This window comes from Alligator mississippiensis, chromosome 5, assembly GCF_030867095.1.
Source record: "Alligator mississippiensis isolate rAllMis1 chromosome 5, rAllMis1, whole genome shotgun sequence".
Classification (NCBI taxonomy): domain Eukaryota; kingdom Metazoa; phylum Chordata; order Crocodylia; family Alligatoridae; genus Alligator; species Alligator mississippiensis.
This window is the reverse complement of record NC_081828.1, coordinates 122,124,549-122,248,995: the sequence shown is the minus strand read 5'-3', so window position 1 is coordinate 122,248,995 and position 124,447 is coordinate 122,124,549. Positions and strand designations below refer to the sequence as shown.

The window sequence follows — 124,447 nt, the reverse complement described above, 5'->3', positions numbered from 1 at the left end:
ACTAGTATGTTTGTTGTCTGAATTAGTGTTTGTAAGTTTGTACTCAGCAAATAAGAGCATGATGATGTATCCATTACCCTTTGCACCTAGAGTAATATTTTTGACATGGCACATCAGGGTTATAGGAAAATGTCATGTATGTTTGTTGGAGAGAATTTTGCAATATTTATAAATGTTAAACTTAAACTGCCATTAGAATTTATAAATTTAGCACTGTCATCTCTGTATAGGTCTCTTGTGTGTCTTCTAGTCCTGGAAACATTTAGGACCACTGTTTTATACTTACTGAATTGTAAAACACTTGGGCTGTAGACATGAGGTACAATTTGGTTGGAGACTGGAGGTGTGGAGTTGGGGGGGGGGGGGGGGAGACCAACACATTTGCCCATTGTGTGAAATCCCAGCTGCTATTCTCTATAACGTATAGAGGAACAGACTCAAGGACCGTCCACTCTATTCCAACAAGAGTTGCAACAGCTGTGTAATATCACCCATGTGCTCATGGTAGGGTTACGTTGCCCCTATATTTGGTCTAATCCTGATCCCTAGTTGTCAGAGGATGGTGGTGGAGTGGTGAAGCCATCTAGTTCTGTCTCCAGAAGATGAGTTTGAAGCCTAACGCAATCTTGTGCTGAAAACTGCCTCTGCTCATCAGCAATAAAAAGTACGTGGCTCTTCAGACTGGGGAATTAAGGCAGGCAGATGTGATGTTAACCATTTTGCTTCCTTGTGTACTATTGGCTACAGAAACCAGCATGTCCCGACCACACTAACTCAATGGGCTGTGCAGTTGGAGTGAACTGATCTCTCCTTCGTTAAAGTGGCTCAGTCCCTGAGCCAGAGACTTCAATATCCTATCCAAAATTCCTGTCCTTAGATTGTTTGTGCCCCACCCCACCCCCCGGCATGCGCGCACACCAGACTATAAAATAATTATTTAAAAATGAATTGTAGAGGGTAAAAACTTCCTCATGCACAGTTGCCAAGATCTGACTCCAGAAAAAAAAAATTCCATTTCTTGGGGGGGGGCGCGGTTCTTTTAAATGTATAAATCTGGTAAACCAGACTTGTAATCAATTTTGGTGGTGCTTAAGCTGTCACAGGTATGGCAGATGTGGCTGGCTCATCTTTTTTTCTTCTTTTGGTATTCCCAATAGAAGCTGCTACAAAAGCTCTTCTGTGGTGTGCCTTTCCCCTGGGTTATTTTACTCGAGTCTTTCCAATGAGTAGGATGAATAGGGCACAGCAAATTCTGCTTTTGTGAGGTTTTGCTACAGCGTAGGCGCAGCCACCTGATTCATTACAATGTAGACACAGCAGTTTGTCTACTTTGGGCCAGCACAAGGTGAGCAACTGGCATACCTGATCAACCAAGGAGCCATAGACTTTTTTTTTTTAACACAGATACTTTTATAGTTTTTTAAAAGGAGCTAAGTAGGTGGTACCATTGCCTATTCACAGAGAAATCTGTTAAATAGCTAAAACTATTTTGTAACCCAAATTTATAGGAGGGCATCTATAAAGACTAAAAAAGGTCTGATTTTGAGATGCATTGTGTTTTCATTCTCATCTATGCAAAATAGCTGGGGTGATTCAATTGTACAGACAGGAAATGACTACTCGGAGAACAAAGCAATGTCAAGGTGGACCCAAACTGGCAGCTGCAGTTTCAGGGGCCCTTGTGGAATAAGAGACTTATGTAGCTTTACTATTGGTATTACAGTACTGCCGTGGAGGCCAAACTCTGCTTGAAGCTTCCTTGTCCAAGCATGTAGTAAGTGACCTTGAGGAAAAGGCAAGCTAAAAGAAGAGACACAAGCCACAAAGGGTGGGGCATGAATTCATCCTTATTTACAAAGCAGGGACCTGAACTAGGGAGATGAACAATGATTCAAGGCATGGGTCAGAACTGAGAACTGAATGCTGATCTCTGCTCCTGCTTGAATATTTACTACTTAAGCACCATTCCTACTTGAGAGGCATGTCTACAAATGCTCCCTAACAACACTGTTCAGGCAGTCTCTATTCAAAATTTAGCAGAAATATTTAATTGCTCAATCCATTTCTTTTAAACTGATTGTCCCTTTGTTAATATACTTGCCAATAAATAATGTTCTTGCTTGCCCCAGACTCTCTTGTTACTACTTACTTTAGGGTTATGCATTTTCTATTACAGAAGTGATTAATGTCATAGAAAAAAGTAAAACTGGGAAGGACCTCAGGAGGTTATCTAGGCTCACTCCATAGTGTTAAGGTGACTGTTTTTGGATCTTGGGGAACATTGGATTTGCAGCTGAATAAAAGGTTTTAACCTGTGGCCTAGCAAGCTGTTTAACCAGAAGGCAGAATGATATATTAAAAGTAACATTGCAAGACATTAGGCAATAATTTTTCTAACAATATAGTATTGTTGTAAGATATATAGTTCTTATATTTAAGATTTTGCTTATGATGCTTATGTTAAGCCAGCTGTTTGCTTATGCTAAGTAACCATCTCAACTGTGTTAACCATTTTCAAGCAAGTCTGAGAGTCTGCGTGCTGTGAATGAGGTGAAGTCTTAGGATTGTGGAAGTTGGTATAACATGGGACTGAAAAACAGACTGGAATGTGAAAAACAACATGTAACTGGTAACAGAACCGAAGATAAACATAGGCGAAAAGGTGATTGGTGAAGATGTCTCCAGAAGCTTCCAGGTTTTGGTCAAAGTTTGCCCATTGACCGAAGAAAAAAAAGTCAAGGTCTTAGACGTGCTCTTATAGCAAAAAGGCATGTAAACAAATGAAATGCATAGGCAATTCCATGCTAATGAAACGGTAAACAGGCAGAGCTTGAAATAGGAGGGAATATGGGTGGAACAAAGGAGGGACCAAGATGAAGTAAATGTTAATGAGTATGAACCAAGGTGTATAAATGTGGACAGAACTAATGTTCGTTGCAGGTCCCTGGTTTGTTGGTTTTTTGGGACCTTTGCCCAAAGCTGTCTCCAGTCTGAATAAAGCTGTTGTGAGCAATGTGTGCTGGTGTTTGCTCCCCAAGTAACTGGATCGCTCTGGTCATTGGGCACCGCATGGAGTTGGGCTCTAACACATAGTGAGCCTACATTTAAACCACCTGTCAGGCCATCCTAAACAAATGTTCTAACCTTCACTTTAAAAGAAAGAAAAGGAAAGTGGAGTTGCTATGGTTAATCTGTTAGTGTTCATCCAACCTCATTCTTAAAGTCCTTCCTAAAATCCAACCTAAATTGCCCTTGCTGCAATTTAAGCACATTACATCATGCATGCAAAGGAATGAAAACTCAACCCCTCCTCCCTCTTCCCCCTTCCAAAAAAAAAAAAAATCCCCAAAAATGTAAGGTTACTCATGAACAACTCTTAGTAAAACTGATGACTAGAAAGTGAATACATACATCTTCAAACTAATTTAAATGGGGAAGAAGTTTAAAGTGTATATGATGGGCCAAGAGAACGGACTTTACAAGATCAAAGTTTAACTGGCTCTTCTAGAAGGCATTTGTTAAAAAAAGATTCATACTATAAATCGGAATTAGGGGCCTAGGCTGGATTAGGCTCAATTAGTGCCAACCAACACAAGAGAGTTAAAATGCATAGAATATTCAACAAAATGAAGACACCTGGCTTCAGACTGTCCTGCTTCATAAGGAAAGACTGAGGGTCACACAGGAGGCTTTCTTCTCTTTAGCAGTGTTGGCTCTTAAAGCAGTCATTCAGAAACAAATTAATATTTAGCATTGGCTTACAGCTGCCAATTGTCAGCTGTCCCACCACAGGAACAATTAGTGAAATTAAAAATCTGGCAAATGCAAAACCTTAACAAGTAAGTTTTTCCTCCTTGCAGTACATAGCTGGGCTCTAGATGTTATTTCCCAGAGTGCACCAGGCTACTTGGCTGCCTCTTGCTGCACCTGGGGCCTTTTTGAAATCAGCAGCTGTGGGGTGGGCTGTGCCTTAATTGAAGCCACAAGTAGGAAGTAACTGATTGTTTAAAAAGCCAGGCCCTTTTCCCACACCCCTTCACCCCACACACTACTTCAACTACAAGTGTTCAAGGGAGAGACGGTTGTGTCTCAGACATCTCCAAGACCAGTAGGTATGGAAGCTGCTATAAACTGATGGCTTTACAATCAGGGAAAACCCAAAATAGAGTTTTTAAATGTAGAAGTTATGGAGTCTTCTTGTTGGCTTGCTGTTCTAGCACTGCAGTAGTTATTTTCTAATACTCACCAGTATTCCTGAGGGCTTTCTCAGTGCTCAGATTTAAAGAAAACAATTTGGAGGAAGTGTGAAATATCTTGCATGAAATACCTTTGTATCATGTGTATTAATGATGTTTTTCAGATGGGATGAACTGCAACCATTAAGAGATGTCTTATCTCTGCTTCCTTCTTCTTAGGAACTCCACCTCTCTCAAAAACCAAACCAAACCTTGACTAACTAAAAAAGAAAAGTTCTGTTTTGTCATCCAAATTTGGAAAGCTGCATTTTTTTGTCCTGTCCTGGCTGAGGGTTGAACTCCTGTGCACCGGAGTGTTAACCTGTTAATGTCAGAAGCAAAAATAATAGCCCTAGCAACACTAAAGCTGGAACATTATGTAGCCTGTTAGAGGCTGCATTGTTCCTTTTAGTGAAGCTGCAATGTTCTCATGTATTTAGGCTGGGATTATCCAATGGTACTAAGAACACTTGCTGCTCAACTCTTGCTGACTTCGGGCACTTAATCCCCTAATACTTTGGGTAATCCTGGTTTATGTGGGCTTTACCATTATGGAATGGTAAAGAACTGTGAGCAAGTCTAGGGTTGTGGGTGTCGTGGAAACACACACAGAGTACTTTTGGGTCAGGTCAGCAGAAGCTTTTATTCAAAAGAAACTACAGCTGTAGGGGGAGTTCCAAAGTGACATGGATTTCCCAAGCACTTGGAAGGGGTCACCCCCCCAAGAGCAAAATCAGGAGGCTTATATACTTTTTAACAGTCGCTTACAACTCACGTGATCATATAGTGAAATTAGCATGAAAAGCGGCTATAATATTACTTCATTATTTCTTTGCTGTTATCAGGATGGGAATTATGGGGGAGATAGGGTTAGTTCACAAACCTCCTTCTTGCACCTGGAAATCTACTTTGTACATACTTTTTTTTTTTTTTTTTTTTTTTCTACCTTCAAGGCCGCGGTGAGCGAAGCATTTGCAGAAGAGTTACAAAGAACAAACACTTGCCCTTATCTGTTCTACTGTACCGAGCCAGCAATTCTACATAAAGCGGTTATGTCATCTTATAACTAAAATAATCAAAGTTTAAGGCGCATATTTTTTCTGATTCCACAGCCCCCCCCCTTTGAGACTATTTAGTCTCACTTTAGCCTTAAATTTCCATTCTCATGAGCCCCTCTATTTCATCATGCAGCCTTTCATGTTTTCTTTCAATCTGCTCACACTTTTGTAACACCATTATTCTAGACTCTGCTGTGGGTTTTCTTGCCTTGCTAAAGCTTCCCCTGCTGGCTTTCACGCAGCAGAGGATCAGTTGCATTAAGACATAGAACATTATCAGAACTATCAAGACAAACAATATTCCATACAGGATTTTCTTGCCAAGGGCCCCGAAATCTGGGAGCCAGGAGGTTAGCCAAGACCACATTTCTTCTAGACCCCAGTCAGTATTTTCTGAGGCCACTTGATGTAGGACCCTTAACTGATTTCGGATTTTGCGAATGTCAGTTTCGATTCGCATGTCCTGATTGACATAGACACAACAGGTGGAGTTTACTAAGGCACATACTCCTCCCTGGGATACCAATAGGTAATCTAGGGCTATGCGGTGTTGTATAGTTACTTGTGAGATCTGGGAGATCTCTTTTTGCAGAGCCTGAATTGCATCCGCAGTGGCATTTCCCATAGCTTCCATTGTGGCTGAAATGTTAATTATGGCTAGTTCCAATTCTCTTACTCCAAGCCACGGTATGAAGGTTCTCACAAATCGATGGAACCCTGTGTTTCTGGTAGCTAAGGGGTTAACCGCCCTTTTCATGTGATGGTTGAAATTTTTTACTTGTTCCAGATATATTGCACTATGCATTTCGAAACCAGGGATAACACGTCCAAGAGTGCATGCCCCCACCCAATTCCAGGGCAAGATTTTATGAGCCCTGTTTCCGCAGAGCCAGTAAAGGCCTGGGGCAGAAAGGGTACTCAAATCTCGGCAGTTGTTGTGCCCTATCCGGCACTTTCGATTGATATGCATCGTATAGGACGGTCCACGTTCAGCTGTTATTCTGCTGGACCGAGATATATTACAAGAAGTAAAATTGGAGTGAATGTAAAATTCTGATCTGTTTGCAATGAGAGCAACATGAGGTTCCTTAGAAAAGTTGTAGACCATGAATCCTGTACAATTGAGAGAGGGTACGTTACCCAACAGGATTCCACTGGTGCTACTAGGGCTATAATCTAGAGTAGTTAGGCAATGAGGGTAGTGTCCTACAGGTGTGGCTTTATTATAAGCTCCGGTGTTGTTGGATCTGTAACAGAAAGGCGCCTCTACTCTTGGGGAGATTATCCAGTTAGCAGGGGCGGCCCTCCATTCTTTAGGAGCAGACTGATGGGCAGCTAACGAGTAGTGTCTAACGAAGCCGCCGTTTATTGTTCCCCATTGCTGGAGGGATATTGGTACTCCGATCATTGGGATTCCTTGGTGTAGGTGTGCTGGGCTGTGAGAGCATATCCAGCAGTCACTTTTATTTCCAGCTTGAGCCACCGCATGGGAGATCTGCAAATACAAATTTTTCTCCCACCCCCCTTGGGTGATACTGAGATACCCAAGTGTGATATATAAGGATATCAGTGCCATTTTTAGATACAGGAGGGACAAAGAATCTTAACAACAAACATAACCAGCACCAGTAAGAAAAAGAACACTACCAGCCAAACCCAGGATGGCAGCCAAAGTCTTTCTTCGTCCTCTGGGCTCAAGTTACCTAAAGGACTGATAATGTCGGCTCTTGGTCTTGATCGAGGTGGTGATCTTCCGAATGGGAGCATTCACTTTCTTCGAGGCCGAAGATGATATCTTCGTTCTTCAACTGATGAATCCGGCTGGGCTGAGGTGTTGGGTGCAGGGGAGAGGTTACTAGCACTTGCACCCTGATGCTCCTCACTTGCCTGAGTGAGGTCCTGAGGGTCTTTGTCCTTGGCCTCAGGGAAAGATCCCAACCTTGGTTGGAATACAGCTGCTTCGGGGTCCAATGGAGGTGATACCTTCTTGCAGTGCGAGGCGTGAGTCCACGTTTGGTGACCTTGGCAACGAACAGCAGAATTAGTGGTTAGAAGTACCTGGAAAGGTCCTTTCCATCTGGGTTGAAGTGCGTTTTTCCGTTGATAGACCTTTACGTAGATCCAATCCCCTGGTTCGAGGTTGTGACAGGGAACATCCGGTGGTTGAGGTAAGGCTTCTTGGACCTGTGAATGAACAGACCTGGCATACTTCATTAATGCCTTGCAATAATTTAGTACAGTTTCATCAGTTAATTGTAGGTCTGTTTGGTGAGGGGCAACAGGTGGTGTAGCTGGCATCCTCATGGGTCGTGCCATGAGTATTTCATAAGGGGTTAGGCCATGTTTTCTGTTAACAGTGTTTCTAATGTGCATAAGAGCAATGGGCAGTGCATCAGGCCATTTGAGGCCTGTTTCAGCACAAATCTTCGAAATGCGCGTTTTTAAATCAGAGTTTTTACGTTCTACAGCACCACTTGACTGTGGATGATAACTACAGTGTAGGTGTTGCTGTATGTTGAGTGCTTGGCAGATGTTTTTTACTATCTGTCCTGTGAAATGGGTGCCACGGTCACTATCTATTGTGAGAGGCAATCCAAATCTAGGGATGAATTCTTTGAGCAATTTCTTTGCTACAGTGATGGAATCAGCACGTACGCATGGGTAGGCTTCCACCCATCCAGAGAACACATCAATAATAACAAGAATGTACTCATAAGAACAGCACTTAGGTAGCTGCACAAAATCAATTTGCAGATTTACAAACGGTCCCCATGGAGGGGGATGGGCTGCGGGTGTCGTTTTTACCCGTTGCCCAATGTTGTGAGCTAAGCAGATGGGACAGGAGCTACAGTACTGTTGTGCCATGGAAGGAAAATTTGGGGCAAACCAATTTCTTTGTACTGTAGCAATCATTCCTCCTTTGCTCGTATGGGCCACAGAGTGGGTTAAACGAGCAAGATGTGGCAAAAGCTCTCTAGGCGCCACCAGGTGGCCGTCCGGGGAGCGCCAGAGAGAGTCGGGGTGCAGTGAACATCCTGCACGCAGCCAGTCATTTATTTCCTTTTTTGGGGCCTGATTTTGAAGAAGGGCCAGACTTGAAAGGCTAGCCAAAGGAGACTGGTCTGCTGAAAAACAAACAAAAACAGAGTTAGGAGCCTGTGGGCCAGAAAGGGCCGCATTTCTGGCAGAACGGTCTGCCAGATCATTTCCTCGTGTGACATCATCAAACGGTTTCTCATGAGCTTTACATTTAACAATAGCAATAGCAAGAGGCAATTGAACAGCTTCTAAGAGCGCTTTTACATAACAACCATGACTGATTTGGGTCCCTGATGAAGTGAGGAACCCTCTTTGTTTCCAGATTTGTCCAAAATCATGAACAACACCAAAAGCATACTTAGAGTCAGTATAAATGGTTGTGGTTTGATTTTTTGCAAGAATGCAAGCACGTGTTAAAGCAATGAGTTCAGCAACTTGAGCAGAACGAGCTTGGGGTAAAGAATAGGCTTCCAAAACAGCATACTGAGTGCATACTGCATATCCCGCAACTAATTTGCCTGCATCATTTCTAAGACAGGAACCATCAACAAACAAAACAAGGTCAGAGTTCGGGATAGGAATGTCCTTGAGGTCAGTTCGAGGGGTTAACAATTGAGTTGTGATAGACAGGCAATCATGAGGCTCACCATCAGAGGCAATAGGCAGAAGTGACGCAGGATTCAGAATTGAACAGCGATTTAAGGTTACATTTGCAGCTGACAGTAGAAGTTTCTCATATTTAGTAAGACGGGAATTGGAAATGTGCTGAGTTTTGCCCTTGAGCAGAAGGGCCATCACAGCATGTGGAACTGCAACGGTTAAAGAGTGTCCCAAAACTAGAGAATCTGCCTTTTCAACCAACAAGGCAGCAGCTGCAACTGAACGGAGGCAAGGAGGAAGTCCCGCAGCTACGGGATCAAGGGCAGAGCTGTAATATGCAATTGGGCGATGCTTTTCACCATGCAGCTGAGTGAGTACTCCTAAAGCGATTCCTTCCCGTTGATGACAAAACAAGGTAAAGGGTTTCTTATAATTAGGAAGTCCAAGAGCAGGAGCAAGAGTGAGGGCTTGCTTAAGGACCACAAATGCTTGTTCGGCTTCAGGAGTCCAAGGGAGGGGTTCCGGGGTGGTATCATGAGTGAATGCTTGCAAGGGTTTTGCGAAAGCAGCATAACCCAGGATCCACTGTCTACAATAACCCGTTGCACCTAAGAATCCCCTCATCTGTTTTCTAGTCATAGGTTTGGGAATGTTGAGGATAGCTTCAACTCTACTAGGGGAAAGGTGTCGTTCTCCTGCTGAGATATCATGCCCTAAATAATGTACCTTAGACTTGCAGAGCTGCAATTTAGATTTTGAGGCCTTGTGGCCTTTCTGAGCTAAAGCTGTGAGGAGTGTCAAAGTATCTTGCTCACAGGCCTCTAAAGTGGGTGAGGCTAACAATAGATCATCAACGTACTGAACAAGGGTGGACCCCCCTTTGAACGTGATAGGATCCAAATCTTTTTTTAGGATCTGGGAAAACAGGGTTGGGGACTCTGTATATCCCTGAGGGAGTCTTGTCCAGGTATATTGAAATCCCTGATAAGTAAATGCAAACAGATACTGGCTATCCTTATGAACGGGGATAGAGAAAAAAGCAGAACAAAGATCCACTACTGTGAAATATGTAGCATCTGAAGGGATACAGGAAAGAATAGTGGCAGGGTTAGGGACCACGGGGAAAGCGGGTAACACAGCGGCATTTACAGCTCGAAGATCTTGCACAAAGCGATACGTATCTTTACCAGGTTTTTTGACAGGTAGGATAGGTGTGTTGCAAGGGGAGCGTATTGGGACAATAATCCCTTGCTCAAGGAGTGAGGAAACGACAGGCTTGATCCCTTCCTCAGCTTCCTTTGAGATGGGGTACTGTGGGACACGAGGAAGTGGCTTGGCAGGGTTCAGGATGATACGCACTGGTTCAGCACTCAGCATGTGCCCCACTTCATTCGCATGGGTGGACCACAGCTGTGGAGGTACTCGTGCCAACAGTTCCTCTTGCAAGAAGGAAGTGTCAGAATCAGAGTACTCCTGGGTTAGCAAAGCCACAAGCTCGGTTTCCCTATGTTCCGGTACCTCAAGGTAAACACCATCTGGGCTACAATAAATCACGCATCCCAGTTTACACAGCAAGTCCTTACCAAGAAGGTTGACAGGTGCACAGGGGCTAAGAAGAAAGGCATGATTCTCAGACAAAGGGCCAATAGAGATGGAGACAGGTTCAGAGACGGGATGTGGGATAGGTTGTCCGCCTATACCGACAGCATTTACAGTTTCAGGAGAATAAGGTAGAAAAGGAAACTCAGCAGCCTTTAGCGTGGAGCGGGACGCTCCGGTGTCGACAAGACAGGAGACAGGTTTACCAGAAATAAGGCATTCAACAAACGGACCAGATTGGTCAGTAGCAAGCAAAGGAGCAATGATGTCACTGTCCCTCAGGCTGTCCTATTCAACACTGGGAAAATTGACAGGAAGTGGAGGTGGGGGCTGGGGTCTGGGTCCTTGGCCGGGGCGGTTGGGGCATTCTGATTTCCAATGTCCTTCTTGCTTGCAATAATGACATTGGTTCCCATAGCCTGGGTTTTGTGGGCTCAAGGATCTATCTCTTCCCCTGAATCTACCCGGGCCTCCCCTTCCCCGTCCTCGTCCCCTTCCTCTACCTGGACCCTGCAACTGAGAAATCTGTAAGGCCATTAACTTAAACTCGGCACTGTCTTTAGACCGTTCCAATTTGTTATGAAAATGGTTAGCCGCAGCAAGGACTTCGGTCAAATCTTTAGTTTCCCAGCCAATAATTACTGTTTGAATTTTCTCAGCAATTTTAGGGTTAAGTCCCTGGACGAATGCTGCCACTATTGCTTGTTTAGCATTTCCGACTGGGTTATCCATTCCTGAGTATCGTTCAAATGCCTGTTTGAGGCGTTCTAAATAGTCACTGGGGTGTTCATTTTTGTTTTGTTTACAGGTATTTATTTTGGTCCAGTCTGCCTTTTTTGGGCAAATTGTGAGAACTGCCTGAACCAAAGCATTTCTCTTGTCAATAAAGTCTTGGCCAATCCCTGGGTTTTGATCTGGCCAAGTACAGGCAGCGTACAGACGTAGCATAGTCTCCTTGGGCAAAATGGATCGCATGAGCTGATTAATGTCAGCCCATGTTGGATTATAACAATTTATAACAGTCTGCAATTCTTCCTGAAATTTTCTGGGTCTTCCCTGATTTTTGGGAACTTTTGAGTTAAATTGTAGAGATCACCTGGAGTCCAGGGTGCGTGCACAGTTACTATATTTTGTCCATCGGTGCCAATGCCTGGCATTTGTCTTAGGGGGTAAACTTGTGCAGTTCGGGATCTCAGATTGATGGGAGATCTTTCCATGCCTATTCCCATTCTTCTAAATACACCTGTGGTGGGTTGTGACCCAGGAGTAAATTGCCACACTGGTGATGATTGAGTGGCAGATATGGTGGATGAGTCCGGACTATTAAGCTCCGCGGATGGATTTACTGAAGGAGCTTCAGCTAATGGGTCACTAGCCTGGGCTGCAGCCTGATGTTGAACCGGTTGTTGCTGATGTGGGAGTCCCAGGAGAGCGGGGTTCGAACAAAGGTCAAGGATATCCTCTGCTGGCTCCGGTGGTGGGGGCGCCCCGGGCAATGCTGGATACATTGGAGCGGTGGCCAGCGTGTAATTTGGGGGAGCAGCCAATTTCTCCCGAACAGCTTTTAACTGCTGTTTTAATTTTTCTTGAGAGTCTTTTAGGCTCCTAGTTTGAGATTCTGTCCGCCTTTTGGACATCTCATCATACCAATAAAAGAACGCGTCCCACTGGTTTTGTGGTGTTTTGGATCCACGGGACTCTAACGCCCCTCTCAAGTGCACTATTTTATCCTGATCAAATGTTCCTTCCTGTGGAAAATGTTTCACAGGATCATCCCTAGTATACCAGTTCCACTTATCCAGGTACTTGCAAGTCTCGGGAGAATAGTGTGTGTACATAAAGTACGCCGGAGTCCCCTTAGGGGGGACAGGAACCTGTTTAGACTGACTTGTTCCCATTTTCAGTCACACAGGGAGACGTAGGAGAGGCTTATTTAGGATGTCCGGGCCGCTCAGTGCCTTGCCCCGCAGTTTTTCACTGCCCAGACAAAAGGCTTCTGACCCGACACCGGCTCATAAAATGGAAATGGGGAGGGAAACACTAGAGGGATCCTTTCACTCCTGCTTTCGGCAGAAGCTACTGGGACGAGGGGTTTGGAAAAGACAAAATCACTCAGACGCCCTGTCCACTGGGTCACGAGGTTCCAGTTGGGTCCCCTTGCTTTCAAAACTGCCCTGTCAGGCAGAATTGGGGCGGCTGAACCCAACCGTAGTCTCAGTCCTGGTCAGTGGCTCATATTTCTAAATACACACACACATTCATTCAATAAGCCCTGTCCACTGGGTCACGAGGTTCCAGTTGGGCCCCCTTGCTTTCAAAACTGCCCTGTCAGGCAGAATTGGGGCGGCTGAGCCCAACCGTAGTCTCAGTCCTGGTCAGTGGCTCATATTTCTAAATACACACACACATGCACATTTATTCAGTCAGCCAGACCTCCTAACCCACACCGCCTTAGTTAATTAACTACAAGCCCGATGTGCTGTTGGATGAAGGTGCCTCAAACAGTTTCTCCCTAAAACGTACGTTACCAGACACAAAATGGGATCCTTTACCAGACAGAAAATTTTAGCCGGCAGTAAGGTTCAGACTGACCTGTTTTAACAAGGTTCAGATCCAGTTACCACGGCCAAGTTGGGAGCCTACAGGCAGTCCTCCTCCGAAACCCCAATAGAGATTTTGAATTAGGTCTCTTACCTCTCAAGTTTGGCGCCTCAGGGTTCGGGGGGGGGTAGCCTGCGGTCCTCCTTCCTCAGCCTGTGTTCTGGATCCGAGTCACGGCACCAGGAATTGTCGTGGAAACACACACAGAGTACTTTTGGGTCAGGTCAGCAGAAGCTTTTATTCAAAAGAAACTACAGCTGTAGGGGGAGTTCCAAAGTGACATGGATTTCCCAAGCACTTGGAAGGGGTCACCCCCCCCAAGAGCAAAATCAGGAGGCTTATATACTTTTTAACAGTCGCTTACAACTCACGTGATCATATAGTGAAATTAGCATGAAAAGCGGCTATAATATTACTTCATTATTTCTTTGCTGTTATCAGGATGGGAATTATGGGGGAGATAGGGTTAGTTCACAAACCTCCTTCTTGCACCTGGAAATCTACTTTGTACATACTTTTTTTTTTTTTTTTTTTTTCTACCTTCAAGGCCGCGGTGAGCGAAGCATTTGCAGAAGAGTTACAAAGAACAAACACTTGCCCTTATCTGTTCTACTGTACCGAGCCAGCAATTCTACATAAAGCGGTTATGTCATCTTATAACTAAAATAATCAAAGTTTAAGGCATATATTTTTTCTGATTCCACATGGGTGATGTTGTTATACATACATTGGGAGGAACTGTATAGGATTTAGAATGGAGCTGGCTCTCTCCAGCTATCTCCTCTCTCCTTGAAAGATTCCTGTGCCCTTTAGTCTCTGCGGCTATGAAAAGCTCCACTGACAGAGGTGGTTGGTTCAACCTTGGTTTCCCAACTGAGGTGTGGTGTTCAGATTGCAACAAGCAAATTCATGTAGTAAACAACAGTTGTGTAACAGCTCCTGCTAGTTGAGCTCTGGGAGGCTGTCACTGCTGGCTCTCTCTTACATCTCTGAAATGTGTATGTGATCCACCTTCTCTACTGAACAAGCTCTAGGGCTAGGGACAAAGTTGCACATAAACTGGTTTAAGTGATCAGAAACCAGTTCAAATCTGTAACACAACAGAGGTTCAGTGCACTTAAACCACGTTCAAAATGGTCAAAACTGGTTTAAGATAAACCTGGCTGGAAACATTATCAGACTGAACTGATTTAGGTCAAATCAGTTTATGAAACTTCTGTCCCAGACCTAGGAGTTAAAATGTTCAAAAATATTGCAAGTTTCTATAGCTTGCATTAAATTACATAAGTGATCTGTGTCCATAAGCAGGGTTTCATTGTCCACCTTTGTTAATTGGCTGAACTACTAGGACTTGCCCCTTGAACTACTAGGTTTTACATTCATAGGTTAAAATGGAGGGGGAAAACTCTTTAGTTGAGTCAATCATAGTTTGGCAGTCCACTTTCAATAATCAAATATTGTTTAAGCTGATGCATGTAGTTGCAGCTTTGCTGACTTATGTTATTAACTTTGGGACATCCTGTTGCTCCTGTGTTGCTTCCGGGTACCTAAATGGACTAGCTACCTGTATTCCTTTGCTTTCTAGTAAAGTACTGCAAGAGCAGGGAACTGTTGCAATTCTCGAAAGATGTTTTTCATGTCTGATCATTAGCCACATCTTTCTTATGCTGCTGAGTTTTAATTTGTATGTTGGTTAACTGCCATTGCATCGATTGCTAAATATCAGCAAAATCTGCATCTTCTAACATACAACTGTGGAGCCATTTGCTCAAGTCTCTTTTAACAGTGGATGCTGTACCTTAATATAAAGCGTTGATAATTAAGATATTCCAGTTAATCATAATGGAGGCTGTCAAGTGCTTTTATTAAAATGCCTGGCAAAGGGTGACCGCGCCCAAAAGCTTGCTAAGGATTCTTTTTTTTTCCAACTACTCAGTTGGTCTAATAAAAGATAGTACCTCTACCCAAAGAACCCTGCCTGCCTTTATTAAAATGTAGTATTATGATGAGTAACTTTCATCACTGATACACACTCTCTCTGCTACTTTTCTCTTGCCTTTGCTTCAGTGGCTTGCTTTTGTCCTGCTCTAGATAAGTTTGCTTGTTACAGTGAGGAATTATGTCAGGCAATCTGAACTGTACAATTTGACTAACTGCCTGGCCCCAGAGAAAGCAATACAACTGTCCAGCTTGAGGTTCATCAGAGGACAAAATCTACCAGCAATTTATTTGTGGTAAGAAGCATTCAGGATAGCAGCACATACAAGATGCAGCATAACTACTTTGGAACAATAGTATTGTAAAATCTTTATTTTGGGTTGCTCCTGTACACACAAATCAATGAAGCTCAGAGGATGCCAACATAGAATCCAACACTAGGGAGAACTGGCTGTAAAGTATCCATTTGTGACTGTTTTAAACATACATAGTATGATGTAACCACTCAATAGATCCTTCAAGTGAACAGGACTTGCAAAGCCAATGCCTCTGTCTATTCCTCTTGCCCATCGGCTTTCTCTATAGGTGAACGGTATACTGGAATGTTACGGCCATCTTTGAGTTTCAATGTGACATCCTGGAGACACCAGCTGATGCAAAACAAAAAAAATTTAACTTTTAATTGATTAATTTTAATATTGAGGCAAAGTCTATTTTATAAATTATAAATACTAGGAAGGAAGAAAGAACTAAATCATTTAACACATTAAATGTTTTTTCTTTAAAACCAACCAACCCACCCACCCACGTCTTAGTTGTAGAAACTTGCACCTATCACCCAAGTTTTCAAATGCTTTTAAATTAGATGCTTCTGTTTCTCAGTATGGAAAGTCAGCCCTTGCCTAGGTTGTGTCTGCCTGTGGAACCAGATCACATTACTGAAGGATTATTATAGCTTGGAAGCCTTTGGCATCCCCTTCTTCCCTCATGTCAACTTCATGTTCAGGTAGAAGGAAGAAGCAATTTATTAAGAACAAGCTGAGTAATTTAGGGAGCGAGACCTACTGATGCAGTACACAAAGGGACACCCTTTCACTCTTCAAAGCTCTGGTCCAAGCTCATTTTTGTGAGCACTATCAGCATTAGTTTACTGGTCTGGAAGGATGGTCCCAGGATGCGTTTTTCATAAGTACTTGTCTCTGAACCATCACTTCTGAAATAGACTTTAAACACACCTACGTTACTTTGTGGTTGAAAATGTGCACCTCTGTGCTGTCTGTTTCTCCTACATTCTAGACCAGGGGTGGCCAACCTGTGGCTCTTCAGAAGTTAATGTACGTCTCCTCGAATCTTTGCACAAGTCAGAACATTTTTAATACTGTGGATTCCTGTTTGAAATCTCTGGGTTCATCTTGTGAATCATATTTGCAAACCTTTGCACAAGTACATGGTGACCAGCTTCCAAGGTCACCAGGTGCTTGTGCAAAGATCCAAGGAGAGTCATATTAACTTCTGAAGAGCTGCAAGTGGCTCCGGATCTGCAGGTTGGCCACCCTGGTCAAGACTCTAAAGCAGTGACTCTCAACCAGGGTGATGTGGCACCCCAGAGTACCTTCAGATCCTGTTGAGGGTGCTACAGGGTGCCATGAAATGTTTGCAAACCTAATGGTGCTAATGTGATTCACAAGATAAACCCAGAGATGTCAAACAGGAATCCACAGTATTAAAAATCTTCTGAGTTGTGGTCTTTCTGAGATCTTTGCAACCAAAGGTTGTAGTAAAAAAGAGTGAAAACTAAAAGCTGGCATTTTCTGAGGGGTGCCTTGAGTCTAAAAGTAAGCAGTCTGGAATATCTTGCATCTAAGGAGATTGTGAACTACTTGAAGGGTGGTTTTTTTTATAGTGTGTAGACAAGCCAACTACATAACAGGGTTATATAGGTACAGTTGATATTCACTCTTGAGTAATTGAGAACTAGGTGTTTGAAGAGTCCATCAGTACTACCAACAGTAACTATGCAGGAACCATGTTTTTGCCCCCTTTCTAGTAGCAAAGATGTTCCTGAAAAATGCATTTAAAGTATGCTTCCCAGGCACTCTGATGTGCACATTTAAAACTCATCTGTTCTGGGCACTTCTATTTAACATTTAAGTGTCTCAGTCTTTATCCTTTCAACATCCCTAAGGAGTAGGGAAGTGCTGTTATTCCCATTGAACAAATGAGGAACTGAGGAATGGAGAGAGTAAGACTCGGCTTCTCAGAGGGATGTAGGCAAACTGAAATCAAGGGGGTTAGCACTCATGACTTTGGAGGAGCTGATCTTCAGTAACCTACCCAAGGTGGGACACGCTCCATGGCAGAGCAGATGAACAGGAACCTGAACTGTCCCAGTGCTGGCTGGTGCCTTAACTGATGCACTTCATATTTTTGCTTCCTACAAAAATTCTGAAGAGCAATATGGTAAATCCTCCTTGTCTATTCATGAGATAAAAGTAATACTGTAGGGCTGGTTGCAGCTAAACAGAAGTGCATCACTAATGGATTTCTAAACAGCAAAGCACTGGGTAAACTGAGCACAAAATGTTTTCTGACAACTTTTAAGAACAAATGCATATGAGAGAACTTTTAATCTTCTGAAACCTTTTTTAATACTCCATAGAGATGAGACTTCTTGCATCTTTTTCTTAATTATTGATTCATTCTTAGAAATCAGCTTGGCCTTGATGGGGCAATTTGCTGGAAGCATTTCAAGCCACTAGATCCATAATATTGATTTATATATTGTGGTAGAGAGGTGATGCTTTTGTCTGAGTCCAATTCATCTTTTGGGGCAACTGATGAAAATGATGATGTGATCTGCAATTAACCTCCATGGGCTTCCTAAAATCTGAGAATAGTGCAAGTTATATTGCAATACCTAAGGACAACCAGACTTTATCTCTGCATTTTCCTATGGGGTGGAGGGAAGAGGTTAAGTTTGTTTCAGTGGGCCACTTTATACACTCAATAGTGGGTTACAGTTGTGGGCGACCTGCTGCCTCCCAAGTCTGGGGGGCACCCACAGGCACTGGCAATGGAGCTGGTAAGCTCCTGCAGGTGCCAGTGGTGGCAACCCTCTTAGGGGAAGCATGTGCCCCCCCACACATTGCCTATGGTTACATTTAAAGGAAGGGAGTACTGGACATGCAATTTTGACCCAATATCCTCTGATTTGTATTCAATGGCTAGGACATCTAAAATAGACTAGCTAGAGATGAACATAATCTGTCACTAACAGCCTGCAAATGTAGCATTTCAGAAGCTCTCCAAATGCATTTCCTCTTTATTTTCATAATACCTAATAACTGAATCAAATGTCTTGTCCTCTTTCCCGTTTTCTCCCATCCCCAAACTACAATGTATGTCTTCCCCCTCCTCTTCCCCCCCCCCCCGCCTTCCATACACACCTGTTAGTATCTCTCTCCGAATTGATGAAGAGATACCCCGTTGATTTGGTTCCAGATACTGGTATCTTTATCTGCAGGTGGTTTAAAAAAAAATTGCTGAAAGCTTTTCACTGATTCACATGGCTGAAAAGAGCATTTTTGTTTCTTTCATAGTCAAGAAGATGCTAAAACAAAATCTTACTCTTGTAACTTAAATTTGGATGTTCTGGCACTTCTCTGCTTCACTAAACTTTAAAGGGTGGGTGGGTGGATGGGGGGCAGAGATGATTTACTTTTGTTGTGTATAAACCGATGGTAAAGGAACATTCTCTCTCAAGACCTCAGCTCTCTTTTTAATGGACATCTCGTGCTGTGTTTTAGTTTTGTTTTTTTTTAAGCAAGTCATCTTTGTAAATGCTTGAAGATCCCCAGATGACAAGTGTCTATGTAATTGTTTATGACAATTACAAGTGTATAGGTTGAGAGATTCAAAACAGGACCCCATTAAAATGAATGGACTAGTGCATCCAAATCTCTCTGGCAACTCTGAATGCTACCATTAACATGGTAAATAAACCAAGCTACAGTTGCATGCTGCCCTCCTGCTAGCACTCGCAGTCTAATATTTGAAGAAAATAAGAGGATAACTTGTAGTGGCATCAGAAATAAAAGTGTAAAGCCTTCTCAAGTGGGTCCAACTGGCAGGGTTTGGGAGTGCAGTGGAGATATATCTTTCACAGGCTGATGTACTAAGGATCTTGCATTGTGGTCCAGCCAGCTACTATGGCTGGAGAATGAGATGGAGAAGAAAGTTGTTGGTTTATGGCTTAGGAGATGGAAGATAAAAAGGTCTGACTTCCTCTTGACTCACTTAAACCTGAGTAGCACTCTTAAGGTGGCTTACAAATGGGGAAATCTGTGTGGTGGAGCAGGCTTGATGTTTTCTTCATGTTTTTATTAGAAATTGAAGTCTTGTTTAGATGGCCCTAAGGCAGGGGTGGTTAACCTGCCACAAATGGTGCAGGCAGTTCCTGGGTACAGCATGCAGCAGATCGGCGAGATGACAGGCACCACAGTGGCTGGTTAGGCAGGGACTGGAGGACAGAGGGTAGGGTGCAGATTAGCAGACTGGGCAGGAGGAGGGGATCAGAGTTGTCCTCAAAGAGGTGCAGGGCTTAGTTTGTGGCACACCTGTCAAAAAGGTTGGCCTCCACTTCTCTAAGAACACTTGGAGAACCAGGAAGTTTGACATGAGTGCAAAATCTCACTGCAAGGAGAAGAAAAGTGGGATTTTATTCAGATGGTTTTAAAGTTCCTTTGAAAACCCTGTGATGACAATGCCCTACATTTGGAAGAAAAGTATTGAGTCAAAACACCCTGTACTCCTTTACAGTTACTGAGAGCTCTTGGGGTCGCACTGAAAACCTCCAACAAAGGCAGGGAAGACTAGACCTTTCTTGTCTACGTTTAGATTTTCTCTTTGGCCACTGAAGTTAACCCATGACACAAAGCTTTGGTGCAGACGCAACATGCCAAGTGTGGCTTGCTGTGACTTCAAATGAAGTCGCTGTAGAGGTGTGTATCATACTGGTGCAATGTAGATGCCTATGTCCCAAGGAAAATCTATGGATCTTAGATGCTGCAATCACAGAGGTACTTCTGAAAATTTTACCCAGCGGCTCTGTAATAGTGTAGTTAACCTAACGGCCTAAAATCCCATGGTAGGCAATGCTTTAAGTAAAAAAACAAGCAGGAAGAAAAAAGTCTTATGAAGGAAAGGAAAACTCCTTTCAAACTGCCTGTCATATATAATAAATAACTATGAGTAGGTACACTGTTCCTTTTCCTTCACCACTCTTTTTAAGGCATAGTCCAAAACATAAATGAATACTTTGGCCTCAGTTTTTTGGTTGTGTGTTTTGTTTTTTGTTTTGTTTTTCCCCCAAGGAGAATGGAAAATGAACAACAATGCATGGGCAGGATGGCTAATGAGACCATACACATACAGGCATTGCCATATCCAAGAGGGAGGCAAAACTCAAAAGGGTTTGCTGGGCTCAAGTCGGGGCACTAGATAAGCTTCTTCATCCCAGAATGGATTTGTGATTTCATGTCCCAGTTCTTTCATCAGTCGCAAGTATTTTTATTAAGTTTAAATAGGGAGTTGTACATCAGGAGACAACCAAACCTACTGCCTGCATTTGAAAAAAGATGAGAGAAGCATTCTGGGCAGCCACTGACCTGTTAGTCTTCCTTCAACAGGATGTCAGGTTTTAGAATGAGCTGTGAAGAAACAAATGATTTAAAGACTTGGAGCACAAGGAAAACAGGATAAAAAGTGAGACCTATACCAAAGACAGATCATGCTACCCTATCCCAGTATCAGTTTCTTTGATAAGATAACTGATCCTCCTCTTTAGACAAAGGAAATGCAGAAGATTTAATCTAGTTGGACTGTAGCAGATGAGAAATTTAGTTAAACTGGAGAAGTTGGTTATAGCGCAAAGTGGGTGAGGAGCTGACTAAAGGGGAAATGAAAATGGGCTGAACTGAAAGGCCTGTTGGGCTAAACAGAAATGGCAAGGTGAGTTTCTCAAGGACCTGTCTTGGGACTGGGTTTATTTTATGTTGGTCATTCATGACCTTGACATGGAAAGGAAAAGGGTGCTCATGAAACTTGCTGATGACAATGTGAAGGGGCATGGGCAATAACGGGAAGACCAGAACATCAAACAGGACAAACTAGCTGGCCTTGAGAACTGGGCTAATAGAAATAGGTTAAAATTTTAGAAGAACAAAGCATGAGGTTTGTACTTGAAGACTAACGAGAGCTTCTGCTATAAGACAGTCCCTCATCAGTTGGAAAGAGCGGAGGAAAAAGGCCTTGGTTAGTCATCTTGACTGACTAAAAAATCCGTGTGACATTGTTTACTTATGCAATTTTACAGTTGCATCAGTGAGGGATTTCCTGTAGAGATAGGGAAGCTTTGAAGCTACCATACAGGGTACAAGTAACACTACCTCCTACACACTATGTACAATTCTGGTCAACCCTGTTCAAGATGGATAGATAGATGTGCAGAGAAGAGCTCTGGGATGACTGGAGGAATGGAGAGCTCGCATAGGAAACTAAAAAGCTTGGCTTGTTTAAGTATGTGCCTACCCCTCTGCATTTTACAGAGCACATTAAATGCCCAGAAGAGAGAAGAGGTAGTTTGAATTAGTCTGTGCCAACATTCTCTTTTAGTATAGACTGAGGCTGGAAATTGAGAAAAAGGTTATTAACCATTGGAGGAATGAGGTCTGGAACAGCCTCCCAAATAAGCAGTGGAGATGAAGATGACAACTTTCAAGATGGACTTTAAGTTTATTAAGGGGATTATTTGACCCAGTTGCCTGTGGTAGCTAGGTACTTAGTTCAATGACTCACCAGGTCTCTTGTCATCCTAAATTGCTAGCTTACATAACAAGGTGACGGACTCATTCTTGCTATTCTGTCTAGTACCATATATCAGAGCCAGAGGCTTTGAAGATCCCACCCCCAGCCTCCATAAGTGAATAAGGGGCACAAACTCTCTGGGCTCTGAATGGGGCTTCTGCTCTTAAGTCTCCCACTTCTAAAAATAATCTGACCTTTGGCCTCCCCTCTTCACCCCTATCCCCACTGCTACAGAGCCATGCTGAAGGGTCACAGCTGTTACCTGTGCTCTTGCCATGTCAACACGGTTACTCTTGTCCATCAATCCAATGCTGTGCACTCTCAGTGGGGGCGCACCTAGTGCTTCCAAGGCTGCAGGTTCACTGTTAAGCCACTCAAGACCTTTCTGATAATACTGTGTCCTGGTAAAACTTTCTAAGCAGGAGAGACAGACTGGTGTAAAGAGATTAGAATGCGGAACAAGAGGAGAAACGATCTAACCCAGGGGTCAGCGATGTTTTTGGGTAGTGCTAAAACACGTGCAAGCTCAACTTATAAGATGTGGGTGTGCCAGTGATGGACAGTGAGAGCGCCATAGGAGACCCAATCCTTCTTGTGGCAGTGCAGCCCCAGCCCCTTCGCCGTCTGCCCCAAGGCATGTGTCAAGCAAAATGCCTTCATGTGCCATGCTTGGGCACCCATGCTGGGGGTTGCCTACCCCAACCCTAACCTCTTCTCTTTCCCCCAGTGTTCCTAGAAAAAAGAACAGCTTTAACCAACAGTCATTTGTTCAATAGGTTCAGGATACCAACATTGAAGAAGTTCCTGCAGTAAGAGAGGGCTGCTTATACAACATATTTAAGTGACCCGGGCCCTGAATTTATGACAAGTGAAATGTGCATTCAAGAAAACGCCTACTGCCAAGTTTGCTTGCTATTCTGATTTCTATTTGGTACCCACACAAACGATCAGCAGCACGAGCACTGAAAACTGTTCTGAATCCGTTCAATGGTTTGGGGTTTTTTGTTTTTGTTTTTTAAATGGACTGTACAAAATATTCAGGAACTGAAAAAGTCCACTGGCACTGACCTAGTATGGCAGCAGCTGCCTTTAACCTCAGAGGTTCACTTGAGCCTTAGCTCATAAAAAGGAAGTTGATCATGCTTGGAGGATTCATTGGAGGGGTACCATAAAGCTTTCTCAGTAACCCCAGGAAAGACACCAGCTATTGCAGCATAGTAAGTGAGGGGTCACAATGTGGCAATGTAGAGAAATACTGTGGCAGTGGAAAGACAAACTGTAGTTTGGCCATGGGGAAATGTCTTCTAATAGTGACTGCTGTTGGCAGGGAGGAAGAACTATTGGTCCTTCTAGTGCCAGAAAGGTTTGCCTGAAATTGGTTATCAAGGAGCATGTGCTGAAGACTTCCCCCTGAAACGCATGCTACTGAAATTCCCTGTGCTCCCTGAAATCAGTTGGTATGTCAGATAATGCTGCATGTGAATGAAAATCCTACTCTGACTACTTGTGCTCCTACCTCCCCCGTCTTGTCTTAAATCTTCCAAGGAGTCTCCCTCAGTGCTCTGGAAGGAGGCAGTTCCCAGAAAAACAGTGTCAAGCAAACCTTTCTGGCCCTAAAAGGGTTATCCCTCCTTCCCCGCAACAGCCATTGGTAGTTGAGAATGCACAGTACCTAGCGGGATGGGGCTCTGCGACTCTACCTTAGACTTGTCTGTGGGTCTATATTTCCTCTCCTCTCTGTCGCCCTGGCAAAGAATGGCCGCTCTTGTTCTCTGCTGGAAGATGGTTTATTGGCCCATGGTAAGCAGTTACCCAGGCTGCTTTCAAGCATGCTCCAACCAGCCCCCCTACAGCACCAGACCCTGGGTGGGGAAACTAGCTGTTCCCCTAAACCCCTTCCCAGTCTCAGCTGTGCCCAAGACACTTATGAGCTCTACTAAAGTATTTAGCATGAAAATATTTGTCTTGCTATTTGTAGTAAGCGAATGGAGCAGGGGTCTCTGAAAGGAGAGCAGGTACACAACAGCTGGCTAGGATGAATGTCTGCCTCTGACAGGCTGAAATCAGGGAGTTTACAATATATTGTATACATGTAGATATTTCAGAAGGAACAGGGGGAGAGGAAGGGAGGCTGCCTGGGTTGTGGGTCTCGCTCCCTGCCACCATGCTATCTGTGTCCCTAGAAGTTCTGGGGTTCATCCAAAAAGGTCCAACGAAGGACCAGTTGCACATCTGATAAGAGGAAGTACAGGTTTCCCTTGCTTTATGCAGGTTCTGTATGTGCAAATTCACTCTTATGCAATGACCCTTTTTATACCATATATTCATTATATGCAAGGTAAATTCACTCACATGTGATTGGTGCAGTGGAAGCCCACAGTCAGCTACTCTGTGTGGTGCATTGTGGGAGCGATGCACACCAAAATAGTCTCCTGTGTGGATCTGTGCTCCTCACTTGTTGCCTACGATGCATGTTTCTGTAGCTGCCATCCTCATTATGATAGCACCCTGTACTTGTGTGTACTGTCTGCTGTTGGTGAGTACCAAAATTGTCTTGTAAAAGTGGTAGAAATGGGTCTGGGGGTCAGTACAGTCGAGATGTTGGAACATATCCCTATTTGTTACATTGTAAAGTGGGTTCTCTTTGTGCGAATTTGAGTTATGCACTGTTTTCTAGGAATGTATGTACAGCATAAAGTGAGGGAAACATGTAGTGTGATTCACTGGCAATAGCAAAGACTAAAAGGAAGGTGGTGGCGGGGAGAAGTCTAGGTTCAAACACGGCTTGTCTTGGCCCTCCAGAAGAGAAAAGCAGGAACTGGAACATCACAGAAACCAAACATGCAGTGCTGGCTGCTCATCTTCAAGACTGAAGATGAAAAACCAATACTACCTTGCAATGCGGCACCTTCTGTTCCTGTTAAATGTTATGACAAGTCTAACTCTAAATGAAGGCTGTCCTTTCATAATGAAAAGCCCCCTTGCCTTGTAATCAAACTAACAGAAAGAACCTTCTGTGATGATCAATATTTCACCAGAGCAGCAGCTGTGTGAAGTACCTTGATTATCTACCTAAATGGCTTGGAGTTAAAGTATCTGCCATGACAGTGAAAGTAAATCTTTCAAGAGACTTCTAGATGGGAATGTTAAAATATATATTTGCCAATACCCTTGTAAAATATAGAAGCTGACTTTAACAACTCGGAAGCTTATCTATCTGTCATTAAGACCTGCATTTCAAAGCTCAAGGGCATGAGTTGTCTCAAACGGAGGGCTGCTTTCCAGCCATCTAATTTATTATTAAAATGTGCAAAGACAATGGAGCAGTTTCACAACCCCTTATCCAAGGACTTGAGGAACAGGCTCTACCATACTTCTCTGGCAATGTCCTCAGATGTAAGGTTAAGCAAAATGCAATCTGATTTGACAGATACTGCAAAGGAATGGCATGAGGAGAGGTAGCCTGGAGAACTCTGCTTAATGGAAACAAAGCCTTGTGCTGTATGTCTGGAAAAAACCTGGGGACAGGGAAGGGGAAAAGATCACTGGCTTGCACTAATTATTATGTTAATTTTCATCCAGTCAAAAGTAGCAAATAGATGATGTCTTTGGCAGAGTTAGTCAAGTCCAAGGGGCCCCATCCTGCTGAATGCTATGCGTTCTCAAATACCAATGGCTGCCTGCAGTAGATATTCATGATGGTCAGCAACTCAAAAGATCATAGTCATCTTCAGGGACCACTAACTGGATGATTACAAACAGACCAGACTTCTGAAGTGTCCACGTGTCCTTCACATAAGGGCTTCTCTCCCAAGATGTCTGTGAGGAATGAAAGTTTATATCTGCTTCAAAAAAATGACAAAAAACCCTCCCAAATACCAGAATTTCCACTGACCACAAAAGCCTGCTTTCTGTACAATGCATATGCTGAGGTTTCTCTTTTGAGACTACTGTGACAGCGCTTTGGAAAGTACCATTATTTTGTGCTTTAAATAAAGCCGAGTCTCAAGCTGCAGGATGCTGTATAGGCTGGCTTGATAAATAAAACCTTTTAAGTTCAACTTCCCTTCCCCCCCCCCCCCCCCTTATAATTCTTGCTTATCAGAATCCGAAATTCTAATATTCCCCTGCACACCCTCTGCAAAGGGAAGCTATATATTGTGAGGGCAGAAATAAGGTTGCTAGCAGCAGCAGGACTTACTTTGCATAAGATGATACATAACAGCACATGAACTACCAACAAAAATTCCCAGATAAAGAGCTACTTGCTTCAGTTTTCTTAAAATGACCGGCATTTTTTCTTCCTGGGGGAAGGAAGGAAAAGATATTTGTTGCATCAAAGGAAACCTAAAAGGTGGATTTGGGGGCGGGGGTGTGCGCACGTGTATTTCCTTCCCCACCCCCTGCACATTCTGCCAAAGTGCTTTCAATATAGCAAAATAGTTTTGAACAAAAACACTGCGTGTAACAATCAAGCTCTCTCTCTGGCTGCCCCACAGGGCAGCCAGAGGAAATCCATCATGAGAACTGAGCACCTAAGCAGGGTAGAATATGTTTATTCACTTCCTTTAGTGATGCCACCACTTTACTAATTGCCGAGAAGAAAATGACCTCCCTGGTGTGGCCAACAGCCAGAAACACAGCATATTGTTCTCATAGCCTCCCATACATCCTCAGCAACAGTGCGAGTATTCAGACTCAGAGGGCTAGATTTCTCTCTTGTGTAACTCCACTAAAATACATGCACTTATGGCAGGGGTGAATTTGGCCAGAAATCTTCAGCTGCGGAGCTAAGCTACAGCCCTGCCAGTAAAGATAATGCTGCTGTGTGTTTTAAGTGATGGGTAAAAGGGAAGATTTTTGCAATCCTACTTGTTTCCTCTTTTTGCACATTTTAATGAGTCATGGTTGTGGCATCCATCTGAATGACACAGCAGACGCAAAGTAAATGGCCGGGCTGGCAGAGAAATATTAGTAGACTGAATTATTTTGCCCACGTGGTTTAATTTTCCTCCCGTGTCGAGATTTTTAACAAGTATAAAGAAGGTACCGCACTGCTCGGATCCACATTACAGCAAGACGGGGCTTAAAGAAACCTATCCAGATGCTTGTTAAGCGTTCACAGAAAAATGAGGTAATGGGTAAATGAGGGGAATAATCCGAGCCCTGTTTCCAATGACAAAAACCCAGACCTACTGGTGAGCAAGAGAGTAAATGTTTGGAGGCAGCATGGGCATTGCCACCTGGATGCTTTAGCAGGCTACATTACCAGCCTTAAAAGCCTCCATCCCAAAATAAAACCCTTGTCTTGCTGAAATGATAAAAATGGTCTATAAGCTAAACCTATTTGCTGAAGTGCAGTGCTAAGCCAATTACTGAAATATGATCTAGGCAAAGTCACTTACTTCCTGTTATGAAAATGGTCTCCGTCATCTCTCATGTATGCAGTAGTCAGGCCTTGCTTTACCTGAAGAACCACAATTTAAGGGTGGGGTAACAAATGCAAAAACCTCTTCCCATCATGCTCTGAGCCAGTGTGACATAAGCATTGTCTGGCATGTTCCCCACCCTGCCTGCAACAGACTGATTGCCTGCATTTCTCTCCCTACTATGTTGCATGTTCTAGTCTAAGGGAAATGAGACATTTTAACCCAGAAATAGCTTTCACCTACTGCCTAATGTGCAAAAGCAGCTTTTTTTTTTTAAGGGTTCAACTGTAAATTACACTGTACCATACCTTTTTAAAGTAGTTTGTGCCAACCAGATCTCTTGATTCTGTTTAAAATCTTCTCAAGGAAGAGTTACCTTGAAATCAGAATAATACATAACCCTTTTACACTGTTTGTTTTTTAAAGTCTTCACATAAAACTAACCCTTAAAACAGTCTTGTGAGAGGCAAATATTCTTATCCCCCTTCTGCAGATAAGGTAACTGAGGTAGGAAGGTCAAGAGACTTAAACCATGCACAGTTCCTGTTTCAGACCTGCAAATAGTTCCTGGACCATTAGACCAGTGGGGAACCACCATTTTCACAAGTGTGCTACAATGATCCCCCTCCCCTGCCTGATCTACTGCTCTTCTTTCTGCTCCCTGCCCTGTGCTCCCTTTCTGCTCTTACTGCTCTGCTTCCTGCCCTATCTGCCACAACCAGAGGTTGGCCATCCCTGCACTAGATCATGGCAGCAATCTGAGCAACTCATTTTCTCCCAACTTTTCTCTCCTACCTTTTCCTATCAGGCTCCTGCTCCAGAGAGCAAAATCAATAAGGTCCATTGTGGCTTCCATATCTTCATGCTCTCCCATCTCTGTGGTCATTAACACAGGGTTTTTTTTTCCCCTGTTCTTCTCTAACTGGTTTTGTTCACAGCACTACCGTGCAACTAATCTTCCCCCTTCACATTACTCAAGTGCCTCAGAAAGGAGGTGATAAAATCATTCCCGTAGAGAAGCTGCAAGGACCCATGTCTTCCTCTTAAAGGAAACACTACTTCTCACAAATAGTCACGTTCCACAGTGAAGAAACACCTGGAGGAGAGAGGGGGATGTTTGTGCAACAGGCTTCCTTAGTTGCAACCTGCTTGGGGTACCGCCCAGTTGATCCTATCAGACCATTACAATGCTGGCTTGACCAGACCTACATGAAAAGCTATAAACATCTGATACCACTACCACCACCATTTTACAGAAAGAAAAGATCTAAAATCTATGAAGCTGATTGAATGTAACATGCAGCGACTTCAGGCATCTACGTCCTTTTCCAAACGGCAACCTAGAACTGTCACACAATTTGCTCCTTGCGGTGAAATTCAAGGTAATGGTATACAAATGCCTGTACTGACGGGGCACCAATGACAGTTTGCTGAAAGGAAAAAGTAGACAGACACTGACATTTAGCAGCAGCAAGCATGGAAGATCATCCACATCCATCTTATTTAAACTTAACATAGCTGGAGTTGCAGTCAAAGCAAGATCTACTTTCAACCAAAGCATCTCTTCATCAATCTGACCATGGTGTCTAACAACATGGATTTATGCCAAAGACCATTTATTTCATACACCTGCTGTAATGTTCATTAACCAGTTGCACCTGTCTACCAGATCACTCTGTGCACAGAAACATGAATATTTCCTTCTTGTGAGACTAGAGGAAGCAAGAAGGCTTATTGCTAATATATCTTTCAGAACAAATGCAGTCTGGCAGCAAGTGATCTATGAACCTAATTGGTACAGCAGCTTCCTCACCCAAGCTGTATCCGAGATACTCATGTGGCCCAGGTCACCTTGATAGCCAAGTGTCTCACAACCTTTGTGTAGTTATCCTCCCAACACTCAGTGATGGCCAAAAACACTACTATCCTGATTTACTAGGTGGGAGAACTGGCCTACACATACATATACAGAGATGATGAGCCAGACTTTTCAAAGGCAACACCCACCAAAATCGCTCTTAAAATTCTGAAATTTCTAAAGTACTTGGCTTACATCACACAGGACGCCTGTGGTGGAGCAGGTTTCTTAAACCCCCAGCCATCACAACCTCTGGGATGTCCTCCCACATACTCCTTGCTTATTGTCATAGGGGTAACTCAGCAAGGCAGGCAACAGAGAAATTCAATCTTGTCAAGAATGCTAGTCTTAATGAACCTCTGAAGAAGTGAAAATCTCCTTGGATCATGTCAGAACCCCATTTAGTGACCCCTGACAGAGTAACTTTTAGAAATCGGTTTACCATCACGTGAACCACTGCATGTGCGTGAAATTTGGTTTTTGGAGAGGGCCTCTTTATTGGCAATTTGTGGAGCAAACCCCAGCCTACTTATTCTGCAAAATTTCCATAGTGTTTGCTATATTTGCAGAGGGTTAGGCTTCCTTTTCTTTCTCATGAAGGCCACCTGTGAACCAAACAGCTGAAGCATCCCACTGAAATAGCTGTAGCTTGAAGAGTCAGCTAACACAAGGATCTGTGCTCACTTAGGGCATAACTGTGTGCAAATTAAAGCTAGATAAAACCAGCTATGAAGTGATTACACATTTTCCAGCTCTAACTTTTTATAGCTGGATGGACCTTTCTATGGCATGATAGTTAATTTGCACATGCAGCCTGTTTTAAATGACTTTCACAATTAACCAGCCTTTCTAACAATATAAAGTTCTGCTCCAAAGAGATGGCATTCAGGCTTGAGGTTGAAGTAGCTGGGTTTGGCCTGAGTTAGGTAGCACTGAGCACTGGAATTCTCCCTGCAGCAGCTGATTTCATATTAAATGTATTTTAAAAGTGCATCTGACATAAGGGATTCTCTGAAATTTGAGGAGGCTCAGCTTGCAGGTTCTGGTTTTTGCACCTCTCAAATTATTTGGGCCATTATCTGTTTATTCTGTTGCTGGCTGGCTATTCATTCACAGGAGCATGATGGAGAGTGGCTGTGAAACGCACACTAACAATAGGATATGCACGTATTTTATTTGTCCAAAATGTCTTGGGCTGCAGTCCCTGAACAGAAAAAAGAAATGTAGATTGTAAAGTGGGGCAGAGATGATCCTTCTGTCATGTATATACAATAGGATTCTGATGCAGGATGAAGGCTCCTAGGCTGCCTACACATGTGCTTGGAGGTAAGGGAGGGGGCATTTTTAATTAAGGCGGTTCCCAGAGAAACACTTTAATTAAAACAGCTCACTGTCGTATGCATTGAGCCCCACCATGTTTCAAAATGGCTGTGGGGGTGCTTTAACTAAAGCTCGTTTGTGTTTCAATTAAAATGCCCCCATGGCCATTTTGAAATGCAGCCAGGATTAATGCATATGATACTGAGGCGCTGCTAGAGCATTTTAATTAGAAAGTGAAAGAGCAAGTCTATAGGCAACCCTAGGTACTACTGTTACATAGCTTCCACTGGTTCTATTTATCTTGCTGAATAGTTGATGAGAACCTAATCAAGCTACATCTTAAAACTGTAGGTGACCATTGCTGATTTAATTTCTCAGGTCTCTACACTGACCACTTCCTGCTGCACCCAATTCTCCTCTTTCCCCTCTCCTCAAATAAAATGCATACTGGGTTGTATTAACAAGAGCATTGCCTGCAAACCAAGGGCAGTGATTCTTCCCCTTTATTCATAAGTGGTAAAGCCTCACCTAGAGTACTGTATGTTTGGGTCACCACCCTTAAGAAGGTGTAGAAAAACTATTTTGTTGCTGTCTGCCAGACTCTAATTTGAGGTCTAGGAAACATGGTTTATGAGGATAAATTGGAAGAACTGGGATTAGCCTGGAGAAGAGAAGATGGGGTGGGGGGAATCCATCTTCAAATAGCTGTAGGGTAGTTATGAAGACAATAGTGATACACTGTTCTCTGTAGCCACAGAAGACCAGACAAAGAGTAAATGTCTTAATACCCAACCTAAAATTACTCTTGTTACAATTTAGGAAGAACTGATTAAGTGTGAGGAACAGATTACCTAGAGAGAGAGTGGAATCTTTCCTCTTGGAAGTTATTAAAGAACAGGTTAGGCAAACACTTGGCTGGAACGGTTTAGATGGGAATGTTCCTACCTTGATCAGGGAGCTGGACTAGGTGACCTCCTGAAGACTGTCCAACCCTGTTGTGTGTGTGTTTTTTGTTTTTGTGGAATACACTACCAAATGTGTTGATCCGTCACAAACTCAATCAGAGGCTTCTACACTCGAACAGCAACTTTTTGAAATATTAGAGTGGCACTTGGACCAAGCATATTGCACGAGTGCTGAGATTTGAGGTGTCAGTGTCTGAAACTCGGGCACTGGTTGCCCATCATATACTTGAGTAGCTAATTCAGGCTTCCAAGGCTGAAACTATTGTCTTGAAAATTCCTGAAAATCCCTTTGTAGGTTAAGGTTTAATTCAGACTGGCTAAATGCAGATTCAGCTTTCATGAAAACAGCTTGCACAGCTTGATCACACACAAGATCAGGGAGATGGCAGGATAGATCAGTTTGAGTCTGTTCTTCTCCCAGTGATGTGCCAAGACAGCTTTTTAGAGATGGTCTGTTGAACACTATCCACAACTCTGATACTATCCCCAAAGTGTGGAGGTAAGGAGTGTGGGTTGATGCAATAGGCTTGCTTTGATGGTTTTAGCATGCTATTTTCTGTGAGGTGTTCATGGGAATACATACTTCAAATGTTGCTGTAGACGAGATGCCTACTTTGTGCAAATGTTCACCTGCTTTTAGAAGATCAGGTTATTTCATAGACATTAGGGCCGGAAGGGACCTTGAACATCAAGTCCAGCCCCCTGCCCCAGGGCTAGGAAGTCAGCTAGAGTCAAAGGATCCCAGCAAGATAAGCATCCAAATGTTTCTTGAATGAGTCCAGAGTAGGTGCCTGCACCACTTCCGGAGGGTCTATTCCAGGCCTTGGGGGGCATGTACAATAAAGACGTTTTTCCTTATGTCCAGCCTAAAACGGTCACAGAGGAGTTTGACCGTTGGTCCTTTGTTATCACTTGAGGTGCTCTGGTGACCAGACATTTCCCCCAGATCCTGATGCACACCCCTTATGTACTTATAGGCAGCCACCAGGTCACCACTGAGCCTGTGCTTTTCCAGGTTGAAGAGTCCCATGGCTCTCAGCCTCTCATCGTAAGACCTATTCTCTTGCCCTCTGATCACATGTGTGGCTCTCCTGTGGACTCTCCCAAGTTTCCCAACATCCTTCTTGAATTGTGGAGCCCAGAATTGGATGCAATACTCCAGCTGCGGCCTCACCAAGGAGTACAGCAGGAAGATGACATCCTGAGATTTACTTGAGAAGCATCTATGGATGCAAGACAGAGTTTTGTTTGCTTTACCAGCTGCGGTATCACATTGGTGGCTCATGTTCATCTTGTGGTCAATCATGACCCCCCAAGTCTCTTTTAGCCGTGGTGCGAGCGTAGCACTGCCGAGCCAATAAGCATGCTGTGGGGCTCCCCCCCCGCATGAGGTGGAGTACCTTGCATTTTTCAGTATTGAATGTCATCAGGTTTATATCTGCCCACTTACTAAGCTTATCCAAGTCAGCCTGGATCACTAGCCTATCCTCAGGCTGGTGGATGCTATGCCCCAAAGCTTAGTGTCGGCGAACTTGGCCGGCACGCTTCTGACTCCAATGTCCACATCGTTGATAAAGATGTTGAAGAGAACTGGTCCAAGGACAGCGCCTTGGGGGATGCCACTGACCATGGAGTGCCATAATGATTCGCTTCTATCGACTACTACTCTCTGGGTCTGACCTTGGAGCCAATTTCTGAGCCATCGGACTGTGGTGTAGCCGAGGCCGCAGTTGGCCAATTTTTCCATGAGAAGACCCTGGGACAAAGGGTGGAAAGTAAATCCTGGGAATTATTGAAGTTTTGCAGACACCCAACACCAAAAGAAACATGGAGTCCTTTTATTTTTGTTTCTTCCTCATTTCTTACTCCCTAACCCCCTTTTTTTAAAGCAGACTTCTGATATTTAGGGAGATGGATATCCCAGGTTGATTTAGAAATGCCCTCACAAAGAACTGTTCTGAACTTTCTTCCAAAAGGGTTTAACTAGCACAACCGAAAATGCTCTAAAGGGACAGCCCTTCCTATGAAAGGGAGGCTACTGGACTTGGGTTAGCTGGAAGTTTGCATACACCTTACAGTGAGGGTTACTTTTCTGTCTTTTATCTCTGGCTTATTAACTTTGAAAGCTAGAGAATTCAACAGAGTTAAAGACTGAATAACCACCCAGCTCTCTCCTATCAAATTTGGAACATGCACGGCAGACAATAACACAGGAGCGTAAGTCAATTGCTAAATAAGCTAAAAATTTGTTATTTTTCCTTCTATTTTTATCTCCCCTAGTCTTCCCATTCAGTCTTCTAATTCCCCCAGCCCATCATCTGCTGTCTACCCTTCCTGCATGCATGTACTCTCTCCCATTTTATGCTGTTTTGTTCAATCTGTTTCCCTCCTGTGCTGTTTTTCTGCTGAGCTTCCTGTATTCACATCTGTCTTCTTTTCACCCCAAGAATTTACCTGAATCCCTCCCCAGACTATTGCACCACACTCTTTCACTGGCTTCCTTCCACTCCTCAGACTCTTCTTGCAGAGGCACCTCTATTCACTGAGATGCTTCCTTGCTTCTCTCTCCTTAAATTTCTTCCTGCTAGTCTCCCTCCCTGCTGCCCACATCCCACTTTTTTTTTTTTTTTTTTTTTTACTGAAGCTGAGAGACCACATCTTTTATTCTCCCTGTTTTTCTCCCAAGTATCATAATAATCAAACTTGGAAAAAGGTCTTTTGGAGCCTAGAATGAAAGGCTTAAGTGCAGAGTAGATCAGAGGACACATCTGGTATGTTCTTTAAAGATAAATAGGTGCATCTACTAACTGGACGCACTGAAATTCCATGAGCACGTTTTAAAGCATGGGGTTTGAAAATAGGGTGTGTTACATGAGAAGCAGGATAATTACAGCTACAATGTGACCCATTTTTGCTGCTGTAAGAACAGCATTATAAGCTTAATACCTAGTAATCTGTCATTAACGTTCCTAATTGTATGCTTCTGTAATTGGATACTGAGGAAGGTGGGGGGGAGGAAGAGATGATCACAACTCCTTGAGTTTAGAGGTGAATTACCCAGCATTTGAAGAGTAAAATTTCAGGACAAAGGCAAAGGTACAACTGACCTACAAATGTCACTGATATCTGTGTTTTGACATGATTTTAGTGGTTTACCTGAATGATCCAAGGGACAGACTTCTTGCTTTCTCTGCCAGTGTAATATAAACAAGGGCATAAAAGAATCACTCCTTTAACTCCTGGTTAAGCATAAAAACTGGGCAGACACCAGCTTGCCAGATGTCTCTCTTGCAGAACCACTAAATGATTCCTGCCACAAATTGCCTCTGCAGAGTCTATGTCAAAACACGGCTCTCAAATTGCTACATTAAACTTAGCAGAAGCAATACATTTGCTGCTCTCTTAACATCTTGCACTGTACATAAAGGAAAAAACATTCCACCTAACCCAAGCTCGAGGGAAGTGGGCTGTCAAGCACGGGACATTTTCATAGTGCGCATCTTATTTGTTAGTGGTTTCTTAGAATAGGGTCACTGAACCTGCAAAGTGCGTGAGCTTTGAAGAATATGTAAACTCTTTCTAAGTGAGAGATCAAAGAAACTACAGTGCCTTGGAGGCAATGATGGCTATTTAGCTCTCCGATTAGGTCACAGAGCATTCATCTATGTCCAAAATAGTGATATGCTACAGACACTGAGAAGTCTACAAATTAAAAGCATTGAGATTTGGTATCTCTTAATTCTGCATATATAACCCTCTTTGGGTAAAAGTCTCTCTTTGTAAAGGATAGCTTGTTTTTTCTTCTGTCTCCCTACAAAATTTTTACCATGTGAAAAAGAGGATGGGGGGTGGACCCAAACAAACCAGAAATAAATCGGATGATATGACAAAGTCAATGCACTGTACATATACATAATAAAAAGTCACTGCCTGGAAGAATTTACAGTCTAAGACCCCAATCGTGGTAAGACTTAGGTCTGTGAGTAGTTCCAGGGACCTCAAAAGAACTGCTTGTATGCCTAAAATCTAAGCGTGCTCTTCATGGATTGGGGCCTAAGCGAGATGAATGGCGAAGAGATGGCGTCACAGGGGAAAAAAAAATCTGTTTAATAGCTGGCTCTACATCCGGAACAAACTCAGTATATCATCCACTCATATTGTTCTTTGTTCTCCTGTACACCCACATCACTGAATCCACTTCTTCCAGGGGAGGTAAAGGATATGATACGCTCTTGTGCAACAGGCTTTGAGTTGAGCTGTCAATGTCTTCGAATATAGCTGGGGTGTGGAGGGCTCACAACTGGAGCGTGAAACTTTTTGCCAGGGTATGCTTACTGACTTATACAGCTACATCAAATTTCTGATTCTCATTTTGTGTGTTGCACAAAAAAATACCATAGTTCTTGCAGACTGGCTAGTCCCAGGTGCCCAGCTTTGGACATGATTCAGTGATCAGATTTTCAAAGTACTGACCACTTAGCCTCTAAAGAAACCAAACCCTTTTTAGATATGCCAAGTTTGATGCACACAAGTTAGTGGTTCTCAGAACGGTTGGTTAGTTCTAAAAAGCCACAGCCACTGGCATTGTCTGCAAAAGTTGGCCTTTACTCCCTAACAAAGCTGGTCCAAATAACTCCTATGGAAAATGCTTGGATATTCCACAAATTAAAAAACAAAGTCTATAGCAACAATAGCATGACAAGAACAAAGGGGAAGTGGTGGATATGAACCAGAAATGGACTACTTTGTGCAGAACACCACACGCTTTACAGGCCAGCACTTAATTCCTGAATAACATGGATTTCTACTGATTGACTCAAATTTGTAACACTGTAGATCAGACTTTTCAGACCAGGGGTGGAGAGCCAGAGGATCAAGAGATGTACAAAGGAAACTGCCACCTATATTTCACATATGCACTAACTACTGTCAGCTCTAACTTTATGATTTGACTATAACTCAATCCATTGCTTATGCAAGGAAAAAAAGGGTATTTTAGCAGCATGCAAGTTGGCCAGGCCTGGAAACTTTTCTCCTGAAATTCCCCTCATCTCAAGACATTTTTGAGGGGCACGGCTGACTTGAATGGGCGATTCCCTCTCTAGAACATGCGAAGGAAAAGACAAAAGCAATGCATCTTCTCCAACGTGACCTTCTTTCATTCACTTAAATTTTAGGTACGTCTAAGGCTCTCAGGGCTGTTGAAAAAGCACCTTGTACCCTTTAATGTTCTCAGTACCCCTACGTGTATGATCCCCACTTCACAGATCAAAGACAGAAAGACTAAAATGTCCACACACATACTCTACTGCAGAACAAGGAATTAATTCTCCCGAGTCTGGGCCAGTGGACTGACCACTATAGAATCCTTCTTCTTCTTCTGAACTGAAGCTTACTACCACAGAAAAGACACCTGCATCCAGCAAAGCCAAATCAGGCCTATGGGAGGAAAGTCTCAGCCACAAATCTGCCCTGAAATCTAAAGTTCAAGAGTCCTGCTCCAAAGCCTGAAACTTCCACCAGCTAACAATATGTCAATTGTCAATCACTGCTTTCCTTAATCCCCAGTCACTTGCGAGTGCTCAACTTGAGATCTTAAAGGAACTCAACTTTTCTGAAAGCATAGAGCATAGCATATATGGACAATAATAAATCTTCAGCTATAAAATCTTCAAGCCTTCATCTCTTGGGCTTTCAGGGTGCTTATACATGAGCAGTGAGGCTGCTCCAACACACTGTAATTACAGCGCACTGGAGTAGACTCGATTAATAGAGTCTGCTGCAGTGCAGTAATAACCACACTGCAGCAGCCTCCAGAGTCTTGGTGTCCCCATGCTGAAAAATGGTGGCAGGGGTGCTTTTAACTAAAGCAAGGAAATTGAAGTGCCCTCACTGCCATTTTTTAGTGTGGGGACACTTACATGAGACACTTTTGAGCTTTAATTAGAGTAGCTCCCAGAGCTTTCAGAGCTGCTCTAATTAAAGCGCCCTCCCCCACTCCCAGAGCACATGTATAAAAACCCTAAATGCTTGTTCATCCATTTCCAGACTTAAAGTAATGGCATTTGACTAATACAGTTATTCACAGTCTGGACTATAGGAGTAATAGGCAGCAACTGTCAATCCTTCTGGATCATAGTGTACATGTGAGACGTCACTGGGACCTTCAATGTGTATGCCTAGGCAGGAGTATGAAGGAGTGGAAGCTGCCCAGGCCTTCCATCCTGTCTTTAGACCACTGAAACAGGATTCAAAGGCGAAACCAGGCCTCTGTACCTCAATGGCTGTGGTTTATATGAACATTCAGGAATCAAGCCCAGGTCTTCTACATAGCAGGCAAGGATTCTACCGCTGAACCGCAACAGCAGGTAGTCCAGACTAGTGTGCTATATTCTTCCAAAAGAAAATGGGAACATTTTAGATGAGCCAAGAGCCATTTCTTTAATTGTACTGGAAAAGATCCATGGCCACAAACATCCTAAATTGAAGAGTATACAGGAAAGTCTCTGTCCTCGACCACGGGGAAATAAATATTTCCATATGTTTATTTCCTTCATTGTCTCGCTTGTTCATTTGCATACTACCCATCTCCAAGTTGCTAGGGATCTAGAATGTGTGATATCATGATGGCATCACTACTATAAAATATCTTTGCAAACACCTCAAACTAGATGGGGAATGCTTGCTACATTTACATAGAAGGAAGCATCTGACCAATTAAGTAGTTAAATTTGTGCCTTTTGCAATTTGGAGGCAGCGTCAGAGCAGGGAAGAGCAGATTCCTGTGTTAAGTGCTTTACTCTCTAATATTCACTCCACCCAAAAACTATAAACTTTGTGTCTAGTCCACTTGTGTGAAAATAGGTTTGTTTGGGGGGGGGGGTTGTAGGGTTTGATGTAGGAAACATGCCTTAAGTTCCTAGGATGAAAAAAATCACTAAGCATGAGTTGGGCATGTTATTTTTAAACACGTAAAGGAATGTGCTTGCATGTTCTAGCAGAAAAGCATAACGTATGAGAACCAACAGTAGGGAGAAAGGGAAGGAACAGAAGCCTTAAAATAAAGTCTTGCACACAAGGTGTGTTACCAGAATAGAAGAACAGTTGTGGTAGCTGCAACTTAAACTTACTGGAGAACTAAAGAATCTGTTAACACGCTGTTAATAGTCAGTGACTAGCTTCCTTCACTGTCTTCCTCAGTTGACAGGCATGAAAGTAGTGGTGGGGGAAATGGGGGCACCTTCTTATAAATCAGTTTAGAAAGTTAATACCAGAGGACGAAAAACAAAGTTGTACACTTCCTTCTAGTGTATGTTCTTACCAAATGTCTTGCCTTTACACAGAGCTTTTCATCACTAGATCTCCAAACTAGGAGTAGCATGCCAGTCCAGTGCTCAATCTTCTAGCCCCCATTGCTAGAAGGAAACTAGTGATGTTCCTTATTTTAACTCTTGTGTCTGAATGTGACCCACTTTCAACTGATTTCAGTAGCTTCATCCATTTTTATTGGAGCAAAATTTTGTTCCGTGCTCCTTATCTTCTGAGTTTCTGCGAATGGCTGAAGGAAGACTGGAAAGCCACTGCTTCCCTGTTTCTTCAAAAAAACAACAAAAAAAACTCCCATAGTCTCTAAAGCAGACAGATGCCTTTAAGTCAGAGTCAGGGCATCAATTCATCTTTTGAGTTCAGCTGAAGCATATAAAACACTCTCGGGTTCTGCTCTAATGGTTTATGACGCTGTCAGACCCCCTTTAGTATGCTACTGCCTTGTATCCAACTTGACAGCAAGTATTGTTCTACATTTATTATTAATGCCATACGTGCCATCTTCAGAATGACATGTTCCAAGGCCAGGCATTAGCTGTGTACAACTCTCACTACAACAGTATTGCCAAATGCTTGGACAACAGTGCAGGCCACATGGTGATTTAAAATGCATAAAAGCTTTTTGGTTTTAATTTACAGTTCATGATAAATTCTCCCCAGTTTCTCAAAAGTGGGAGCATCTTACTTTATTTTTTTTCATCTTCAGCTTCTCATGGCAGGTGTTCACTTCAGTCCTTTCCAGTTTATTATTAGTGCAAACCCCAATTCTGGAGGCTTCAAATCACACACACAAATAAAGGAAAAAAATATAGCTTCAAAATTGTTGGGAAGGTATTACCCTCCCCCCTGTTCTGAACAAACATGTTTTCCTACAACTCTTGTAATCTCCAAACCTATTGCAGTAGGATTCATTCTGTTTGCAGTACTTTATCAAGAAGCTGATGGGTGTGCATCTCGGATCCAAAACAGTTCGGTTAGTGCCAGAGGGGGGTGGGGGGAATCAATAATCGAAGCATTGTGTCAGGAAATAATTGTATTCTCTGGTTTAAATCAATGAGCTTATTTTTTTTCTTTGCTGCTCCAACAGGAAATTATCAATCCTGTGAACATTATTTGCATATTACCTAAGCATCTGCTTAGGGTGGAAATGATACATTAACCCCAATAAAGTTTCCACCGTTTAGTTTAAAAACAAGGCCTGTTAGAAGCTGCTTTGTATGCAACGGCACTTGAGATCTCTGCCTGCAAGCACCCTCATTATTTGGAGGCACCAAGAAACAAGATGTCAAAGGCATTCTTTTTACTTCCCAAAGGCGCACACAATTGGTAAAGGAAAGCTCTTTGGCAGCATTTAATAGTTAGCTAATCAATTATACTATATGAAAAATGTCTTGGCAAGCCAGCAAAATGTTCTAGCCTCTCAGACCTCACCTTGATATTTCCTCTGTTACAAACTCCAATGATGGTTCTGTTGTGATTATCAGACCTACACAAATGCACCAGATCAGAGTGCTAGGAGAAAAGGCTGTATATTTGCTAGACTGGAGCTTAATCTCCCAGAGAACTTCTCCCTGGTTGTTTATGAAACCTTGCATTTCACCTGTCCTGTCCCACACCGATACTAAGCACAATAAGGAGGTGATTACTTCCTAAGGCCCTATTTACATATTATACTTAAAGCATGATTAATCAGTTAATCATGCCTTAAGTATTCACCCACCACATGTTCAATCAATTAATGGTGTGATAAGAAAGAGAATAAGGTACAAAGTTATTCCACAAAAATGTGTAATAACTTGGTAGCTGGTTCCTATCATGCCATTAATTCCTTTAATGCCTGTCACTTCCTATCATGTGTGGCTGGGGGCCTCTGTTCTGGGAGTCCTGCCAGCTGACTCCCATGTGTGTCCCCCTGAGGACCCATGTGCACCCCCAAGCTGGAAGCTCCCAGCTGTGGTGGCCCCTTCAGCTGAGGGGGCTCCCAGCTGCTGGAGCTTACTTCTTGCCAGTGCAGACCAGGATCAGGCCCCCCCTGCACCAGCAATAAGGTGTGATGGGATTTGATGGGGTTTTTTTCCATCCGTTTTCTGTCGGGTGCCAAAATCAGCAGACAACAAAAACCTCCTTCCTCTCGAAGGCTGTGTGTCACTCGTCTGTACTGTGACTAGACTGTGGGCCAGGAACTTGGGATTCCCAGTCCATACCCAGAACTGGGTGCTGCAGCTTGCAGCACGTTATATTAGGGCTTGGCTGCCCTGCCATGCTCCCCTTCTCACACTACATGGAAGAACTACAACTGTGTGAAAACGGGGTTGTAACCCTGGAAATCCTCTCCCCTCAACTCTGCTAACCTGGGACAAGAATATATTGAACTGAGCACCGTGCTCTCCTTTGATCACTTGGCCCACAAATGTTACGTGCTCCTCAGTTTGCAGCTCTCCCCCGTGCCCTCTGTTCTACCAGTGATGCTGGTTGTTGGGTGGTATTTCCAAACTGGTTATTTCATGGCCAATCCAGGCTGAGACCAATGAGAACTAGAGGCAAAGTGAAAGCAAAGCATGAATGCATGAAATCTGTTTCATTTGCATTAAGTTCTCAAGTTAAACTGGCCTCCTCTCTGCTCCCTCTCCAAAACGTTCCCATCAGCATGCTGTCTAAAGGTAGTCGTGTCCCTTTGGCTCTGTTGCTGTCCTGTCCAGCACGGACGTATAAGAAGCGTGATGTCCCAGTCTTTGTGGAGAGCACAAACTAAGAGCTCTAAATGCCAGAATGAACCTGGCAGCCACTGCTTAGCTGCCCCTGTTCTCCCCAATCTAATATATTAAATCCACTTGAATATGCACTACTTCTGTGGATGTGCCGTCACAAGGTCATCCCTTTGGGTTGTGAAAACCTGGCTGAAATCTTTCAACATCCTGGGTAAAGATGCCTTACAATTGGGGAGAGAGGGGCACAGCTGGGTCAAATACATTGCTCATTCTCTAAATATGAACTGGTCAGGTTAGTTTTACACCTACGCCTAGCTGGAAGCATTTATGATTTCTATAATCAGAAACTGTGGGGGAACTGATTAGCACTATGTGCAAGAATAGGACTATTTTCTTCCCACAAAAGGCAAACCCTTCCTGTTACACACAGTTCGGTGTATACCACAGTTAAGTCTCTTGAGGTGGTGAAGGGCATTGAAGGGTGTGTTATGGTGATTAATTCATTTTGTGAGGGCATGACAAGCCATTTGCATTATGAAAGTTGACTTTACCAGATAATATTTTTTTTTTTTTTTAACATGACTGATTTGGCATTACTTGTGCCCTTGCCCTTTAAAGGCTGTTTCCCAGTATGCAAAAAGTGATAGGGAGGGAAAAAGTGCTGATAAACTTTAAAAAAAAACAAACACTTTGTTTCCAAATAAGAAGCTTGTGTGTTTTCCCTAACCCATGCTCTTTGAGGTTTTTTGTCAGGAGCCAAAACATACATCCCCATGTGGTCTCTGTTTACAAAAAAAGGAGAAAAAAAAATTCCCATTTGGGGAACAGAAACTAGATTGCATAGCAGGAAAAAAGAGACTTAGTGCTGCACAGTTAAAGTCAATCCAGATGAAAAAGTTAGGTCAAGAGCTGCATTATTGAATGTAGGGCAGAGATTGCTATTGCTTTGGTTCTTGCATTACAACAAAAGGCTTGATCCCATAACCTGTCAAGCATCTGTCTAACAACTGAATGGGACCACTTGTACTAACAAGGAATATGGTCCCAATATTCCCTTCAAGCCATTTTTATTTTGGTGCAACTTTGACCTCAGTGGAGTTGGTTTTGATTTTAGACTGGCATAAATGAGAATAGGATGAGGATATTGGTAGTTCTTCGATTTATTAGCAGTAAAGCATAGGCAAAAATAGGCCACTGGTAATTAACTCTGGTAGTTAACTGCTACGTATTTTAAACAAAATGGGTGGGACACTGCTCCTGCTAGCTTCCTTGCTTAGACCAGGGGTGGGCAAAATGGCGTGGTCATTCTATCCGGCCCGCGAGGCCCCTAAAAAATTTAGAAAATTAATATTTATCTGCCCCTAGCTGCCTGTCATGCGGCCTTTGATGGCTTGCCAAACTCAGTAAGCGGCCCTCTGCCCAAAATAATTGCCCGCCCCGGCTTAGACCCCTAAGTAACTTGTAGTGTATTTTATAATCAAGGTAACTAAGTGCTGTATTCTGCCGTTTACTCCCACTCTGCCATTCCTTACTCAACCACTACTTTTCATGGGACATTGCACAGAGTGAAAGATGATACAAGACGGGGTAGTGGTGCTTACACAGATAGCCAACACTGCACAGGGATGCACAAAGCCAGAGTCGACACCTGTGCAGAACACAGAGCTGAGGGAGACGAGGAGCAAAAACTTTCTACACCTTGCCTCTGCCCCTATCCTCTGGTCCATTTTGAGTTGGTCTAATAGGATATCACATTTACCCAAATAACCTTGTCTTCCTATCTAGCCACTGGGCACTAATTTGCTGAGCAGCTTGAGTGCCATGCATGCCAGCCACACCTCTCCCCTGAGCCATTCCCCCCCACCAGGCATTTGGAGCTGAGCCAGCTGGGGCTGCTGTGACAGGGCAGCTCCTTTAAGCATGAGATTTTTTTACTCGGGGGATATCTGTTTGGTTTTTAAGGCTCCTTTCTACCACAACAGTCCTTAGTGAAAGAGCGCATTGGCCCCACAATGTCTGGGGGCCAAAGTCCAGAGGGGGAGTTATTCTATCCCCTATAACATGCAGCATTGTTGAGGGAAGTGAGAAGACCGCAACCAATCACCTTTTTACAACATACAACAAACTCCCTTATTTTGAGAAGGGGGCAGAGAAAAATCTATCCCCAGATCGGCTCATTTAGCTTGATTCAGTATAGGCTTTATGGGATGGTGGCGTGCGAGCTGGTTATTGTTGAAACTAACAACTTGGTCATTAAAACTGATAGGAATGTTTTAACTAGTCCCATGGTCATGATAAGAAAGACCTACTTTTCTTTAATAACCAGTAGTTACAAATGCAGTGTGACTAAGTGTTAATAATCTGGTAGGAAGCAACTAGTCAAATATAAATTCCACTATGTCCAACATAAATTTTGTATAGTTTTTGATATCCTGTTCACTCTCCTCCGGATGATTGCTGATTTTAATTCTAAGAGCCGAGTGGTTCAGGTCCTCTACAGGCTGCAGTTCCCTTGCTTGCCGTCTTCATTTTCTCAGTCACAAGATTAGATTTAAAGGTGTCTCCTTCTCTTGGATGCAAAGCCAAACGAGTATCTTGGTTTAGAAAAACAAATGCACAGGACAGCAGTGTACAGAGGGCTTCAGGATTTGTAGGAAATATACCGAATATTCTCAGATGCCAGAGGGCATTTAGACGACAATGGAGATTTAAAATTGTCTGGTTTTGGTTGGACCTTTTCAAGTGGCAACGAGAAGGAAGTGTGGGTTGGAAGGATAGAAAGAGGTGTGCATGAATGGTGGCTGACTTCTAGGGCTTTCATCAGTACAGTGAAGAACCAAAGCACTATCAACAACTGGCCTTAAACCTGAGCAACACAAGCAGCTGGTTAAGTCACCAATGCAAATATTCAAAGGCTATCCTGGTTTTCTCCCATGAATACAGGAGGATAGCTTTCTTTTGCTTCAGACTTAGCAAAGTGCAAGGGGAGACATAAGTGGGTTTTCTGCAAGTCTTTAGTGTAGATAGGCAAAGAAAATGCTTATTTTAATTAGTAAAATTTCTTCCTCCCCTCCAGAGAAGCAATGAAAAAGTAAAACCTTCTTTTATGGATGTAGTTGGTCTAGAAGCATTCATCCCAGACTTTCCTACTCACCCAGTCCCCACATGGCCTGAGAATGAGTATAAGAGAAAGTGAGCCCACTCCTTTTGACATGGCCAAAGGGTACAGAGTGCAAGCCAGGCCATGTGAGAGAGGGATTTAAAGCTATCCATTGCACTGCCCTGCTCAGACTTGCAAAAGACCTGCAACCAGCACAGGGAGTTGGAAGTACAGCTGTCAGCTTGGCACCAGAGGCATTCCAACCAGATCCCCTCTTCCATAGCTAAGTACCCTTCCCTCAGCTATATCAGCAGCAGGGGCAGGGTATGGCATGTGGGATCTTGTACAAGAGCTGTATGACACTGTGTCTGAGTCATTCTTATTGGGCTGGTCAAAATGGGTTGCTGGTCAGATTGTTCCTGTAGTACAAAGTAGCTTTCTGGGACCTGGCCTGGCGTGACCAGTTCTGGAGACAAATCCTAATGCTTAATTTTGAAACTAAAGCTCTGTGGGGAGGGACTGTGCTTTAGTATGTACAGTGTTTAGAAACAAGGGAGCCTCTAAGCTAGTTGGTAATAGGTTAGCTCAGCAACATGTCTTGGTAGTCTTTAGCCCAGGGGTGGGCAATTATTTGGGTCCAAGAGCTACTTTAGGGAGTTTTGCTGAGCTGTCACAGGTTGGGTCAGCACTACCTCCCCCAACAGGTCACAAAAACTCCCTAAGTGGCTCTGCTTCGTGCTTGGCTGGGATGGGGCCACAGGTGGGCAGGAAGTGGCATTGGGGAGCAGGATGGGCAGGGTCAGGATCACAGGGCGGGAGTGTAGGGCAGTGACAGCATGGGGCCAGGCTTTGGGGCAGCGCTATAATTAGTACACTGCTGCTCACATGGTCCTCTGATGGTGCCGGTTCTGCAGGGAAGGGCATGTGGGAAGCGGATTGTGGCTCTGCCCCAGGGCCTGGCCCCACAGTGTCACTGCCCCGTGATCCTGGGGTCCCCATGGAGACTGGCCAGGACCCATGTGGGCAGGGCGCATGGCCAGGCAGATAGGATGGGGCTATGGGTAGGCAGGGAGTGGTGTCTGGGAGCGAGGCAGGCGGGTGGGGCTGGGTCTGGGATGTTGGGGCAGTGACAGTGCGGAGCTGGGGCCTGGGGCTGAGCCATGATCCACTCCCCACAGAACTGGCACCTGCTGCAGGGATGAGCAGACAGTGGATCGCAGCTCTGCCCTGGGCCCTGGCCCCACACTGTCACCACCCTGCAATCCTGGCCTCGCCCCTCCATCCTGTTCCTGTACACTGCTCCCCACCTCCCTGTGGCCCCATCCCATCCACCCACTTGTGTGGGTCCAGCTGCCGTGCTGCCCCAACACGCTGTGTACCAGGGGGGCAGCAGGACTGGCTGCATGCGTGAGGGTCCAGGCTGCCCCCTGCACCCAGGCCAGGCAGGACCAAGGGACACTCCGCAGACTAAACAAAATCCCTTGGCAGGCCGAATCCAGCCCATGAGCCATATTTTGCCCACCCCTGCTTTAGCTTGTCTATTTAAAAGTGATACCGACAGATTAAAGAGTCTCTTGATCAAAGTAGATCGAATAAAACAAATATGGCAACATAGGGCCATGAGGGTGAAAAGGGTTGAGTGCAGGGAGAACAAAGAAGGAGATGGTCGTTAGGGATTCTAGAAAAGCACTCCTATCCAATATCACTCCAACAAATAATGCTCTTGGATCTACGGAATACATATGTTCATTTAAAGCTACTTTGGAGCAGGGGTACAAGTTAGCAAATGTAGTGTTTGCGGCGGGGCTAATGATGTTGGAACATTAAGCAAGTACCAGATGGGGAGAAAGGAATCCTATTTTTCCAATTTTTTGAAGTTCACTTGCAAAAATTATTTTTTTTTTCCCCATTTACTGCAGTTTCAGTCTGAACAATCTTTATATCATTTTTACTGAAACCACTCCCATTGTCTGTTTGCTTGGGCTATGAAGAAAGGATAACTGCCTAGTTAGTTCAGACTTACCTCTAAATAGAAAAAAGAGGCATTCTCAGGTATTGCAAACGCAGCAAGAATCCTACAATGTGAAATAATCTACAATGACCCATATGTTGCTACTCGTTCGTTTGCCAGCTCGTTCATTATTCATGAATTATCCTACCTAAAAATGAACTCGTTCATTTTGCTAGCAGTTGCTAGTATCTATCAATCTTTGTGTGTAGCATTTTACTTTCAATGGGATGCACAAAACAAGAGTTGGAACAATTAATAAATAAATAAAGCATCTTGGCTGCAGCCTAGATCTCTTTCTATAAAAAGAAACGTGAGGAGTCCTGTACTATGGGCCTATCTTCAAAATAAAACTTAAATGTTTATTAACCCCTTGCCAGTGCTGTACGTGGGGATCTCTTTTTGTACAGCACCTGGCATGATGGAGATCCAGTCCTAAATTCTTCTGGAAAAAAATACTGAATTACAGACAATGATAGTGTCCATTTAAAAAGATGGTTAAAAGCATGGGTCTTTTGTGTCCACTGATATTAAAGCCTTTCACCAAGTTGCTAATAAATATAAGCCTTAACAATAATCTTTTGAAAACTTAAGTTTGGGGCTACCACATTCCTAGCTGACAAAGGTCTAATAGGCTGTATTCCTTGCTTTGTGCTGTTTCTGACAGAGCCTTGCGGTAACAACTCGAGCTCTCAAGAGGCATGTCAACTACTTGCATTTCCCACAGTACAGATTACATCACCTTTCCCTGAGAAACTTGTCTGAACAGTTCTCTCTTTCGCTTTACCCCTTTTGTAATGTCCTTCACATTCCTCTTTCAATATTTGCTGTTTCTCTTTGTGAGAACTCGAGCTGATGGCCTTTAAGAAAAAGTTACACAGCACAAGGGTTACTGTCGGAGCAGACTCCCTCTCTGCCCCCCACTCTCCTGGAGAACAACTGTAGGATATGACACCCCATAAGACTCCTGTAAAAAAACTGCCAGTCCTCCTTGTCCATCCTTGGACAGGATGGCTGTTGCTGCCAACATACAAGAGATGCTGGTGTGCTACCTGGGAGGGTGACACAAGCAAAAGGGAGAGAATAGCCAAAGCAACAAAAGGGAGCAAAAAAATATGGAGCTTCATTTAGTGTCCTCTAGTGGGAACTAGAAAGCAAGACGGCAGGGGAATTTCTAGTTGTGATCGTAGCACTCGGGCACAGTGTCCCTCTATCAATCACTTGCTGTCTGTTGCCTCTTCTTGCATTTCTGCAAATACTAGGTTTAATGCAAGGTTGCTGAAACTGAAGTGAAATTTCTTTGCACAAGGTCTTTATGGTACACTGGACAGAAATGTGAACGTTCCCAGGAAACATGAGTGAAGTATGTTAATTTTTTTAACAGAGGCTGAAGGAGGTTAGAAGGGGAAAATTAAAATTGGGCAAAAGACTTTACCCTTGACCTCCAGTGCTCAAAACTGTAAATCCAAGAAGGTCTATTGGGGACAAAGGTTAACCTGGGTAGGTGGTTGTTTTTCACAGGTGCTATTACTGGGATTAAATCTAGAAGACTGATTTTGGATGGAGAAGCCTGTATCGGCTGACGCAGAGCAACTGGTGATTTAAGCTGCTTTTGACAAAAACTAAAAGGCTAGAAAGTGAATTGAGATGTAGCTTCTATGCAAAACAAGAAAAATGAACTTAGTAAACGTGTAAGTTCCAGCATGACTTCTTTGAGGAGACTGGGCTTTATATTTCAATACTTCCTATCTTACTACTCACACAGGCTTACCCAGAAGGAAAAAAGAAACACTAGAAAATAACCTCTTTTCATACTGATCAGAGGAACCATACTGAGGGAACCCTCCAACAATGAAATCTCCTGATTTTAATACTGCTGTAAAACCTATTGGTGGCCACTGACATCTTCTCATTTACTTCACTGGGCTTTGCAGAAAGATTTATCTGCATTATCTCTGCTTAGGACATGATAGTAGTTTTACAAACTAATAATTCATCACCTTTTGCTAGTGCAGCATTTTCTAAGAGAACTCAGAGCAGTCTATCGACTCGATAATGTGTTTTGTATTCAACTATGGCAGGTTACATTGAAAGATCCCTGAAGATACGTGGAGCAGACAGGATATGCTGTACAACACCCTTGATGCATTTAACCAAATCATTTTTCCATCCATGATGAGGATGGGTAGCTAAGTGGTGAAATAACCGGATGTTGAAATGACAAAACACTAATGCCAAGTCAATACCTGACGCATTATTGGTGAGCTACAGACAGTGTTAAAAGAACAGGAAACTATTAAAGCAGAAGAGATAGCTCACTGATTATTCAGTTGGGATCAGTGCTTAGGAAGAAGCTAATGCAACTGTATAATGAATGCTAGAAGTCAATACAAGCAGGAACCTGTCTAGCTTATCCAAATTAGTATGACTAGTGCTGCGTGCTTCTCCTCTTACTCTTTGAAGTGGAGTTTGAAGTTTGAGGAAGGCAAGAATTGCAGGGAGGCCCTGTTTTCCACACTCCCTGAGGAATTTCAAAGATGACTTTATTCAGGGTGTGCAGTAGCTTCTACTTCACTTGTTTGATCAGAAAAAGAATATCAAAGACTACCCCTGCTGCTTCCTTGTGCCCCAGGCTGGATCCATCCCACCAAAGGATTCCCTATCTGGATCTAGCCCAATGCACAAAATGAGTTTGACAGCCCTGCTCTAGATCCTTTGAATCCCTCTATATTGGTGTGTGCCTTGACTCTATCGTAAGATGATCTATCTCCTTCCCCGTCCAAATAAAGGGAAACGGCATAACACGAATGCTTTCGGCTTTGCTCTTCCTCCCACTGCACATTCAATTTGGGGGGAAGGAGGAAAGTACTTTGAACCTTTTACATTCCTATTATTTCTATCACTGGCAATAAGTTTTTGCTGCCAGAGTGCCTAACTCACAGTTCCTTCCTTCCCTTCATTCCTTCTATACCTCAACCAGAAGAGCTAATTGTACTAAATGAGTCACTGGACAAAATACTGGGGAGGAAGAGCATGTGCCATCTTTGGGAAGAGGCCAAAGAGTAGAGCAACACAATGACAGAAAGTAAAAGAAAGTCTCCTGCTTGTCTCATGTCTTCATCTCTTCCCATTCTTACTCTTTCCCCTTTTTTTGTTCAGACTTTTTGCAATGATGTGAACATTCTTCAGCTATTTTTGATATTCCAGGCTTATGGCCAAATGTCCACACAGATATGAATGAATGTTTCCTATTGAGCCATTACAAGTTTAAAGTGGTGTTTCATTAGCATGGACAACTAACAGATTTGCTATGCAACTGTCATTTAACAAAAAAGAAGAAAAGATGCAAGGGGAAATACCCCAGTGCTCCCAAGTACACAAGAAATAACATGAGATGCATACAGCTCGGAGCACTCAGAATACAGCATCTAAAAACTGCAGCTTCCAAGTAAAACCTTTGTATTTACTTGTATTCTAAAGAATATATTACTTGTTGGGCATTTGCTTACCCACACAGGGTGTTAAAGTTACAACATTCATGGGTTAAGAGTTAATTATCGAGACATGATTGCTTTAAAAATCCACTGCCTGAGGCCAGAGCCTAAGAGATGGATAATGTAATATCTGAAAGAGATGAGAAGACATGCTGAGATGTGAACTTTTAATCACAGGTTAGTATAAATGACTAACAGGAATGCAAGGTGTAATAGCTTTGCTCTTCAGATGTATTTATTTCTGGATGAAAAGTTCAAAACTTACCATGGCTTTTTTGCTTTCTCTTTCTACAAGTAGTTGGGGAGATTTGAAAGTTAAATGACCACTTTTCACCGTTTTTTTTAAAAAGAAATGTAGTAGTGCCATGACTTGAGCATAAATGGAGAGAGAGAGGCCAAGGAGAACTATGATATTTAGAAGATCTGTCCTGTTGAGAACTGTTGAGTGAAGGGAACCTCAGCCCTCTGAGGTTAATCTCTTTTGCATTACAAAAGAATTGCAGCTCTCTAGCTCATCTCCTTTATCACTAATACAGTGGTTTTCGACCTTCTTAGATTTAAGGCACCCTGTGGAATATGCCAGCTCTTTAGCTTTCATTTGTTTCTTGAGTGGAAGAATAATAGGGCAAGTCTTCTGTTGCAAAGAACTCAGAAAGACACCAATAGGTTGGAATGTTTTTGACACTCTGGATTTCTATTTGAAATCTCTGGGTTTATCTTGTGAATCACCTGTAGGTCCTTGCAGATCTAACAGTGCTAATTTTGTGTGCTACCCTTAAAACCATCTCATGGCACCCTAGTTGAGAATCTGCACTCTAACATATTAGCAGGAGGGCAACTGGTTGTTTAACAATGTTGCATCAACATATGAAAACCTACTGCTATGACTCAGTGTTGCTATGCTGGTGGCACCTTCACAAAACAAAAAACAAATACATTGTTAGGTGGTGGCACCTTTCTCCCTGTTCCTTGAGCCTTGCTGCTGTAAAGTTGGGGAAAGCTCTGTAGGCATGCAGTTCTATTCAGAATAAGAGATGGGATAGAAGGGCCATCACCTTCAGAGGGAGAATGGGTTCATGGTGGCTCTCACGTTGCCCCTCCAATTCCTCTGTTCTGCTCTTCATATATTGGCTAGATCAGGAAAAAATGCAAATAAGGGGGGGAAGTTCAGTTCCTCCCCCTGCCCGAAGGGATTCAAACAGTCTTCTCCCACCTCCCTAGAGTGGCCCAGCCACCAAGCTCCAGGAAGTGTTGGGGGGCATCCTCAACCCCTTCCTACCTAAGCTTTTTGTCTTTGAATAAACTAAAATCAAAGATATACTGGACCTGGAAACCTTCAAAAGGAGACTGGACAGTCACTTCACTGGGTCACTTGACCTGAGTTATCTTTTCCTGCCTAGTGCAGGGGGACTGGACCCGATCATCTACAACACTCCCTCCAGCCCCTAAATCTATAAATCTATAAAAATGCCCATAAGTGCAATCATGACTCTCCATCCTAATTGTTGGGGCAATCAGCAGGGAAACATGGTTTCCAGACCCTGCTCCTAAGGCTGTTCCTATCAGAGGCATTGAAAAAAATGACTGTTCCCTGCTCTGGTTTTTGAAAGAAAGGGCATAAGCACCTACTTGCAAGAAGGAGTTTAGAGCTGTGAACCCCAAGTGGAGAAGGGGTGTGTGCCTTCCTCCCATGCTCCAAGGGACCAGTCCCCTGTGAAGTGTGCTCCCTGCTGTGAATCTTTTTGAGGTGCCTCTCTCCCCATATATTGTTTGGAGTCTAGGCATCTAACTCAGAGCTGTGGATTCTGCTACAAGGGCCAGACATCTCTAAGCCAGGCAATGCAATGCTCTGTGCTATGGTGGCCACATTCTTGCCTCGATGTAACCCTAAGCCTTTTTTTGCCTTAGTTTTCCCTACATAAAATGGCACTAGCTACTCTTGAGGCAGGCATCAGAGGCTGCTTACAGATGTGGGGGGGGGACCCCAAACAAACAGCCCTTTACTTTGAGCTCAGTGTGTCCACCGTGCCAAGTGCAGTGCATGACCCAAAAAATTGATTCAGTTTCACCCGGCTCACCCAGTGTCTGTATAGCTCACGCGCTTCAGCAGGGCTTTTTGGCTCTATTTAATAGCTGACTGGATCAGCTATTAGATAAGTGCCAAAAAGCCCTGCTGAAGCACGTGAGCTATACAGACACTGGGGAGTCGGGCCAAACTGATAGGATTCCTCTTCCAGTAAAACGCTGTTTTTTCTTTCTCTCTCCCCTTCCACGTCTGTCAGCATCCAGGATGACACACAAGTGTCTTAAACAGTCAAGCCAATCAGGCCTGAAGAATTCAGTATTTATAAGAGAACAGCTAAGAAGGGCAAATTAGCAAAGCCATTAATTTTCTTACCTGCTTTTATGTATCATACCTGTTACAAACACCACATTTAAACAGCCAACACAGGTGGTGACTGCACTGCTTGCAATGCTTGCAAGGCACACCCCATAGGAGCTAGTGCTATTCTTCAATCTGTAGAGGCTTAACAAAACCCACTCAGCCAGTCACCCATTTTAACTCCATTACTTTGCATCATGGCTGAGATGTGCCTCTAGTCTACCTGGACCCTGAGTATCATTACTGCTTCACAGAAACACAGCTGCCATTATGCTCTCCTGTTGGCAACTACCATGATAGTTAAGAACAGAAATATTAGTTAATCAATTTTTAAGTGAATACTACAGAGTTAATGAGAGCTATTTAGAGGGAGTGTGTAGGATTTGGAGAACTCACCTTCTTGTATTTTGCAAAAGTGTTTCATCGTGCTTAGGGTCAGAAGGGACCTAAACAGATCATCAGGTCTGACCCCCAGCCTCTCCCCCTGTAAACTCAAATTACTTTGTTCAGTGGCCAGTCTCCAACTGACTGCTCGATGGCTTCCATTTTTGTTTCTCATCAGTAGTTCCCTGGCACAGCTTCTACAGCCATGCCACTTGCTTAACAGTGATTCAGTTACATTATTGTAAAAGGTTACAAGTTAACAGAAAAAACAAAGAAAGGGCAAATCCCGTTCAATGGTGAGATGATCCAGAGAGGGATTATTTAAAAATACATAAAGAAAAGATTTTGGAATAGCTATTTTTTCTTTCACTATTCTGTTTTTGAGAAGACATCTCCAAAGGCAAAAATTCCCCCAATGAATCTGCCGTGTTCTTCCCCAGTCGCGCATCTTGCTTTCTTGCCATAGGTAAAACTCAAAATGCCATCAATGGAAGGCAAGTGCATGTAAGGAAAGCAGAATTTTGGACCACAGACCACTTGTACTGCTCTGAAGATGATTGTTCTTCACTCCTCTTGGGAAACACAATTCTATATAACACTTCATGTTGGATGGGCAACTTTTGCAGTAGTTGTGCTGCACTATGGCTTTTTGGTCACTATCTACCTAGTAAATTCAGCTCGGTCAGATGGTTAGAACCTCAATTGAGGAACAAAGATCCTGTATCCAGAATTAAAGGGGGAATGCAGAAACTGTGTCCACACACATGCACGGGGAATGTTTACAGAAAAAGGCCATCTGAACTACTGCAGTTAGGAAATCACTAGGTTTGTGGGGAAACCAGAAATGTATTGGAGTTCCAGAACTTTGGTGCCACCTGGTGGGCAATTTTTAAAAATAGTATTCACATGAGTCGATTCTTATGGGGGTTTGTTTTTTCTTTAGTATTAAAAAAAAAAAAAAAAGCACCATGCTAATCAAAATGAGTGTCCAATGCCACTGTTTGTAACTATCTGTCTATTAAATCAATACAGGGGTGTAGGTTATAGCTGTGTTGACCTAAGGACCTAGGCAGACAAGGTTCTTTGGGTGAATCTGACCAATTGGTCTAATAAAAGATATCAGATTCACCCAAGGAACCATGTCTGCCTACTAAATCAATATACATTCAAACAGATGTAGAATAGCAGTTTCACCATACAATAATAAAATCAACTGAAAACAGTTGACAATGAATCTTGCCTTCTATTAAAAGAACCAGTTAAAAACAACTGCGTATCTTTGGCCTTCCCCCTTCTCTCCAACCTCTAAGGTAGCCAAAACAATAGGCAAGAGATGGAGAATTCTTAAAGTAATTAAATCAGTAGGAGTATCTTTGGAGAGATCACAGAATGCTTAGCACTTAAAATAAGAAGTATTTTATTTGGGGTCTGGTTGGTTTTGCTGGCAGGTAAATTTACAGTCTCTCTATATATATATGCAAGCAGGCTGTAAGCAGTATTTGTCACTCCCAGCAGAATAGCATTTTTTCAGAGGATTTGTTCCCTTGAAAACTAAATCCAGAACACAAACTCTTGCGTTGCCGTAACAGACACTTCCCTGAAAAACAGGCTTGGCAAAACATGTCATGCTTAAGACATCCAAATGTTCTCTGTACTACAAATGTATATAGCCTATGAAATGTATTTACATATCTACTTAGGGGCTTTGTTACACATATGAAATAGAAACAATCTTTTGTTTTATAAGTAGCGAATGGGAGGATTGTATTGAATAAGCCCCTAGAATTGGTCTGCAGAAGGAACATGTTCCAGTCATATGGACAGGATCTTAAGATCCAAAGAAGAGTTGAAGAAGCAAAATTGGAAGCAGCAGTTCAAACCAAGGTTTGAGGTGCTCGGAGAGAAGCAGGAGCATAGAGGACACGGTGAGCAAGCAGGCTGAAGCTTGTAGGTTAACAAAAGAGAAGCTGAAGGACAAAAAAAGCTTTGCAGATGGGAGAAGGTCATGTTGAATGGTTGGTTACTCAAGCTAGGCTGGCCTCCTTGCCTCAAAATGAAACTGTAGTTGGGAAATGATGGTGCTTTGGGACTGGATGTGAAGAACGAGCAGTAACATATTGACTACTGTGAGAAGCAAGGGAGAAGTGGAGTAAGACTTCTTAAGCCTGTAAACTCCTGCCAGGGAGGCAGTACCACTTATGCACATAATACATCAGGCCTGACCTTGGTTTCAACCTGAAGGTACTACTATAAAACAATATAGAGTATAACAGCAATCAGAAAGGCAAAGCAATGGAGTCACTGGCTCATAATCCACAGGCCCTGCATGTCAGGCAAGTAGTGGTTTGTGAGACCTGGGATGGAAATGTGATGAAGAGCAAGTGGGATTTAACATTCCTAGTTAATAGGGGAGGTAGGGCACAAAGAGGAGGTCAGAGTTAAAATGTTTGTGAATAGACAACGTAATGAGTTGCACATGTACGTTTCAGCAACTGGATAAAGTACAAGGCAACTGGAAAATTTATTTAGTTTCCATTCTCTGCTCATCCCTCCCCTCCAACCATGCACTTTAATGTTAAGTAGCAACTGTAACAATAGCATTTTGAGTGTGGTATTACTATGGGTTATGATTATGCAACTCAGTTCAGAATCCTGATTACTGAAGACATAAATTTTCATGGACCAACCCAAAAGCTGTGCCAGGTCATAGTAGCTGAGGCTCTGGACCTATATAAAAACATATTGGTGCCCTACTGGGTCAGAGCAGAGGTCTATCTAGCCCAACATCCCATTCCTCAGAGCGACCGAGAGGTCACTGTGGTTAAGGGGAAAACCCATATTTTATGCAGGATCTATCCAGACTGACTCATCTCCTACATCACCTGCCCCAGCTTCCAGCATTCAGAGACCTAGGAAGTCAATGCCTAGATTACACCCCCTAATGGTTATTTTAATCCCAGTGCCCATTGCAGGGACATGCAGGGAATAGATCGTGGTTCTGCCCTAAGTCCCAGCTCTTGCTGTCACCACCCCATGATCTCGGCCCCACGCACCTGTCCCACTCCCAGGTGCTGCTCCCCACACCCTGCCCACAGGGGTCCCAGGCCAGTCTCCATGGAGACCCTGCCAGCCCACTCTGTCTGACACCTCTGGCGATGGATGCAGGGCAGACAGGCTAGATGCCTGGGCAGCAGGGCTGGGGTTGGTAGCAGCAGCAGAAACACTGGCAGCAGCAGAAGTGCGAGGTTTGCTGGGAAGCCAAGTCTGGCCGCTGCATCATTTGGCCCCATGGACTATAGTTTCTGTGTGCGGGGATGGGACAGACTGCTCCATACCAGGCGGCACATCCACACCTGGCAGGGCTGCCCCCTGTGCCTGGGCTGAGGGACCCATCATGGGCCAGATATAATCACTTGGGCTACATCCAACCCACGGGCTATATTTTGCCCACTCTCAGTTTAAAGCCAAAAGGCTCAAAATCTTACCATATAGTTTGAGTTGGACCCCAGCAGAGTTGACAGCATTTTAAGCCATGGTGATTCCACAGGCCAGCACTGCTCAGTATGTGTGTGTACTCCAGATACTTCCCCAATCAAAGGATCCACATGTTAATTAGCCCCCACTTGTGACTGGAACTAGGTGTTCTTGTCAGAAGTCCTGGGATCCTCCAAAAATATATATACAGATGAGGCATAGGGCCACCTGGCCTGGCTCTACCTCATGGAGGGTAGGGCCATACCACTTGCATGCAACAGACTGAGAGAGGGGGCGACAGCCTCACCAAATCAATGTTTGGCAATGTCTGCCAGATATTTAAAGCTGGTGAAGAAACAGGAATGATTGGAAAGGGGGAACTAAGGTGCAACTCGGCTCTGGGAGTGGAGAGGAAGCTGAAATGTATTTGATTGTGGTGGTTCACTATGACTTGAAAAACAGCTGGTGCTGACAGGGACTGAACACAGTGGCTACTATGTCTTTAGGGGGGGAGGGAGAAAGGGGAGTGCTGCACTAACTCAGACTTATGGCAGGTTCCTACCAGCATGTTTGCCCACTATGGGCCTTGGCCTTGTGCCCACTGTTTTATGAGCCTGATCAGTGCAGGCTGCATTCAATCAACTTTGTAGTTGATTTCCAGGATTGAGCACATGCTGCAGCAGTTTAATGACACCTCATCTATTTAATGAGGTTTACCTTGGCCAAAGGACCAGAAAACAGATTTCCAAGTAACAGTATTTTGAATTATTCATATTGTAAAGCATATAAAAAACTTTTTTGGCTGGGAGTGACAGCTTTGAAGTATTTGATACTTTGAACTATCCAATATTGAACTCCACAGTTTTCAGATTATAGGTTTTACTCCATAATCCTCTACCTCACCTCCCCTCAGAGGCATAGGCGACTGGTAGGGGGTACACAGGGATGCATGTGCCACCCCCTCCCCCATGAGGCTGGTGCCACCCTTGATGGCCAACACTGATGCTGTCGGTAGGTAGCTTCTGCAGGTGCCCCTCTGCACCAGTCACTCAAGCTCACAGGTCTTTTTCTCTACAGTAGAAGATCTGGATCTGACCTATTCAGCCTCTCCATAACCCTGATCATCCTTGTTGCCTTTCTCTCTACCTTTTCTAGTTCCACTACATTCTTTTTGAGAGAGGGGTGGGAGGAACCAGCACTGCACACAAAGTTCAAGATGTGGGAATCTCATGTGTTTATACAGCACAACAATGAAATTTTCTGCTTTGTTTGTAGTTCCTTAATTAAGCCCAATATACTGTTTACCCCTTCAACTACTGCTGAACAGGGGGCTGATGTTTTGTGGAACAATCTGCAATAGTTCTAAGAACATCTTTCCTAAAAAGGAGAAATTCTGTAAGAATCCATAATTGTATATATGCATCTTGGGTTACTCTTTCCTACATGTACCCAGTGCATTTACCAACACTGAACTTCATACATGTAATGTTATTGCTTTTCTGTCCGATAAACAAGGTTTCCTCTACTAAACAGTGTTCTTGAAAAATCATTAAGATGCAAGTACAGTATATTCAAACTATAACTTAAATTTATAGTAACTGACAACAACTTGCTGAAGTGAAAGCCATTAATTCCTATACTTCCCTTCAAGCAGTGTTTATATAACTGTATGTGAAAGCTGAGGAAGATTGCCATCTTAAATGGGTCACAATAGCTGGGATTCTAAGCCCTGAAAAAGGGATGAATATTTATGCTCATCTGCAGCACCGCTATATCTGATACTGTTCTACTCATAATAATGAGTCAGAAATGTACCACTACCCCCTTAGACTACTACTGCCATATAAATATTGTTCTCTCCCCCCTGCACTTTTAAAAAATTCTTTGTTCTGTTTAGGATATTTACTTCAAAGTCTCTCTGCGTATGAAAGCAGCTCTTTAAGGTACTTTGACTCAAAGGTAGAGCATGGGTATTAGTATTCCCATCAGTACACTTGTCCTTTCGTGCCCATGCATTAAGGCTCTGTTCAAAATCTGTCCATGTCCCTAATCTGTCTGGAGAGCTTTTCCTGAATATCCAACACTAATTCACAGCCTATAAAAAGGGGAGTGGAGTGGGGGGGGGAGAGGGGGGAGAGAGAGAGAGGCTGAGAAATGTTATGCTTAAATGTAGTGGCCTCCTCTGGTAAGAAAAACAAAATGCATGCACTATAAAAACTAGCATTTCCACAGCAAAAATCACTATGGTAAGCACACTCTCCAGACTATAACTTACAATAAAGGCATAGAGAACCTGGGGTCCAGATGCATTTACTTGGCCACCCAGATATCCCTGACGTAAATAAAACAGAACTAAAAAAAAGTGCCCCAACTCTAATAGGAGTTTTATGGAGGCAATGAAGGGCCAGTGATGCTATTGAAGCTTGAACCTCTCTTGCAAAATATGTACATGAAGCTGATTACTGTTGTTTTCAATTCTAAATTTTTGCTTCTCATTCTCTGAGCTCCTGGGATGCTACTACTGTGAAAACCTGGGCCCATGGAAGTCAATGGCAAAACCCCTATTGGTTTCAATAAGGCCATAAATTTACCCAGCATGAGTCCAATCAAACTTACCTGTGTGGCAAATATATGAACAAATCCATAGGCTCCCTATGCCTGCATAACTGTTACTCTCCTGCTCATCACAGTATTGCACTAAATAATCACAACATGGATAGACCTTCCTGCTATAAAAGCTTGATCCCTACTACAAGAAATAAGAATCTTCCTTAGCTCACAGCAGCTTAAGCCTAGTAAGAACAGTTCTGTCCCAGAAAAGTCAGACTTAATAATATTCCTGTCCTTAACGGGAACAACAATCACACATTTTGGAAAACTGGAAAATATTTAGTTTTGGTCCATCTAAGCCTATCAAGGTCATCTGTTTTGTTAATAGAGATTCATTTGCTCACTCGCTCGTTTATTTATTTATTTGTAAACAAGTCCATTATGAATCCGAAAACCAGAGCTCTCTCAAAAGTATCAAACGAGATGCTGGCAACTCCTAACCTTCTGCAAATGTTTACCAGCGGATTTTAAAAAATAACTAAATAAGAAAAGGGTCTATTTGGATGAATGGGCATTTCCAGCAAAAAACACTGTTGGAAAATTCTCAGCATGTTTTGACATCATTTGATGTAGGATGATGGTATACTGGCCCAGGAATGACTTCATTTTAATGTAGGCATTGGGCAGTCCATAGTTTACTGCCACACCTTCAATGGAAAGGCATGAGGTTTTTGTTTTGTTTTTTTTTGTTTGTTGATGCAAGACATTTTGTACACAAGAACATGTAAATTGGGGGGCAAATTCTCAGTTGTGTAAACATGGCCAGGTGAATTGGTTTAACCAGCATTTTGCCTGCTTTGCCATCACAGAAAACTTGCCATACAAATTCCAGACATTAGCATGAATCATTTTGTTCTGAAGAGGACATGACAAGGGCACAGTAAAACTTACTGTTTTGTCCAAGTAAGTCAGTTGCTCCAAACTTTTCAGTATTGTTGAAAGGAAGCAATAAAGGATAACATTTTTCCATCTGATACCAAATACAAGCTATAGCTGCAGCAGTAAATCTGTTTCATACTACTGGCTATAGACCCTTGAAAGCAGCAGCACAGGGCAGCCCTAGTGTCTCCAGTTCTAGGGTTCTATTTACATAGCCATTAAAGAGGAACAAATTCTTAATTATGGGCACACAAACACAAAAGTGCAAGCGAGCCTAGATTTCACAAGCATTAAGCTCAGATATTCATTTTAAAACCAAGATGCAATTCATACAGATGATGCGCAGTTTTTGAAGGTGCATGTTCTACTTAGCTTTAACCTTCCATCATTAACAGTGAGGAATTATACACATGCTGGGACGGAGAACAACATACTCCTAACTTAGCTGACCTAACATGTTCTGATAATGAACTGTGCTTTTTCCCCCCCCACTTATTTTTATAGCAATATACAAGATTGGAAAACACTGGTAGCTTTACACAATGCACAAAAAAGGATAAACATAAAACACTGTACATTTACCCAAATTAATGCATAGCTGTTACATTCAATACTTCCTGAAACAAGCCTTCCCTTCCACTGCTTTACAGATGACGTGATAGATGAACTCTACGACTTGGTTATAAAACAGTGTCTATTTGGCAGTCTTACTCTGCATTATACCCCAAATGCTGTAATTACACATTTCATCATTCAGAACCCAGAATTCCTTCTTCACTTCCATTCCTTCTTGTTATACTTACTTATGATGCCAGATAACCAAGGTAACATGGCACAGAAAGACCAAGAGTACTGTATTTTAGAGACTTTACCATGTCTTCCTCACAGGAAGCATCACTTACTGCTCAAAATTCACAAGCTGGGATGTCTAGATTCTAAACTCCTTTCAGTATATGAAATAGGAATAACACTGTGTTGTAGCGATGTCTTGAGATTTGATACAATGTCTCCACAGTGCTTTGAAAATTACAGGGGTTTAGGTTGTAGCCGTGTTGGTCTAAGGACATAGGCAGACAAGGTTCCTTGGGTGAATTTGATATCTTTTATTAGACCAACCCAAATGGTTGGAGAATAGTTATTAAGCAAGCTTTCGGGTTCAAAAACCCTTCGTCAGGCTAAGGACGCTGCAGCAGTTGCTTCCATCCAGGAAGAGCACACACCAACTGCTGAAGTTTCCTTAGCCTGACGAAGGGTTTTTGAACCCGAAAGCTTGCTTAATAACTATTCTCCAACCATTTGGGTTGGTCTAATAAAAGATATCAAATTCACCCAAGGAACCTTGTCTGCCTCTTGAAAATTACAATATCATTATCAATGGTAGAGCCAGCTCTACTTTTGCATGAGGCTTAGAAAGGGTTTTAAGCATTCTGTGCAATAGTTTTTAAGTTTATATGGCTTTGTTATGTAAGCCTTTTCACCCTGGAGTCTTATTACCAGGAACAAATAGTTTGTCCAGGACCCAGGACCCAGAAAAATTAAAAAAAAACAACTTTGTCTAATCAATCAAATTTAGATAGTGGTTTTCTTTTTCTTTTAGATAGAATCATTCTAGGTTTTTTCTCCTTTTTAATGGCACTTCTGTTAAGTGGCTATTATGAAATTGCCAAATATTTACCCAATGTTTGCCCAATAAAACCGGTATGCAGTATTCATATGGAGGCTACTGTTCAAAGCACACCCCTGATCCATTACTTTGGAAATCCCCTGGGCTAGATGCAAAAGAATGCATTTATTAGTAAATTCCTATTTTAAAGAGTTGTTATCAAGACATGATTCTTTTCAGGATCTGATCCACACTCTGAATTAAATCCTGCTGGGTGGTGCTGTGACATGTGGTTTTAGATATTAAAATTAATTGTCTGTTCAACTGTGAAACACCTCCCCACATCCTTTCCCTGATGCTGAATCTCAAATCCAAATAAATTCCACGTGTGTTCTCTTGTAAACGGCACCCCTCAGATGGGGTGGGGAACTTCAGAGTCAGTTTCCAAGTCTGCCCTTCTCTTAATTGGGGACGCTTCCACTCAGTATATTGCTGCTTTGCAAATCAGCCCTTGGAGTTTGGCAGGAGTTGTGATGGCAGGCAGTTATGTGGGTTTGTGGCTGTGGCCTCAGCCCCAGTTTCCAAAGCAAAAAACCCCAAAACAAATAGCAATGTGCTCTGTGCAAAACCACAAGTCATTAGAATTCAGTGATCCAACATTTTAGAGGTAGCCCCCCAGCCTGCTCCATGGTTTATATATGTATTTATTAAGTAGGAAAGGTTAAAAATAGATATGAAAGGTAAGTCATCCTTGTTTAAAAAAAAAAAAATCATAAGCACAAGGACAAATGTTTTGTTCTTTGAAGGGCAATTTTTGCCATTTTCTTTATGGCAGAACTACCTCTTCAGCTCTGCCTTTCCTGAATTTTTCTGTAATATGAAACACACAGAGGCTACCAGCATTAGAGGGATCTTTCAAATTGGTGCATTCGAGCACTAGGGCCACATCCACTCGAGCATGGACATTTGGTTCCCCAGGGACAAGTAGCGGCAGCGCACCTTGTAATTCTGCTATTGGTCCCCAGGCAACACCTGTGCTACGCATGCTTTGGCGTGCGGCAAGTTATTCTGGTATCTGGAATACACGCTGCACACAGCGCCCTCGCCAGCCAGTTGGGGACCCATACTGCTTGCAGTGCCTGCAGACACCATATGCACCATGGGTCCAGGCTTAGCTGGAGCAGACATTCCTCCTGGCCCAGCCCCAAGCCAGCTGAGGCGAGGGTGGGGGAAGCTGCATGAGGTGCAGATCCTGAAACAGACCTCACGTGCTGTGCTGTCCAGTTGGGGTGGGCACTGCATGCTGCACACAGCATCCACTCCCATGCTACACCTCAGTTTGCTGGCTGGCAGAAACCAAGTATCATGCTTCATTTCTTCAGCAACATCAGGTGGGAACAAACCAAGAACAAACATACCCTTCGTGATTTATCTTCCGTTTCACTGAAGAGTCCTGCAATCTGATATTTTAAACAATCACACCACCGTGTGAAAAGGGAAACTAAGCTTGTGTGTTTAGCCATTTTAATGTAAGAAGCTCATATGCAGAGTGGCCTTGTACCTCAGAGGTAAATAAAACCAAAAAATAAAACAAAAGAACACAAAACTAAAAACCCTCTCTGAAAGTAATGCTTGAGATTTTTAACCCTTTACTGATATGTCTACTAGGACAAGTTCCAATTGTGCTACCTGTCTTAACTCCTCACTCTTTAAATGCATTTGCAGATACTTAATGCCATCTTTTCGTCCAGCAGTGGATTATGTCGCATATAATCCTTGGAACGAGAACGTCACTTTCTGTTGGTATCACAGTTAATGAATGCATGGGCATTTGTGGAGGGATTTTTTTTCTTTAACCAGCAGTTAAAGTTCATGCTGAAAATGGCAATAAAAGCCTTGCACTCATCCCTACAAAATGATGTGCAATTCCTGGTCTCAAAGCACACATCAAAGTGACGAGTAAAAGTTTTTATGTGAACTGTTTTAAACTGATCATTAATTTAAAGAGATTTTCAGGGGATTAAAGATTCACTTGTCAGCTACTGTGCCCTTTTAATAAGCCTCTTAACAGCCATACTGACAGACAGCATGCCCTAATTTAGTAAATGAGACTGTCCCTGCCTAGATTTCCTTGCATTGCTTCAGTGTTAGAGAGAAAAAAATGAATGCAGGGTGCCTGCTGCCCTCTTCAGGGAAATATGCTATAAAAAGACCTTCCTCAGACTCAGGTTTTTATGGCATTTTGCTGTGCCACCCTCTGTTCTGCCCCCCCTTCTACGCTTTATTCCTTTAAGGTCTATTTAAAAGATAATGGTCTTGCATTTTAAAGCACTGGAACTTCAGGCACTTAAGTTAGAAGGTCTGTCCTTACACAGGCTTCAGGTGACTCACTCCAGTCACGTCATATGAATCTCACTGCTTTGCTTCCCCCTGTGATGGACCAAACTCTTTCTTCTATCCTTTGTCTAGCTGCATTGTAACCTCCTTAGAGCAAGGATTCTGGCTGCACTGTTTGTGCAGCACCCAGCACAACAGACCTTCAACCCTGGCTGGGATCTTCAGGTGTTATCATAAAATGACACTTCCTTGACACATTACCTGGAAAATGTATGAAATTCAGGGAAACAAATGGTGTCACTATTGGCCAGCTGTTCTCCAAGAAACTGTATTCTTAAACAGTACTCTTAAAATACACTAGAAAAAGAAAACAGCTGTTCTATATCTATTCCGTCTCTCTGTTAGCACTGGCTTGTTCCCTAAGTTTTCCAGTTTTCCTTTGCCAATTTTCTAAGTTTCAAGTTAACATTACTTTGATTTACATACTTAATTTACAGTGTGCAATCCAATGTGATGTGGCTGTGTTTTGTTTTCCTTGTGGTTCAACAAAATCATCTCGTAATGGAGCAAATCTTCCTGCTAACTTTCCAAACCTACTGAAATAATAGTGGGGTTTTTCCATTGACTATGGTGGGCTTTGGAGCAGGCCCATACCTCAACACAGAAAGAGATGACACTTCATGTAGGACTAAGCAGGTTTCAGTCAGCAAAGTCAAAAAGATCAGGTGCCTGCAATCCAAAAGTGTATTATGCTGTATGCCTCTGAAACAAGTGGCTACCAGACTCTGACTTGCACAGAGATGAAGGGCCATACTAATTCCTGGTACAATGCCATTGAAAACAATGTGACATACTTTCCCCGCACTGGTATTTATAGAAATAGGAATACCTTCTTGAACTTCTAAATGAGTTACAGGGACAAGATGCATAATTAATATTTGTAAAGGGCTAAAATTCTGATGGAAGATGTCGTTATATGAGCATATAAGTAATCTAGTATTTAAAAAAATAAAATCAATGCTAATGCTGTTACCCAAGCATGGTGCTGAAGAGATCTTTATTCATTTTCAAAATTTTAAAAATTGGTGGGAGAAAGGAGAGGAAGGTGTCTATGTTTCCTCCCACTTTTCTTGAAGGAAAAGATTTTTTTTTTAAAGCTAGAACCTGACTGTTCAGTGGAATTTACCCTGCAGTGTAGAAGATCTTCTGCAAAAGAGTAATTCTGAGAGTCTCTAGTGGAAGTTTGGCTCAGCAAGATCAATGGCAAGACTTCCATCAACTTTTCTGAGGCTAAATTACATCCCAGAGATACCTTTGTTCACGGTTTTTTGCAGCAGCATGTGGTATTCCACATGCTACTCTGCTGTAGTTTCTTGCTTACAATTTAGGTTCAGGAAAGTGTCTCTCCAAGCTGGGGCTAGAAATAGGAATCAAATGCTTGCCCATCAAAATACTCCTTTGGTACCACATGCCTTTATAAATGGAGTGTGACACTGGGTTAAATTATTTTAGGAATTGAACCCATTTTCATTTAAATCAATGGCAAAAACCTTAGCAGGATTGAAATCACTGTAGACTTGTCATGAGAAATAACCCCTGCTTCCTGTATTTAGTGCAACATAGGCAAAATGAATTCTAGGAAGGATACACCTAAGAATCTTTTTATCAGTTTTATATGGAAATTATGAGTCCCTCACTAGAGGAAGGAAACTAGCTTAGCCCCAGACAATTGACTCTCACTTCAGCAAAACCTGGAATACATGCTTGTGTTTCAAAATCAAGGCTTCGTGGGTACTTACTCTAAAATGGGGAATTTTAAGTTGTGAACAGACATAACACTTAGACTGTTTTACAGGCAATGTAAACTTCAAGTGTCCAGAAGTACACCCCAGTTTAGAATGGCTTAAACCACCTGAACAGTTTCAAAAATATAATCTGGATAATCAAGTATTATTTGGAACTGGTTCTCTGTGAATCAGTTGTGTTATGTGCAGACACCAAGCATGTAAACACTCGCATCTGGCTGGCCATCCAGGCATGAGGCAACCCCCCCCAACTCCAGCACAGAATCTGGTGGCTCTGGTATGCAGCCAGAACTCTGCTGCCTCAACCTCTATTGTCTGCACTTGGCTAAAGTGTCCCTGGCTAGGAGCAGCTCTCCTCAGCTTTTAAAGAGCTGGCCTATTTTTTCCCCATTGCTGGCAACTGATCAGGGTTCCAGGCATTCCATGCTTATTTAAGGTGGGAGGTGGCCAGGTAGATTGAGGGAGGGCGGGGGAGAGGTGCCTGGACCCCTGCTTGTGTGTGCCCGGGGGCTGGGGTTTCTGAAGGCTGGTCTCTGCACTTGGTCAACTTCTCCATTGGTGACAGTCCTCAGGCAGCCCCCAGGAGCCTTCCCCCAACCCCCCAAAATCAGCCTGGGATGTACCCCACCCTGGTCAACTTCCAGAAATTTAAGTATATTTATGTTCATCTTGAGAGAAAGTGATCTTTAAAAGCTGCAAAAGCTCTGGCACCTCTGAAATGCCCCATGCCTGGGAGTTACAAAGCAGGGTTCTAGGTCGCCCCATCCCTCCTCCACACACACTCCCAGTCATGGTACCACCACATATGTCAGTAAGGTGCATGACTGGGTCTTCATTGAATTCAGTGTTAATGAAAAGGGGTAGCAGGAATCTGCATTTGGGCAGTGGTCTCCTGGGGGGCATGTCTCTCTCCCCGTGGTAGCACATCAATGCCTAAAACGTGATGGTTCTACTTAACCCTTAGTAGCATATGCATGGCCACCCCTCCAGGACTATTGTAGATTGGTTTCCAATCAGTGACATTCTTGGAACAGTGCAAGTGTTACGTCTGTCTGCACCCTTGGGAGTAAGGGTCATTGCAAGCTACACCTGAGCAGGTGTTCCACATACAACATAGGAAATGCCACAATGCAGGCATCTTAAAGTGGTATCCTGTCTCTAAGACAGGGGTGGGCAAAATATGGCCCACAAGGCCATTCTATCTGGCCTGTGAGGCCCCTAAAAAATTTAGAAAATTAATATTGATCTGTCCTTGGTTCCTGTCAAAAGCGACAGGAACCAGGGCCAGTAGGACCCAAGGGAAACACAGTGGGCTCCCGCAACAGCAGGGCCTGCCTGCAGCCCCCTCCCCCCCAAAGGGGCTTCTGGCCTGGGACCATGTGAGTGCACTGTGCCAGAACCTCAGGTGGGGGGGTGGGGACCCCAGGCAGGGAAGGAGCCCATGGAAAAGCGGACCCCCCACTCCCACCCTGCGGCTGGCGCTCCCTGCTGCAGCCACTTGCAGCCCATGAAGGGCTGCCCGGAGCAGGAACAAGCAGCCCCAAGTGGGCGGTGAGCAGCTGCAGCACGGGGTGCTGGCCACGGGGTGCTGGCCATGGCGTGGGGCCACTTCCCCGCACTCTGCACCAGCTTGTAACCCGCCCCCACTGCCAGCCTGGGCCCCATGCTGGCTCTGGGGTCGCCCATTGGGGCTGCGCATGGTGGCAGCAGCTGCGCCCCGCCACCCACCCTGCTCACTGCGCTGGGCAATGTTGGCTGCTGCTGCCCACTCGGAGCTCGCGCGCTGGGCAGCCCAGAGGTGGCAGTGGCAAACACTACCCGGCACAGGAAGCAGGGGGGCCTGATGGGCAAGTGCGGGGCCCAGGCTGGTGGTGGGGGCAGGTTACAAGCTGGTGCTGAGTATGGGGGAAAAGCCTCCCCCACCTCGTGGCCAGCGCCCTGCGCGGCAGCTGCTCGCAGCCTGCCTGGGGCTGCCTGTGCCTGCTCAAGACAGCCCCATGTGGGCTGTCAGCAGCTGCAGCAGGGAGCGCCTGCCGCAGGGTGGGGGAGGGGGCCAGTTTTCCCTGTACTCAGCACCAGCTCATTCCCTGCCGGTGAGCACGGGGGTCGGGGCTGCACGCTGCCCCCTGCCTGTACCGTGGGGCTGGGGGGCACTGGGAGTGAGCGGGTGCACGGGGCCCACACCAGTGTCCTGGGGCCAGTGCCAGCGGGGCCCAGAGCAGGGTGGCAGGAGTACAGGGTCCTGGCCAGCAGGGGCTCTATGGAGCCAGGCCAGCTCCTCCCTCTCCTTGCTGGTGCAGCCCAACCTGGCTCCATAGGTCCCTGCCAGCCTGCACCCCGCTCTGGGCCCCACCAGTGCTGGCCCTGAGACATTGGTCCCAAGATGGTGACTAGGGGGTGGGGCTACCCATGCAGCCCTCAACAGCTTGCCAAAACTGGGTAAGCAGCCCTCTGCCTGAAATAATTGCCTGCCCCTGCTCTAAGGTAACCTGCTCTGCATGTTTTGAAAAGATTAAGCCCCTAATATAAATAGCTTTGGTCTCTCTCTCCCCTTCTAAGCAACAATTCTTTCAGACAGGAGCTCCAACTGTGACAGAGATCAAACTTTCTTCTTTCTCCCTTTTTATTGGGGAAGTATTAGAAGTAACTGAACACCTTTAGCTGCATCAATCTAATGTGTTGTACTGGCACATGAATTTCATCCTGGCAGACTTACTGGTAAAGAAAATCCCCACTATTAACCTTTAAGCAAGAACACATAAAATACTATGTTTTTTTGCAAATAATGTGCACTTTCCCCCAAAAATATGCAGAGAAAATTAGGGTGTGCATTATATGAAAGGGTCTAGAAATCTGGCAGGGGGTATGGAGGGTACAGTGATCGCAGCATTAATTGCCATGCTGGATTAAACCCTTTGCACAGCCCTAGACTTACCTTGCTGAATCAATCTGTGGGTCTCATCCAATGCATGGGGCTGGGAACAGGCTCCTAGCTGCTGCTGCTACTCAGTTAGCCAAGATAAAATCTGTTCTTCTTGGTTGTACCTTTAAAGAAACCAATAAAAACAGGGTGTCTTATATTTAGGGTGGGTTATATGGGGTAAAAATATGGTACACATCCAACAGAACACTGCTCCTCAGACTTGCCCTATCATCACTCTTTCATCTACAATAGGTGCCACTTATAACTTACACTGCACTTCCAGTGGAAGGAGCAAGATCTAGTTTCCGACTAAATCACCCTGTTGGCCTAAGTCAACTGGGAGCAGAAAGTAAAAATTTGTTTCTTGCTTAGAAATCACAAGTCTGAATTTCATGCAAAGAACAGGATCTTATCTTACTTCAGTTTTACATGTACCTTCTGTAACAGTTGCCCCTGCTTATTAAGCACCTAGGAATTTGGCCACAGATTTTAGTATGAATACAATATAGAACCATTAAAAGAAAGGAGATTCAGGCCCACTACCAATTACTAAAATATAGCCCATTAGCACTTGGTAATGCTGTGGGTAAGTACAGAGTCAAAAAGCCCAAAGCTGAATCTATTCAATCTTTGCAGGTTAGTCTAAGATTCGTAGACTGAAACTGATAAGCAAGTGAACAGACACTCACTTTTGATTCCAGAAATGCAGCCGCATGCCTGCAGCGGCCCAGGATAGAAGCCAGGGGGCTCTAGAGCATGCCTCCCTGCTCAGCTAGAACAGAAAGCTTGGGCCAAGGCTAGCCTGCTCATCCTGTGAGGGGAGAGGGGGTTGCGGGGGAGGTGCAAAGTATCCTGGGATGCTGGGGGACTGGGAGTTAACTTAAATCTGGAGGATGATGTTCAAATCCTGATGTTTAAAAAGACGTTTGTAATCTTGCATTTGTCTCTGGGATTTGCCTATACAAAAATCAACTAAATTTTCACCTGTGCACAATCTAGTTGACTACAGCCTATATTCAGAAGTTGATCTCTGTGCCTATTCCCCAGAATACTATATTTTCACTATACATAAGGTTTCAACCACAAAAGCCTATCTGAGCTACAATTTTTCATATCTGTTTTATGATGGTCACACAAAGGCTAGTGTTTCCTTCCCCCCCTCCTTTGAATGCTAAAAGTTTTACTGAGGCCTGCACGTCATCTTTTTAACTGGGAGATTTAAGTGTACCTGCAGGAACACAGGAACAGTCTCCCCCTGCAGGTCAAAGAAAATAGTTTTAAAAAGCAAGTTTACAACTTAATGTCTGTACAAAAGAGAACAAAATATCCTGAAGAAAAAGGCTTCTCTTCCCTGTCCTCCACATGAGGATTTATATTTCTCTTTTAGAGAGCACCTTGATTCTACCAGCAATTACAACTGCAGTAGGAACCAATTATATTGCTACAGTGTCTAAGGAACTGTCAGCCACAGACCAAAGTCTAGAGATCTCTCACACAAGGCTTAGGCTGACAAGAGGCTAAGACCAAGAAGCTGGGTCAAAGCAAGTGGGCCTAGGCTACAAGTCTGCTACAAGTCTATGGTCAGAGTAACAGGTAGGTGAAAGCCAAGAGACCAGAGGCTAATACAGGAAAACAAATGAGGAAAAAATGACACATGGGAAGCATGGTGGTGGTTTTGGGGGAAGCTGGAGATCATGATTAAAAACTCCTATGGCTTAATTGGGGTCAATAGGGTCACAGGTGGTGACTGCAGACTTGGAGTAGTGCCAGCAGGGGAGTGCCTGGGTGAGAGACTTATTTTGTAGGATAATATAACATTTCATTGAATATGCTATTACAGTAAAAGCTGTGTTAACCGGCATGAGTGGGAAATGCGGCTTGCTGGTTGTATAAAAATCCCAGTTACCTCGGGCAGGGGTTTTCAGCCAGATGCAGAGTGTGTGTGGTTGGGGGGGGGAGGGGTGGCAGCAGCTGCTGTGTGCAATCTCCCCCCAGCCAGCTGACCAGAAATTTCAGTTAATAGAAATGCCGGTTACTACAATGACAGCTAACACAGATTTTACTGTATATTGTATTGCTGTTAACCCCCGCCCCCCCCAAAAAAACCCTGTCTTCTACCTACAGCTGAAGCTATTCTAAAAATGTGATGCATTCCAGAAACAAAGGATAATAGTATCAAAAGGTTTACAGTACAAATAAGCAGTCACATTCTAAACTTGCTCTCACTACCTGTTCCACAGCAACACTAATTTAGTCCGAGCTTTAACTACACGAGTGAAGTTACAAGCTTCAACAAGGATGACCACTTCTAAGATGCTGTTTTGCACTATGCGCATCTTTCTTTGCCTATTATCATCACTTTGTCCCAACAAGCTTCTCTTAAAATATAATTGTAGGTCATTTTAATTAACATTACTAGAGTTTCCAGGATGTTGGAGACCTGTTGAACTTAAATACGAAAGACCACACCACTTTTTGAAAAGTGCACGGCCTCTCTATTATTTAGGCCCCTTGACAAATGTTACATTTAAGATGTTAATCATGTCTTATGTAGTGACCTGGCCACATGCTTATTTACACATTTTGTGTAATAACTCTTTTGCTGGTTTCTATCACATCTTCAACTGAATATGTGGCTACTGCCTCCAGCCTCTGGAGCACAATGGAGCCTTTCAAGAATCCTGTGTGCTCAAGAGGCTGGGAGTGCCCAATGAGCACACTATGTGATCCTATGGCTGGGAGCCCACATCAGCTGCCTGGACCAGCTCCTAGTCAAGAGAGAACATGGTGTGCTCTGATCAGGGCTCCTAGCTGGGGGACCACAGGTTGCCAAGCTTGCTACTGCAAGATTGGGCTTCCCCTGCACTGGCACTATGGTGCAATGGGATCTGATGCTTAATCTCATCACTATGCTTCCTGCCATGCACGGGATAGAGCTGTCACCACAGGGGTGTATCTGGAGCAGTTTATGGACTCCCCTGACACCTGCCCATTCTATGAGCAGAAGGAGACCCTGGTGCACACCTACCTGGAGTGCACCAGGCTGCAGCCCCTTTCATCACCTCCTCCAGAACCTCCTGTTGAGATTCTGGTTGCACTTCTCCCTGCATTTTTTTTGTTTATGCACTCCCCATCCATGACCCCAAGAAGTCCTAAGACCTCCTGGCCTACCTCCTCCTGGCCCTAACCAAGCTAGCAATATACCTGACCAGAAAGGAGGCCCTGGCTAGGAGGACTGCAGGGCCGTTTTCCAGTCCCTGATCTAGTCACACCTCCAGAGTTTAACTGGGCTCATGGATTCATTCAAGGGCCAGTGGGCACTCCCATGCACTCTGCTTTGTGTCCCTTCTCCCATCCCCTGCCTTGGTACACTCCTTTTGAACCTATGACCTTCACTCCTCCTCCCTGTTTTGTCTTTTGGTTGTCCCAAATGATCAGCAGTGTGGTCTTAGTAGCTTTCAGCTTGATTCAGCAGGCAATGGCCCATGATTCCAATGCACACCAAACAGGCCAGCCACATTTGTGTGGCATAGCTGACAGTGCATTCGTGGGGATCCTGCATCAGATCCCATCACACCTTTACATTAGCAGAGCAAGAAATCAGAGCAATCAGAGAAAGGAATCATTGAAAATCGGGCCTAGAAGGGGCCTCAGGGGTCATGCAGTCCAACCCCTGCTCAAAGCAGGACCATTTCCAACTAGATCATCCCAGCCCAAGCTATATCTACCCAGGTCTTAAAAACCTCCAAGGATGGGGAATCGACAACTTCCCTGGGTCACCTGTTCCAGTGTTTTACTACCCTTCTAATGAGACTTTTTTCTAATATCTAACCTCAATTTTCCTTGATGTAACTGGAAACTATTGCTCCTCATTCTGTTGTCTGCCAGAACTGAGAACAGTTTAGCTCCATCCTCTTTCAAACTCCCCTTCAGGTAGTTAAAGGCTGCTATTAAGTCCCCCCTCAGTCTCTTCTTCTCTAGACTAAATAAGCCCAGTTCCCTCAGTCTTTCCTCATGAGCCACATCTGGGCTCCAGCCCCCTTACCATTTTTGTTACCCTCTACTGGACTCTCTCCAGTTTGTCCACATCTTTTCTGTAGGACAATTGTTGTAGCAGGGGCCCCAAAACTGAACACAGGAGAGCTAAGGGAGATGAAGGCTGACACGAAATACACAGGGCTGGGACGAGGATTAGGACAAAACATGGCAGGCTGCCAAGCCTCTGTGCCCCACCTGGCTGCCTCCAGACCGAACAGGCTGGACCTGGCTGATGTACTGCTCCAGCTGCTTCCCCTGCCCGAAGCCCGGCTTGCCCGCCTCTCTAAGTACGGTTCCCCTTAAGAGCTCCGGGCTAAGGGAGCCGAGTCCCCCCCCCCTCGGTGCAAGCGCCCCAGCGACAACCCGATCCCGCCCCAAGCCAGCGGCCTGGCCGGACCCCGCAGCCTGGGCCGCGCGGGGACTCACGGCAGCACGTCACGCCTCCTCCATGGGCGCCGCCATCTTGGAACGCACCGCTGGCAACAAGAGCTTTATTAGTAGCGCTCGGCTGCTGCACAGACAAACTTAGTCTCCCCCCGCCCCGCCCTGCCCTGTGTCCATTACAGTGTCTCGGTTGGGTGGGCTGCAGGCTTTCCCTCTCCCTGGGAACAAGGGTGCTGGGCTGTGTGGAAATGCCCCATTTGCCCCTCCTGGCACCTGTACTCAGTCCTAGGGGTGGCCCAGCCTGGGAGCAGCCCCTGTGTCCTCAGAGGCAGTGCGTGCTGGCTATGGCTGAGGCTGGGGACTTCAACTGGGGTGTGCCAGTGCTCCTGCTGGAGCAAAGCCAGAGGCTCCTGGCTGGAGGATCCTGCCCCTCTGCTCAGGATCAGACCAGTCACCATATTTGGGGTCAGGAAGGAAATTTACCCCGTGGTCAGATTGGTATAGACTGTGGGGTTTTTGCCTTCTTCTGTAGCCAGGGTCATGGTCTTCCACTTGGGACCCCTTGAGCTGATATTGACAACACTTTATAAAGGGAGGGCATTGGCTGTTATAGTTCCCTGGTTTTACCTGTGGCAGGTTAGGGCTTTAGGTCTGTGTTGTCGGGGCTGACTTGTCTTATTTGTATAGGATGATTTGGAAAGGGATGATCCTGCCATAGCGGGTTGGACTAGATGACCTCCCACTTCTCTATTCTTTTAAGACCGTTAGGCAGTTCTGTTTCCTCGTGGCAGTCATTTCATGTAAACCATTTGCTTATGAGAATATCAAGGGCATCTGTGTTAAAAGCCTTACAAAAGTAAAAAAAAATGTATCGCATTTACTGTCTTCCCCTTATTCACTTGGTCGGTTTCCTTCCCTTAATTGTGAGTTTCCAGTCAAGGTTTGAGTTCAACGTGAACATTTGTACAGACTCCTAACCTTCAACCGTGAGTGGCCCATGGAACTTCTTAAGAGTGTAAGAATTGCTGCTTACTGGGGCAGGCCATCATAGGTCCAGCTTGCCCAGTATCCTGTGTCACACAATGGCAGAACAGATGCTGAAATGGAGTGTGAACGGGGTATGACATGGGGTTTTTCCACTGTTCCTTTCCTACTTGCAGCCTCCAGCATTTAAAATCTAGAAAGTTCTGATTCACAGGTTGTACTCCCAACTTCTGTGATCAATAGCTGTTGATGTATCTTTTCTCCAAGAATTTGTCCAATCCCTTTTTGAATTTGGTTAAACAGTCAGCTTCCACAGCAGCTTGTGGCAATACATTCTACATTTTAATTATACACTGGGTGAAAAAACCTACAGCAGTGAAGCTAAAGCATACAGATATGAAGCTTTGCAGGATCAAGCCCTATATATCTCCACTCTTTGCTTATTCATATTTTAGACCAAATTTATTCTCAGTACTGTAATTATGGAGTGACCCTTAACATGTTTAACTAGATTTACAATTAAATAGTATCAATTAAATAGAAATTTAGACTATTGCTCAAGGAATGATAAAGAGCTATTGCTAATCTTGATGCTGAGGTTAAAATAATTTTTTTTTTTCCTGGGGTTAGACTGTTACTAACAGTCCTCTGTTTTTTATTTCATCACTCATTTGTTTATATTTCTGACATAACTGTAATTATCATCAAGCTGTTGGAGCGACTTGACTGTTCCTTATTTCTTGCAAAGCCAGTTCCTTTTCCTGCACAACTTATTCTAAGATTTGTATTTATAATTTTTGTTCTACAACTGTAACTTCTGTTTTTGCCTTGGTATGATATTTAATCTGCTATCTGTGCTTATTAAGGTGTACTGAATTTTCACCAAATACAGCAGCCTTTAAATAAGCCTCTAATACCTGATACCTAAACTAGAGTCCCTGCAAGAATTTCCAATGTCAGTCAAATCCTAATGACTGCCACAGTGATGATCACAATGATTTTCAGTGCTGCTCTGCTGTTGCAGACAAAAAGCATTCAAGAATTTTGGCTGTTGCAAAAAGTTGATTTGACACGCCCAAGACTTGCAGAAAGAAAGTACAACAAAGCAAAGAAAACAAGAAAAATTATAAGCAGATGAGATTGCAAGAGGAAGAGAGAGAATGAGAAGTACTGGAAAGCTGGAAAGACTTAGAAACAATCCATTATGTTGTGAATTGTTCTTCTGGTCAGATGCAGACTATGAAAAGCTATTTTTTCACACATGTTCTGTTGCTTTAACCATGCTATTATACCAGCATAGTCAGAACAGTGCAACTTTTATGTGCAACTATACTGGTATAGTTAAAGCTATACAGTCCTTCCATCTAGTTTAGGTAGCTTAGGCACCGGTTGAAAAGGTGCTTATAATGACACAGGCAGACAAGGTTCTTTGGGTAAATCCACTATGTCCTATGTCCTTAGACCAACATGGCTACAACCTACACCCCTTATAATGGCATAGCCTATCCCTTTACAGGAAGGGAAACAAGCTTTATACAGCTAGAAGGCATCTGTGCCTGCCTCCATGATAGCAGTTGGGGAGGAAGCCTGAACCACTCCTGACATAATTATATCAGCACAAACCCATGCTTAGTCAGGCCCTCATTCCTGCTGCTATGAACTAGAAATAATGCTGATGGGGGTTCCTTGAACTCACTTCAGATGCACTGGTATAAATGAGAACAGGACAGATAAGTGTTAGCAGCCACTGTTCAGGTGGGTTTAGATCCTATGTCACCTTGTACTATAAAATGTGTATGCCAGTGGGTCTCCACCAAGAGGCTGCAGAACCCTGGGGCACCTCAAGGTCCTCTTGAGGGCGGTGCAGGGTGCCACACAAGTGATCTTTAGGCAAAGGGTCTATTGCCTGAATTAGCACTGAGTAGCTGGCCCCGGAAGGGTGACCCCAGAAGAGTAAATCTAAAGCTTAGGAGAGATAAGAACAGCTCATACTAGGGTAGATGAAATGGCAGGAAGACACCAAAAGGGAAGAGACGAAAAGGAAATGACTTTGCACTGCAGTGATCCCTGATGCTGATTTTTATTTTTGCCTGGGGGGAAGGGGCTCTAAGATGATGGACATGTGGAAATAGACAGATAAAGTTCTTTGGGTAAATCCAGTATCTTTTACTAGACCAACTCAAATCATTATTGTTAGACCCCGACTCCATTTGGCGCCCAACAACTAAGGAGGCGACAATTCAATTGTCCATGGATCCTGTTACTCATTAGCCAGACCAAGCAGGGAGCAAACACCTGCACACATTGCTCGCAACAGCTTTATTCAGAATGGAGACAGCTTTGGGCCAGGTCCCAAAAAATAACACACTGGGGACCTGCATTGAACATTAGTTCTTTTTACATTTTATACAGCTTGGTTCATACATATTAACATTCACCCTGCCTATGTCCCTTCTTCGGTTCCACCCATTTCTCCTCCCATCTCAAGCTCCACCTCTGTTTACTGTTTGCTTCCTTAGCGTGGTATTGCCTATGCATATTATTCATTTACATAACTCTCTGCTAAGAGCGCATGCTCAAGACTTTGACCTCACTCTTTTGTGGTTTCTTGCTAGTTCTTTTTAGTTTCTTGCTGACTTCTGCACCATCTCCAAGGCCTTACTTCTGCTTTTTTTCCTGACACTGGCTGGTGGGCTGCATCCCATTTGTATACAACACATCATGCACTTTGCATCCTATCCTTTTGTTAAGAATCTGCTTACTTAAGCATTAGTGAAGTTAGTTGCTTTTAATGTATCATCCAGCCTTGTGACTAGCAGCTTTTGCTGAGGTTACTTTTAATATATTATCTAGCCTTGTGACTAGCGACTTTTGCTGAGACACAGGAAAAAGCCTTTATTCAGCTGCACACCCAGTACTCCCCAAAATGCATACGTTGCTGTAACAGTTATGTCCTCAGACCAGGGGTTGTCAACCGGGGGTACGCATACCCCTGGGGGTATTTTGAAAGGTCCCAGCGGGTAGGTGGGGACGGGCAGGGATGGAGCGCCACCACCCTGCGCCACTGCCTCTCAGGAGCAGGGCTAGAGAGCATGGTCACACAGATGCCACTGCAGCTCGCCATCCCCGCGTCCTGCTCCGTATCCACCCTTAGGGTACTCTTATTAAAAAAGCTTGAAAACCCCTGCCTTAGACCAACACACCTACAATCTACACCCCTGGGATGTATGGCAAGTTTTAGGTATCCAGGTTGTAGCCGTATGGGTTTTAAGGCACAAAGGACCAGGACTTGTGGTGGGGTGATATCTTTTATCTGCCCAACTAGATTTTTGCACCAAAAAAAAAAAAAGAAAATGATTGAATCGCAAGCTTTCGGGCACAAGCACCCTTCTTCAGGCATAGGAGAAAAGGCTGTCAAAGGGAAAGCTGGACACACTTCAGGCGCCAGCCCTCTTCCTGAGGGGCCCCCGTGGGCCCCACCCCTCTGTCAATGCGGCTCCTCCCACAACCGGCGGTGGTTGCAGGTCCGCGCCCTGCAGAGACGCTGTCGGGGCTCCCTCAGCTACAGCCGAGCGGGGCCGCGACTCCAGGTGCGGCGGCCGGCACCTGCACACTGTGCTGCGGCGCTGCGTGCGGGCGAGCGGAGGTGGGGGCGGGGCGAGGCCGGCGGGGGGCGGGGCCGGGCTGCGCGGAGCCTGGCTGAGGTAAGGTGGCCCCGGCGCGCGGGACCGGGCGGGCAGAGCCGAGGTCCCCGCGGCTGGGCACCCTGGGGCTGGGGTGGGGGCTTCCCCCGGCGGGAAGGGACCTGGGCTCACTCCCAGCGGGCGGGACGCCAGCAGCCTGCCGGGCGCGCGGGAGGAGCTGCCCGCAGAGCCGGGAGCCGATTCTTCCCCCGTTCGGCACCAGCCGGGCCACATCTGCGGTCCTGCGCCCAGTTTTGCCCTCCCCTCCACCCCAGCTACACAAGGGATGTGGATAGGTTGGAGCGAGTCCGGCAGCGGGCAATGCACATGGTTTGAGGGCTGGGGTGGTCTAAGGACACAGGCAGACAAGGCTCTTGGGTCAAATCCCATCGGTGGTCCCCTGAGATTGGCTGTGCACCCCCTGGAAGTGCCAGCCGCTGGCTTGGTGAGGGACCCCTGGGAGACCCCCCCCCGCCAGTGGTCAGCTGCTGGGGGTCTGGCGAGGGACCACTGGGGGACCCCCCCCCCGCCAGTGGTCAGCTGGTGGGGGACCCCCTGCCCGGTTGATCAGCTGCTGAGGGACCCACCCCCCCACCCCGGTCAGTGATGTGGCGCCCCCCCAGACTCAGGAGGCACCAGTCACCCATGGTCAATCCAGTCCCTTTGGGTATCTCCGCCACTGGCAGGGGGTTGGATTCAATGATCCTTTGAGGTCCCTTCCAACCGATGTATTTATGAAAGAAACCGTTTTATTAGACCCACTCAAATTTGAGTGGGGTCTAATACAAGGGATCCGGCTTACCCAAAAAACCTTGTTTGAGGGTCAGGGCATGTGACTGCTGGGGGACCTGGGCTTATTTAGTCTGGAGAGGAGGAAGCAGAGGGGCGATTTCATGGCAGGTGGCTGCAAAGAGGACAGAGCTGGACTGTTCTTGGTGCTGGCAGGTTGGCAGAAGAAGTAGCAACTGTCTCAAGTTGCGGCGAGAGAAGTTTAGGTTGGATCTTGGGAAAAACTCTTCTCAGGAGCAGGGTAGTAAAGCAGTGGAACAGGTTACCTGGCATGAATGACTGGTGCCTCCCAAAACAGGAGGGGGGGGCACCATTTGTAGGTGACAGTGCTGACAGCAAGCAGGGACCACCTGCAGACACCAGCAGCAGGGGGGATGGCAAGCGGGAACCACCTGCAGACGCTGGTGGCGGTGTCGACCAGGGGACGGGGAGAGCAAGGGGCAACCACCCACAGAAGCCAGCAGCGGCTTCAGCAGCAGCCAGTCTCAGGGGGAGTGGGAACATGCCCCCCTATGCATCACCTATGTTACCCAGAGAGGTGGTGGATGCTCCATCCTTGGAGGTTTTCATGAGCTGAGCAGACAGAATCTTGGCTGGGGTGATCTAGTTGGGGATGGTCCTGCTTTGAGCAGGGGGTTGGGCAAGATGGAATTTTGAGGTCACTTCCAACCCAAATTTTCTATGATTTTATGATGAGGGCAATGGAGGATGCTGCAGTAAGCTAAGGCTTGGGGGAGTCCATTTGCCTTCCCCCCTCACATTCCCAGCACCCAAAGGTGGCCAGGCCAGTGGCAGAGGATTAACAATGAAAAAAAGCTCGCCACCTAGCCTCAGTTTACCCCCCAAGGAAAATGGGGCTATGTCCATGCTCCTGAGGAGTCTTGCAAATGGCACTTCCCCTCAGCAAGGGGTGGGAGCAAAGAGTCTTTTTCTAGCAGTGTGCAGTACAGTCTTTGGATTTGATGCCTAAGCAGGCCTCTTCAACAGGGTGTCTTAATTTCACTGCTTTGCCCACCTAGTAGGGCTTTGCTGAGCTGTAAAGCAAGGCTCACCACTTGCCCGTGAATGGAACCCTTCTAGTTGAGCTCTACCGAGGGGCTCTTTTTTTTTTTTGTTTCTCCTTGTTTAACCCATGGGTTAAACCTATATATATATATATGGTTAGTATCAACTAAGGGTGGCCATTTGTTGGTCAGTTTGTCACAAAGAGCAGCTCTTTTTGTTACACAACAATGGTGAAAAAGTGGAAGTCAGCCATCAAATACATTTCCAGCATCTCTTAAAATCATCAATTTACCTCCTTTCATACCAGGTTAATATCTTGATCCCGAAAAGTCATGGGAAGACAGAGGTGTGCTGTCCAATAGAAGCTGGCACAGGACAGCCAAGTACAATCTCCAGAACCATTTGTGTAGAATGTGGGCACCTCTTTGTGGCTTGCTTGAATATTTGGAAGAAGGAAACCAATTTGTTTTATTGTGAAGCCCACTTTAAATTGTAACACACACAAAGTGAAGAGCAATAGATAGAAAAAGCTTCAGTAAGGAAATGTTAAAATGACAGGACCCTGCACATGGTAATTGCATTGGTACAGTGGTGTAAGGTTGTAAGATATTCCTAGACAATGGTTTAGCATTTGGTGTCCAACTGCTGAGGTGGGGACTATTCAATAGCATTATTAAGTCTTTGCAAGTATGTGGGATGGGGAGGGGGGGGGAGTTCAGTCCATCCCCCAACTCTTGCTTCTGTCAGGTCATCTCAGCCAGCTCTCTTTATGTGGGTGATGGCCAGTAATGTGCTTGATGTACAGCACATGATATTGTACTTTTCTGCAATAAAATTGTAGCTAGATATATAACACCAAACAAATCAAAGGTTTCAAGATTGTTATAAAATATGATGGTTGGTCACTGTGACATCACTTTCAGAACGTACATTGAAAAGCTTTAGTAACAGTTGTAAGAACTTTTTTTGATCTGATCAAAAAAACCAACCCCTCCAAGTAGTTTTTCTCCCAATCTTGTTCTTGGGAAATGATCAAACTATTTTAAGCAAGAATTGTCTTCTCAGATAAACACTTAGCCTGAGGTGGACATACTGCATGGACATTTCAGCCTTGATAGTTAAAGTCTGACAAAGTTTTATAAGTAACTAAAAATGAGATTGTTATACTAAGGAATGTCCAACAAGCTTAACTGGTTTTGTTTATTTAACCCTTGCAATTGCTCTTACTTCTGGATAGGTCGACTTCTTTTCCACTTGAGAGCAAATCTGTTTGTGAACTTGTGCTGTTTACTGCCATATGCAATTGTCTTTTAAATTAAATAAATCTCTCCCTCCTAGCCCTTTTCCCCCCCACCCTCTCCCAAAGACTGGTCCTAGTCACTTTTTTAGGAGATTCATTCAGAAGCAATTTGGGATCAATGACAGGTTTCAGTTGTTCTTGATGCTTGCTCTTACTAGGACAGGGTATGTGACATAGAATCAGAGAGGGGAATCGCTCTCTTCTAACCTTTCTGTTTTCTTACTCATGGTACAGTGATTTTTTTAAAAGCATTAATAACTGGACAAGCTTATTTCCCAATGACCCCAGAAGACTGGACCCTTGTTTGTAAATACCAATAGGCTTGACTTTCAAAAGATGCACAGCAGCTGCAGCATCTGTTAAGATCGACATGCAGTTCTGAAATTCAGGCTTGTTACACCAAATGTTCACTAATAGGTTAGGATCAGACCTTAATCAGGTCACCCTTTATAATGCTTACTTTTCCCAATGGCAAATGAGTCATCTCTGTTGAAATATTTATGAATAAAATGGAAAAACAAACTGAGCATTCAAATAAAACTGAAATATCTCGTCTTTCACTCTTGAGCAGCAGGGTGTAGACAAGATACAAAGAGGAAGAGGATGTAAAGAGGTGTAGACAAGATGCACACTAGTGTGAACCTGCTAGATTGGTTCCTATTGGATTTCTTTGTTTTATATGCGTTTTTCATCTTGACCTTTTAAGAACATAAGTGATAGGTATAAAAGTAGAGCTTTTTATGATATTCCGTTGTTTTTTGTGGCAGTTGATAGGAGTTCAAGCCCTAGTTTATCTTGTAAGTGAGTAACTGCCCTGCCAGGGGTGTGGTCCTTTCGAGGGCTATCTGTGTTTGCCTCCTGGATGTAGACTGTGGTGATAGTGGGAGCTCAGATATCTTGTGGATGGAATGAAGAAAAGAACCAAAATGTCACTGAAAAGGGACTTAGTTCTCTTCAGCAAACACTGTTTATAGCAGGAAGGTTGGCACAGTACCCTTATAATTACTTAGCTGCTTGACTCTGTCCCCTTGTAAAACTACAGCTGGCAAGAGATAGATACCCTTTCAACTCCAGCTTTCCAGACACCAGACACCTTTGGTCTAAGTTTTCATGTGGTGCACAGGGTAGTGAAGCATTGGGAGCCCTTAGATAATGAAGTGCTGTGCAAGAAGAATAAGTATAATACATAGAAATAGGTGTTTACAACTTACTTAGCTTTAAGAAAATGGAGAAGGAGATTTTTTTAATGTATATTTATTAACCAAATAGTACAGCTGCCTTTAGGCATTTCTAATGTGCTCATTACTATCATAGCTAGACACTAAATGCCAAATTAAGGACCGCAGTACGTTTGTTCATGAAAAACCCTGTTCCCTCTCACATTTTGGCTTGGTTAATGGTATTCTTTTTTTCCCACTGAAACAGTCCTATGTTTTCTTCTTCTGGGCTCTGTTTTTTGGGGTTTGTTCTCTTCACCAGTGTGGATGAAAGTCAGGGGGGAAAGGCTCAGGGAAAATATGGGTTCATTAAAGAATAAAATGGCAGCAGCAGTTGAGTAGAAAACAGGACAAGGGTCTAAAGTTCTCTGGATAAAATCAGCCTGCTTGATCCTGCAGGTTAATACATTGCTCTAGACCAGTGGCTTTCAATCTGTGGTCAGTGGACCCCTAAGGGGTCCACAGACTATGCCTAAGGGGTCCGCAAAAGATGATTATGATAAGTCAAAAGTATGTGAATACCCACACTTACCATTCAAAGGGGTTCACACCTCTGGTCAAAATTTTTAGGGGGCTGCAAATGAAAAAAGGTTGAAAACCATTGTTCTAGACTCCTGGCACACACTGAAAACAATAGGGTTTTCTTTAGGGCAGGGGTCCACAACATTTATGGGCAGAGTGCCAAAAACACCTGCAACTTCAACTTGTAAGATTGTTGCAGACGCCAGGAGAGTTGCCAGGGACATGATCCTTGTTATGGCAGCGCAGCCCCAGCCCCTTCTCCTTCCCCACTGTCCACCCTGAGGCAGTCGTGCCAAGCAAAATGCCTTCAATATTGTGTGCCACACTCTGGCACCCATGCCAGCGGTTACCTACCCTTGCTTTGGTAGTGGTGGCAATGGCTTGCTTTATGCAACTGAGGCCTGAAGATCGTTGTTATTCTGATATTTATATAATTTTGCACTGGTTTCACTGCTAATTAGTATTCTGGGACAAGGAGTTGAGGGCTCTTATTTTGGCATTTCTGGTGAATGTAGTGACTAGAACAGCCTTTTTGTGCTTTTCTTTAAGGTAATTTGTTAATTTTTCTCAAGAGCATTTGCTTAATTAAAGGTGTGAACAGTCTGTCTTTATGTAACAGCGGGATTTACTTCTGTGCCCCCCCCTCTTATGGGTAAATGTAAATATGTTGCAGACTGGAAATTTCATATGACCAAAATCAGGAGTTCACAGAAATTAGAGATGGAAAAGGCTCATTATAATTAGCTCGTTTACTTTACCCCCTTGTAAAACAGAAATTAATTACTTTGACGTTGCCAAAGGCCTGGGAGACACTTGCATCTTAGCATGAAGGCAGTCCCTGCCACAGTGGGATCATAACCCATGTAGAGGGGTGATATGTGGACCAAATGCAGTCTAGGAGTAGAATGGAAGCCAGGAGTCTTCAATTCTATTCTGGGGGCCCAAGTTTTGGGACTACTTATTAGTCTGGAAAATGCATGTTGTGTTTTAGTATGATTGTTTTGTACACCATGCCTTGATGTGACAATAATTTTATTGTGTGCAGTCTCATTTCTAAACTGACATGCAAATAACACTCATGTGAACACTCATTTGAGCAGACTGCCTGTGACCCTGGGGGTGGTCTGTTGCTGTGGAGCCCAAGAGATTCTGCATTGAACACTGGAACAAAGCATGTTGACTGGTCATAGAGGGAGAAATTCTTTCCCAGTCAGATTTGCCATGCTTCAAATTGCGTGTATGCTGGAAACCTTAATTTTGTATAGTTAGACTCTCTTCTTCTAGCAGTATCACCCTCCAATCACCAGCTCACATATACCTTACTCCTTTCAAAAGTGCTGTTCTTAATGAATGGGGGGTATTTATGAAAGATGCAAAATTTGTTCCCAGACTATACTGTTGTTTGTGATGGGACTAAAGATCAGGTAGCATATGAAGAGTATTTATTACAAGTGTCTTAGTGTAAGGTTCTTTGCAATGTGGTATGTGTGTGTGTTTAGCTAAGTTTATCCTGAGTTAGAGAGCAGGTCTCGAAGTCTTTGACCATGCCAGTAGTGCTATGTCGCTTGTATGCTTGGGAAATGCTCTGACAGTGTGAATGTCACAAAGGAAGATTTAAAAATAGGACTTACATGACCCAGCTGGTGAAGGAGTTTTGAATTAAGAACAGTGCATGTTAGTGCTGCAAAGATGTGTACGTATGTGTGTGTTTCATTCTTAGTGATCATGCAATGGGCAATCCCATGCTTCAGAAAGATTTTACCTGCCCTGATGCATGACACTTTAGGTCTGAGTTTTGGAAATGGTAAGTAATCTGAATTCCACCTGAAGAGATCCAGAGGTCAGCACCTTTAAAAATTGGCACTGTGTCACAAGTAGAGGCTCTAAAAACATGGGTAATAAAAACCTGCCAAAAACTTCTGGCTTTTAAGGCACAATTCATTTGTGATTTGTAACCTTCCTAAACAGCAACAACTAGCCAAATCAGGTTTGGAAACATATCAGGTGTATTTTGTAATTTACATCAAACAAGAATTGCTATCTTTGCCCATTCTGGCACTTGTAAAAGTAAGATGTGAATCCATCTAAATATATTTGTGGTCTCTTTAATAAGCCTGTAATCTTAGTTTTTAAAAGTTTTAGAATAAGCCTTGTCAACATGAATTGCTGTATTGTTGGGGTGTTGTTTTGACATAGTGTCATGCTGATGAGCTTTTCTGAGCCAACCCTGACTCGCATTGTCCTTCTGACAAACAGTTTGCTTTAAAAAAAAGATAATATTTGAGATGCTGATACAATGAAAACATAGTAGAAGAAACCATAAACATACTTGCTTAAAATAATACCAGAGCTGGGTTGTGCCTGGTCTCTTGTTGGTTTGCAAGAGGAGGGCAAGAATTTAGATCCCTTCCTCTCTCTGCTCAGTGGCTGGGGATAATGTAGCCTTTCCACTGTCCTAAACAGTCATTCTGTGAGACTACACCCAAAAGATCAGTGCTCCCTCCAAAAAAAAAGAGAGTGGGATATGCTTGTATCTGTTCTGTGCTGGAGAGATGATCTGGCCTTGTGTCAGGCAAGCAAGCACAGCAACTGCCTTACCTTTGCAATCTGGAGTACACCTGTTGGAACGGCACCTGTCAAACCTGCTATGAGACAGGGTGCCTTAATGATGCCCTGAACATAGCTCTGTATGTTACAGGCCTAATTTGGCCCATGATTCTTAATGTCAAAAACAGAATGTTACATTTTTAAAGCATGAAAGGTGTGGTCCTGCAAGTGATCACCTCCTGAGAGCTGTGGGGTCACTTCAAGTCCCAGGCAAGTCTGAGGGAGCACTTACCAGCTTGCAGGAACAGGCCCTAAATTGCTTTTGCACAGCCCTGGAACCGCAAATAAACCAGGCTGCAAAACTGCTTAGCCCAGTTGTCGGCAACATTTTTGGGCAGTGCCTAAAACACCAGCAACCTTGATTTGTAAGACGTTGGCATGCCAGGGGTGGGTGGCAGGGGGGCTGCAAAGGGCCCAATCTTTGTTGTGGCAGCACACCCCTGGTCCTTTCCCCAAAGCATGAGTGCCAAGCAAAATACCTTTATATGCCACACTCTAGTACCTGTGCTGGGGGTTCCCTACCCCTGGCTTTAGCCTCTTTCATTTAGCTCTCAGATAGCCTCTGTTGCCAAAGATGTAATTTTTTAAATCAAATGATCAGCATGTGGTTTACAAAAATATGTATACAGTATATTGTCTTCTACTTTTTACTGGTTTATCTTTAGGGGGGTGGACAGACATAACACTTAGGACATTCTAAATATGTTTTAACCCCAAAGATGGGTCCCCACCTGCAGGTGTGTGCATTTTGTGGCATCACAGATTACATGTGAGGAATGTGAAAATGTGTGCCATACTGCAAATTTAGTTCCAGGAAATCTGGGTAGCAAAAAAATAAGCACCTGGGTAGCAAAAAAAAAAAAAAAAAAAGCATCAGAACAAAAAGCACAACACATGGAAAACAAGTGTGCACCAGCACAAACATGGACTGGCCTATCCAGAGCAATGGTCTGGCTGCTGGCCAGGCCTCTGTGCTGCCCCTGCTGCTCCAGCACGCCACCAGGTAAAACAGGTAAAACTGCTGGGGCTAGCACAGGTGCCGGCCCCAGCCTCCTCTACCCCTAACTGGGACAGTTTGCTGCACACTGAAGCACACGTGCAGGGGGATGTGATGGGGCACAAAGCAGACGCAAAAATTTGTGTCGTTGCTATTTGTGCCTCTACAAGCGCACACCCCTGCACGTGGGGACCGCATGTACAGGCTGCTTTAGACCAGTTTAAACTTCCTCAAAAGCACACTGGGAATATTGGGTACTACGTTGAGCCAGTCTTCCTTGACCTGGTTCGGTGTTATGTGTGGACACAGAACATTACATGCCTAGTGTCTGCTCAGTCCTCTGTGTATCCCAACCCATGTAAGGCAACGGGGCTGTGCTGGGATGCAACCAGGGCTGTATTGCCCAAAGATCTGTTGCCTACTGAGAGCACAGTGTGCAGCGGTAGGGGAGCAGAAGGCCTTTATATCAATTTTACTTCCCAGCTAGGGACCCTGGGTGGGGATCCCAGGCTTATTTGCAGGGAAGGGTGGCCAGATTGAGGATGGTCTTTGTGGTGGGGGGAGAAGGAAACAGAGCCATTAATGGGCAGTTCATAGGTGACTGTGAGCATGTCTACATGAGACACTGAATGCACAGAAGACTAATTCTACTGTGCATTAGTGTCACTGGCAAAAATGGTGCTAATGCACAGTAGATTTAGTCTAATGCGCATTAACATCACAAAAAAATGTTCATCTGCAGTAATGCGCAATAGCACCAATCACGGCACATTAAGTTAGAACCTGTCCTTTCAGGTACTAAACTTTAATGTACTGTAATTACAGTGCATTAATGAACCCACTGAGGCTAAAGTTGGTTCCTTTTTCTTAGGAACCAGTCACAGAATAAGGAACTTTTTCAAAGCTAATCTTTACACTGCAGCCTCATTAGTTGACAGCCATTCTGTTCTATTCTCAATATGATTTAGCTCATTAACTGTTCATTGTTCCTCTCTCTCTGTGCAGACAAGGTTCTTTGGGTAAATCTGATTTCTTTTATTAGACCAACTCAAATAGTTGGAAAAATTATTTTTAGCAAGCTTTCAGGCACAAACACCCTGTGTCAGGCTGAGGAACCATCTGCAGATGGTGTTTTTTTTCTTTTAATTTTGAAATGTTTTAAATGTTCTAATATAAAGATTTAAAAAGTTTGTGGGCCTCAATCTCCAATGCTCTTCATTTTGTGCTAGTATACTGCTGTAAAACAGCAGTGAAACTGTAGCATTTGGAATCATGGGGCTTTTATACACCTACAGGTTTCCCTTGATTTAAGCAGTACGTACGTTCCCGGAGAATGGCACATAAATTGAATTTGCATAAAACGAACCCACTTTCCAATGTAACAAATAGGGATAGGTTCCCATGGCGGGGAGGGAGGGAGGGAGTGAGGCTGGAATTAGGGAAGGGTCGGGGGGAGGGGTGCCGCTCCTGGGGCTGCACAAGGCAGCAAAGCAGAGGGAACAGAGCGGCACACCCCCCAGCCCCAGGACCGGCTGGCACCAGTGGCCTGCAGCTGCTGGGCTGCATCGTGCTCCACCTGTCCCCACTCACCTCTGCTCCTGAGCTGCGCCATGTCCTGGTGCAGGCAGCTGGTGTCAGCTGCTTCTGGGGCTGCTGCAGTGGGGGCTGGGGTCAACACTGTGCCCCGCACTGCCCGGGGCTCTGCTTGTCCACGCTCACCCCAGCCTGTGCTAGAGCGGCCCTGGGAGCAGCCAACACCAGCTGCCAGCACCACAGCACAATGCAGCCCAGGAGCTAGGGTGAGCCCAGGCACAGGGGGATAGGCAAAGGACGGTGCAGCTTAGTGGCTGCAGGCAGCTGGTGCTGGCCATTCCCAAGGCCACTGCAGCCAGGGCTGGTGTGAGTGGGGCCACAGCTCTTTCCCTTCCCCCCACAGACTTACCTGCTGGGGTCAGGGGGCATCTATGTTGATCGCTAGGTTGAAAAACTGGATAGAAAACTGGTGGGATTGTCAGGCTAAAGGGTAGTAATCAGTGGCTCAGTGTCTAGCTGGCAACCAGTATCAAGTGGAGTGTCTCGGGGTCGGTCCTGGGGCTGGTTTTGTTCAATATCTTCATCAGCGACCTGGGATGGAGGGCACCCTTAGCAGGTTTGTAGATGATACCAAGCTGGGGAGAGTAGTAGATACATTAGGGGGTGGGGTTAAGATTCAGAGAGACCTAGACAAATTGGAAGATTGGACCAAAAGAAATTTCATGGGCCATGTCCACATGAGCATGGACATTTGTTTCCCCAAGGACAAGAAGCAGTGGCATACCTTGTGCCGGTATTACTTGTGCCAGTAGCTGAGTGGTTAGGGCAGGGGTGTCAAACTCATCTGGCCCCATGGGCAGGATCAGTCCATGGGCTGGATGAATGGATTGGGTCACCACCCCTACAGCCACGGGAAGGTTTCCCCCCTTCTACCATCAAGGCTATGGGCCCTGTGACTTGGCTTTGGTTATGGACCATGTTTGACACTTTTGTGTTGGGGCATTCACCCAGGAAGCAGGAGATGCAGGTTCTTGTCCTCTCTCACCCAGAGGGGATTTAAAATTACACCTGTATTTCTCTGACTAACCAGCACAGTGCTCTAACTACCACACTACACGTTAAGCATTATGTGGTGTACTCTGTAGCATTCCTTTTGAGGCTAAGCCACTGCACTTTGCATTTAATAGTCATTGGATAAAATGAATGGAGAGCAGGAAAGAATTTTTTCCCCCATTGGGAGCAAGGGTGTAGGCTAGAACCTAGTGCCTGCTCCTTTCCAGAGCAGCAGCTGTATCTCAGTGGGTCGCACAAACCCTAGCTTGTTCTTTTCCATCAGGTTCTATATAGACTTTCTCTTGGCTGCCCACAAGGCCACCTTCAAAAGGAGTGCTGAAAATGAGTCTGGATAATGCCATATCTGTGGTGTGGTTGTTTGCGCGCTCTCTTAGGAAGTCAAAGAGGGTTCAAACCTCTTCTGAGTAAGGTAAGGGCTTCCCCCACCCCAGCTACAATTTTGTGACTTGGGCGCATACACTGGCTCCGCAAATGTAAACTAGGTGGACAAAGTGTGCAAAATCCACATTTTGATTTCTTGCAGCTTGGCTCTAGTAAAGTGACCTTCATTCAGGACACGCAAACCTGGCAAGTTTGAAATTGAAAATTGCATTCATTTTTAAATGCGTCTGTCTGTAAGCAAGTGGTAGGCATACATTTTACAATGGAAGAAGCAAAATATGGTAGAAGGATAAAAAAAAAACTAAAAACTGCCAAGTTGGGTAGGTCAAACTTTCTAGAAGAGGCCATTTTAATAGCAATTTTAGATTTTAAATAAACTTACCATGAAGTGGATATATACAAGGAAACTGTTTCCTCCCACCCTCGCTTGAATTCAGGTAGTATTATCAGGTTATGCTGTAATTCTGATACAGTCCCTGAACAGTTTGCATTCTGAATAAAACAAAATATGAATGTGAGCAAAGGAAGGATTGTAGTGTTATTACTTACTCCCCCTCTTAGTCTCTTCTCATTCTAGACATGGTCCCTGCATGTTGGAAGTTGGATGGGGCTGGGATGGTGCAGGCGATAAGGCACACGGTTGATAGCCCAGAAGCTGCAATTTCAAGGCCACAGCAGAAGTGCTCACAACATGGCCTGTCAGATTCCAAGAAATCTGTGAATTCTGCTAAATACCTTGTCAAAAGGACACAAAAAAGGAAGGGGCTGAGTTTGTGGCCAAGTGGTTTGGTTGCTTCCCATGTTGACCACTCCTATCGTAGAGGCCTTCATTCTACAGGACAATCAGGAACATTATACAGTATAACCTCATAAATCCAGCATGCTCGGGACCAAGCATCTGTCAGAAATTTGAAAATTCCATTTTTTTTAAAACCGACAGTGTGGTGTCATGGATGGCGGGAGCAGCTGCCACATGCAAGCTTCTCCCTCTGTGTGTGGGGGAGCAGAGGGAGCAGAGGGGGGAGCTTAAAAAGTGCCAGATTCTTGAGAATTCCAGAGTTTGGATATGCAGATTTATGAGGTTATAGTGTATTAACTCATCAGCCCCCCTCCCTGATTCCTTGTTTTTTAAGGATTATTCCTAAATGAGTTAGGGGAAAAAGGGCTCATCAATAATTTATGAAGTGTCCTAAATGTGAATGGAAAGTCAGCTTCACAGCACCCATTATCTGTAGAAGTATACCCATGTGTGGAAAAACTGGAGCCATGTCTTCTAATAGCTAAGGCAAGGTTCTGTAAGTCACCAGCATAAGTGCACACACATGCAGCACTTGTAATTACAGTACTACATTACTGTGACTCATTCGTATTTTCCATTGCAAATGATTCTAACAGTAATAAAAAGAACTATTAACTTGTGAAACTGGTTTTGTAGAGGCCAGAATCAGAGCTGGCCTTATGCCTGGATATACATGAATCAAATAATACAATAAACTTTATTTTTTATAAAGTGCATTTCCTAGACAGTTTTTCAGAGCTTTGTAGAGCGAGTCCAAAATAAGCTAATGAGAAAAAGGAGGTTTAAATTGAGATTAAAAAATGCTTTAGGGGGCAGGTTAGAGCAACCAATTAGCAGGGATTAAATTCTTGTTATTCTTTATATTCATTGCTACTTAGCTAAACTAGCAAAGGATCACAGCCAAAAATAAATCTTTTTCTTTTTTTTCCCCCAACTTATTGTTCTTATTCATTCTCTTGCAGAGATGTTGTTTTAAAATGGAAAAGACACTTTTTACAGGGGTAAAATAGATCATTTTTACAGTTAGTTGGATAAGAATGAAATGTGTATGCTGGATATTTGATAAATCTACCTTTATGAAATCTCAGGAGCAAATGTTTGCTTTCCATAACCCTTCAACATATCTTCTATACCTTTGATGTGGATTATTCCTGCAAGGCACTTTCCAGCAGGCCCGAACAGCTTTCTCTCTTCAGCACTATAGTGAATGTTCTAATATCACCGTTGTGCAAGGGTACAACCTCACCTTTTGAGTATCATGTTCTTTGTCAGGTCTGGCTATGGCCAAGTTGAGTAATCCTGACATCTATAAAGTATGATTTAAATACACTGTTTACTAATCTGCCAACATAAATTTTGGCACTGGAGAGGGGAAGAACAGCTTGGGGGCAGAGAAGATGAGAAGAGCAGCTTTGGGACACCAGATGTGCTTTTCTGATTCTCAGGTGAATCTGGCCTTAGCTACATTAAGTGATTATGGCATCTAGTGTAGCTGGAATTGATTGGCAATCAGCTCAGGGTGAATTCCCAGTTCTGCAACTACAAAAGCAGTCTCGGGTTGTAGGAGGTACTGATCAGAGCACTGACATTGTTTAAAGAATGTAAATATCAATGGCTAAAAGAGTGTTTTCTGAGTGTGTGTGTATATTTGTTTCTCCTTTCTTCTTGGTTATGTTTTCAATTATGACAATAGTGGGAGTACTGTGCGCCAAGACAGAATTTCTGATTTCTTCTTTGCAGGACTCAACTCAATGACCAAGCAGTAGAATTGTTCCTGAAGGGGAAGTTTTGTAGTACAGATTGGCATGCTCAACATTGCTGGAATATTGCAAAGAAGCATATTTCTGTTAAGTGAAACTATTTGCAATTGATCCCCTCCCTCCCCCCACTTCATTAAAAAAAAAAATAGTTCTAATCTAGCCTCTAAAATTATTTGCGCATGGTTTGGTATTGCCCTGTTTTGCCCATGGACACCTGATAGCTGGACAACCTTAGCCATCTGACTGGCAGACAAAACTCCTATCTGCTTGTGCAAGTCTCAGCACTCAAGCTCATACCTTGTGCAGGTAGCAATTGAGGTTGCTTATGAAAACTTCCTCCCGTTACACCTAATGTATGGTTCCTTCTAAAAAAATAATAATGTAGTATAATGTATAGTGAATTACTATTAGGAATATGCTCTTGAAATACTTATGGTCTACTCATAAAATGTTTTATTTGCTTTATTTTTTATCAGTAGTATTATATGAAATTCTAGAGGTTCCCTCTGGTGGTCGTCTTAACAGATGTATGTCTTCAGTTTTTCAGAGTAGCCTAAAAGATGACAGCGTGGGGTACCAAACAGCATACTGCTCTGTACCATTGGATGGCTATCCTGACTGTACCTGACTATAGTACTGTACTACTGAAAAGAAAGGTCTGGTAGCTAGACTGTAAACTTTGAGCATGGTGGAGGCCAACACTATGAAAAATATGGAGGGTGGTAAGGTTATGAGGAATTTGAACAATGTCATTTTACCTACTGGGTCTATCTTTCTCCCGCTATGAAACAATTGCCATGATTAGTAATGCTGTGAATGTCCATTGGTTGTTCTAGGTGCCTTTGAGGAAAAGAGAAGCTAGTACTAGGATACATGGTCTTAGACATATTTTATGCCTTGGTTTTATGCAGTACATACGTTCCCTTAATGACAATAGCATGTAAAACTTCACCCGAGCCTTTTAAAAAATGACCTTAACTGAGCTATAATGCAACCTGTTTAATTTTAGAACCTTTTATTTGAAAAAAAAAAATCTTCTGATTTCAATTTTTATGAACATTTTTATGGAAAATATACATTTTTTGACCACCGACAGTCTCCTGTGCGAAGAATATTAATGGCTACATCCTCAACTGATGTAAGTTGCCACAATTCCTGTTCTTCAGTAGAACTCCACAGACCTTTTTACGTATCTGACTGTATATTTGTATTTCTATGGTCTTCTGTCAAGAACTGCAATTACTTTCTTTTCTTTTTTTGGGCTTCTCCTAGATATGTCAGCCTGTCACATAGTTGGGATCCTATGGCCTTAAGTGGACCAGAAGGCAATCAATATTATCTATTGGATTGAGTCCATAGTAAATAGTAATAAAAGGACATGTTTCTGTCTATATATTTTTGTGCTCTACTGTTATGTTACAGTTGGGAGCTAAGGTCCATAAGGGAGTGAGTATTCTCACTAAAATCAAAGAAAGAATTTGTGCTTAGAGTTAAGAGTCTCTTACAGTTTGCAAGGTTTGGTTTCAAGAATAGTTGAATTGACAGAGACTAGAAAAAGTTATCTTTCTCTCTCTCCTGCATTTTGGTGGTTGGGGGTTTTTTTGCATAAAAAGTCTGCTGTTATCAGATTCCTTGCTGATTTGTTAGTCAAAGAGAAAAGAACATTTTTAAAAATAACACCATCTGGCTTTTATGTAGCATTTTTCATCAGTTCATTTCAAAATGCTCTACAAAAGAGGCAAACAGCATTGCCCCCTTTTTATAGACTGGGAGATTAGCTACAAAAGAGTTTAATGATTCGCTCAGCAGACCAATAGCAGAGCCAAGAAGAAACCCCTTGTCTCCTGATCCCTGTTCAGTAATGCATCTGCTTGGCAACATGGACTCTCTCTCGCTCTCTCCCATGCTTTACTTCACCTGCATTGTCCCAATGGAACACAGGTATCCCAGCATGTCAAGAGTGGAGATCTAGTCTTGGTATAGCTGGCTCCTGAAATGTTATTTTGAAGCTCAAGATCAGTATTAGGAGGCATAAAACCCCAGGAATAATGGGCCCATGGTGCCCCATCACACTGGAGATAGGGGCTGCTACATTCTGTACAAGCCAGAGGCTCTTCATTAATGCAACCTTCAACCAAGAAGTTGTATGCTTTAGTTACCTGGTCTGGAGTTGGCAACAAATGCATGGAGTTCTAGAGTTGGTTCCTGAGAAGCGGGGAAAAATCAACTATGCAGTTTACTGTGAAAATGTCTTTTACTATTGCGACTTCCTGAGAGTCACTCCTTGGGATCAAAAACACCTAGAGAATTACACGTCTTTGACAAATGTGGGAGCACATGTCTTTGACTGAGGGTCAGGGGATGAGGGGGGAAGAGGAAGGGTTGCAACAAATTCTTAAGAGTATTTTCTCTTCTGACTAGCATACTGTTAGACTTACTTGGGTTTAATTTCACCTAGCCTAGTCCAGTCAGGTGCTGCTGTCTTTTGTGATAGAATTAGTTGGTTGTGTAGCGGAGCTGCAGCTTTTTATATGTATTAAATATCTCATGTCTTAGACTTTTGGACATTAAACCAAATTGAACAGTAACTCCAAAGTATTTGTAGTTCATCCAATATCATCTTGCCACATGCAGTGCACACATTTGCAAAAGGGGTCATGGATTTTTCATACTTAAGAGAAATTTCTCATGTATGTTTTGCAAATTGCACCGAACTGGCTCTGATTGTACAGTATGAATACAGGGAGTGCATATGAATCTTTGGTTTACTAGACAAAATTTTCATGAGTCACTAAGATTCAATTCAAAGCATTTTCTTCAAGCTTAAAACTTTATAATATCATAAAGATATTTAAACTGAGAGAGTTGTTAACCTTTTTTTCCTCCTTTTGTCCAATTAAAATTCTAGTTCTTCCCTTGGATAGTTATGTGGACACTGATTAAGTTAAGCATGAGCACTGTGCATAGATCCAAAAGGAAAATCTGGCCCTCTAATGATAAGCTATAGGACCTTAGTACAAGGAACCTTCTGTTCAGCATTGGATAGCATAGAATATTTTAAGTCAGGCCTTCATCTTAGGCCCTTATCTCTCATTGCTTCATATTTAGTTTATGAACATTTTTATTGTACATATGGAAGCAGGGACTGCAATATCACCTCAGTCTTCGTTGCCTTGTTTCTGTGGATTGTCTCAACTCACAGGTGAAGCCCCAAAAGTATATTGTATTAAAGAAAAAGGGGTTTTTTTGCTCATCACTTCAACCTCAGAGATTAAAACTGGAAACAATATATTGGTTACAAGTACAGCTGTCATTTATTGTTAATCATTATGACAGGCATTTATTTATTTGGCATCTAGTACCGTGGGCTCTGGGGGTATTATAAGATTTAAGTGTGGACACTTGATCTCAGTAATAGCAAGCATTCTGCCTGTAGCTTTGCCAGTAAGCTAGAAAACCCAGATTTAATCAGTTTAGAAGGCCTGAGAAAGAGAGCAGATCTATGGACTTTAAGCTATTCATACATCACTTGTTTAAATGTTTGTTTATAACCAGAGAGGAAGAACTTGCTCTGTTTTCCAGGTATAATGGTGCCAGCCATCATTACAGATTGCCTTCTGCTGGCAAGCCCGTGCAACGTCCACCTCCAAGTAGTCAATACATCTGCCTTACCCGTGTGCCTTCCTTTAAGTGGCCACACAGGTGGGGACATGAGTCAGGAATGGAGGGTGATGATAAGGAAGACAAACTGCTCTTAAAAAGAAGATCCATGGGTGCTTAAGCAAATAATAATAAAGCATAGTGGATAAAAGCCTTGATAGGGTCTTGAGACTCTTATTTTGTATTCAACTAACACCTTAAGGAGATGACAAGAGGGCTCAAAGCCTAGAAATTAACTCCTTTATCATATGATGCTTCCAGAAGCACATCAGTTTTATCTCTCAGATGCAGTAAAGGTGGCCTTAAGAAATGAACTCATTTCTTGGCATTCCACTGAAGTCAAAGAGTAGTCACATATGGACTGGTTAATACCTTGCTGAATTTAGGCCTATAGGTCCCTCTGCACATTTAAATTAATAAATAAACCCTGTATAATTATTTTTTTTTAAGTATATTCTACTCAGCCTCTGCCTTATCTGCTCCAATTTGATCATGAAAAACAGTGTTTCAACTACAGGCAGTTCTCGGATTTACAACAGTTGGTTCCTGAAAACTGCCTCTTAAGTCAAAACGTTGCAACTCGGAACCAATTTTTTCATAAGAAACAAGGTTATAAATTATAGAGGAGTAATATAGCTACATTCATGTATTTATACTGTAAATAGCAATCATATTGATTTGGAAGGACTTCTTTGACGTGACTTTGCTGGACTTTTTGAAGGGTTCTTGGTTGGAGTCTTCTCAGGAATATTGCCTGCAGCTTTTTCTGGAGTCTTGTCTGCTTTCTTAAAGAAAGTGTCCAAGGAAGTTTGGACAGATGTTCTCCAGGGAAATAAGTGACTCAGTAAACTTATTTGCTGGCATGCCATTGCATCGGATCAAGCATTGTAAAGTTGCAACTGACATCATAAAGTTGAAACAGGGTGTCAATTTATAAACGCTGTAAGTGCAGAACGTTGTAACTCGAAACGCTGTAAGTCGAGGACTGCCTGTATAACATCTGCTACAAGTACAGACCACTGCATTTGATCCATCTCAACTGGATCAACTGTAATTTGCTGTACTGGAGATTTGTCAGATTGATCTCATTTTGCCTGCCAGATTGCTTACCCAGCACCAGCAAGAGCACGTACATTCTTATGCTGATATGCCTATCCTGCAGAATGAAGTTCTGTAGTATATGCTGTCATACACAGGAGAGTTTAATTTAACTAGCATTGGTAGCAATAATGGTGAAGACGCTGTCATTTCTCATGGCACAGGCTTTTTAGCATGAACCAGCCACCAGAGTACATGCTCTCCAGGGACCATGGGTCGCTACTCCGGTTACTAGCCTATCAGCACCATCTGGCTCTTTCGTGAAGAAATTAAGGGCTTTATTTTCATTCACATGAAGTCCACTTAGTAAAAAGGCCTTTAAATGGATGAAATGGCACTTAGAATCCTAGAAATATAAGGACAGAAAAGACTCTGATGCCATTTAGTCCCTTCAATGGAGTAGGTAATTATACCTAGATGGTCTTTGACAAAGGTTTGTCTACTCTGTTTTTAGAGCTTACAATGAAGAAGATTTCACAGGCTCCATAGTAGCCTGGACCAGTGCTTTGCTACTTGTATGTAGTAAGAAAGATTTTCCTGACATCTAACCTCAGTCTCACAGAAAATAATGCCAATTATTATTTTTGTCCAATACCAATGACTGATGCAATCAACTTTAAATGTTAGCAAGGTACTGTCATTGTATCTGTCACACTACCCCTTTTCCGGACTCAACAAACCCAGTTGCTTAACTGTCTTCCTATTGGTCCTGATTTTCAATTTTTTTATTTTTCTCTGCTGGAATCTCTCCAATTTGTATTAGTTTTTAGACCTAAGTAAGGTGGCTGTAGTGTCAATGATAATTGGCTTTGTGTCCTTAAATGGTAAGATGAAAACCAAAATATATATTGCGACTTGACAGTTATTGATTTAGTAACAGGCAAGCATATGAAACCAATAGAAGGGGACATTTGGAATAGAGTGAGAAAATAGCAACTATTTTAGGAATTTGACAGCTAAGCTTTTACATATGCAAAAAGCTATCTAGTGTTAATATTAAAATGAACAGTCATGCAACAATTTACTAGTAATCTGTGGTGCTGGAGGAATGTGATAGTAATCTTTTGACATGGCACATTACTGAAGATGAATGTAAGAGCCTTGAAGAAGAGTATCATTCCAGTATTGTATTGATGCAGTTCACAGTCATTGCAAAACCTTTTCTATATAATCCAAGTCATTTATTACTGCTTGTTAGGGGCAAGAAACTAAAAACCAACACTTGAAAAAACTGCAAGAAGGATGTGAAGGCTTATTAAAATGTCTGCCTTTCAATGAGTATTCTAGAGATGTCCAGGCAGAATGCACCTGCTGCAGTCTTGAACTTTTATAGATATATAGTAAGGAGACTTTACAGCTGGAGGGTTGAGTCTGGAACAGAGAATAAAGAACAGCATTTTCATCATGTTTGTGCACTGACTGTGTGTGGCCTTGGGCAAGTCAGGTAAAATGGAGAATAACATTTGCTTGTTTTATTCATGTGGGGATAAGTTAGTATTTGCATAGCATTTTAAAATGTGAAATTGCTGTGACAGTGTTAAGTTTTACTGTTACATTCAGCTGGAATACATATGCTGTACTACCAGATTCCCCAACCATTTCTAGTAGAACATGCTGCTGCTGAATATCCTTGATAGATCTGACTAGAAAATGCCTGTTCAATGTGGAAAATTTATTTAGGCATGATACACCTGCTGCTGAACACACCAAGTTTGTCCTATGGTGAATGTTAGTGGAAAGGAACAGCACGGGGAAAGAAAGTTTGTAGAAAGGCCAACAGGAAAAGAGTTTCAGAATAATGATAGCTCTGAATGGAATAATAGAGTTGCTAGTAATTTATTTCAGTAAGAAGCTGGTTTGTATAGGAGACATTTCTTGAAGATGCTGCTACCACTGAATAAAAGGATTCCTTTCTCCCATCTATTTTCAGTCATTCTACGTACACAGTCTTCCCCACTATTTATGGGAGTCATTTTTAATTTGCTGTCATACTGCAAGACATAACTCTTCCCTCTGTACCTATCATTCTTTTTTTAGGCTGTCAACACTGCTCATTATTAGGGCATAGCACTTGGTTTTTGCAGCAATCCATAATGCTCCTTCACAAGAGTTGCATGGGCTTTGGGCTCCTTAGTGCTTGAATAATTTTCTTGATAGCCTGTTTCTTTTACAAGGTCATTTAATAAAGGAGGGCAGAAAAAGCAAGCATTGAGTTCTGGTAGAAGTATTATTGTGTAGTTTATTGCCCACATTCTTCCATGTCAGCATCCCAGAATCCTCTGTTAGAGCTTTGGCTGATGTTACAGAATTTAACAAACCTGTGAGTGGATTCAGAGTGCTACAGTTACAGAATGAATATTCTTTTTTTGTTATTTCCATATTTCACAAGAATATGTACCCACTGACCTATTTTGAATCTTAGAAATAATAAGAGAACTGGTATTTTACACACACACACACACACACACACACACACACACACACACACACACACACACACACACACCCCACCCCACCCCCATATGTAAATAATAGTTTGGAATAGTTTTCTGTCCTTGGAGATGCATGGTAGGTGCAGAATATCACCCAACAGCATTGTATTTAGTTTTCTTGGTGAATAGTTTTAAGGATTTCTCAATTTCAGGATTTCTCACAGTGTTGGGCACAGGGAAGTGGAGTTCTTCAGGCTGGTGGGATAGATCCTGGGACTTCCCCAGCTAGGGTGAGAGTTTCTGGTGGTAAGTCTGCCAGTGGCAGGGTTAGGCTTGTGGCTGGTAGGGTTCCCTTTGCTACAGGGAAGCCTGCAGGGCTTTGCTACAGTGAAGGTTGCAGCAGCTAGAGATCTCCCAGCTAGGTTTAAGGATGGAGTTTGGGGCCTTTGCAAGCTCATTTGTGATCATGCCTGTTGCTACAAGTCTCCTGTTTGGGTTTGGGAAGAATATAATACAGCAGCTGTAACTGAGGTGCATTGATCATTTTCTTATCTGTACATAAATGAAGACCCTGCAGGCTATATTGAATGCCTACTAGCTTCTGGGTGAAGGTTGAGATGATGTGCTTGACCTATAAAGCTGTGAAGAGCTGGGGACCCTAGCTGAACAGCTAGTTGCTATGACAACAGGTTGCCTAGTAACTACTTATTAAAGGATTAAAAAGCTTCTTCTCACTTGACTCTTTTAGATGTATCTGCTTTAAGAGGTCAGGATTTTGCACTTTGGATGAAATTTGGGAGGATTTTCAAAAAGGAAGCCGTAGCTTTGATGTCCTGTATCCTAAACATCTGTTGAGAAATAGTTTTGGTTTCTAGCAGTGAAAGAACAGGCTTGCTCTTCTGTCTCTCATGTTCTGTACTGAAATGTCTGTCAGAAGTTAGTGAGTGAAAGGTGGTGCTTGGGAATGAGAAGCCTGAAGGCCTTTCAGGATGGCTTGGCTACTGCTGGAGGAGTACTCCCACTCACAAAGATAACTGAAGATGATAAATATTAACCCATTTTAGGATTCAGGTGTCTTAAACGTTCTTGAACTCCAGCACAGATCCGTATCCATACTTCCCCAGCTGGCTGGCTGCTGGAATTCTTCTATTGTTACAAGTGAGCTGGCTCTGCATGCCCAGGCTAATGATCAGAGGGTGCACTGATGTATTATAGCAGGGCTGTCCAACTGGTGGCCTATGGGCTGCATGCTGCCCCTGGGAGGTTAACCTGTGGCCCCCTGGCTGCCAATTTGGATGCCACTACCACCCATAACTCTCCTGTGGCTCCTGCTGAGGGGTGTCCAGGCTGCCCCTCCCTCCTTTAGCGTCCAATTCCTGCCTCCTTCTCTGGGGTGGGGCAGGGTTGCCTGGGGGGGGGGGGGTGAGGGTCAAGTGAACCTGCAGCTGGGAGCAGGAGTAGGGACTCAGGGCCCCTACATGGTGTGGGTGTTTACTGCCTGGTGCGGCTCCTGTGGCATATGGCTTGGGTGGGGTGTGGTCTGCACAGTATGTGGCCAAGGGCACTCAGAGTTGGACAGCCCTGCTTTAAGGGAACTTTCTGGGTGTAGGAAGAAGGTGGGATTTCACATGTCACTTGTAAGTAGTGATTTAATTATTTTTTAAACTGGTTTCTTAAATAGAAAAAAAATGATGTGTTATATTAATAAGGCACAGTGAACATAATAGGAGCATTTTGCCCTTAGCTCAGTAATTCTCAGCCAGGGTGTTGTGGCACCCCAGGATGCCATGAGAACCTTTCAAAGATGTCATGGGATGCAGTGCGATATTACCACTGTGGCTAAGTATAGACAGTCAAAAAGCTGGAGGCTGAATTGATTGCAGGTTAGTCTAAAATGCATAGATTGAACTGATAAGCAAGTGATCAGATATGCACTTTTGATTCCAGAAATACAGTCATATGCCTGCCAGAAGCAGGCCAGAAGCCAGGGGGCACTAGAGCATGCCTTCCTGTTCACCTGGAGCAGATATCATGGGCCAAGTCTAGCTTATGCACCCTGCAAAGGTGAAGGCGGGGGTGGTTTGCAGGGATGCTGGGGGCTGTCAGTTAAGTTGAATTTGGAAGGGATCTGGGACAGAAGTTCAATAAACCAAATTAATCTGAATCAGTTAAGTCTAATACTGCATCCACCCAGGTTTATCTTAAACTGGTTTTGGCCATTTTGAAAGTGATTTATGCGCACTGAACTTCTGTTGTGTTACAGATTTGAACTGGTTTCCAATCATCTATGCATAATTTCTATCCCCAGCCTGTTAGCCATGCAGACACCTGTGCCAGGGGTGTCAAACTCACCCCAAGCCTCGGGTCAGATCCAGACCATGTGGGGTCTTTCCTGGCTGGATCCTGGGTCCAGTGATGCAGGTCCACATTCAGGTGGTGGTGCAGGTCCAGGGGTGGACAGCAGAGCAGGTTAGGGAATTGGGCAGTGGTGCAGGCCTGGTGGTGTGCAGCAGTAGAGCAAGCAAGGGCTGTATCTGCACAGCCCTTACTCACCCCTGACTGCTGATGGCCATGTCCATTCACACCTAGGGGCATTGAATCCTGTAGCAGGCCATGCTACATTGCCCATGCCTCTCAACTTCTAGTAGCTGGCTGCACTATAGGCAGACTAGTTAAAATGGTGTTGTGGGCCATATCCGCCCATGGGCTGTATGTTTGACACCCCTGTACTACATAATTCACAAGATAAATTCAGAGATTTCAAACAGAAATCCAGACTGTCAAAACAATCCTTCCCTGTTGTCGGCTTCCTGAGTTCTTTGGAAAAGAAGAGTTGCTCTAGTATTTTTTCCATAGTCAAGAAACAAGTGAAAGCAAAGAGCTGGCATTTTCCAAGGGGTGCCCAGTCTAACAAGGGGGCTGGGAGTCTTAAAAGGTTGAAAAGCACTGCTCTAGCTTGGATCTGAACAGAGAGCATTTTAAGAATCCTGGGCAGTACGCCATAAACTGAAATTATCTTAAAGAGTTACCAGCTGGTCCTTGACTATGTATCAGAGGACCTCATCAGAGGGTTCTCATTTACACTGAAGGCCCTTTTGAATGGCTTTTGGAGCACATGCAACTTTAACTCATACCTATTTCAAGGCCACTTTCCACTTTTGCATAGAATTATAGAATCATCGAAAATTAAGGTTAGAAGGGACCTCAGGAGGTCAACTAATCCAACCCCCTGCTCAAAGCAGGACCATCCCCAACTAGAACATCCCAAAGATCTGTCTAACCTGGTTTTAACCTCCTAGGATGGAGACTCCACAACCTATCTGGGTAGCCTGTTCCAGTGCTTCCCTACCCTCCTAGTGAGAAAAATTGTCTTAAATATCTAACCTAAACTTCCCTTGTTGCAAGTTGACACCATGGCTTCTTGTTGTGTTAGCTGCTGCCACTGAGAATAGTGTAGCTCCATCCTCTTTCAAATACCTCTTCAGGTAATTGAAAGCTGCTCTTAAATCCCCTCTCAGTCTTCTCTTCTCTAAACTAAGTAAGCCCAGTTCCCTCAGCCTCTCCTCAGAAATCATGTTCCCCAGCCCCTAAACCATTTTTGTTGCCCTCTGCAAAGGGGCAACAGTATAGAATTGGGCTTAGGCTGGGCTTGGTGGGAATTTTGATTTTGTAACTTGGATTATATTGTATATTATATGCAGGCACAGGGCTGAGCAAGCTCTCTGCTCCCTGATGAGTGGTGTCATTACAGTGTGTCACAACTAGTGATAACAGCACGGTACTATGATTCCAGTGGGGCTCTTCCAACATCAATCATTTCTATCATTGTTCTGCCTTTATTATACAATACAGACAGCAATACACAGGAAGGATGTGAGTCGTATTGGTGCTGACAGGAATACGTATGTAGAGATATTAGAAGGGAAAAAACAGGTGAACATACATGGTGGAAGTCTTCAGTGCTAGGTGTTAAAAAATTCTTAGCAGCTGTTGCAGAACTGGATGGCAGAGGGCCTGCATGTGGGCCAGTCTGTACTGTAATCCCCTTGGACAAGAGTCACTGAAAAGAGATAAGAGTTTTAGGAAAGACTTGCAGGGATGAGATCATGTAGCAGAACTAATCGGAAGAAGAGCTGTGTGGCGAGAACTTATTCCACCAAGGAGGCGGGGGGAAGAAGGGAGAAGATAGTCACAAAACAGGAAGAAGCAGAACTGGGAATGAGGAATTTATGTGGCAGAGTTATATCATGCTTTGCTGTGTCCCAAATATTTTCCACCTGTCCATGACTGTTCTTTGTCAGGAGCCAGCAAACCTTTTCAAGCTGCAGGCCAGAACTACCCAGCCCTCAGTGGTAGGGGGGCTTTCCCTGCTCCCCTATTGGAGCCACACTGCTGGGACTGCGCCCACATTGCCGCTGCTCCTAGCTCCCTGCTTCCTAGCTATAGTATCAGTGCAGTTGTGCTTGCACTGTAGCCTTCAAGGGTGGAGAGAAGCAGCAGCAGTGTGAGCATACCTTCCAACTCCACATCCCTAGTGTAGGCCTTTGCTGTGCAGCCCCAGCACAGGCATGGGCACAGTCATGGTCATAGGCAAAGCTCTGTGGCTTCATGAGCTGGATCCACTGGCTGTGTAGGCCATACGTGGCTGCCCCCTCTTTTTAATCATGCTTGACAAGACTTGCTTTTTTCCACAGACTCCAAAATATTCTAGAAGATATATTCACAAAGCCTTATTGTCCTTGTGGGGTGTACTGGAGCACAAAGTATAAGCAAGTCCGTAAGAGAGCAGAGAAGAGAACATAGATCTCATTGCTCCTGGTCTACCATCCTAACCACTGGACCACACCACCCCTCACTAGTGCTCCAGTATAATAGTAGGGAATACTGCTGTTGAAAGTAAGATGTAAAACTGAGGTAATGGGCAGCTCTCCTTGAAGAACTTATGGTGTTTTTGACAAGACTAGAAATGTCAGACAAGTAGGCTAGCCAAATGGACTGTTTGTCTTGGCACTAGCATTCTCCAGTAGTTCCTCCTGGAAAAGTCCTGAAGTTTTATGCCGTGTTGCTGTGTACTGTTAGTGTCAGCATTGCGCCCTGGAGGTGGCTGCATTGCAGAAGCTTGGGACGTGATCTTAGTATTTAGTTTATGTAAAATCTTATTAGTTTTGCAAAGCATTTGGAGCTCCATCAGGATATTAGGTACTATCTAAATGGAAGAACTTCTCATTACTGAAATTTTGCCTATCCATTTGGGAGAGAGGAAGGAACCTTGTGCTTTGGATCTGGTGCAAGAACTGTGAATGATGAGAACCTTTAGGTCCAATTATGTGAGGTATTGATCATTGTTAAATCCTGGAAGATGTAATTACACACAGCATCAGGGTATCTTTTGACTCACCATCACAATGGCTGTATAATGGACAGTGTGTAGGGGTTTCTGGTGTCCAAAAAGGGGCAAATCAATTTGTTTCTGATCTTTTTTTCTCTCTCTCTCTAATTTAGACTAACAGAATGATTGGGACTGTGGTGGTTGGAATTGGAATTGCTGGATCAGTGCGGATCAGGGACTTGCTGAATCCAGTCCCTTCCAGCCCATCTGAGCATCTGAAGCTGTTTGGCTTTGTATCCAGGTTAGATATTTCAGTTGTGAGTTTGTGGAGCACATTGTTTTCCCTTATGCAAACCTCCCTCTCTTTCCCTTCTGAGCATATTGTTTTTTAGGCTCACAAATACCTTAGATGTTATATTTCTCTAGTATAATGAATGAGACCATGGAAAATGCATTTTACCTGACCACATTTAGCACCTGGAGCAGGGATGGGCAATTATTTTGGCTGAAGGGCGACTTACTGAGTTTTTGTGTCCTCTTGACCACCACGCTTCTCACCCACTCTACCTGGAACTGTAGTATGCCCTGATCCTGCATCCCTGACCCAGAACTGTGCCGGCCCTGTCTGCAGCATAGACAATGCATAAGTGCTGACAGTGGGGGAGCACAGCTGCTGTCCCTGCTGCTGTTGGGCAATGGGTCTGACTGGGATGCAGCCCTGCGCCCTGCTGTCAGTGCAGAAATTGCACCACTGCTGCTGCCCTGGATGCTGCTGGGTAATGGACGCAGCCTGGCTGCAGACTTGCACCCCACCATCGGCACAGAAATCTGGGGGGAACATGTGCCAGTGCCCCTCACCCCCATGCATCACCTATGGTCTGCAGCTTACACCACCACCCACCTGGCACAGCAGAAGCAACCCTGGGAGGACATTGGCATCAGCTGTGGACATTCTGGGCAGGTTCCAGGTGGGGGTTGGGGTGTCTGCCTGGGTCCACAACTGCCACTGCCACGTCAGTGCTGGGTGGAAGCAGTCCCGGCTGCCTGCCTGGCGCAGCAGAAACAGCTCTGCCTACCCTTCTGGCACTATGCGGCAGCCGGAGCCGCTGGCCCCCCACGGGTTGGACCCCATGAATTGGTGGCCACCTGCCCGTGGACCTGATACAATCAGTTGGTGGGTTAGATCCAGCCTGTGGGCCTTATTTTGTCCACCCCTGATCTGGAGGTTAAATTAGAAAACTAGTGTATGAAGCTTTGTGAAGTGAATGGGATTTTTGTGCCCTAAGTTCCATTTAAGTTAGTGAAATCTGAGGGATCTCAGCATGCTGCAGGATCAGGGCTTTATAAAAGAGACATAGAAACCATATAACCAAAGTCTATTGCATGTCCAGATTCCCACAAATGTGAAAAAATCACATGGATGAGCTCATGTCTATAGGTAATTCAGATGAGGAATTCTGATGTTGTAAGTCTAGTATGAAAATCTGTACTTTTGAAGTCAGCTGTGCATGTTGGAGAACAAATCCAATAAGGTTCATGTCTGGGCAGCAGCAGCATTGGTTCTCAGTAGCTGTCAGACTCTGGGTACCATAGCAGCAAGACATAATAGTTTTAAAATATGTATATGAGGCATGTATGCCTTTCAGCGTGGATGTGTTCTCCAGGTATATATAATCAATGAGTCATGCCTACTGGACATAGGAAAGACCTATTAGGTCACACATTACACCTCCCTGCCCATGCAGTTTGGTTCCCTAGAGTGCCACAGCTACTGCGTTTACCTGAATCCAAGACAACGTTGAATTTAAGACGACCCCCAAATAATTAGATTCTATAAATGGAAAATTAATACATTTGTTATGATTTTCCATGTATATAATTTAATTATTGGAGGGTTATCTTAAATTTATCCCCAGCACTGCTGCTGTAGGGAAAGCAATGGCAGAGGGATGGGGGGTTGGGGAGTTGAGCAGCCTAACCCCTGATCCTTGCCCCCTGCCACCTGTCCCCCTGCACTGCCTGCACCTTCTGGCAATTACTCTCCTCCTACCCCTCCTTGGCTGCTGCTCCTTACCCTCAGTTGCAGCTCCATCTCTGGCCCTAGTCCATCCTGGAGCATGGAGTACATGGTGGCTCTGGTCCCCAGGTGGCCAGGCAGCAGTGGCTGTGGCAGCAACCACTCTGAGACTGGGCTGGAGCTTCAGCCAAGACTGGGGCCAGAGCTGTTGCCACTGCTGCCTGGCTGGGCAGGGGCTGGAGCCACCATGTGCTCCATGCTCTGTGCTGGAACTGGAGGTGGAGCCAGAGCCTGAGGGTAAGAGGCAACAGTGGTGGGGCAGGCAGTGGGTGGGTACAGAAGAGGCAGGAGGAGACGCGGGGGCAGTGGCTCTGACTCTGACCCCGAACCTAGTTTGGGGCCAGAGTTGGAACCAGAGCCACTGCAGCTGCAAGACCCCGCTGTCTGACCCCTACCTTGTACTCAAATTTAAGATAAGAGGCTTTGCCCCCATGTGAATGGGGGGACCCTTGTCTTGGATTCAAGTAAAAACGGTAGTACTGAATGACTGAAGTGCTAGGGCTTCTTCCCTTGAAGGAACTCCATCAGCCTAACATACAATTCAAAGGTAGTCTTCCCAGGACCGTTACTGCTTTGACTACATTTCCCTGCTCTTTGTATCCCTCTACACTATCAAATATAAGCAACCTGTCTTCATTTTCAAGTTATCTTCATGCCCTATGTGTCCTCCTACACATCTGTCTTATCAATATGTTGTTTCCAGCTTCTGCTCAGACATTTGGACCAGCCATCACTTTCTACCTGTTAAATTTTCAGACAAGTGCCTCTGTGCTGCTGCATGGAGGAGGAATTCCCTTTATAAACATTCTTGCTGTGCTCCTTCACTCTCTCACAGTGCCAACAAAATGATTGACAGTGGCAAGGCACCTGGTGTCTGGAGATCAGTACTGATTACGCTAACCTGTATTTTCCTCACTCTTTTTTTTCATGTGCTCCCCTTCTGTCTGACCTGCATCATTTAGTCTACAGTCCTGGATTGTAAGCTGTTTGTGCCAGAGGCTATCTTTTGGTTCTGTGTTTTTAATTTTATTTATTTATTTACAGGACCTACCCCAGTGGAGTATTGCACCAAGAGTGGGGCATCTAAGATGTTATTGCAATACAAATCATACTAACGAGAGGGAGCGGGCTGTGATGTTACCTTTCATATTCTGATTTTTATTTAATTTGGATAATTAGGAGAAATGTGGGAAATGTTAAAGAGGCCAAGCAGATTAACCTGGAAGATGCTCTGAGAAACAAAGAGATCCAAGCAGCCATCATCAGCACAGACAACAAAAACCATGAAGAGAGCATCAGGTACATACTTCTCTCCTTCGCTTATTGCTTCTTTAGTAATAGAGTTATATGTAGGGGCGATAAAATATGCATTGTCAAAGGATGAAGCAACATCTAAACATAATCCTTTTGTTAGCACTGTAACAATAACTCCCACCCTCTCCAAATAAATGTGACTATGAGGTTTAAACCTTCCAAGGTAAAAGGACAAAGGCACCTCCTGTTGTGTCTATGCACAGGTGCTAGTCCTGTTGGATTTGCATACGTCTAGTTGAAATAAAAGAAGTGGACTTGTGTTCTTGAGTTCCTGTAATTCCCAAACCCTGTTCATTCCTTCTGTTCTCATCCAGTGCATCTTGTTCCTAGTATTTTGTATTTCTGTTGCAATGGTCTCTAGTAACTTGAGCCCCCAAATGTCCTCGTGAAGTAGGGAGGTAACATTTTCATTATACAGATGGGTAGGGGAAGACATGGAGACACTCATGGTCTGATCCAGAAAAGCACTTGGGTACCAAAGCTAAACTTAGACATCTAATTTCAAAACTGCAATCCTGGATATTGGATAAAATAAATAAACAGCAGAAACCATAACCCAGATCTCCCTGCTCCCAAGCAAGTGCCCTTATCAATCATTTAAAGTGTCTTGCTGTCTGTTTTTTTACTTAATATATTTTGAGCTCTTTTCCACAGATTGGAATAGCTTTAACAAATGCAGTGGAGAAACCCCTTTACTCCAGAACAGGCTCTGGCCTAGTGGGTAAGGCACTTGATAGGGAGGTAGGTTTGAATTCCCTCCAGCAGAGGAGGAAAATGAGCTCAGATCTCCTGTGTCATGTCTGGGTGCTGATTGATTATTGTATGAAAGAAAGAGGCAGTGCCCCTCCCACTACTCTGTTCCCATGACTGGAAAGAAGACCAGCCGCTGCTCAGTGTTTGAAAAAGCAGCTGAAGGCATTTAACTGTAGTAAAAAGTTCCAGGCTGTGAATCCCAAGTGGATGGAAGAGCTTGCATATAGCACTGAGTCAAGTGTCCCATCCTGGGAGATGGGTGAGGTTTAAGAAACAGGTGCATCTTCAGCATTTTTTTTATTACTTAACTTTAGGCCAGTGGTTTTCAACTTTTTTAGATTCATGGCACCCTTTGGAAAATGCCAGTTCTTGGTTTTCACTCATTTTTTGACTGCAGAAAAATAACAGAGCAATTTTTTGCACACCTAACTGTGCTAACATTTTGTGGAGTCTAATGGCACCCTTGAAAGAATCTCAAGGTACCCAAGGGTGCCACAGTACTAAGGTTGAGAATCTCTGCTCTTGGCTCTTACTTTTTCTGCTTGATGGTGGACCCCATTTTAAGATGCTTAAGCTACACAGTGCATGAGAGAGTTGCACAAAGAAAATAATCCAGAACTCTATGATAGGGTTCTTTGTCTCCAGTCCTAGTATGTTTCTTATCCTGTCCTCAAGGGGTCTGATGGCCACTGGCATCAGAAGATTTATGGGGGAGAGAGCAATTTTTGGTCTGATTTGAAGACTTTCTAATCTTTTTATCTATCTTGTTTCAGAATGTTTCTGGAGGCTGGGAAACATGTCCTGGTTGAGTATCCCATGGCACTGTCTGCTAGGGCAGCCCGTGACCTCTGGGAGTTGGCTGAGCAGAAAGGTAATGACACTTTAATATTCAAGGTGTTAAAGGTGAAACTAGCTTTTTTAAAATGACAATTATCTGTATCATGGTAGCCCCTCAAACTTGCAAATAGGGAGCAGGGCCCCCTTGTATCAGTCATCGTAGAAACCAAAAAGCAAAGGACAGAGCCTGCTCTGGAGAACTTCCAGTGCAGGATTTGGAGAATATGCAACAGGTGAATAAACAGAGAACTACAAAGAGCAAGATGCTGACCGAGACGGTGCATTAACATTAATAGCAGTTTCACTACTGGCTGGCACGAGCACAAAGAATGTAATTGGACAACTGTATCCATCCATATTAATTAAAAACAGTTATGAACCAAAACATAAGCCCTATCAGTAACTCTGGGATTTGTGTCCTCCCCTTCCCCCAAGACTTTCCTTCCCCTGGAAATGGAACCATAAACAATGCCTCTCTTGGCTGTGGTTGATGTGACACAAGCCTCTCTGCCTATGTATGCATCATACATTTATTCCTTTATGAGCTCTCACAGCATCTGTGTTTGAGAGAAGAATCCATTTCTAAGCAACACCTTCTTCTTTCTATTACGTATACAGTCCTAGTCATAAATGCTGACAGCACAGCTGAGGGGTGGATGTTGGCAGACCAGCTGAGACTAGATTAAAGGTATTGTGGAGGTTGCCCCATTTGCACTGCAAGAAGGGGTGCAATGCTAGGTAGGAGCAGAGCTCAAACCCCTGGACAGGGTGCAGTGTGCCCCTGTAGACTCACTCCTTTGTAATCCTTCTTCAGGTGCTTATGTGCTAAAAGTCTGGAGCTTAGCATTTCACATATCTCTACCTCCTGAGTACTCACAAGGGAGTGGCTCAATGCAACGCCATGCAGAGAAACCTAAGCTAGCTCTGAATATGCTTGCTTTACAACCAGAAATGATAGAGATGCATTTTTTCAGTTCTTTGCCTGAGATAATCCATTCTGCCAGTGTCTTGTGTTGAACAAATGTAGCCATACTCTGTCTCATTCTGGAGCTAGTTCATGCAGAGTTGGGGTATCTCTGCAAGGTGCTGCCTTAAGCCTTATAGATATACCCTTACTGTTGTGCTAATAACTGCACTAGTTCCAGTTAAGCAGAACTTAATACTTGTTCAGTCATAACAGCAGTTCCTATTGTTACGCTAAATTGATTCTCTTGAAGGCATCCCAATGAATGTGTCTTGAATGAGGGCCAAATTTTGAGGCACGGTGGGTAGCATGTTACTCCAGAAGTAGTTTCACTGATAGCAGTGTAGCAAGGAACTCCCTGATGTGCTATTTCAATCTGGTTGTAAATAATGTACCTTATTAAATAATAATACCTTTGTTAAATATATCATTTATATGGGAGGGTGGCAAGAGAGAGGGTCAAGACTTTACACAAATTTTTCTTTGAACATGAGTGTCTCCACTGCACGTTGGTTTAATCCACATGATCTGCATTAAAATCGATGGCTAAAAGGTTGCTGTTTATGTGGACAACTCGTATGTTGCTCCTGAGAACAGTGAATTCAAACTGAATTGCTGGTATAATGCCTGACAGTCTTTCTTGGCACCATTCTGTCAACTGTGCTTAGGCTATTCGTGCAAAATTTTCTCACACTGAAGACTGCTAAAGGGTTTACTGCCTACTTATGGATTTGGATTCATGCTGAAAGCTTTTAGTAATCCTATTTGATCCTCATTTCCTCAACAACAGGTAAAGTCCTCCATGTGGAGCACATTGAACTTATGACGGAAGAGTACAAGCTGCTGAAAAAGGAGGTAGCTGGGAAGGAACTTGTCAAGGGAGTCCTACACTTCACAGGTCAGTTATTAAAGACTGCATTTCCTGAGAAAGTGTCAGTCCAAGGCCAGCCACTTTAGTCATTATTCATTCACTTGTAGAGGCTGAAGCCACGCAACCAGGACCCATATATTACACTCTAGCTCTGGATGCTCACCTGAAATTGTAGAGGCCTTCAAAACCCTCTCCCTTAACAGTTGCCTATGTGGAGGGGAGGCTCTATGTTCCATTAATCTCTCCCAAATATGTTTGGAGGAATCTCCTCCACTTTTTCTATATTGGTGTATGAGTTTGTCGGGACCCAGGGCAGCCGGCCAGCAGCTCTCCCTGACTCCCACCCGGGCAGATAAGGGTCCGGGGCCTTAGAAGGCCGTCAGGCGGGTACTTGTGATGCTTGGAGTGGAATTAATTAGGCGGACGCTTATCGGTTGCAAAGCAAGATTATTTACTCACGCCATCAAGGTGGTGAATAGCGGAGGTCAGAGATACTTGGTTAGTTACAGCTTAAGGTTCGTAGGTCATAGGTCGGTCTGCATAAGAGTTTGTTGATTGGGCAGATAAACGGAAAAAAAAGTCGGGCCGGCAGGTCGTTGATTTACGTCTGATAAGGTCGAGATGGGGGAGAATGACAAGCGATCAATTTGTCAGTTATTCTCACGCATACATTCAGAGGTTTTTCAGGTGTGCGTGCGGAGGTCTCCCGTTCTTCACGGAAGTGAAGACAGGTTTTATTTGTGTAATAGCCAATTGCTTTTCGCCACATCATAAATTTAATTAGAATCACCAATTATCTAGCGGTCTTCGCTAGGGTGTTATCTCACAGGGTTACTCCCTGTTTTCTCTGACCAGTTATAATGATTTATGTACAGCACAGAAGGCTAAGTTCTATTTCATGTTAGTGTCGCAGTTATAAATTTCTTTTTGACATGCGCAGCAAAAAAGCGGTTACTATCATTATTGTTAACCCTTAGTTAACCTAGTGCAGAAAAAAACTGTTTTGAATGGTTTTACTTGTTTGTGACATGGGCACTACTTAATTTGGTTGTGACAGAGTTCACAAAGAGATGGGACAATATTTGTATGTTGGTATAAGGGAGATTCCTCCCCTATCGTCACTTGAGCTCCACAGAGCATAGAGAGCTCTAAGGAATTCCCCTTAGTGAGGAATTCTCTTTAGTGAGGAACCCTCAGGCTCTTCTCCTTTTAAGACAGATTTGAAGTTTCATTTTTTCCAGCTCTGTGAACCTGCACCCAAGGAACCAATGTATCCCTGGAGTTCTATTCTACATTAATTGAATCTTTTTTCCATTTTTCTGTCTACCTTCTGATGGGGGCTTGGCATGAGAATAGAGTTCTTTTGTTCTGTTCTCTTCCTTTTTCAACCCACAGTGCTACTCAAAATGGGATAGAGTTATAGACCATGCCTGCATTAGAGCAAAAGAGTTGATGCATTTGAGACGTCACAGGGAAGTTTAAAAGGTTCTGTTCGATAGAGTCTAACCTTTAACAACAGAAAGACAGCAACTGACCTTCGCGGGACTGATTTAAGTGGAATCCTAAGTAATGAGGTTCCTACTACAGACTGGACTGTCTGATGTCTCGCTCTCTGGCCCATACACATCTTCTGCCCCTGCTATTACAGTCTGTGCTGCTGATTTGAGGCGCCTTCCCCCTTTCTCAAGATGCTCCATTTTTATTTCTGTAGGTGGTCCCCTGGATGAAAAGCGATCAGGCTTCCCCTCTTTTAATGGAATTGCCCGCCTTACTTGGCTAATTGATCTCTTTGGGGACCTTACTGTCACCTCAGCCACCAGAGAGGAACAGAAAGAAAAGGATTATTCCAGAATGACAGCCCATTTTGAGACTGCAGACAAGAAGTGAGTAACATATTGACATAGGAGTGGATTAGCCAGGTTGTATAGGCAGAAGGCAGGGCAGGGTGGCACCTCAGAGACTAACTTGTTCAGAGAGGCACAGGCTTCTGTAAGCTAGCATTAGATGAAGTTGTAGCTGTCACCTACAAAAGCTCATGTCTCTCTGAATTTGTTAGTCTCTGAGGTGCCATCCTGTCCTGACTTTTGCTTGACTTCTGACTAACATGGCTAACTACCTTCCTACCTATGATGTACAGCTATCTTCAGCAGGAACTCTTCCATACCTTCTCCTCTCTTAAATTGTTTTGTAACACTCTATTAAAATAAGGAAAGGGAGAATGAAATGGATAAAAACACAATGAAAAAGAACTCTCCGCAAGAGACACAAGCTTAAGAAGTGCAATCTGTAGGGTTTGTGCTAACAAGGGCTGCTATCAGATAGTATCCATCTAAGAAAAAGAGGTCCTGAGAGAGGTTTCTGGTGTCAGAAATAAAGGAGTGGACCCATGATGTATGTTAGCATTTGAGAACTTAAGACTTTACTTTCATATTCAGAAAAAGTTTTGAGATCCAGAATGGAGCACCAGAAACTCTAGCACTGAGCACAGCAGGGTATATACTTAGAAAGGCTCCCAGTTTTTGAGAGGTCATGGGCTGCTAATAATACTCTACTCTGAAGTATTGTACTGCCTTGAGAAACATTATGTAATATTCATGATGCCCTTTTGGGGGAGGTGGGTAAGAATTGCTCTTCCCATTTTACAGATTGATACAGTGAAATCCCAGGAGGTTAAGAGACTTGGCTTTGCTGCCTGATCCATAAGCTTAGGAATGTCAAGCACACTGTTCTGATCACTGTATTATCCAGGCAAGCAAGCCTTTTTTTAAATGTCAGAGTTTTACAATAGCAGATCTTGGATTCTCTATGAATTACAGCTGAGAGGCTAAATAAATGTGGGTAAATATAGATCTAGATATTTGGGGGCTAGACAATTGGGTTCATCTGGACTATTGGTTATAAAGAGACAGCTATCACAAAGTCAGTTGCATTTTATAAGGGAATTAGATATTTCCCTTTTCAGATTAGATGGCATGTGCAATTCCTCTAAAAACTAAATTACAGACAGACAGTACCCCATATAAACCCTCTATTGCCACCTTTGCAATTCATGTGTAATATGAGTTGTCTGTAGAACATTTCACTGCTAAGGAGTTGAACCAGTTCCAATAGATGGAGCTAGAGGGCAGGAACAAACATGCGTCATGCTATTAATCTGTGTTTTCACTAGCTTCACAGTTGCCATGAATGATTTTTGTTAGACAAAACAAGCACTAGGATTTGCACAGCTTTAAGGAACTACTAAATGCATCCTTTTCACAGCTCTAGTGACCCACATGAATCCTAGCTTACTGTGCTGTTACCATTCATATTTGGTTGCTCTGGGTGACAGTCTGTTTTGCCTGCATGATAGTTCATCCTGCTTGGAAAGTTACATAGTATTCCAGTACTATTCAGTTACACTCAGCAGAGTTACAGCCGCAGAGAATTTGGCCCATTCTCCATCAAGTTAACTTGGATAGGTGCTTGGCAAAAGCAGGGCCCTGACAGATAGAATTACAGAAGCGCTAATCTGTTGACACTGAGAGAAGATGCATTTCCTGTAGATGGGTCAGGTCTCTCATGACCCTTTGCAGCCATGGTCCAAGCACAGTGCACTCTAACCTTGAAGTAAGGTTATTGCAGCCTGCTTTATACCTTGGCACTGTGTGGAAGCTGCAGCTAGAGCACAGCTCAGCAGCCTTTTTTGCTGCTTCTTAATCAGGGATTTAACTATACTCTTTCTGTCCATAGTCAGGCTTGGCTGTTGATCATTCCTTGGGTTTGACTTTTAAAGCTCAGCTGTCAGACAAATTACCTCTGGCTCTTTTGCTACCAAGACAATTAATCTCTCAATACAAGGTGGAAGGGAATTCCACCAATATATAAGGTGGAAAGGCAGGGAAGTTTTCATAAGGAAGGGTTGGTTTTGGAGCTCAAACCCCAGCCTGGTGGGTTGGAGCCTCAAGTCAATGCATTTCACAAACAAAAATGATTGCATGAACTGGAGGGGCAGTGGCTTTTGCCGCTTTCATTTTGGGTCGGCTGAAGGCAGGGTTCAGCTCCAGCCTGGGTACAGCCAACCTGATTGCAAGGTGATATCAGGTTGTAGGTAAGGCCAGCCTCTTGCAGGGTGGATAAAAATGAATATTGTTATTTTAAAATATTCCATTTTTAATTATATTGTATTTTATTTCATTTAAATATTAATAGACTCTAGCAACTCTAACCCTTAGCACAGGGGCTCATCACGTCAAATGTGTTTAATTTTGAAAAAGAAAAAAATTATGTTAAGTACTATGTGTTTCCTGGTGAAGTTGTAAAGGAGACCAAACCAGTGGACTGGTGGAAGTCACTGGATTAGTACATGGAACAAGAATTTCTGGAAGTGTTAAATCATTTTATGAGGTCAGTAGTCTTATCTGGAGGTGCAGAGAGAATTTTTTCTTTTCAGTTCATTCAGCCAGTTCAGTTCAATGATCATTTCTCTCAAAGTTGAGGAACTGGAAGTCAAAAAAAGAGAAAAACTTGTTTTCTTCTTCGAATTTATAAATAAAAACTAGGTACAAGGGGATGAGGTCCACAAGCTCTGAGAGGTTTCTGGTTGTCATGTCCTTCAGTAATCAGTTCAGTTCACTAATTACAGATGCCTCCTTTCTGAAAAATCAGTCAGTTTTACATGTAAAACATGTTTAGATAATATTATGTATCCAGAACATTCAACTAATTAAAAGTTAAAATGCAGTTTTCATGTATTTCAAAATGAAATCCAATTACCATCCAAACAGAGTTTAACACAAGTCACAAGTAATTACAGCAATGGAAAAAGTCATCATTTGTGCACAGTTCGGGAAAACATCTAGTTTATGACAAGGACACAAGAAGAACAAGTAAATAAAGGAAGTGCAACCTGCACCATTTTGTAACACAACGAAAGAAGGAAAACTTAAGACTCTGAATAAATGCATAGAGCGGTATAGTTGCTTAAATAAATGAGCACAGATATACTGTATCTTTCTGGTTAGTGACTTAGAGTAATGGTTCTTAGCACATGCATATAGAAACTGGGTTTGAAAATGTGAAGAATTTGAGGTTAAAAATCCTAGGATTAACTCTCTGCTATAAGTGCTCACTGTAGAGTGGAAAAAAATGTCTTTCCAGGGCAGTTGATTTTAGTTTAACGATGCCCAGATGGCTGGATTTGGAGGTACTGTTTATTTCCTCAAATTATTGATGCCCTCATAATTCATGAGCAGTGGACTGCAGCAGAGACATGAAGGACTTATGGAAGGGCCATTAATAATCAAGTGAGAGAAACGATGTATAACCTCCAAGATGTGTGTCTCTGCCAGTGATGATGAATGGACTATGAGCAGGTGCATTGTAGGAAGTCAAAAGAAGATGTTGATGGTACTAGAAGGAGTTCTTTGTGGCTGATGTTGAGGTTTTTTCTGTCCTGTCCCATCTTGCTCCTCCCCCCTTCCATCTCCCCTTCCCCCAGATGGCCCTGCTGTAATACAGGGCTCTGCTGTATTGGAGATCCACATCATGTTAGAGCTATGCCCATCACCTCTTACAACTGTAGGGCATTACTCATAGTATCTCTTTCCTCAGCAGTGCAGTGGTTTGGCCAAGGCACACCCTGGGGCTTGTGAACTGTGTAAATCCAAGGGCCCAAAGCATCATAGCAAAAGGACATGGAGGCTGGGGCTGCTGTAGCAGCTTGTTAGCCTCATTAAAAAAATAAAGCTGTATGTTCAGATGTAGATCCTTGGGAAAAGCCTGTTTAATCTAGTTTTGCACTGGGGAGTAGCATTTGGGGGTTGTCAGATAGTGTGTGTGTGTGTGCGCATGCACGTGCGTGTGTGAGGTTGCCAAGAAAGGGGAAAACTAAAGCTTCTTGCATAATCTCAGGGATTTACTTTGAGGGCTGTCAGTGGAGTAAAACAAACGTTTGTGAATATTCAGGAAGGAGCTAAGAGCTGGTATGCATGTGAGTGAACTTGCTTGCCTTCTGTGGATTATCCTGGAGGGGGATGGGCAGCTCAGCCCGAATCCCAGCACTAATCGTGCGCATGCCAACCATGCATCTTCCTCTTTTGTGTGCTGACTTGACTCACAGGGCCTGACCTGCATCCTTCATAAAACTCCCACTGGGTTCTGTGGCAACAGGACTGAGCCCAAAATGCCTAGAAACATGTTACTTGTATGTGTCCAACAGTTTTTATCCAAGAAGCACAAATCAGCCTGTTAAAAAGTAATGAACTGAGCTCTGAGTCCCTACTGTGAGACGGTTAGCCATTCACAGCATTGCACAGAGGGAAGTCTAAAGCAGAGATTTTAGGTAACTTGCTGATGGTTACACTGGATGCATCTACATGTGCACTTTAGTGCAGAGTAGACTAACGAGCTCCGCAATAAAGCGTCACAGTCTACATGTGAACTGGTATTAGGGTGCAGTAGGTTAATTTAACTGTGCTGCAAGATAGTACTGTCAGGGACAATATTATTGTATAGTAGAGTACTTGCATGTGATCTAATGCATATGTAGACTGTGACAGGAACTGGCTGGGGCATGAGGGTGCTAAAGTGCCAGGACTGCCTGGCAGCTAGTCCCACGTTGTAGCATCCTTGTGCCCCAATCAACCCCTCCTATGCCCAGCACCACCACCCAGAGCCTGGGGCTGACCCCTTGGGCCCCCTACCAGCCTGGGGCTGCTCCAGCCCAGCTTAACGTGCTGCAGTCTTTGGCACGTGTAAATGCTGTGCCCGGGAGCAGCTGACTCCAGCACAAACTGCACCAGAGTTTATTGCATTGCACTAATTGCACTTGTAGATGCACCCACTGTGGATCAGTGACAGGGCAGGAATTAGAACCCAGGGATTCAATGCTTGATCCTCCCTGCCATCTTAATTTCTGCTTCATGATCCTGTTACCTGAACACACTGTATGGACGGGACTTTGAAATAATGTGCTTTATTATGGCCTGAAGTGTTGTTGTGGCTATAATGGCCAGGAGATTACAAGAGACAGGACTTTTTTTTTTATATCCTTTATTGGGCCAACTGGGGACCAGCAGGCATTGGGGAAGTCCCTGTTCCCCCGAGCACTACTTGGAGTGACAAGAAGTAACGGTCACAAGCTGGCAGAGGTTAGATTTAGGCTAGATATCAGGAGGCGCTACTTCACTGTCAGGGCGGCTGGGATCTGGAACCAACTTCCAAGAGAAGTGGTGCTGGCTCCTACCCTGGGGGTCTTTAAGAGGAGGCTGGATGAACACCTCGCCAGGGTTGTTTGACCCCAATACCCTTTCCTGTCATGGCAGGGGGTCGGACTTGATGATCTACTCAGGTCCCTTCTGACCCTACCAACGATGAAACTATGAAACTGTAGAGTTGGAAGAGTTGTTAGACAAGCTTTGGGCATCAGTTCCTCAGGTCCAACTATACAGGTTAACACAAAAAAGTGTTGCCTCTTGATGTTTTGTTACAATGCTTACTGCTCATCAGTGAGGAACAAGCAAAATAATTGTGTGAATGTCACAGTTTACTTCCTGCTAAATGGCCTTCCTTTTTCTCCCCTTTTGCCCTAGACCTCTGACTTGGATTGAAGAAAGGGGACCAGGAATGAAACGTGAAAAGAAAATCAACTTCTGCTTCACAAGCAGTTGCCTGGAGAAGCTCCCTCAGCCCCCACCAGCCACGGTGGGCCCTTTTATGCAGGATCAGAATCTCTTTGCCAAAAAACTGTTGGGCCAAGTCTCCAGGGAGGAGCTGGCTACTGAGAAATGGCGTATCCTGAGATGCCTTGACCTTGCAGAGGAGATACAGCAGCACTGTGAACGGCCAGAGAATATCCATTCATAAAACCATGCTTAGCAAGAAAGAGATCTGAACAGTTGGAGACTGTGCAGATCTACAGCATAGGGTTACATCTTTTGCATTTGCAATGACCCCTTTCCATAAAATTACTGGAGAAAATGTCCTGCTTTCTTGTGGAAGAAATAAGGTCTTTCATCCTGGAGTTTGTCCTGATTCAGAAATTGAAATTATAATCTTCTCTGAGTGCACAAAATGTTTCTGATTTTGCAAGCTTCTGTGCAGCACCACTGATAATACTTAGAAAAGAAAAAAATGGGGATCCTACAGTTGATGGCTCACTCTCTTCTTTCCAACCTATCAGGTTAAGTCTGTTCAAAGTGTTCTACAAAAAACACCAGATAATTCCAAGTATAAAAAAGAAAGACATGCTGCAAGGGAATTTCGTAGACAAGCTGAAAAACCCCTTCAAGATAAGGAGATGACATTGTTAGAGAAAGTTGAAAGAAAATTGTTTAAGTGTTCAAAGGGAGAGAGAGACAGAGAGAGAATCTTCCCCCTGCCTCCCATAAACCAAATCACTGGTACTTTTACAGTGAATGAAAGCTTTAGAGTGGGATTTTTTTAGCAGCACTTGGAGTGGTTCTGCATGAGGCAAGGCAGAGCTGTGTGGAGATGTCTGAGCTAGTTCTGAATATAATTGCTCAGGTTTTGGAAGCAATATAACTGTATTAGTAGGCATTCCACCTGGGCTAATTAGCCTTACTGAAAGGAAGGATATATTAGCCCAGGCTAAATGCTGATGCTGCTAAGGTTGTCTCTATGGGACAGGACAGTGCTGTTTGCGGGGTACCTGAGCTACTTGTGTGAGCATGGCATTCCACCTTGCTAATGCTGCTATATTGCTTCCTGAATCTGATCTACAGTATCCGGTTAGCTTGGATCAGTACACAAGACTCCATTATGTAGCATACCTTGAATGTTAGCTTAATTGTGCTTCCTTTGGAGTCGCTGAGAAATTTCACCACTGACTTCAACAACAGAGAAAAACAGAATATTGAATATTCTACTGTCAAAAAATATTATTGTGTCTTGTCTGTGACTGTATATAGTATCTCTTTCAGTTAGTACAAGCTTGTACAATGAGGAACTCTATGGAAATGCTTAGCTATATTACAGGCATAGCTACACATGTACATAGACACCAGATTGGAAGCTATGTGCATCTAAATGTGTTTAACTTTATAGAACCTTTTTACAAAAGGAATGTAGGGGTTGTTGTTGCTGTTTTTTTGTTGGTTTTTTTTTAAGAATTATTACACTTTTGTATTCTCCAAGATGGATGTCTTACAGATTTGGGATTTTTAATTCTACTGAAAGCCTTAATATGTCCATCCCTGCACGCCATGTCATGTTTTTCCACTTGCTTGAGATAGAAGCAAGAGTTCTCTGTGGGGTTGGGTGGAGGGAATTAAGAATGTATACACTTTATGAGAAAGGGAAGTGCCTATTGTGTTAACTTTTTAACGTTGCTTTGGTTTTATTTTTTTAATCCATAGCTTTGCTATCAGTAACACCATGGAATATTACAACTGAAATTTCATTCATCACACTGAGAGTCTCTCTTTCCAGTTAGGCTAGTTAGCTGCTTATCTTTAAAAACAAAAAAATACACAAAAAGACCCACACTGCTTGCAAAAATGTAATCAGACGCATCCAATTTCATTTTCCGTCAAGATCCAATATCCTGGCCACACTGCTCTGTTCACTCATTTCCTGCCCTTTCTTTCCAGTTTTTGCACTAGAATTACTTTCTCTTCAGAGGTGTGACTTTGCTGAGGTAGCATGGTATATTGTGTACCAGCATTGGTGAATTTGTTATATGTAACTTAATAAAGTGATTAGAGTTCAACATGTTCCCTGTGATAGTTGTTATCCTTTAACTTTAATATCTCCTTCTGCTTGCCTTGTAGGATCATATCTAATAAGCCGCCTGGCATCTCTTACACTTTCAACATCCATGGACTTAAATAAAGCTGAAGGTGTAGAGAGCACCTAAGAGATGTTCAGCATTCAATAAGAGCAGTCTGTAATTGTTGTCCTTCAATTAGCAGTTCTTCTGCCCATTAGCAATGCATACATCTCTGTCCTGATTTCGCCCTTCTCAAGACATGTTCATGCTCCTATCAATAATCAAACAGTGAGCTGCCCCTAAAATCTGCCATTCTCTTCCAAAGCTTTGATTTCCAAGACAAATTCCTAGCCTTTGTTACATGATTTGGATTGCTGCAGAGGTCTCTGCAAGGGGTGGAACTTGTTGAGTGGAAAAGTCCAGCCTACAGACCAAAGAAACCTGTGTTGGTAGAGGGGTACTCCCAGAACCAAGCAGCAAGCTTTAGGTAGAGAGGAAGGGTTGGTTATGCTTTGGTTTGACTTCACTGTGGGATTAGGCAAGATCAGTGAAAGTTCCCTTGAAAGGCTCCCTTAAATCTGAAGTGAAGCTGCAAGAGAAGGACCCACGACAGAACCAAGTTCAGAGAATGCTCAAGTGTGGTGAAGCAATAGGCAAGGGGAATATTTGAAAAGCTTATCATTTCTGTCTAGAAGTCTGAGTGCCTTGTTATCAAAGTACAAAGTAAATTTGTTTTAGTTACCTGGTGGGTTCTGGGAGAGGCTGTTCTTGAAGTATAGTTTTGAAGGTCAGCGGTAGGTCAGGTGCACCCAAGACAGCCAGGCTATGGGGCCCTGTATTACAGTGTAGGGATTATGTCACTATATTCTGTGACTTCCGGGGGATTCCTAAGGACCCTCTGTCATTTTTCTGCATGCATCACTGGTCAATTTACAGAGTGCTGTTTTTAATGATTGAAAAAGTCTCTAATGACTTTTTGATGGTTGCCTAGGAAATTTGTGCTCTCAAGAGGTTGCAATGCTGGCGGGGCCCCATTTCTCTGAAGGGGTAATAGACAGTGTGTTTGTGCCCAGACAGCATGCTGGTGAAGCTAAGGGAAGAAATGGGTTCCAGCCTGCTTAGGCCAAGGGAAACTCAATAATGCATGCGGTGTTGCCAGCTCTTCTGGTTTTCCTGCAAATGTAGTGATTCTTGTACCTTTTTCCTCAGTCAGAACAGCTATCATCTCCCATTACTGCCCATGCAGCTGAAGCCAACAAGATGATGGCCATTTCCCTATAGGTTATACATTCAGACGTGGCAGAAGATAGCTGCCATCTCCCATTGCTTTCAGGTAGATTGAAGCTGTGTCCAGAGCTGCCAGAGCATGTCTCCACAGAGGGTGGGGTAGGGGAAAGGTACAGAGGACATGAGTAGGACAAACTGTGAGGAAGTAGGTGGATTTAGCAGTAGCAGGCTGAAGGACTGCAGAGGTTAGTGAGAGGAGGGAAGGTGGAAGGGATGTGATGGCAGCTTCTCAGCTTTAGGTAGTGCAGAAGAAGGGTAGTCCTCTCAAGGCAGCCATGGGGCAGGCAGTGTGCTGGTTCCAGAGGTCTGGTGCCTGTAGGAGGAGCTCTCCAAGAAATACAAGCAGCTCTTCTGTTCCTCTGACTTCTTTCCAGGGCTGGATGGGCCACCTGAGGTCTGTCTGTGCACCCAGCAACAACATTTTTTGCTGCCCACTGTCCATGGATTTACCTGTTGCCTGGAATCAAGGCAGTGTCTGCAGAAGGGAAGGGCGAGAAATGTCACAGGGGTTTCAGGCAGAGGGTCAGTAGGAGAGAAGGATAATTCAAATTAAAGTATATTTGGATGAAGTATAACAGCATAATACATAAACCACATTTATTGTAACAATTATATACTTTCTACCTTTAGTTAAATGGAAATTATGGAAAAATGTGAATGTTTTTAAAATTATTTTTGAAATGGTGTTTAATGTTTAAGAATCAAATACTTAAATAGCTTATAAAGTGTTTTGAATTGGTAGGGTACTGCGCTGTAGGATTTAGGGTAGTAGCTGGTGGTACTCTTCAGACTCCTGGTGTCAGAGATAGAAGTGTGAAGGCTTGTGGGACTAGTAAATGAACCCAGATGCTCTATAGCCTGGTGGTTAGGCTTGGGTGTGTGGTTAGGGTTAGAACTGCTGAGGCTAATAGAGCTCGGGTTCCGGTTTGGCTGGTTAGGATACCCCAGGCTTGGATTAGGGATCTGTCTAGTAGGGCTTTGCAAACTACAGTAAGGCTTGATTAAGGCTTCTTGGTTAGGGTTGTGGCTAGTGATAGGCTTGCAGCTGCTTTAAATATATTACTGCACTAAGTTACAAAAAGCTCTGCTTGGATTAGTATAGGGGTTCCCAAACTGTGGTATGCATGCTCCTGGTGGTATGCAAGACATCTCTGGGGATACGCGATAGAAATTGTGTAACAGTGGTTTTAATTTTCATTATAATAATAATTGGCATTCAAGGGGTTTAAATATAAAATGTATGCTGGTAGCAGTACACAGGCAGCTGGTAAATCTGCAAAAGGGTACACAATAAGAAAAAGTTTGGGAACCTCTGGGTTAGTAGTTAGCAAGTACTGCCTTCCTTAATTGTTCATTTTCCAGATGTATGTTATAACCTTAGTAATAAAAAGGAATAATGAGGGGTCAGATGGGAAAGTAGTCAGGCAAGTCAAGACTAATAGGAAAAATGTACTGCTATTCCTTTCCCCTTAGGAGGAAGTGGAGAGTAAGTGATTTCCCTTTGAGCAGCCAAGGAGAAGAATGCATTCTTTTCCTTAAGCATTAAAAGTTGAAATGACCTTGCATGCATTGGTAGTTTGGGGAGTGTCCCAATAGGAGAATGCTAATAGGGTTAACACATTTTGACATAGTGCCGTCTTAAGCTCAGGTGAAACATGAAGATAATTCTACCTGACTTTATATAGGTAACCTATTACCTGCTACCAGATATATACTGTGGGATACTAAAAGAATTTGACAGAATAGAACATGGATCCAAAGGACCCACAAGAAGACAATCATTTACGCCTTTTAGGCAGTGGAAATCTTGGGGGGGTTATCTGATAGATATTTCATTAGGCTAGTATCCATGAATCCTCACTGTTCTACTTTGACCAGCTGTGCTATTTCCTTTTTTCTTTTAATTTTTAAGCTATACTTAATATATTTAATAAGAGTTGGTTTTTAAAGAGAGGACAGGTGGGTTGTGTGAACTTGGTACACTCTGAATACTTCAGTTGTTGTAATGGGATATGCATCCCCATTTCTTGGTGCACCTAAAAATGGGTGAAATCCCTTCAGTATACCAAGAGGAAAAGCCTACTCCTTAAATACCATCTAAGATGTCAGTCTTGGAATAAAGAACTGACAGCTATAATGTGTTAGGCTACTGGAATGTGGAGACAGTACCTCTTAGGGTATTTCTCTGAAGCAGGAAAATCATATAAAGCAAAGGTGTCAAGTAGCACACAGGGAAGAAGACAAGGAAAACCTTTGAACCAAGCATGAATGTAGTGGAGCCTTCACTCTATGTGGGGTAATTCATGAGCACTCTGAGAGGGAACCCCCCTCCGACTCACCTGCCATGCCTTTGATGTTAATGAAAAAGAGGAGGGTTCAGTGACATAATTATGCATACCCCTTTTGGGGTTACTCATGGCACAGCGAGTTGATGAATTGGGGCTCCACTTCCACTACACCTCTTCCATACGCCAGCCACAGTGTCACCAAGGATCTACTTGCC

At 43.7% G+C, this 124,447-nt stretch overlaps 2 protein-coding genes across 7 annotated transcripts; one reads left to right on the top strand and one right to left on the bottom strand.

Moving 5' to 3' along the window:
- Positions 1 to 4,859: 4,859 nt before the first annotated feature.
- Positions 4,860 to 73,075, bottom strand: LOC102567249 (cytochrome c oxidase assembly factor 1 homolog). Of its 6 annotated transcripts, none has more exons than XM_059728645.1 (7): positions 72,774 to 72,884; positions 68,553 to 68,662; positions 27,672 to 27,739; positions 26,136 to 26,238; positions 22,197 to 22,366; positions 18,517 to 18,587; positions 13,645 to 15,720 (listed from the first exon to the last, which is right to left on the bottom strand). In XM_059728645.1, exons 4-7 carry the CDS (start codon positions 26,227 to 26,229, stop codon positions 15,624 to 15,626), a joined length of 432 nt encoding a protein of 143 aa, XP_059584628.1. In that variant the 5' UTR covers positions 26,230 to 26,238; positions 27,672 to 27,739; positions 68,553 to 68,662; positions 72,774 to 72,884; the 3' UTR covers positions 13,645 to 15,623. The 6 variants fall into 6 exon arrangements, with proteins under 6 accessions (XP_059584625.1, XP_059584626.1, XP_059584628.1 ...); XM_059728646.1 differs by lacking the exon at positions 27,672 to 27,739 and adding an exon at positions 27,340 to 27,401; XM_059728644.1 differs by lacking the exon at positions 27,672 to 27,739 and having other exon boundaries at positions 72,774 to 72,881.
- A 4,528-nt stretch (positions 73,076 to 77,603) lies between these two features.
- BLVRA (biliverdin reductase A) lies at positions 77,604 to 120,661 on the top strand. The gene is made up of 7 exons (XM_019483370.2): positions 77,604 to 77,650; positions 104,306 to 104,433; positions 107,389 to 107,508; positions 109,050 to 109,147; positions 110,868 to 110,975; positions 112,660 to 112,831; positions 118,520 to 120,661. Exons 2-7 carry the CDS (start codon positions 104,315 to 104,317, stop codon positions 118,791 to 118,793), a joined length of 891 nt encoding a protein of 296 aa, XP_019338915.1. The 5' UTR covers positions 77,604 to 77,650; positions 104,306 to 104,314; the 3' UTR covers positions 118,794 to 120,661.
- Positions 120,662 to 124,447: the final 3,786 nt, after the last annotated feature.

Coding starts and splice junctions, on each gene's coding strand:
- LOC102567249 (XM_059728642.1), bottom strand. CDS start 6,869: ATGGCACTGATATCCTTATATATCACACTTGGGTATCTCAGTATCACC.
- BLVRA (XM_019483370.2), top strand. CDS start 104,315: ATGATTGGGACTGTGGTGGTTGGAATTGGAATTGCTGGATCAGTGCGG. Junction 104,434..107,388: donor CTGTTTGGCTTTGTATCCAG/GTTAGATATTTC, acceptor TTGGATAATTAG/GAGAAATGTGGGAAATGTTA. Junction 107,509..109,049: donor AACCATGAAGAGAGCATCAG/GTACATACTTCT, acceptor ATCTTGTTTCAG/AATGTTTCTGGAGGCTGGGA.